The sequence below is a fragment of the Salmo salar genome, chromosome 02, assembly GCF_965601325.2.
Source record: "Salmo salar chromosome 02, fSalSal1, whole genome shotgun sequence".
In the NCBI taxonomy this organism is placed as follows: Eukaryota; Metazoa; Chordata; class Actinopteri; order Salmoniformes; family Salmonidae; genus Salmo; species Salmo salar.
The window spans coordinates 39114530-39247470 of NC_138292.1; the positions used below are offsets into that span (position 1 = coordinate 39114530).

General features: G+C 42.8%; 5 protein-coding genes and 2 long non-coding RNA genes across 17 annotated transcripts in view; 4 read left to right on the forward strand and 3 right to left on the reverse strand.

The window, feature by feature from the left end:
• Positions 1-7994, reverse strand: part of LOC106582523 (serine/threonine-protein kinase Nek8) — a 22479-nt gene extending 14485 nt beyond the window's left edge. The window contains exons 1-2 of the mRNA XM_014165701.3: positions 7936-7994; positions 3622-3767 (exon numbers count right to left, since the gene is read on the reverse strand). Of these exons, the coding sequence (XP_014021176.2) occupies positions 3622-3767 (146 nt within the window). The 5' untranslated portion in view covers positions 7936-7994. The remainder of the gene's footprint in view (positions 1-3621; positions 3768-7935) is intronic.
• A 25006-nt stretch (positions 7995-33000) lies between these two features.
• On the forward strand, positions 33001-39620 carry LOC106567746 (uncharacterized). 2 transcript variants are annotated; one of them, XM_014137407.3, is made up of 10 exons: positions 33001-33129; positions 34218-34248; positions 34361-35082; positions 35900-35947; positions 36443-36712; positions 36939-36974; positions 37079-37135; positions 38767-38836; positions 39071-39129; positions 39210-39620. In XM_014137407.3, exons 3-10 carry the CDS (start codon positions 34836-34838, stop codon positions 39227-39229), a joined length of 807 nt encoding a protein of 268 aa, XP_013992882.2. In that variant the 5' UTR covers positions 33001-33129; positions 34218-34248; positions 34361-34835; the 3' UTR covers positions 39230-39620. The 2 variants fall into 2 exon arrangements, with proteins under 2 accessions (XP_013992882.2, XP_045559706.1); XM_045703750.2 differs by having other exon boundaries at positions 39071-39122.
• Positions 39621-44506: 4886 nt separating this feature from the next.
• Positions 44507-60347, forward strand: LOC106582499 (lipolysis-stimulated lipoprotein receptor). Of its 2 annotated transcripts, none has more exons than XM_045703736.2 (10): positions 44507-44528; positions 51255-51584; positions 51769-51888; positions 53643-53789; positions 55857-56060; positions 56262-56321; positions 56650-56778; positions 57185-57521; positions 57654-58128; positions 59369-60347. In XM_045703736.2, exons 2-10 carry the CDS (start codon positions 51263-51265, stop codon positions 59402-59404), a joined length of 1830 nt encoding a protein of 609 aa, XP_045559692.1. In that variant the 5' UTR covers positions 44507-44528; positions 51255-51262; the 3' UTR covers positions 59405-60347. The 2 variants fall into 2 exon arrangements, with proteins under 2 accessions (XP_045559692.1, XP_014021146.1); XM_014165671.3 differs by lacking the exon at positions 44507-44528 and adding an exon at positions 49855-50129.
• Positions 60348-61161: 814 nt separating this feature from the next.
• LOC106582469 (myelin-associated glycoprotein) lies at positions 61162-84925 on the forward strand. Of its 6 annotated transcripts, none has more exons than XM_045703696.2 (13): positions 61162-61418; positions 73121-73262; positions 74319-74464; positions 74735-74810; positions 75399-75767; positions 76041-76337; positions 76781-77038; positions 79123-79383; positions 79703-80005; positions 80291-80390; positions 81061-81163; positions 81538-81591; positions 82309-84925. In XM_045703696.2, the coding sequence occupies exons 4-13, from the start codon at positions 74765-74767 to the stop codon at positions 82468-82470; spliced, it is 1953 nt and encodes a 650-aa protein (XP_045559652.1). In that variant the 5' UTR covers positions 61162-61418; positions 73121-73262; positions 74319-74464; positions 74735-74764; the 3' UTR covers positions 82471-84925. The 6 variants fall into 6 exon arrangements, with proteins under 6 accessions (XP_045559652.1, XP_045559654.1, XP_014021099.1 ...); XM_045703698.2 differs by lacking the exon at positions 61162-61418 and adding an exon at positions 66567-66715; XM_014165624.3 differs by lacking the exon at positions 61162-61418 and adding an exon at positions 66567-66715 and having other exon boundaries at positions 73121-73255.
• On the reverse strand, positions 84823-90127 carry LOC106582591 (uncharacterized). Of its 2 annotated transcripts, none has more exons than XR_006760991.2 (5): positions 89607-90127; positions 89031-89119; positions 88307-88352; positions 87878-88165; positions 84823-87381 (listed from the first exon to the last, which is right to left on the reverse strand). It is a non-coding gene; the product is annotated as an uncharacterized LOC106582591 (long non-coding RNA). The 2 variants fall into 2 exon arrangements; XR_014380921.1 differs by having other exon boundaries at positions 87852-88165.
• Positions 85463-100164, forward strand: LOC145861116 (uncharacterized). The gene is made up of 6 exons (XR_014380919.1): positions 85463-85598; positions 86168-86234; positions 89047-89136; positions 95412-95563; positions 96220-96600; positions 96944-100164. It is a non-coding gene; the product is annotated as an uncharacterized LOC145861116 (long non-coding RNA).
• A 7871-nt stretch (positions 100165-108035) lies between these two features.
• Positions 108036-121472, reverse strand: LOC106582510 (sialic acid-binding Ig-like lectin 14). 3 transcript variants are annotated; one of them, XR_014380916.1, is made up of 8 exons: positions 111833-112012; positions 111234-111385; positions 110693-111063; positions 110117-110437; positions 109631-109888; positions 109222-109509; positions 108978-109086; positions 108036-108714 (listed from the first exon to the last, which is right to left on the reverse strand). XR_014380916.1 is itself a non-coding variant. In XM_082962768.1 (8 exons), the coding sequence occupies exons 2-8, from the start codon at positions 111292-111294 to the stop codon at positions 108603-108605; spliced, it is 1527 nt and encodes a 508-aa protein (XP_082818894.1). In that variant the 5' UTR covers positions 111295-111385; positions 121255-121472; the 3' UTR covers positions 108036-108602. The 3 variants fall into 3 exon arrangements, 2 of the variants coding, with proteins under 2 accessions (XP_082818894.1, XP_014021157.3); XM_082962768.1 differs by lacking the exon at positions 111833-112012 and adding an exon at positions 121255-121472 and having other exon boundaries at positions 110686-111063; XM_014165682.3 differs by having other exon boundaries at positions 110686-111063.
• Between the last annotated feature and the right edge of the window lie 11469 nt (positions 121473-132941).

The window sequence follows — 132941 nt, forward strand, 5'->3', positions numbered from 1 at the left end:
AAATCAGTTTTCTTGATCTTCTGATCTTGTGTGAAGATAATGTTCTATACACTGATCTTTACAGGAAACCTACTCTGCCAGGCTCCCCTGCCCGGTCACCTCTGCTGAGGCGCTGGAAACCTGTCAATCCGGCTGAGCAGGGAGCATGGCGACATGAGTGCCAGAGAGAAAGCATATGTGACGGTACCCCCTCCCCGGCGCGTTCGGCTCCAGCCGCAGGACGCCAACCAAAGGGACGATCCCGGGGATCAGGAGCAGACCGTCACCCCTGCTGATGCACGGGAACCTGACAAACCGGCTGAGGCAGGGGAGCATGGCGATCCGGCTGAGGCACAAGAGCCGGCGGAAGTAGGGGAACCTGGTGATCCGGCTGAGGCACGAGAGCCTAGCGAGCCGGCGGAAGCCGGGGAGCTTGGCGATCCGGCAAAGGCACCAAAGCCTTGCCAGCCGGCGGATGCAGGGGAGCCTGGCCGAGGCCCGCCGAGGCAGGGGAGCCTGGCAGAGCCTGGGGAGCCTGGCAGAGGCAGGGAAGCCTGGCAGAGAAGCCTGGCAGAGGCAGGGAAGCCTGGCAGAGGCAGGGAAGCCTGGCAGAGGCAGGGAAACTGGCGGAGGCACGGAAGCCTGGCAGAGCCAGGCGGAGGCACTGGCAGAGCCTGGCGGAGGCAGGGGAGCCTGGCAGAGCCTGGCGGAGGCAGGGGAGCCTGGCAGAGCCTGGCGGAGGCAGGGGAGCCTGGCGGAGGCAGGGGAGCCTGGCAGAAGGCAGGGAAGCCTGGCAGAGGCAGGGAAGCAGGGAAACTTGGCAGAGGCACGGAAGCCTGGCGAGCCTGGCAGAGCCTGGCGGAGGCAGGGGAGCCTGGCAGAGACAGGGGAGCCTGGCAGAGACAGGGCGAGCCTGGCAGAGACAGGGCGAGCCTGGCAGAGACAGGGGAGCCTGGCGGAGGCAGGGAAGCCTGGGGAGCCTGGCGGAGGCAGGGAAGCCTGGCGGAGACAGGGCGAGCCTGGCGAGCCGGCGGAGGGATGAAAGATTGTAGCGGCTCCCGGCCCGACGTCATTCCACCTGACACAAAAAACACACTCCCTGATGCTTCCCTTAGGTGAGGCGTTATTCTGTGACGATGTGTGCTGAGAGTCGGCAAGCAAGTTCAGGGAGTGAATGTTTTAATTAATAAACACACCGTAATACAAAATAAAAACCATAAACGCAGACATGACACATAAACAATAACGCCTGGGGAAGGAACCAAAGGGAGTGACATATAAAGGGAAAGTAATCAGGGAAGTGATGGAGTCCAGGTGAGTCTGATGACGCACAGGTGCACGTAACGATGGTGACAGGTGTGCGCCATAACGAGCAGCCTGGTGACCTAGAGGCCGGAGAGGGAGCACATGTGACAGAGCATTTGAAAATTGTGGGAGGCTAGAGAAACTAGCATAACAGCTCAGTTAGAGTTCAGCAATTATCTACATGTTTATTATGATCACAATATTAAAATGTGGCAACTTTTGTTTTATCTGAACCATCTTTCTGTCATTGTGTTTCTGTCAGACATTCTGGATACAGCGCTGGGCTGTTGACCTATTGCCCTCCTCCTCCTCTGCTGTCTCCTCCTCAGTCAGGGGATACAAAGCTCCCCATTATCTGGAGAACCCCCATGCATCTTCTCAAGACCTCTATGACAGGGTTCACCCCAAGTACCCACCTACTGCCCCCTTCCGACCTAACAAGCCCCCGCTCTACCCCATTTATCCTAATGCTAGAGGGGCTGGACAGCACATGGCACAGCACCCTGCAATGCCTTCTCCACCCCTTGCACCCCAGGCCGACAGGGACAGAGAGAGGGACAGAGACAGAGAGTGGGACTCAGGTGGGATCTCTAGAAGGTCATCTTACCAGGAGGCCACTCAGAGAGAGGGGAGAGGGTCTACAGATGAGACAGCCTGGGCTCCAGAGACCATGGCAGACACCGTAACCACCACTCACAACATGCATTGTTTTGTGGGTAATATTTTGGCATCAGGACAATCCTAATAGTAATAAAGCAAAGCATCTATACAGTTACATATCGGGATATAATCTTTGACGCTATATTGTATCATTTTGACAATGTCGTGATATAATTTTTTGTGCTAGTTGGCTGTACCTGCACCAAAACTCCAGTATTTTTCCTTCATTTTGCTTGTTCTCCATCTTCTTTTTAAAAAGGGAGCCAATTTTTTTTCAGCACTTTTTTCCGTGACTGATCAAAACTTGTTTTCTCATGGCTCTCTCATCTCTCCGCAGCAGACATACGGTCGGTGAGCAATATGTTTGGAATATCGAATCGAAATAAAATCACAGTATGGAATTACAATACATATAGAATAGTGAGAATCGCAAAAACATATCGTATCGTCACCAAAGTATCACGATAATATTGTATCATGAGGTCCCTGGCAATTCCCAGCCCAAACCCTATAAATGATGTCATTTCATTTGGGTTAAGCTGCATTTCAGGTGAACCCCAGGTCCATTTTGACACATGAATGATGTTTACAATCATCTGTTCAAGTGTTCATGGGTTTGTGATGGCGCTTTCAATTTCAGACAAGGGTGCTTGCAATAACAGATTTCAGTATTTATACAGAGTTTCGCTAAGTGTGAAGTTGGTACAGTTTGTACCAGTTATGAGCTGGTAGGTGCTGACTGACAGCTTTTTAGACAGCTCCCCCAGGCATTTTGCAGGGAGTTTTCCACTTTGGCTCTGTCTAAATAGGGTGGCGAAACGTTTGTGGTTTACCCAATAAATCACTGGGAGCCTGTATATAGTGTTTGACTCTCTTTATTTTTAAATAGCATACAGTTTTACTTTCTGTCAGTCAGCACCTCTACCAACCTTTTTTAGGGTGTGCGCCAGCTCATGTTTTTTTTTTATATGGGGTTAATGACAGCACTTTCAATTTCACACCAATTTTAGAGAAGGCCATATTTGGACTATTTTGATATTTTACAAGCAATACTATTTTGTATTCCCTGTGGCTCAGTTGGTAGAGCATGGTGTGTGCAACGCCAGGGTTGTGGGTTCGATTCCCACGGGGGGCCAGTACAACAACAAAAAAATGCATGAAATGTATACATTCACTACTGTAAGTCGCTCTGGATAAAAGCGTCTGCTAAAATGTAATGTAAAAATGTATTAAAAGCAATCTAACCTCTTCTCAGTCATTTTCTTTGTATGTTTGTACAATGTTGTATAAAAAAAATACATTAAAAGTTGTTAACATTTAAAGAATCTGTTGTGATACTTGAATGTGTTTAATGCATGCACATTTTTTATAATGCATCTCCTTAATGCTCAAAAAGGCATTTTTGGCTCAATAAATTAGCTCATGAGGATACGATGATAAGATCTCATCTATTTCGCATGCTTCTCAAATGGAAGTCTCAATCCAAGCTCATTTGTCTCAAGAAAGTTTCAAGAATTAATTATCTTAGGAGAAACAGTTCAGATAAATGATACAAAATTGAGATCTCCCATATTTCTACAGAGATGAAAAAAAGACCACTGAGCAAAATACTTTCCCTCTGGGCTGATATCACCATTTAGCAACATACCATGATAGCACATTGTCTGTCATACTCACTTGTATACTTGACACTCTCTCTCCAGGTCTTTCCTATTGATTAAGTGTTGTGGCACCTTCTTGATTGCAGCCCAGGTGTCATTGTACTTCTCCCTGTAGATCTTCCCAAAGCAGCCAGCAGCAAGAGTTTTGGTGGAATACTCCATCTAGGGGTTTGGTGGGCAGTGGGGTCAAGATCCGATAGAAATGTGAAAAAAATGTGACCAAAAACTACTAAAGCATTGACCTCTGCATAACAATTGTTATAGTACTATTGTAAGGTTAAGTACACCCTACAAATTCAATTCTCTCAAAGTTACAAAGACAAAGAGAGAATTCCAAAGAAGATCATGGAGTGGATGAGAAGGGTGTGTCTGTTGACTACAAACTAAAGCAAACAATGTTGCAACTGTAGAACAGAGAAATTCTACAGACAGTGGCCGTGTCCGAATAGCCTACCCATACCTGCGTCCTAAATAGTAGGTTGTTTGAGTATGTGAAAAAATATGTTTAATAGTATGCAACATTTCAAAAATCAAGTATGTTTTAAATGCCTGGATGCCATTCTCATTTTGGCTTTGACAACTGCTGAACAATTAGATATGCGCATGGTGGAAAAAGAACCCAATTGTCATAATTGAGTAAAAGTAAAAATACCTTAATAGAAAATGACTCAAGTAAAAGTCACCCAGTAAAATACTACTTGAGTAAAAGTATGAATGTATCTGGATTAAAATTAACTTGCGAGGGGTGGGGGTGTGTGTCTATTTGTCAATAACAGCTGGTGATCAATGTCTAATATTAAAGAAGTCTCGAGGTATTGCTCGCCTTAGAGTTAGAGTACCTCATGATAAGCTGTAGACCACACTATCTACAAAGAGTGTTTTCATCTATATTATTCGTAGCCGTCTATTTACCCCCACAAACTGATGCTGGCACTAAGACCGCTCTTATCGAGCTGTAAAAGGCCATAAGCAAACAAGAAAATGCTCACCCAGAAGCAGCACTCCTAGTGGCCAGGGACTTTAATGCAGGCAAACTTAAATCCGTTTTACCTAATTTCTACCAGCATGTCACATGTGCAACCAGAGGAAAGAAAACTCTTAGCCACCTTTACTCCACACACAGAGACGCATACAAAGCTCTCCCTTGCCGTCCATTTGGTTAACATGAGTATAATTCTATCCTCTTGATTCCTAATCTTGATTCCTGATGAGTTTGGAAAAATCTACCCGCACTCGGTCCCGCCCCACCTACTCAGCCAGTCAGGAGCCGCTATTGCGTTGCGGCCGTAGCATACTTTTTACTAAATGGTACGTGCTAAATATTATGCAACGATGAGTACATAGTATGCAGTTTAACCTGTTTAGGATAGGGGGCAGTATTTTCACGGCCGGATAAAAAACGTACCCGATTTAATCTGGTTATTACTCCTGCCCAGAAACTAGAATATGCATATAATTATTTTATTTGGATAGAAAACACCATAAAGTTTCTAAAACTGTTTGAATGGTGTCTGTGAGTATAACAGAACTCATATGGCAGGCCAAAACCTGAGAAGATTCCATACAGGAAGTGCCCTCTCTGACCATTTCTTGGCCTTCTATAGCCTCTTTACGGAAAATAGAGGATCTCTGCTGTAACGTGACATTTTCTAAGGCTCCCACAGGCTCTCAGAAGGCGCCAGAATGGGGAATGATGACTCTGCAGTCCCTGGGCGAAAAACAGTAGGGGATTTGGAAAGTGGTCGATCTGAGAACAATGACACGGGTGCATAAAGGAGTTCTGTATCTATAATTCTTAAAATAATTGTTATGTTTTTTGTGAACGTTTATCGTGAGTAATTTAGTAAATTCACCGGAAGTTTTCGGTGGGTATGCTAGTTCTGAACGTCACATGCTAATGTAAAAATCTGGTTTTTGATATAAATATGAACTTGATTGAACAAAACATGCATGTATTGTATAACATAATGTCCTAGGAGTGTCATCTGATGAAGATCATCAAAGGTTAGTGCTGCATTTAGCTGTGGTTTTGTTTTTTGTGACATTATATGCTAGCTTGAAAAATGGGTGTGTGATTATTTCTGGCTGGGTACTCTCCTGACATAATCTAATGTTTTGCTTTCGTTGTAAAGCCTTTTTAAAATTGGAGAATGTGGTTAGATAAAGGAGAGTCTTGTCTTTAAAATGGTGTAAAATAGTCATATGTTTGAAAAATGGAAGTTTTGGGATTTTTGAGGAGTTTGTAATTCGCGACACGCTCTATCATTGGATATTGGCGAGGCGTTCCGCTAGCGGAACATCTAGATGTAAGAGGTTTTAAGTATGTAGTATGCTAGTATGGGTATTCGGACACTGCCAGTTTCTCATATAGTAAGGTGGAAATTCTGTTAATTCTAAACTGGTGTTCTAATCCATTCAATACCAACCAACCACAATTGAGGCACTCCCAGATTCCTGATAGCGCAGTACCCTATTTATGCCAGCGGGGTAAAATGATGTCAAACAGGTTATTTCATACTCAACACAGAAACAAAAAGTCACATCCTGTGTTGTCATCCATTTGTCATTCATTAGCATAGTAACAATATACACTGAGTGTACAAATCTAACCAGATGAAATCTATGATCCCTTGAGGTCACCTGTTAATCCACTTCAAATCAGTGTAGATGAAGGGCAGGAGACAGGTTAAAGAAGGATTTTTATGAGACATGGATGAATGGAGGGTGTATGGGCAAGACAAAATATTAAAGTGCCTTTGAAAGGGGTATGTTAGTAGGTGCCAGGCGCACTGGTTTGAGTGTGTCAAGAACGGCAACACTACTTGGGTTTTTAACACTCAACAGTTTCCCATGTGTATCAAGAATGGTCCACCACCGAAAATACATCCAGCCAACTTGACGCAACCGTGGAAAGTATTGGAGTTAACATGGGCCAGCATCCCTACGAATTGAGGCTGTCTGAGGGAAAAAGGGGGTGCAACTCAATAGTAGGAAGGTGTTCCTAATGTTTTGTACACTCAGTGGCGATTAGACAGAGACATAGCAAGACATAGATGATGTATAGGAGGAAAGCTGTCTGAGGGACAGCCATCAAGATCGGTAAATAACCTTTCAGCGACCATTTGTGGCCTGCCATCAAATATAATATGACCCCTACTTCTGCTTTGATGTTGGGAGTGACAACGCATTACAATAATTAATTCATAGCTCATGCTATTCAAGCAAAGAGGGAATTGCTAAACTATGAGCATGTATAGTGCCTTCAGAAAATATTCATACCCTTTGACTTATTCCACATTTTGTTGTTACAGCCTGAAATCAAAATGAATACAATTGTACACAATTCTCAACCATCTACACACACAATAGCCCATAATTACAAAGTTTTAAAAAAATTTTATTTTTTGCAAATGTATTGAAAATGAAATGCAGAAATACGCATCTCATTAACAAGAGTATTCACACCCCTGAGTCAATACTTTCTAGAAAGCATTTGGCAGCGATTATAATTTTTTGTAAAAAAAACAAAAACATTTAACTAGGCAAGTCAGTTGAGAACAAATTCTTATTTACAATGACGGCCTACCCCGGCCAAACCCGGACAGTGCTGGGCCAATTGCGCGCTGCACTATGGGACTCCAAATCACGGCCGGATGTGATACAGCCTAGATACGAACCAGGGTGTCTGTAGTGACGCCTCAAGCACTGAGATGCCGTGCCTTAGACCACTGCGCCACTCAGGAGCCCAGTGTGAGTCTTTCTGGGTAAGTCTCTAAGAGCTTTCCACACCTGGATTGTGCAACAATAGTTATTGACACAAGACATTTCAGATTTTCATTTTTTATTAAATTGCAAACATTTAAAAAAACATTGACATTATGAGGTAATGTGTGTAGGCCAGTGAATAAAAATCTAAATTTTATCTCATTGAAATTCAGGGTGTAACAACAAAATGTAGAAAAAGTCAAGCGGGTGAATACTTTCTGAAGGCATTGTAAGTATACAGGAATGAAAATGATTTTTTCCCCCCCAGCAATGTGCAGCTGTCCTGACATTGCCTTTACACTATTGGCCACATTGGGCAAATTATGCTGACACCTCTAGAAACCAGATATACATGTTTTTTTAATGCCTCATGATAGGCAATAACATTTGCAATCCTCTCTAGTAGCTACTTACATTTCATTGGATATTGATACAACATATTTATACAAAAATCACAATTTCCTTTGTTCTACTTTACAAAAGGAAAGTTGATTAACTTAATGCTTGTTATAAATGGGAAGTTAATCAAATACAGTTTATATCTTAAAAAATGTAATAATCTTACCTCTACCTCAGTCAGTTAAGTTCAGGAATGGCTGGTGTCTTGCTGTGTCAGGTTTAAACATGAGAGAACACAGTTGTCTGTGTTTTTTACCTCTCCTCTGCCCCACCCCTAAAGTATTAACGCCCCTTTATCTGGTGTCATACTGTGATGAAACTTTGGGACAGCTTGTAAGAAAAGACATGTCCAAATAATTAACTAATTGCTCATACCTGCTCCTGCTTGCTAAACTCTGCCCGGGACTCTGAGAAACTGATATAAGGCAGAGCCGAGAGCGCAGGCAGGTCTTGGCGGGGGAGCTGGTGTGATGATACAGTTGGTGTGTTCCATAACCAGCCTTTCAAAGCACTTCATGATTAGATGTGAGGGCCACAGAGTGGTAATCATTGTGGCAAGAAGCCTTAGAGTTCTTGGGAACAGGAATGATGGCAGCCATTTTAAGATGTTGGGATTACAGACTGGGACAAGGAGAGGTTGAAAATGACCATGAATATGCCTTCCAGTTGATCTGTGAATGCGCTGAGAACTCGCCCTGGAATACTCTCCAGCCCACGGCCTTGCCAGTGTTGATCTCATTAAAGACCTTAAATCACGTCGGCCTCGAAGCGCGAGATCACGAAATCAGTCCTCTGGGTCGGTGGGGGTAGATCATAGCTGCGTCTTCCTTTGTAATCTGTAATGGACTGTAGCTCCTGCCACATGCGGTGGCAGGAGGACTGGGAAGGGAATAGCCATGAGTCGTCAGGCCCTTCGAGGCATGGTCCTAGGGCTCAGGTGCTACGGGAGGAGAGAATTACACCAGATAGTCCATGTTGGATAGTGGGGTTTCTAGGAGTGCTAGCCCTTTCCCCTGCTTCTGTAAACAGATCACGCTGCGCCTAACTTGTTCTTTCAAATGCAATATTAATTATCTTGAAGCTGTATCAGTGTTTTTAGGCCAAACAGAGCGCCCTGCCAGTTGTATTGCGCTCCTCTATTAGATTTAAAAATCAGGCTAAACCCGTCATACAGTGGCAAGAAAAAGTATGTGAACCCTTTGGAATTACCAAGATTTCTGCATAAATTGGACAAAAAATACCTGATCTTCATCTAAGTCACAACAATAACAACAATTATACATGTTCATGTTTTTATTGAACACACCATGTAAACATTCACAGTGTAGGGTGGCAAAGGTATGTGAACCCTTGGATTTAATAACTGGTTGACACTCCTTTGACAGCAATAAACTCAACCAAACGTTTTCTGTAGTTGCGGATCAGACCTGCACAACTGTCAGGAGGAATTTTGGACCATTCATCTTTACAAAACTGTTTCAGTTCAGAAATATTCTTAGGATGTCTGGTGTGAACCGCTCTCGAGGTCATGCCACAGCATTTTAAAAATCGGGTTGAGGTCAGGACTCTGACCTGGCCACTCCAGAAGGCATATTTTCTTCTGTTGAAGCCATTCTGTTGTTGATTTACTTCTGTGTTTTGGGTCGTTGTCCTGTTCCATCGCCTAACTTCTGTTTAGCTTCAATTGGCGGACAGGTAGCCTTACATTCTCCTTCAAAATGTCTTGATAAATTAATTCCCAAGTTTTTCCGTAGATGACAGCAAACTGTCCAGGCCCTGAGGCAGCCCCAAACCATGATGCTCCCTCCGCCATACGTTACAGTTGGGATGAGGTTTTGATGTTAATGTGCTGTGCCTTTTTTCTCCACACAGTGTTGGGTGTTCCTTCCAAACAACTCAACTTTAATTTAATCTGTCCACGGAATATTTTGGCAGAAGCACTGTGGAACATCCAGGTGCTCTTTTGCGAACTTCAGACGTGCAGCAATGTTTTTTTTTTTTGACAGCAGTGGCTTCTTCCGTGGTGTTCTCCCATGAACACCATTCTTGTTTAGTGTTTTACGTATCGTAGACTCGTCAACAGAGATGTTAGCATGTTCCAGAGATTTCTGTAAGTCTTTAGCACTCTACATTGTGCTCTTGCAGTCATTTTTGCAGGACGGCCACTCCTAGGGAGAGTAGCAACCGTGCTGAACTTTCTCCATTTATAGACAATTTGTTTTACCGTGGACTGATGAACACCAAGGCTTTTATAGATAATTTTGTAACCCTTTCCAGCTTTATGCAAGTCAACAATTCTTAATCTTAGGTCTTCTGAGATCTTGTCCCACCTGTTCTTAACATCTTTGGTCCACGCTGTCCTATGAATTTGTATTTTCTAATAAAGATCATTGTTTGTTATAACTGTGTCCAAGCCTCGGATGCCTGAGCTACTCTGCTCAATCCAGTACTTGTCCCACCTCTCGTGTGGTCCGCAAGATTTATTACAACACATAGAGAAAGTGTGCCAGGAGTTGAACCATGGTATGGAAAGGACATGGATTCAAATGTGACATGATCAGCTGAATTATTTTAGGGGACAAAGATGTCACATGATTCAGTTAGAGACCATCTAATGCTGCTGCTCTATAATACATTCACTGCTGGGTTCTGTTCTTCACCAAATTAGGGGTATCTTTTGGTATCATTCCATAACAATGTACATGACAACACTTTATGACTGCAATGAGCCCAATAAAGTATACAGACCCCTTGACCTTTTCCAAATGTTGTTGTGTTACAGGCTGAATTGTAAAATACCTCAATTTTAGATTTGTTTGTCACTGGCCTATACACAAAAACCCATAATTGTAAGACGTGGGTGTTTGCTGACGAGGAATCAAGTGCAGGAAAACAGCGATTCAGGGTATTGGCTTTAATAGGCACAATGACTAAACGACAAGCCAACCCAAACAGCGCACAGAGCGCACTACAAAACAAAGTGCCCCAAACACAAGGGACAAGAACACAGCTTGCGCAAAACACACGCACCACTGAAAATGTACAACAAACAGCGTGTCACCACGCACAGCATACAATGAAATAATCCCGCACAAAGAGCAGGCGGGCCTAGTGGCTAATAAAGCCCGCTAATCAGCCCAATTCAGAACAGGTGCACCTAATAACGAAAAGGGGGAAAACAAAAAAGGGAATCAGTGGCAGCTAGTAGGCCGGTGACGACGACCGCCGAGCGCCAACCGAGCAGGAGGGGGGGCCACCTTCGGTAGGAGTCGTGACAATAATGTCAAAGCGGAACTATGTTTTATTTTTATTTCTTCAAATTGATAAAAAAAAGAAAAGCTGAATTGTCTTGAGTCAATAAGTATTCAACCCCTTTGTTATGGCAAGCCTAAATAAGTTCAGGATTAAAAATGTGCTTAACAAGTCACATAATTAGTTGCACTCTGTGCGTAATAAGTGTTTTACATGATTTTTGGATGACTACCTCATCTCTGTACCCCACACATACAGATAATTGTATGGTCTCTCATTCGGGCACTGAATTTCAATTACAGATTCAACCACAAAGACCAGGGAGGGTTTCCAATGCTTCGCAAAGAAGGGCACCTATGGGTAATTTTTTTTTTTTTTAAAGCAGACATTGAATATACCTTTAAGCATTAAGTTATTAATTACACTTTGGATGGTGTAGCAATACACCCAGTAACTACAAAGATACAGGCGTCCTTCCTAACTTGCCAGATAGGAAGGAAACCGCACAGGGATTTCACAATGAGGAAAATGGTGACCTTAAAACAGTTACAGAGTTTAATGGTTGTGATAGGAGAAAACTGAGGATGGATCAACAACATTGTAGTTACTCCACAATACTAACCTAATTGACAGAGTGAAAGCAGCCTGTACAATATAAATATTCCAAAACACGCATCCTGTTTGCAACAAGGCACTAAAGTAATACTGCAAAAACAAATTGCAAAGCATTTAACTTTTTGTCCTGAATACATGTTATGTTTGGGGCAAATCGAAACTCTCAATATGTTCAAGCATATTGGTGGCTTAGTCATGCTTTGGGTATGCTTGTAATCGTTAAGGACTGAGGAGTTTTTCACGATAAAAAAGAAAGGGAATAGAGCTAAGCACAGGTAAAACCCTAGAGGAAAACCTGGTTCAGTTTGCTTTCCACCAGACACTGGAAGATTAATTCACCTTTCAGCAGGCCAGGCACGACTCCAACACCATCAATAAGTTTGCCAATGACACAACATTGGTAGGCCTGATCACCGACAATGATGAGGCCGCCTATAGGGAGGAGGTCAGAGACCTGGCCATGTGGTGGTGCCAGGATAACAACCTCAACGTGATCAAGACAAAGGAGATGATTGTGGGCTACAGGAAAAGGAGGACCGAGCATGCCCCGATTCTCATCGACAGCGCTGTAATGGCGCAGGGTTTGAGCTTCAAGTTCCTTGGTGTCCACATCACCAACAAACTATCATGGTCCAAACACACCAAGACAGTCGTTAAGAGGGCACAACAAAGCCTATTGGCATGGGTCCTCAGATCCTCAAAAAGTTATACAGCTGCACCATCGAGAGCATCCTGACTGGTTGCATCACTGCCTGGTATGGCAACTGCTTGGCCTCCGACCGCAAGGCAAATCAAATTTTATTGGTCACACACACGGTTAGCAGATGTTAATGTGTAGTGAAGTGAAGTGTAGTGAAATACTTGTGCTTCTAGTCCGACAGTGCAGTAATATAACAAATTCACAACAACTACATTATACACACACACACACACACACACACACACACACACACACACACACACACACACACACACAATGTAAGGGGATGGAAAAATAATATGTACATAGAAATATGAGGATGCGCGATGGCCATGCGGCATGGGCAAGATGCAATAGATGAATAAAATACAGTATATACATATATGAGATGAGTAATGTAGGATATGTAAACATTATTAAGGTGGCATCATTTAAAGTGACTAGTGATACCATTATTAAATCCATTCATTAAAGTGGCCAGTGATTTGAGTCTGTATGTTGGCAGCAGCTTCTATGTTAGTGATGGCTGTATAACAGTCTGATGGGCTTGAGATGGAAGCTGTTTTTCAGTCTCTCGGTCCCAGCTTTGATGCACCTGTTCTGACCTCGCCTTCTGGATGATAGCGTTGTGAACAGACAGTGGCTCGGGTGGTTGTTGTCCTTGATGATCTTTTAGGCCTTCCTGTGACATCAGGTGCTGTAGGTGTCCTGGAGGGCAGGTAGTTTGCCCCCGGTGATGCGTTGTGCAGACCGCACTACCCTCTGGAGAGCCTTGCGGTTGAGGGTGGTGCAGTTGCCGTACCAGGCGGTGATACAGCCCGACAGGATGCGCTCCATTGTGCATCTGTAAAGGTTTGTGAGGGTCTTAGGTGACAAGCCAAATTTCTTCAGCATCCTGGAGGTTGAAGAGGCGCTGATACGTGGAGGTGATATGATCCTTGACCAGTCTCTCAAAGCACTTCATGATGACAGAAGTGAGTGATGCAGGGCGATAGTCATTTAGTTCAGTTACCTTAGCTTTCTTGGGAACAGGAACAATGGGGCCATCTTGAAGCATGTGGGGACAGCAGACTCGGATAGGGATTGATTGAATATGTCCGTAAACACACCAGCCAGCTGGTCTGCGCATCCTCTGAGGACGTGCCTAGGGATGCCATCTGGGACGGCAGCCTTGCGAGGGTTAACACGTTTAAAATGTTTTACTCACGTCGGCCACATTGAAGGAGAGCCCACAATCTTTGGTAGCGGGCCGTGTCGGTGGCACTGCATTGTCCTCAAAGCGCTCAAACAAGCTGTTTAATTTGTCTGGGAGCAAGACGTCGATGTCCGCAACAGGGCCAGGTTTCTTTTGTAATATGTGACTGTCTGTAGACCCTGCCACATACGTTTTGTGTTTGAGCCGTTGAATTGCGACTCTACTTTGTCTCTATACTGACGCTTTGCTTGTTTGATTGCCTTGCGGAGGGAATAGCTACACTGTTCGTATTCGGTCATGTTTTCAGTTGCCTTGCCATGATTAAATGCGGTGAGTCGCGCTTTCAGTTTTGCTAGAATAATGACATCAATCCATGGTTTTTGGTTAGGGAATGTTTTAATAGTCACAGTGGGTACATCTCCAATGCACTTCCTAATAAACTCACTCACCGAGTCAGCGTATACGTCGATGTTATTGTCTGAGGCTACCCGGAACATATCCCAGTCCACATGATCGAAGCAATCTTGAAGCGTGGAATCCGATTGGTCAGACTAGCGTTAGACAGACCTAAGCACGGGCACGACCTGTTTTAGTTTCTGCCTATAGGATGGGAGCAAGAAGATGGAGTCATGGTTAGATTTGCCGAAGGGAGGGCGGGGGAGGGCCTTGTATGCATCGCGGAAGTTAGAGTAGCATTGGTCCAATGTTTTGCTTGAGCGGGTGCAACAATCAATGTGCTGGTAGAATTTAGGTAACATTGTTCTCAAATTAGCTTTGTTAAAATCCCCAGCTACAATAAAAGCAGCTTCAGGATATAAAGTTTCAAGTTTACATAGAGTCCAGTAAAGTTCTTTCAGGGCTGTCGAGGTATCTGCTTGGGGTGATATACATGGCTGTGACTACAGAGGGTAATGTGAACGGCCCAGTACATCATGGGGGCCAAGCTTCCTGCCATCCAGGACCTCTATACCAGGCGGTGTCAAGGAAGGCCCCCCAAAAATTGTCAAATAGTTCAACCACCCTAGTCATGGACTGTTCTCTCTGCTACCGCATGGTAAGCGGTACCTGAGCGCCAAGTCTAGGTCCAAAAGGCTTCTTAACAGCTTCTACCCCCAAGCCATAAGACACATGAACAGCTAATCAAATGGCTTCCCAGACTATTTGCATTTTCCCCCTCTCTTTTACGCTGCTGCTACTCTCTGTTTATTATCTACGCATAGTCAGTTTAACTATACCTACATATTACCTGAATTAACTCGACTAACCTGTGCCCTCGCACATTGACTCTGTACCGGTACCCCCTGTATATAGCCTCTCTACTGTTATTTTACTGCTGCTTTTTAATTATTTGTTATTTTTAACTTCTCTTTTTTATTTAACACTTATTCTTCTTAAAACTGCATTGTTGGTTAAGGGCTTAAGGGCTTGTAAGTAAGCATTTCACTGTAAGGTCTACACCGGTTGTATTCAGCACATGTGACAAATAACATTTGATTTGAATAACCTAAAACACAAGACCAAATCTACACTGGAGTTGCTTACCAAGAAGACAGTGAATGCTCCTGAGTGGCTGAATTACAGTTTTGACTGGCAGTCCTCAACTGGCAGCTTCATTAAATAGTACCCGCAAAACACAGGTCTCAAGGCCAGCATCCCGGAGTCGCCTCTTCACTGTTGACATTGAGACTGGTGTTTTGCGGGTTCTATTTAATGAAGCTGCCAGTTGAGGACTTGTGAGGCGTCTGTTTCTCAAACTAGACACTTTAATGTACTTGTCCTCTTGCTCAGTTGTGCACCAGGGCCTCCCACTCCTCTTTCTATTCTGGTTAGGGCCAGTTTGTGCTGTTCTGCAATGGGAGTAGTACACAGTGTTGTACGAGATCTTCAGTTTCTTGGTAATTTATCGCATGGAGTAGCCTTCATTTCTCAGAACAAGAATACACTGACGAGTTTCAGAAGAAAGTCCTTTGTTTCTGGCCATTTTGAGCCTGTAATCAAACCCACAAATGCTGATGCTCCAGATTCCCAACTAGCCTAAAGAAGGCCAGTTTTCAGCTGTGCTAACATAATTTCAAAAGGGTTTTCTAATGATTATTAGCCTTTTAAAATGATAAACTTGGATTAGATAACACAATGTGCCATTGGAACACAGGAGTGATGGTTGCTGATAATGGGCCTCTGTACACCCATGTAGGTATTCCATTAAAAAAAAAATATATAATAAATAAAATCAGCTGTTTCCAGCTACAATAGTCATTTACAAGAGCGGTCCCCAACCTTTTTTGGGCCACGGATCGGTTTAATGTCAGACAATATTTTCACGGACCGGCCTTTAAGGTGTGGCGGATAAATACACAAATTAAAATGATACGACCGGCATAAAAACTGTGGTATTTTATAAATATAATAATAAACGTGAATCCACTGTGTACTCGTATGCAACTTTATTAGCAGCGTCCTCGTAACATCGCACCAACAACATAACATGAGTAACATCCTCGATGCCCCCTAACACTCTCGGGTCGCCATGGGTAACGTTTAAAACATGCCTTAAAAATAAGATACAACAAAAAAACAAATGTAAAGTGCATGAAAAAATATTGTTGTGGTGATCTCAGGGTATTCTGCCGTGACTTTAATCCAGAACACCGGCAGAGTTGTTGTCTCGAACATACTTTTAAGGCCGCCGTCATATGCGATCTCCAGCAGTTGATATTCTTCTTTCATAGACATGCTGGATTCACCTGGTTTGTTGACAAATGGGTCGCGGATCCATTCCTTGGCAGTTCGTGGGTCTTTTGTGGTTGTGAAGTAGCGCTCAAACTCTTTTAAAAGCAAAGACAGGTGATCGTGCACCAGCTGGGACAATGAAGGCTCGGGCTCAGTGTTATGTATGGTACGATGTGCTGTTCATCATACTGTACGTTGTTATGGTTTACGACAGTGGGCTGCTTTACGGATGAATGGGTTGTCAGAATGAGTGGCACATGTCATTAAACGACAGAGTGATGTACAATGTGAAACTGTGCAGATGTGCGTTCTTCTACAGCTAGGCTAGATATATAACATTGGAGACGAAGATGGCTGAATTCAGTTTACCACCGCCAGCACCATTCCTGGCCGTGCCTGGCGAACTTCCAGTCCAGTGGAATAACTGGCTTGAAAGCTTTAACACTTATCTCGAAGCTATGGACTTTTCTACAATCTCCGACAAGCGGAGGGCAGCACTGTTCGGTCACTGCCTCGGTACAGAGGATTTTCAGAGCGCTTGGATCGGCTCCTACATTCACTGCTGCAGTCAGCCTCCTACGGACCCACTTCGCCGGACCCACTTCGCTGTGGTCCCGAGTGGTCTGCGTGCACGTGTTCTATCCATGGCGCACGAGGGGCACTTGGGCATAGTGAAGGTCAAACTGCGATGTCGAGACCTTGTGTGGTGGCCAGGCATCGACCACGACATTGAAGCCCTGGTCAGGGATTGTGCTGCATGCCTCCTCAGTGGGAAAACAGGACAGTCCACCCCCCCCCCCCCCCTGCAGCCTCTCGCACGGCCGTCCCACCCCTGGGAGCACATCCAACTGGACATCTGTGGCGAGATCCATGGACACGCAGTCCCTCACCATCAGCGCTTCCTGGTGGTGGTGTATGACCTCCACTCTGAGTGGCCAGAAGTGGTTCCTGTCGGTTCCTGTATGGTCCCGTGTGGCTCAGTTGGTAGAGCATGGTGTTTGCAACGCCAGGGTTGTGGGTTCGATTCCCACGGGGGACCAGTACGGGAAAGAAAATGTATGCATTCACTACTGTAAGTCGCTCTGGATCAGGGGCGGAAATCCCGGGGGGGACATGACCCCCCCATCCTGGGAAAAATATGATTAGTCCCCCCCAATATATCACAGAAATTTAAATAATATTAATAATAAGCAATGAAAGCAATTGTGCTGATTATAGACACTTAATTGTGCATTTTTAAGTTTCAAAAGATTGCGCCACCCCCCCCCACCACCCTTTGCCTCACAATGGTTTGATCCACTGCCAGTTCCTTAGTTGGCAAGGTAACAGAGGGGTGGTATCCACTGTCTGAAAGGCACTCAATGAACGTAACTGATGTGAGGTTAATCCAGTCAATCGCGCACACACACTAGCTGAATATGCAGAGCTAGCGGGCAAATATTAATTATTAAGCTAGCTAGTAATTATTCCATTTATGTGGCCTCGTCAAAGATGTAATCTTTGCTATCGTCAATTTATTCCAAGATCAGCATGCAGATGATGTAAGTTAGTGCTTCAAAGTCCCTGTGATAAGGTTAGCGATAAACTGAAGTCCAAACTGAACAGAACTACACTCTCCTCTACCATTGTCTTAAATATATTTAATGGTCTCGTTGCAAAAGCTAAATTGTCACAAGGGAACTTTTATTTATTTATTTTATTTCACCTTTATTTAACCCGGGTAGCAAAGATTATAGCAAACACCACTGAAACGGAATTGGTGCTCGCTAGCTTTGCAAATTCAGCTATTGTTGGAAGCCAGCCAATATGAAACAAACTATTAAAATTACAAAAGGTTGCAGCATATGTTGTGTAAATGGTGAACTCATACAGCTGTCAACTCTTGTCATTTTAATCCGTTTCACATTTGCTAGCTACCTTTTAGATCGAAGCCCAAATAGAATGATAAAAGATAAGATGATAGAAGCCCATCTCCTACTGTAAATAACCTACACACTGTGTGTGTTGTGTGTAGCCAGACAGCCAGGTAGAAAAATGGCAGAAAAATAAAAGACGGACATCAGAGTATTTTTCAGTACACCAAAACGCAAAGTAAGAACCCTAGTAGCCTAATATCTCAAAGACTAGTTGATAAAATGTTCATAAGAAAGAAATGAAATTCTAATGGAAATGTTTTACAATGATGTCATTAGGCAGAGCAGGCAACAGATGGCACACAGACAGCAGAGTTGGGGACAGATATGCAGGGACAGACTGGCAGAGACAGGGAGTCTCAGGTAAGTTTGTTGAGTCTTTGTTTGGCAACATTATGAAAGGTTCTCCATTTTTTTTACTTGTAAAATAGGAACATAATTGGAAAATGCCATGGATACCCCCACTCTCAACTTAAACTGGTGACTGAACTAAGATTTGTTAAAGGCAATGGTATTGCTGTTGTGATTAGTTGTGTAGTTTTGGGTACCGGTAGTTAGGAGTACGGCAAACACCTTATTTCTTTGGTTCCTCAATATACATTTACCATATTACAATGTAGGCTATGTGTTACAGCACTACTTTTGGTGTCCCCCTCAGGAATTGCTCAATTTCATGTAATTGTCCCCTCCAAAGTTGATATCAGATTTTCGCCCCTGCTCTGGATAAGAGCGTCTGCTAAATGACTAAAATGGAAAAATGTAACTGTCACAGCACAGGCCATCGTGGACATCCTAGACAGCCTGTTCACAAGGTGGGGCCTACCCCTCACCCTTACCACGGACAATGGGCCCCAGCTAACCTCTGCCGAGTTCTCCTCATATCTCAGCAACAAGGGAATCAAACACATCCGCACGGCTTACTACAACCCACAAGCTAACGGAGGGGTGGAACGCTTCAACCAAACGCTGAAGAACGGCATCAGAGCGCACCTGGCCCAGGGGTGCACGTTCCAAACTGCTTTGAATCAAACGCTAATGCACTACAGAGCAAGCAAACACAACAACACAGGTCTCCCCGGCATCCCTCATGCTAGGTCGTGAGATGGAACTGCCACTGGACAGACTCAGAACACAGAGAGTAGCAGAACCGGCGGCTAGGTGCACCCAAGAACAGCAGGCAGTGACCAGGCACCAAAGAGCAATGAAACAGCGTTTTGACAAGGCACACAAGGTGAAGAAGTCGATCATCCAAGTGTCTGACTGGGTCCGAGCCCGACGGCCTCAGCGGTGCAACAAAATGGCCTCATTCTGGTCGGACCCCTTGCAGGTCAGTCGACAACTGGGGCCCGCCACATTCATGTTGAGCAATGGATCACGCTGGCACGCCAGCCGCCTCAGAAAAGTCCCTGCCCCTCGAGGAATACGAATGCACACAAAACAGACATGCAGGCCAGAGACGCCACCGGATGGACCTCCCCCACCACTACCACCCGAACCCCAGCCTCTGTAGGCTCCCCAAGGGCCAGAGCCACAAGCGGTGGCGGTTGAAGAAAGGCCTATGCGGGCACGAACTCGCCCTGCTCATCTGGGGGACTACTTGACCTCTTTACATTCTTAGGCTCCGGTAGGTGTCTTAGTCAACCTCCAGGTTAATGGACTGAACTGGCTAGTTTGGAGAGTCCTTCCGTTTAAGGGTTAATGTTTATTTCTTACAGGTATCAATCTAGGTTCTTGCCCTATGGACATTTTATATATGGTACCAGTCCCTGGTTTTGGAAAGGGGGGGGAAATGTTATGTATGGTACGACGTGCTGTACGTCATACTATACGTTGTTATAAGACACAATAATACAAGAAACAACACTTCTGTAGCTTGTCAACTATGTGTCTGTCTATCCCTGTTCTCTCCTCTCTGCACAGGCCATACAAACGCTTCACACCGCGTGGCCGCTGCCACTCTGACCTGGTGGTCCCAGCGCGCACGACCCACGTGGAGTTCCAGGTCTCCGGCAGCCTCTGGAACTGCCGGTCTGCAGCCAACAAGGCTGAGTTCATCTCAGCCTATGCTACCCTCCAGTCCCTAGACTTCCTGGCGCTGAAGGAAACATGGATTACCACAGATAACACTGCTACTCCTACTGCTCTCTCTTCGTCTGCCCACGTGTTCTCGCATACCCATAGAGCATCGAGCCAGCGGGGTGGTGGCACTGGAATCCTCATCTCTCCCAAGTGGACATTCTCTCTTTCTCCCCTGACCCATCTGTCTATCTCCTCATTTGAATTCCATGCTGTCACAGTTACCAGCCCTTTCAAGCTTAACATCCTTATAATTTATCGCCCTCCAGGTTCCCTTGGAGAGTTCATCAATGAGCTTGACGCCTTGATAAGTTCCTTTCCTGAGGATGGCTCACCTCTCACAGTTCTGGGTGACTTTAACCTCCCCACGTCTACCTTTGACTCATTCCCCTCTGCCTCCTTCTTTCCACTCCTCTCCTCTTTTGACCTCACCCTCTCACCTCCCCCCCCTACTCACAAGGCAGGCAATACGCTTGACCTCATCTTTACTAGATGCTGTTCTTCCACTAATCTCATTGCAACTCTCCTCCAAATCTCCGACCACTACCTTGTATCCTTTTCCCTCTTGCTCTCATCCAACACTTCTCACTCTGCCCCTACTCGGATGGTATTGCGCCGTCCCAACCTTCGCTCTCTCTCTCCCGCTACTCTCTCCTCTTCCATCCTATCATCTCTTCCCTCTGCTCAAACCTTCTCCAACCTATCTCCTGATTCTGCCTCCTCAACCCTCCTCTCCTCCCTTTCTGCATCCTTTGATTTTCTCTGGCCCCTATCCTCCAGGCCGGCTCGGTCCTCCCCTCCTGCTCCGTGGCTCGACAACTCACTACGAGCTCACAGAACAGGGCTCCAGGCAGCCGAGCGGAAATGGAGGAAAACTCGCCTCCCTGCGGACCTGGCATCCTTTCACTCCCTCCTCTCTACATTCTCCTCTTCTGTCTCTGCTGCTAAAGCCACTTTCTACCACTCTAAATTCCAAGCATCTGCCTCTAACCCTAGGAAGCGCTTTGCTACCTTCTCCTCCCTCCTGAATCCTCCTCCCCCCCCCCCCCCCCCTCCTCCTCCCTCTCTGCGGATGACTTCGTCAACCATTTTGAAAAGAAGGTTGACGATATCCGATCCTCGTTTGCTAAGTCAAACGACACCGCTGGTCCTGCTCACACTGCCCTACCCTGTGCTTTGACCTCTTTCTCCCCTCTCTCTCCAGATGAAATCTCGCGTCTTGTGACGGCCGGCCGCCCAACAACCTGCCCACTTGACCCTATCCCCTCCTCTCTTCTCCAGACCATTTCCGGAGACCTTCTCCCCTTCCTCACCTCGCTCATCAACTCATCCTTGACCGCTGGCTACGTCCCTTCCGTCTTCAAGAGAGCGAGAGTTGCACCCCTTCTGAAAAAACCTACACTCGATCCCTCCGATGTCAACAACTACAGACCAGTATCCCTTCTTTCTTTTCTCTCCAAAACTCTTGAACGTGCCATCCTTGGCCAGCTCTCCTGCTATCTCTCTCAGAATGACCTTCTTGATCCTAATCAGTCAGGTTTCAAGACTGGGCATTCAACTGAGACTGCTCTTCTCTGTGTCACGGAGGCTCTCCGCACTGCTAAAGCTAACTCTCTCTCCTCTGCTCTCATCCTTCTAGACCTATCTGCTGCCTTTGATACTGTGAACCATCAGATCCTCCTCTCCACCCTCTCCGAGTTGGGCATCTCCGGCGCGGCCCACGCTTGGATTGCGTCCTACCTGACAGGTCGCTCCTACCAGGTGGCGTGGCGAGAATCTGTCTCCGCACCATGCACTCTCACCACTGGTGTCCCCCAGGGCTCTGTTCTAGGCCCTCTCCTATTCTCGCTATACACCAAGTCACTTGGCTCTGTCATATCCTCACATGGTCTCTCCTATCATTGCTATGCAGACGACACACAATTAATCTTCTCCTTTCCCCCTTCTGATAACCAGGCGGCGAATCGCATCTCTGCATGTCTGTCAGACATATCAGTGTGGATGACGGATCACCAGCTCAAGCTGAACCTCGGCAAGACGGATCTGCTCTTCCTCCCGGGGAAGGACTGCCCGTTCCATGATCTCGCCATCACGGTTGACAACTCCCTTGTGTCCTCCTCCCAGAGTGCTAAGAACCTTGGCGTGATCCTGGACAACACCCTGTCATTCTCCACTAACATCAAGGCGGTGACCCGATCCTGTAGGTTCATGCTCTACAACATTCGCAGAGTACGACCCTGCCTCACACAGGAAGCGGCGCAGGTCCTAATCCAGGCACCTGTCATCTCCCGTCTGGATTACTGCAACTCGCTGTTGGCTGGGCTCCCTGCCTGTGCCATTAAACCCCTACAACTCATCCAGAACGCCGCAGCCCGTCTGGTGTTCAAACTTCCCAAGTTCTCTCACGTCACCCCGCTCCTCCGCTCTCTCCACTGGCTTCCAGTTGAAGCTCGCATCCGCTACAAGACCATGGTGATTGCCTACGGAGCTGTGAAGGGAACGGCACCTCCATACCTTCAGGCTCTGATCAGGCCCTACACCCAAACAAGGGCACTGCGTTCATCCACCTCTGGCCTGCTGGCCCCCCTACCTCTGAGGAAGCACAGTCCCGCTCAGCCCAGTCAAAACTGTTCGCTGCTCAGGCACCCCAATGGTGGAACAAGCTCCCTCACGACGCCAGGACAGCGGAGTCAATCACCACCTTCCGGAGACACCTGAAACCCCACATCTTTAAGGAATACCTAGGATAGGATAAAGTAATCCTTCTAACCCCCCCCCCTTAAAAGATTTAGATGCACTATTGTAAAGTGGTTGTTCCACTGGATATCATAAGGTGAATGCACCAATTTGTAAGTCGCTCTGGATAAGAGCGCCTGCTAAATGACTTAAATGTAATATAAATGTTATGGTTTACGACAGTGTGCTGCTTTACGGATTAATGGGTTGTCAGAATGAGTGGCACATGTCATTAAAATGACAGAGTGATGTACAATGTGAAACTGTGCAGATGTGCATTCTTCTACAGCTAGGCTAGATATAACACTCAGTCTCTTCCAAAATCCCCACGAATGTTTGAAACAAGTCAAATATACCTCTGTTCACGCGCCATCCCCACAAATCCAACGTATCACGTGACCGAGACAAGCGTCAAGAGTAAGTCATAAACGGATGTAACAGAGGGAATCCGGTCATTTTTCAAAATAAAACATCGTTCAGACTCAGATAATTAATAAAACGGAAATAATGTAAGTTATTTATTCTTTCTCTGCGGCCCGGTACCAAATGACCCACGGACCGGTACCGGTCCGCGACCCGGGGGTTGGGGACCGCTGATTTACAACATTAACAATGTCTACACTGTATTTCTGATCAATTTGATGTTATTTTAATGGACAAAAAAGTTGCTTTTCTTTCAAGAACAAGGGCATTTCTAAGTGACCCCAAACTTTTGAACGGTATTGTAGGTAAGTGGTTGCAAAGGGCATCAGTGTCTTAACAGCGTGATTTGCCAAGGCAAGATACTCTGAGTGCAGCCCAATCCAGAAATCTGGCAGTGGCTTCTGATTAAATTCAATTTTCACAGAACCGCTTATTGCAATTTCGATGAGGCTCTCTTGTTCAGATATCGGTAAGTGGACTGGAAGCAGGGCATGAAAGAGATAACGAATCCAGTTGTTTGTGTCATCCGTTCTGGGAAAGTACCTGCGTAATTGCGCACCCAACTCACTCATGTGCTTCGCTATATCACATTTGACATTGTCCGTAAGCTTGAGTTCATTTGCACACAAAAAAACATACAATGATGTTAAGACCTGTGTGCTGTCCTTGTTAATGCAGACAGAGAAGAGCTCCAACTTCTTAATCATAGCCTCAATTTTGTCCCACACACTGAATATAGTTGCGGAGAGTCCCTGTAATCCTAGATTCAGATCACTCAGGCGAGAAAAAACACCCAGATAGGCCAGTCGTGTGAGAAACTTGTCATCATGCAAGCGGTCAGACAAGTGAAAATTATGGTCAGTAAAGAAAACCTTAAGCTCGTCTCTCAATTAGAAAAAACGTGTCAATACTTTCCCCCTTGATAACCAGCACACTTCTGTATGTTGTAAAAGCGTTACATTGTCGCTGCCCATATCATTGCATAGTGCAGAAAATACATGAGAGTTCAGGGGCCTTGCTTCAACAAAGTTAACCATCTTCACTGTAGTGTCCATAATGTTTTTCAAGCTGTCAGGCATTTTCTTGGCAGCAAGAGCCTCTGGGTGGATGCTGCAGTTTACCCAAGTGGCGTCGGGAGCAACTGCTTGCACGCGAGTTACCACTCCGCTATGTCTCCCGGTCATGGCTTTTGTGCCAACAGTACAGATGCCAACACATATTGACCACTAAAGTCCATTTGATGTCACAAAGCTGTCCAGTACTTAAAAAATATCATCTCCTGTTGTCCTGGTTTCCAGAAGAGGATGTCTTCCTTAATTGACCCCCCAGAAACGTAACGGACATATACCAGGAGCTGTGCCAGGCCCGCCACATCTGTTGACTCATCCAGCTGTTAACGCATAGAATTCACTGGCTTGTATGCAAAACAGTAATTTTTTCATAACATCTCCTGCCACGTCACTGATGTGTCGTAAAACAGTGTTGTTTGATGAAGACATTGTCTGTATAGTTTGTTTGCCTTTTCCCCCAGCATTGTCCCAGCCATATCTGCTGCAGCAGATTAAGGAGCAATTAAGTCCTCCACAATAGTATGAGGCTTGCCTGTCCTACTCACTTGGTAGCTCACCATATAAGACACTTCTAGCCCCTTCTTATTAATGGTATCTGTTGCTTTTATACATGTCTTACTACTCAAAAATCATCTTAATTCTCACTCAAAAAACTCCTGTGGCTTATTTTTCAAATTGGCATGTTTTGTTTCCAAATGTCTGCGCAAGAGTGAAGGTTTCATCGAGTTGTGAGATAATACTTTTGTAAATATAACACTGTGGCTGAGGAAAGGCACTACTCCCAATATAAGTGAACCTCAAATCAATGTAATTCTCATCATATTTGCGCCTCTTCGATGGTCCAATGTCCCGGTCTGTTCGGTGCTTTTCCAGGTAAGGGGGCAGTAGCTCTTCGGCTGCATCAGATTCACAACTGTCAGTGTCCATGCTTGCTGGGCTAACAACTAATGTAGAATTACTGATGCTAGCATTGGATGTGCTCGTGGAAGCAGAACAACTTGTGTCATCGACAGGTGCAGGTGTAGTACTGCTGGTAGTAGTAGTACTACCAGTAGAGCTGATATGTGTATCTATGGACACGGGCCTTACTTTAAAATATATATATATATTCATTTTCAAACAAACGGAATGAGCAGCAGCTACGTTTGCCTACATAAGGACAGTTAGTGGAATTCCAGCGAGAGAGTTACGGTTAATGTGATTGGATGATAATTATTTGACTAGGCTACCTGTATTTCACATTGTGTTGTTATTATTTCGCTGAACACTAGATAGTTTCATTTTATTTTTGGGTAGTGAAACGAGGCTACTCAGGCAAGAAAAAAAAACACCCGTTGGAAAATATAAATGGAATATATATATATATTTATTATTCCCAGTTTGGGAATACCTGACCTAGAACAATAAAGGGTCCTTCAGCTTGTCCATGTAGAAGAACCCTTTATGGTTCCAGATCGAACCTTTTCACCCAACAAAGTTTAGAAGCCTTTATTCCAAAGAGAAGGAACCCTTGCCCCTGTAGAAGAGCCCTTTAGAACCGGGTTTCTATGTGTAATACAGCTTTATTTTTAGGCTAATATGAATAGGTCTATTATGCACATGCACATTTGAAGCACCAGGAGGAGATGTTTCTCATATTTCAATTAAGTTCAATTACTCTTTATATAAGGATCATACCGATACTATCCAGTCCAGCATGTGTATTTCCTTGAAAGTAAAAGCATTAAAGTTAAAGCATACTGTAGGCGACACCGGACAACTGATACGTACTGGGCTCACTCAAACTTGGCGACAACGCTTATTATTATCACAAAGTTGAGTAAGTCTACATTCAAATATATCATCTACCTTAACTTGTATGATTTCAATGTTCATTATTATGCTCGGAATAGCCTATACGTTCCGGAGTTTAACGGTACCGGTTGGGCTGAGTTAGGCCTGCTAAGCTATTTCTGAACTTTGTAGACATGTTGCGCGCAGAAGCCCGATAATTGTTCTCCGATAATACGGTCACTGAGGAAAGGTGAAAACTGTATGGGGTTAGTTATCATAGTCTTTGATAATGCTGTCTAGAATAGCCCATTTTAGCATATTAAAATTGAATCGAAGTTTATACATTTTCACAGCGGGGGTCTCAGTCTGCATCGAATAGCCTAAACAGGCCTGTTTAAAAAAAACAAAAAAACATTTGGCTTTGCATGATAAGCCGAGGTCATAAAATAATACGTTTAAGGGTGTCTTTCATAAAAAAATGTCTATGAACTTGGGTGACAGTCAGAATTGCAATGAATACTATTAAGCATAGCCTAAACGGAACATAAAAAAATATATGTAGCCCGTGCAGAATAGCCAGTATTTCGTGGGGTAGTCCTAAATAAATGTTTGCCTGCCTTAAACTCGTAATTTTAATACGACTTCAATTTTGCCAGGTGAATCATCGACATCATTTATGATTATCACATTTTTGAAGATTAATGGTTAATTCAGCTTAATCGTTATCCTATTTAATGTGTGTAATTGGTCAAATATAAGCTATTATATTATGTTATTTTAATGGACAAAAAAGTTGCTTTTCTTTCAAGAACAAGGGCATTTCTAAGTGACCCCAAACTTTTGAACAGTATTGTAGGTAAGTGGTTGCAAAGGGCATCAGTGTCTTAACAGCGTGATTTGCCAAGGCAAGATACTCTGAGTGCAGCCCAATCCAGAAATCTGGCAGTGGCTTCTGATTAAATTCAATTTTCACAGAACCGCTTATTGCAATTTCGATGAGGCTCTCTTGTTCAGATATCGGTAAGTGGACTGGAAGCAGGGCATGAAAGAGATAACGAATCCAGTTGTTTGTGTCATCCGTTCTGGGAAAGTACCTGCGTAATTGCGCACCCAACTCACTCATGTGCTTCGCTATATCACATTTGACATTGTCCGTAAGCTTGAGTTCATTTGCACACAAAAAAACATACAATGATGTTAAGACCTGTGTGCTGTCCTTGTTAATGCAGACAGAGAAGAGCTCCAACTTCTTAATCATAGCCTCAATTTTGTCCCACACACTGAATATAGTTGCGGAGAGTCCCTGTAATCCTAGATTCAGATCACTCAGGCGAGAAAAAACACCCAGATAGGCCAGTCGTGTGAGAAACTTGTCATCATGCAAGCGGTCAGACAAGTGAAAATTATGGTCAGTAAAGAAAACCTTAAGCTCGTCTCTCAATTAGAAAAAACGTGTCAATACTTTCCCCCTTGATAACCAGCACACTTCTGTATGTTGTAAAAGCGTTACATTGTCGCTGCCCATATCATTGCATAGTGCAGAAAATACATGAGAGTTCAGGGGCCTTGCTTCAACAAAGTTAACCATCTTCACTGTAGTGTCCATAATGTTTTTCAAGCTGTCAGGCATTTTCTTGGCAGCAAGAGCCTCTGGGTGGATGCTGCAGTTTACCCAAGTGGCGTCGGGAGCAACTGCTTGCACGCGAGTTACCACTCCGCTATGTCTCCCGGTCATGGCTTTTGTGCCAACAGTACAGATGCCAACACATATTGACCACTAAAGTCCATTTGATGTCACAAAGCTGTCCAGTACTTAAAAAATATCATCTCCTGTTGTCCTGGTTTCCAGAAGAGGATGTCTTCCTTAATTGACCCCCCAGAAACGTAACGGCCATATACCAGGAGCTGTGCCAGGCCCGCCACATCTGTTGACTCATCCAGCTGTTAACGCATAGAATTCACTGGCTTGTATGCAAAACAGTAATTTTTTCATAACATCTCCTGCCACGTCACTGATGTGTCGTAAAACAGTGTTGTTTGATGAAGACATTGTCTGTATAGTTTGTTTGCCTTTTCCCCCAGCATTGTCCCAGCCATATCTGCTGCAGCAGATTAAGGAGCAATTAAGTCCTCCACAATAGTATGAGGCTTGCCTGTCCTACTCACTTGGTAGCTCACCATATAAGACACTTCTAGCCCCTTCTTATTAATGGTATCTGTTGCTTTTATACATGTCTTACTACTCAAAAATCATCTTAATTCTCACTCAAAAAACTCCTGTGGCTTATTTTTCAAATTGGCATGTTTTGTTTCCAAATGTCTGCGCAAGAGTGAAGGTTTCATCGAGTTGTGAGATAATACTTTTGTAAATATAACACTGTGGCTGAGGAAAGGCACTACTCCCAATATAAGTGAACCTCAAATCAATGTAATTCTCATCATATTTGCGCCTCTTCGATGGTCCAATGTCCCGGTCTGTTCGGTGCTTTTCCAGGTAAGGGGGCAGTAGCTCTTCGGCTGCATCAGATTCACAACTGTCAGTGTCCATGCTTGCTGGGCTAACAACTAATGTAGAATTACTGATGCTAGCATTGGATGTGCTCGTGGAAGCAGAACAACTTGTGTCATCGACAGGTGCAGGTGTAGTACTGCTGGTAGTAGTAGTACTACCAGTAGAGCTGATATGTGTATCTATGGACACGGGCCTTACTTTAAAATATATATATATATTCATTTTCAAACAAACGGAATGAGCAGCAGCTACGTTTGCCTACATAAGGACAGTTAGTGGAATTCCAGCGAGAGAGTTACGGTTAATGTGATTGGATGATCATTATTTGACTAGGCTACCTGTATTTCACATTGTGTTGTTATTATTTCGCTGAACACTAGATAGTTTCATTTTATTTTTGGGTAGTGAAACGAGGCTACTCAGGCAAGAAAAAAAAACACCCGTTGGAAAATATAAATGGAATATATATATATATTTATTATTCCCAGTTTGGGAATACCTGACCTAGAACAATAAAGGGTCCTTCAGCTTGTCCATGTAGAAGAACCCTTTATGGTTCCAGATCGAACCTTTTCACCCAACAAAGTTTAGAAGCCTTTATTCCAAAGAGAAGGAACCCTTGCCCCTGTAGAAGAGCCCTTTAGAACCGGGTTTCTATGTGTAATACAGCTTTATTTTTAGGCTAATATGAATAGGTCTATTATGCACATGCACATTTGAAGCACCAGGAGGAGATGTTTCTCATATTTCAATTAAGTTCAATTACTCTTTATATAAGGATCATACCGATACTATCCAGTCCAGCATGTGTATTTCCTTGAAAGTAAAAGCATTAAAGTTAAAGCATACTGTAGGCGACACCGGACAACTGATACGTACTGGGCTCACTCAAACTTGGCGACAACGCTTATTATTATCACAAAGTTGAGTAAGTCTACATTCAAATATATCATCTACCTTAACTTGTATGATTTCAATGTTCATTATTATGCTCGGAATAGCCTATACGTTCCGGAGTTTAACGGTACCGGTTGGGCTGAGTTAGGCCTGCTAAGCTATTTCTGAACTTTGTAGACATGTTGCGCGCAGAAGCCCGATAATTGTTCTCCGATAATACGGTCACTGAGGAAAGGTGAAAACTGTATGGGGTTAGTTATCATAGTCTTTGATAATGCTGTCTAGAATAGCCCATTTTAGCATATTAAAATTGAATCGAAGTTTATACATTTTCACAGCGGGGGTCTCAGTCTGCATCGAATAGCCTAAACAGGCCTGTTTAAAAAAAACAAAAAAACATTTGGCTTTGCATGATAAGCCGAGGTCATAAAATAATACGTTTAAGGGTGTCTTTCATAAAAAAATGTCTATGAACTTGGGTGACAGTCAGAATTGCAATGAATACTATTAAGCATAGCCTAAACGGAACATAAAAAAATATATGTAGCCCGTGCAGAATAGCCAGTATTTCGTGGGGTAGTCCTAAATAAATGTTTGCCTGCCTTAAACTCGTAATTTTAATACGACTTCAATTTTGCCAGGTGAATCATCGACATCATTTATGATTATCACATTTTTGAAGATTAATGGTTAATTCAGCTTAATCGTTATCCTATTTAATGTGTGTAATTGGTCAAATATAAGCTATTATATTATGTTATTTTAATGGACAAAAAAGTTGCTTTTCTTTCAAGAACAAGGGCATTTCTAAGTGACCCCAAACTTTTGAACAGTATTGTAGGTAAGTGGTTGCAAAGGGCATCAGTGTCTTAACAGCGTGATTTGCCAAGGCAAGATACTCTGAGTGCAGCCCAATCCAGAAATCTGGCAGTGGCTTCTGATTAAATTCAATTTTCACAGAACCGCTTATTGCAATTTCGATGAGGCTCTCTTGTTCAGATATCGGTAAGTGGACTGGAAGCAGGGCATGAAAGAGATAACGAATCCAGTTGTTTGTGTCATCCGTTCTGGGAAAGTACCTGCGTAATTGCGCACCCAACTCACTCATGTGCTTCGCTATATCACATTTGACATTGTCCGTAAGCTTGAGTTCATTTGCACACAAAAAAACATACAATGATGTTAAGACCTGTGTGCTGTCCTTGTTAATGCAGACAGAGAAGAGCTCCAACTTCTTAATCATAGCCTCAATTTTGTCCCACACACTGAATATAGTTGCGGAGAGTCCCTGTAATCCTAGATTCAGATCACTCAGGCGAGAAAAAACACCCAGATAGGCCAGTCGTGTGAGAAACTTGTCATCATGCAAGCGGTCAGACAAGTGAAAATTATGGTCAGTAAAGAAAACCTTAAGCTCGTCTCTCAATTAGAAAAAACGTGTCAATACTTTCCCCCTTGATAACCAGCACACTTCTGTATGTTGTAAAAGCGTTACATTGTCGCTGCCCATATCATTGCATAGTGCAGAAAATACATGAGAGTTCAGGGGCCTTGCTTCAACAAAGTTAACCATCTTCACTGTAGTGTCCATAATGTTTTTCAAGCTGTCAGGCATTTTCTTGGCAGCAAGAGCCTCTGGGTGGATGCTGCAGTTTACCCAAGTGGCGTCGGGAGCAACTGCTTGCACGCGAGTTACCACTCCGCTATGTCTCCCGGTCATGGCTTTTGTGCCAACAGTACAGATGCCAACACATATTGACCACTAAAGTCCATTTGATGTCACAAAGCTGTCCAGTACTTAAAAAATATCATCTCCTGTTGTCCTGGTTTCCAGAAGAGGATGTCTTCCTTAATTGACCCCCCAGAAACGTAACGGACATATACCAGGAGCTGTGCCAGGCCCGCCACATCTGTTGACTCATCCAGCTGTTAACGCATAGAATTCACTGGCTTGTATGCAAAACAGTAATTTTTTCATAACATCTCCTGCCACGTCACTGATGTGTCGTAAAACAGTGTTGTTTGATGAAGACATTGTCTGTATAGTTTGTTTGCCTTTTCCCCCAGCATTGTCCCAGCCATATCTGCTGCAGCAGATTAAGGAGCAATTAAGTCCTCCACAATAGTATGAGGCTTGCCTGTCCTACTCACTTGGTAGCTCACCATATAAGACACTTCTAGCCCCTTCTTATTAATGGTATCTGTTGCTTTTATACATGTCTTACTACTCAAAAATCATCTTAATTCTCACTCAAAAAACTCCTGTGGCTTATTTTTCAAATTGGCATGTTTTGTTTCCAAATGTCTGCGCAAGAGTGAAGGTTTCATCGAGTTGTGAGATAATACTTTTGTAAATATAACACTGTGGCTGAGGAAAGGCACTACTCCCAATATAAGTGAACCTCAAATCAATGTAATTCTCATCATATTTGCGCCTCTTCGATGGTCCAATGTCCCGGTCTGTTCGGTGCTTTTCCAGGTAAGGGGGCAGTAGCTCTTCGGCTGCATCAGATTCACAACTGTCAGTGTCCATGCTTGCTGGGCTAACAACTAATGTAGAATTACTGATGCTAGCATTGGATGTGCTCGTGGAAGCAGAACAACGTGTGTCATCGACAGGTGCAGGTGTAGTACTGCTGGTAGTAGTAGTACTACCAGTAGAGCTGATATGTGTATCTATGGACGCGGGCCTTACTTTAAAAAAAATATATATTCATTTTCAAACAAACGGAATGAGCAGCAGCTACGTTTGCCTACATACGGACGGTTAGTGGAATTCCAGCGAGAGAGTTACGGTTAATGTGATTGGATGATCATTATTTGACTAGGCTACCTGTATTACACATTGTGTTGTTATTATTTCGCTGAACACTAGATAGTTTCATTTTATTTTTGGGTAGTGAAACGAGGCTACTCAGGCAAGAAAAAAAAACACCCGTTGGAAAATATAAATGGACTGTTTGAAAATGTGATGTGAAATATATATATATATATATATATATATATATATATATATATATATTCCCAGTTTGGGAATACCTGACCTAGAACAATAAAGGGTCCTTCAGCTTGTCCATGTAGAAGAACCCTTTATGGTTCCAGGTAGAACCTTTTCACCCAACAAAGTTTAGAAGCCTTTATTCCAAAGAGAAGGAACCCTTGCCCCTGTAGAAGAGCCCTTTAGAACCGGGTTTCTATGTGTAATACAGCTTTATTTGTAGGCTAATATGAATAGGTCTATTATGCACATGCACATTTGAAGCACCAGGAGGAGATGTTTCTCATATTTCAATTAAGTTCAATTACTCTTTATATAAGGATCATACCGATACTATCCAGTCCAGCATGTGTATTTCCTTGAAAGTAAAAGCATTAAAGTTAAAGCATACTGTAGGCGACACCGGACAACTGATACGTACTGGGCTCACTCAAACTTGGCGACAACGCTTATTATTATCACAAAGTTGAGTAAGTCTACATTCAAATATATCATCTACCTTAACTTGTATGATTTCAATGTTCATTATTGTGCTCGGAATAGCCTATACGTTCCGGAGTTTAACGGTACCGGTTGGGCTGAGTTAGGCCTGCTAAGCTATTTCTGAACTTTGTAGACATGTTGCGCGCAGAAGCCCGATAATTGTTCTCCGATAATACGGTCACTGAGGAAAGGCGAAAACTGTATGGGGTTAGTTATCATAGTCTTTGATAATGCTGTCTAGAAAAGCCCATTTTAGCATATTAAAATTGAATCGAAGTTTATACATTTTCACAGCGGGGGTCTCAGTCTGCATCGAATAGCCTAAACAGGCCTGTTTAAAAAAAACAAAAAAACATTTGGCTTTGCATGATAAGCCGAGGTCATAAAATAATACGTTTAAGGGTGTCTTTCATAAAAAAATGTCTATGAACTTGGGTGACAGTCAGAATTGCAATGAATACTATTAAGCATAGCCTAAACGGAACATAAAAAAATATATATGTAGCCCGTGCAGAATAGCCAGTATTTCGTGGGGTAGTCCTAAATAAATGTTTGCCTGCCTTAAACTCGTAATTTTAATACGACTTCAATTTTGCCAGGTGAATCATCGACATCATTTATGATTATCACATTTTTGAAGATTAATGGTTAATTCAGCTTAATCGTTATCCTATTTAATGTGTGTAATTGGTCAAATATAAGCTATTATAGTAGGACTTTTGTATTTATATTAGCCTGTGCTATTTCTCTTGACCTGTTTAAAAAAAAAAAAAATTGTAGATAAGGCGCGTGTAACTCCAATAACGTGTGACATGCCATTTACAATTACAATAGTTAGTAGCCTAGTAAAGAAAAAAGACCTGTCCTCAGACATCACAAGGTCCATAACGCAACTCACTGTACAAAAACGTAGCGTTTTATTATGCTTGGCGTTATTTGGCAGTAGATTATTAATGTGTAAGCATTTAATGGCTGATGAATTTAACTAGGCCTACATCATATTGTCCAGGCCCCTATTTACGTTTCCCAACGTCACGATAATGATTCACAATTACTCTTTTTATTTACCCCACAGGTGGATCATTGCAGCATGCTCAGGAAAGTGGGTAAGTCTACAAATAACTCGTGTGTGTGTGTGCACGTTTGCTTAGATCATGGATTGGCATTGACCATGGCAGGTTAACCCAGAAGATAAATTGATTAAATGTCTTTGTATAGGTGTGCTTGCTTCTCAGCAGATATGCAGCACAGCATCTGGACTGATCATTACCCTGAGAAAACATCACATCAAGCTGAGAGTGACAGTTTTGTAAGGCCTATCCCTAGCAAAACAGAGAGAATAAAAGGACTCAACAGCTACAGGACACCAGGAGTGCCTGTTACTTGTGCTAATCTACCCGTGCAAGTGTCTGAAAGCCCTGAGGATCATCGAGTTCTCTGGTCATGTTAAGAAAAATGGTGGATGATTTCTACACTCATGGGACTGACCAGAGATCTACCCGCCCAGGTTGTCTCTCTACAGTGGTAAAGAAAATGTATGAGTCTTCAGGGGATCACCAGTCCGAAATGGGGGTGTTAGCAGCGCCCCCCCCCACCCCCACCCACTGGAAAAGATGCTGAGGCAGTCCATCCCCGACCATCATACAATGAGGCTCTGGATCTAGCTCTGGTTCCAAAGAAAAGCCCAGCAATAATGGATGGTGTAACAGGTTACAAGAGAGAGGCTAAATGGAACATTGCTACCTACAGAAGAGATGAAGAGGCCCCAAATCTTAAATTAACCATGGCTCAAAGTCAGGAGTCAAAAGGCCTCCCACTTCCTGTCACCCAGCAACTTCCTGTTACTCAGTGTCTGGGTGAACTTGCAGCTCCTCGTCAACAAATGAAAATGACCTTTTACAGAAGTAGAGTGGCTGGGATGGAGCATGTGAAATATACTGGTATTTATTTTTCCTTTCACTTGCATTGTTACGTGTTTGCAGTAGTGGTGCGTGGGTAAACATCACTGGGGAAGCCAAGCCATGTGTTGTGATACTTGCGTTGTTTACTCTATAAACCTGTTAGTTCATATGCCTTGCGACCGTGATATATTGGCCTAAGGCCGAGACAATAAGAAGACACAGAGGCAGAATTGTTTTTAAAACACACCTTTGTTTCATCACAAAACCAGAGAGCAACCTCAGTGCAGTGAAGTCCACAAAGCAAGCATATTTCATTTAACAAACCGTTACATGAGCTTCAGCATGGTCAAGCAAGTTAATGTTTCCGAAATTGTCTGACCACTATACTATTGATTTAGAACCACGGAGAGTTACCGCAAGTCGAAGAAAACAGGAGCTGCCTCCACTATTCCAGCACCATTTCAACTTCAACATCATCTAATCACCTCTGCTTAGTCTAATACAGTGACAACTAAAAGATATCAAAAACAATTTAGTCCAATTAACGTAAACTAAATATCATGTGGCTGTCAATAGTTCGGATTTCTGTGTGCTCGTGCAAGTAGAAAAAGACATGTTGACTCGCCCTACTTGTAGAGAAACACCAATGCCATCCTCTCTTTCACGTTGATGAAACAGTCTATCACGCTGTCAAACAGTACACTGTGTTTGCAGTACTTCTGCTACTTTTTCAATTCTTTCATGTTCTATTCCAGCTTGTGTTGGAATCAATAACGTTGAACAAAATAGGCGCTTTTGGTGATTGTTACAACAATGAAAACAAAAACAAAATAACCATAATGTCCTGTGTTTCCAGTGTTTCTTCAGTTCTTAATCATCACTGCACTAATTCAACACTCTGATGGTGAGCTTTGCCTTTTTATCCGTTTGCTCTTTAAATGTTGAGATGATTTTTGCAATGAAAAGCTCTATACATTCTGATGTGTGTTTAGATTGATAGAGCAGCCAGTCATGTAATGAGCTCAACTTGACTGACACACATGCAGGAAGTGGAACACACTCTCTCAGGAACACTCCTGTAAGTGAGGCTGTGTGATCAGTTTATACTAGTAGAGGCATTCTCTCACTCCCCCCGTTTCACCCTCTCCCTATTTTTCTTTCCCACCCTGTATGAGATATGTACTGCTTTAAACAACTAAAGCAACCACAGATTTTTAGTTGTGTGGCATTTTACTATTATTTTCAAATCCATCAATAAAAATGTAATGGAGATTTTAAAGTTAAATCCATCTATATGATCAACCTTCTGAGGAAAATGTAATATTCCAAATGTGTTCATTTTAATGTTCCTACTTGCTGCCTTTGTGTTCATCCACGTCTCCTTTTCGTGTTATCTCAGGAAGCTGTTCAGCCTGCAGTGACGACAGATGTGCAAAAGTGCAGACAATATATGGATCGAATGACACCATAGTGTATCAGAGAAGTAACCCCATTGAAAACCTCACAAGTTGTTCCACCACCTCTGCGCCACCTCCTCAGAGTCAGAGATGCGTTGTGTGTCTTGCTGATATCAGAGATATAATCCTCTTTTGCTCAGACAGCTGGGAAGCAGCCGGGCTGCTCGACTGGGAAGTTGATGGCATCCGATTGAGAAACATCTTTATGGTTGGTAAGTATAACATATGGCTAAATTAGGACTCAATAGTGAATTAAAGCAATGTGACAAAACAGATTTTGATATAACATTACTATTCAACTGTCAGGATGGGAAATGTATCTTCACAGTTGCATATTGTCTTTTGTTTTTTTAAATGTGATTTCTTATTCTATAAATAAGTAATTTAAATACCCTTCCCTCGATTGATGTTTATAATCATGAACTGTTTAAATGACAGACTGCCCAGCCATGAAGACTGTTGATCGTGTAACAGGTAAACATCTGTTAAAACATTGATGTTAGAAAATAGAAAGTGATATTCACCTATAAAGATCAATACCATATTTCTAAATCAAATATGATTTTGTATCCCCTAAGACCTTATCCCTGGTGAGATTTCTGGTACCCTCAACCCTGGTGGGATTGCCGGTATTGGTATGTATCTATGTACCAGTAGTGTTTTTTTAAATATATTTTTGGTGTTTTGTGTAACTTGAATAAACACAAATTACCTTCTTTCTTTTTTTATACTACAGTTGAGAATGTCAAGACCAAAATATATTTTGTAGTTTTTTTAAAGTATGAAAATAAAGTCAGCAAAAAAAGAACCCTCCTCACTGTCAACTGTGTTTATTTATGTGTAAATATTTGTATGAACATAACAAGATGATTCAACAACTGAGACAAACTGAACAAGTTCCACAGACATGTGACTAACAGAAATGGAATAATGTGTCCCTGAACAAAGGGAGGGGGGTCAAAATCAAAAGTAACAGTCAGTATTTGGTGTGGCCACCCACTGCATTAAGTACTGCAGTGCATCTCCTCCTCGTGGACTGCACCAGGTTTGCCAGTTCTTGCTGTGAGATGTTACCCCACTCTTCCACCAAGGCACCTGCAATTTCCCTGACATTTCTGGGGGGGAATGGCCCTAGTCCTCACTCTCCGATCCAGACGTGCTCAATGGGATTGAGATCCGGGCTCTTTGCTGGCCATGGCAGAACACTGACATTCCTGTCTTGCAGGAAATCACGCACAGAACGCGCATTATGGCTGGTGACATTGTCATGCTGGAGGGTCATGTCAGGATGAGCCTGCAGGAAGGATACCACATGAAGGAGGAGGATGTCTTCCCTGTAACGCACAGTGTTGAGATTGCCTGCAATGACAACAAGCGCAGTCCGATGATGCTGTGACACACTGCCCCAGACCATGACGGACCCTCCACCTCCAAATCGATCCTGCTCCAGAGTACAGGCCTCGGTGTAACGCTCATTCCTTTGACGATAAACGCAAATCCGACCATCACCGCTGGTGAGACAAAACCACGACTCGTCAGTGAAGAGCACATTTTGCCAGTCCTGTTTGGTTCAGCGACGGTGGGTTTGTGCCCATAGGTGAGCGACGCTGTTGTCGGTGATGTCTGGTGAGGACCTGCCTTACAAATAGGCCTGCAAGCCCTCAGTCCAGCATCTCTCAGCCTATTGCGGACAGTCTGAGCACTGATGTAGGGATTGTGCGTTCCTGGTGTAACTCGGGCAGTTGTTGCCGCAATCCTGTACCTGCCCCGCAGGTGTGATGTTCGGATGTACCGATCCTGTGCAGGTGTTGTTACACATGGTCTGCCACTGCGAGGACAATCAGCTGTCTGTCCTGTCTCCCTGTAGTGCTGTCTTTGGTGTCTCACAGTACAGACATTGCAATTTATTGCCCTGGCCACATCTGCAGTCCTCATGCCTCCTTGCAGCATGCCTAAGGCACGTTCACGCAGATGAGCAGGGACCCTCTGTCTTTTGGTGTTTTTCAGAGTCAGTAGAAAGGCCTCTTCAGTGTCCTAAGTTTTCATAACTGTGACCTTAATTGCCTACCGTCTGTAAGCGGTTAGTGTCTTAATGACCGTTCCACAGGTGCATGTTCATGAATTGTTTATGGTTCATTGAACAAGCACGGGAAACAGTGTTTAAACCCCTTACAATGAAGATCTGTGAAGTTATTTTGATTTTTACAAATTATCTTTGAAAGACAGGGTCGTTTCTTTTTGTTGCTGAGTTTATGTTTATCCATAGTGGTCTCCTGTGCTGTGATTGGCCTCGTGTCAGTGTTGGGAATCCGTTTCTGTTATCGCAAGATTGAACGGTATGTACACAATTTAAGATTAATAGTTTAAGGGTCCTCTTATCCAGATTTTATGACCTCTTTAAAATATCAAGTTATAATTAGGAAGGCTATTCTCTATTTTATATCATAATCTAACCACAACATTCTATACAATAAAATGCTAATGTATTTATTAAAACAGCTACAACCAATAAAATTGCTAAACTTTTATGGCTCAATGTTATTTTCTCTCTCCCTTTTGTGTTTTTACAGCGATCGTCAAGAGAGGAGATGGGGGACAAATTTGACCAACCCTATCCCTCAGGTGATGGGTAAGACGGCTATTAACAACAAAATTGTATTCTTATTGGCCTAAGTAAGGGTTTTGATCCATTTTCATTTCTTTCTATAGGCCTGAAGCTCTGTAGATGACAAAAGTATGAGGAACATGCAGTGGAGCATTTGGGAGACGAACAGTGAAGCATTCTACATTTTCAAACAAACATGTCTTATGAGTTGGTAACACTAGTAGAAACTACAATTGTATCGTTTGTGCTGGAAACTTCTAAGGGAAAAAAGTTACAATGATAGTGCATGCCTTTAGAAACTTATATTTTCTTTCCTATATAGGTTATCCATATGCTTACCTACAGTTGAAGTCGGAAGTTGACATACACCTTATCCAAATATATTTAAACTCCGTTTTTCACAATTCCTGACATTTAATCCTAGTAAAAATTCCCTGTCTTGGGTCAGTTAGGATCACCACTTTATTTTAAGAATAATGCGGATGAATGAAGAATAAACTGATCATGTAAATTGAGCTCAGTGTATTTTAAACCCTGTCATTTGTAGTTCTAGACAGCTGCCCACAGGGAGAGATGCAGTCTAGAGGCATGGTGGATCCTGTTTGCTCAGAGTACGGTTGCTGTTTGATGAGAGCACATGGCTAATAAAGTTTGGGAGCTGTAATGGTAATAATTCTAAAGACGGACGCCTGCCTTTTGTGCTGCACTGCTTCCTGTTTCTTTGTTTTGTTTTTCCAATTTTAACTATGGTTTTTAAAAGTAAAAACTGATTGATAAGAAGAATAGTAAATAAATCACAAAAGAATAGAGAATATTCTGGAACTTGTCATTGCAAACTGTTTTAGTGGATAAAACCATGCTTGTGTCATAAAAAAAAAAAATGTAACCTTTATTTTAACAGGGAGTCACATTGAGATTAAAATCTATTTTACAAGAGAGCCCTGTACACATTACAATAAAAACAGAATATTAAAACAATATAATTCAGCACACAATTAACAAAAATACACATTTAATAAAAGCAATCACATTCAACTACATAGAGGTCCTCAATCAATAATTTAAACTGCCTGAGTGGCACCAGCACATCTAGCTGCAGTGAACTCTGCATATTGTTCCACAAATTAGGGGCAAAAACTAAACACGATTTTCCTAAATCTGTGGAGACTGAAGGGATCTGTAGTGCTATCCATTCCTGTGAACGGGTTTGGTAACTTATTATTCTTATCTTAATTAATGAAGTTATATATGGAGGGAGTTTCTTTAAGATTACTTTGTAAATAACTAAAAGAGAATGCAGATCTCTTCTTACAGACAGAGAGGTCCATCACACATTTTATACAGACTACAATGATGAGTCCTAAAATTGTCCCCTGTGATAAAACGTATTGCGGAAGGGTTTTAAAACAGGTTGCCACATGCATGTAAACCATTTCACCAAAATCCAATACAGGGAGAGGCGTTGCTTGAACAATCTTTCTCTTATTTTTAATACTAAGGCATGATTGATAATGGAATTTATAGGTTTAAGGTTTTGACTAAATGATTCCACCCTGAAAATGTATAACTGAGTTATTATAAGATTAATTCCCTAATGTGTGTGCATAGGACAAGTTAAGACTTTACTATTTAGCAATGTAAGTGAGACATTTAAGGAGAAGAGTAACTGTCGACAGACAACCTGTGACAGGCAACTGTGAAACTGATAACAGGAAGAAGGTCTCCCCACCCAGAGAGGGGAGAAACCGTTAGGCTTGCAGTAGATTATGAAACATATTGAAGCAATGTATTTGTTGGAAAATTCTTGTAAATAGCATTGACAGTGTTAGAGAAGAGGTGGGGCATTTATAAGGGGTATGGTATGACCAAATGTGAGGTATAAAAGGCTATGTGCATAGTATGATTTTCAGAACGTTCTCTGAATAGATTTCTGACCTATTGCAGACTGGGACTTTGTCTAATTCTTCATTAACCAAGGATTTACAACCCCTGGGAATTATTCCAAGCTTAAGTGATAGTTGAGTTCACAACATTGGGATAAAAATTCTCGTGACAATGATTTATTTCGATATAAAAAAAAACAATCTTGGATCTTAGCTTCTTAGTCAGATTTTTTATATGCGTTACGAAGGATAACTTGTCATCAATCCAGACACGCAGGTACTCTCCTATCATTGCTATGCAGACGACACTCAATTAATCTTCTCCTTTCCCCCTTCTGATAACCAGGTGGCGAATCGCATCTCTGCATGTCTGGCAGACATATCAGTGTGGATGACGGATCACCACCTCAAGCTGAACCTCGGCAAGACGGAGCTGCTTTTCCTCCCGGGGAAGGACTGCCCGTTCCATGATCTCGCCATCACGGTTGACAACTCCATTGTGTCCTCCTCCCAGAGTGCTAAGAACCTTGGCGTGACCCTGGACAACACCCTGTCGTTCTCCACTAACATCAAGGCGGTGACCCGATCCTGTAGGTTCATGCTCTACAACATTCGCAGAGTACGACCCTGCCTCACACAGGAAGCGGTGCAGGTCCTAATCCAGGCACTTGTCATCTCCCGTCTGGATTACTGCAACTCGCTGTTGGCTGGGCTCCCTGCCTGTGCCATTAAACCCCTACAACTCATCCAGAACGCCGCAGCCCATCTGGTGTTCAACCTTCCCAAGTTCTCTCACGTCACCCCGCTCCTCCGCTCTCTCCACTGGCTTCCAGTTGAAGCTCGCATCCACTACAAGACCATGGTGCTTGCCTACGGAGCTGTGAGGGGAACGGCACCTCCGTACCTTCAGGCTCTGATCAGTCCCTACACCCAAACGAGGGCACTGTGCTCATCCACCTCTGGCCTGCTGGCCCCCCTACCTCTGAGCAAGCACAGTTCCCGCTCAGCCCAGTCAAAACTGTTCGCTGCTCTGGCACCCCTATGGTGGAACAAGCTCCCTCACGACGCCAGGACAGCAGAGTCAATCACCACCTTCCGGAGACACCTGAAACCCCACCTCTTTAAGGAATACCTGGGATAGGATAAAGTAATCCTTCTAACCCCCCCCCCCCCTAAAAGATTTAGATGCACTATTGTAAAGTGGTTGTTCCACTGGATATCATAAGGTGAATGCACCAATTTGTAAGTCGCTCTGGATAAGAGCGTCTGCTAAATTACTTAAATGTAAATGTACTTATATTGAGAAACAAGCTCAATTTGGGCTCGCTCCATTTATAGCGCAAATATGCAGGTCCTCAGGGTCAACATTTCGTGACCTAGAGAACTGCATGAGCTTGGTTTTACTTGTATTTAACACTAATTTAAGATCTGTAAGTGATTTCTGAATTGAATCAAAGTCATGTTGAAGTTCACGAATGGCCTGCTGCACTGAGGTGGCACAGGAATACAAAACTGTGTGATCTGCATAGAGATGAATGCTAAAATAATTAACAGTGTTTCCTATTCATTAATATACAAAGTGAACAATAACGGACCCAAAATCGAACCCTTAGGAACACGTTTTTGAATCAAGAAATTCTGATTTAACCACATCTATCAAGATGGCCTGAGTTTTGTCGCTAAGATAATTCTAAAACCATAAACAGGCTCTATATCCCAGGCCTACTCTTGATAATTTCTTCAGCAAAACAGAATGATCAACAGTGTCGAACGCCTTTGACAGATCAATAAACAAGGCAGCACAGCTCTTTTTAGCATCCAAGGCATTGACAAGATCATTAACAACTAGCGTGGTTGCTGTGGTAGTACTATGCCCAGGCTAAAAAAGTGCTGCACACTTAAGCAGACCAGGATCCAAATGATCAGCCCCTGTGGATTTTCTTTGGTGTAATGTTAACAAAGCATCCAGGACTTCTTTATCAGCATTTTCAGTATCATGCAATAGATTTTCACCATCTACATCCAAACTACTATTTTCAAGAGCTGACTTTGAAATACATTCAAATATAAAGCCTGCAGAGATAAAATTGTGATTAAATGCATTAATGATATCAATTTTGTCAGTAATAGAGCCCAAATCTAAATTCATTTATTGGGGGAGATAAGAGGAGATACAACCCTTCAGTGAATTAGCAGCTTACCAAAATGTAGCTGGGTTCACTGTACATTCAGATAGTGTATTAACATAATAATCAGATTTTGCTTCTTTTTTAAACTAGTTTTACACACAGATTTCTCAACCGCCTAAAAGACTGCCAGTCTGGGCCCCGAGTCTGTGAATCTAGCTTTGGCCCAGGCAGCATCTCTGTTTTATATGACTTCGGATAGCTCTGGACTGAACCAAGGGCAGAGCATGTTTATCTACAATACAATTGAAAACATTTGAGAAGGGGTTCAGAGCCAACTCTGGGTCAGGTATAGATGCAATACAATCAAAGTCACCAAAATAACAAAAGAGGCCTGTTCATAGAAATGTATCTTGTTGATAAAACGAGGTTTGGATCGAATCATCCGTATATCCCTGACACATGCAATGGGACAGTGGTCACTAATATCCAAAGCAAATACCCCACTCCCTGCATATTTCTCTGGAGTATTAGTAAATATGAGGTCAATCAACGTCGATTTCGTAGGGTCATTTAAGTTTGGACGTGTGGGCATTGTAATCTGCTGGGTCAAATTTAGATTAGTACAAAAATCATTTAGACAATCAGCATCCTGCGTTTCCCATGCAAGATTAAAATCTCCAGGTATCAACACCTCTGGGGTAATGAAAATGGCAATTAAATCAGTGAGTTCGTTTAGTACACACTTCTTGGCAGAAGGTGGACGATAGATTCCTATAACTGTTATTCTTGTGTTTGAACACAACTGAAGACTTAAAGCCAACAATTCAAGTAGTTTAGGACTGGAAGTAGCCTTTAACAGAGACACAGAAAGATTATTTGTGGAAATAGCAACACCACCACCTTTGCCTTTCCTATCAGCCCTAAACACATTGTAACCATCCATAGCAATCTCAGAGTCCAGGGTTTTATCAGTTAACCAGGTCTCAGATACAATACAAATATCAGGGTCTGCCTGTGAGGCCCAGATCTTGACATTATCAATTTTAGGTAATAAACTACAAATATTAACATGGAAAAATGTCAAACCTTTTCTGCATTTAAAATCATACGGAGTTTCAATACTTTGAGATTTCATAACAACAGGATACTCAAAGATAGGTATAATCCAATTAGGATCAGAAAACAAAGCAGGAATAGCAATGACATTTCTCCAGTTAGCACCATTTGGCATGTCACCACTTTCAGATACAACATGTGGAACTCTCACAGTGACCAATGAGGAGATGGTAAAAACTGACTTACATGTAATGCTAATATTGTCCTCCTATTTAGTTGACCAACAACCTTCCCAATGTTTGATGACAACAGCCGGGAGCCATTTTCACCCAGGTGAATTCCGTCTTCCACCCAGGTGAATTCCGTCTTCCACAAAAAATCTATCAAAGCTGTCCTTTGTGTTCGGTCTCTGCTTCACACTGCATGCTCAACCCAGATCCAAAATAACCTGTTGCTTTACACCCTGAGACATACATGTATACTGACATTCATTTGGTGAGGTGCTTTCTAACCCCAAATATGTATCCTATATTAAGGTTGTGAATTGATTTACTATTGAATCAAATCTGACAAAAGTAAAACAAATTATTGGGGTGCCAATATTTTGTCACCATCTATGTAGCCAGGCCTACTGAGAAAACTTCATAGTTTGAAACCAGAATAATTGTCTCCTATGTTATGCATCTGGATTACATTATTATGTTCATTGCATTGAAAGGGATCGCTTATCTTTTATATATGATAGTGATGTGAAAAACCTGAACCAGCTAAAATAAAAAGGTACTTTATGGGTAAGCATCTGTATGAAGGGGATTGAGGAATCCCAATCAAAACAACCGAGGTAAAGCCAGATTCAGAGTTGGATATTCGGCTGTAGTTTTCCTTACGTCCACCAACAGCAGTTGGGGAACGTCAACATAGAGACAAATTTAATTTATCAAATTTCAATAGCTCTATAACCGTTACTCCTAAAACTTTCAAAACTGGTTGTAGCTAACCCAATGGCAAAGACACACATTGCACACACTTTTTTTTGTCCATTTACATCTTGCACTATTTGAAATTATTTAAAATAGCTCCTTAGTCATGTGACCTAGTGACTTCAAACAAGGTTCAGAATGTACACTCAGTAGGCCTACACATTACACACCCTTTTAGTTTGTCCATTTTCATCTCACACGATTTTACATACATTTTTCAAACTTCATAATATCAATAGCTCCTTGGTAATGTGACCTACTGACCTCAAACTACTTTCAGAATGTACACGGACTGGTAGAGACGGGTGCCGCGAGGCATCCAATGCAGTAACTGGACCGATCCCGGAGAAGCTGGGATCGGTCGCGTTACTCTTTTTTCTTTGTGAAGGGCAGGGCGCCCTGGAATTGGTTCGCCCCAAGAGGGGTCCAAGCCCTGGAAAGCCTTGCAGTTTCGGCTGCGTCCGGGAAGCTCTCCTTGGCCCTTGAAAATCCGGGGGAGAGGGTGTAAATCTCACACTGGGCCGTACCCATATTCGCAGCAGGTCTCCAAGGTGAACAGCCTCTGGCATGTTATAACAATGTAGGTAAGGAAAGTTGGCAAAAATGATCCTCGATACGGATTGGCTCTAAGGGCTGGGTCGGTCGGGCTGGGCTCGAGCTGCGGGAGCAGTTGCTCTGTCGCCCTCCTCTTGTCACTATTGGAAGTTCGTTGTGCGGCACATCTTGCGGTCTCTCGTGCGTGGTCTCGCAATGGGCTGCGTGCGGGGTTTCATCGGAGGGCCGAAGGCGGACCTTTGGGGGGTTGGGTCCAGCAGTTGGCGGTGGCAACTCTGGACGCGCCCTTCTCGTGGATCTCCTCAGCTACGGCGCTCGCCGGCCCCACACATTGTAGGGGGGAGGTCTCCTCTACGCTCACTAGACTTGAGGCGGAGACTAAACCCATTGGCCCCGCAATGATAGGGATGGATCTGGCTCATGCCCTACGAAGTGGGGAGAGGTATCTCCAGCTTGTCTGGGGAGGGAGGCCTACATCTGATGTGGGTAGTGCCGCTAGATACTGCAATGGGTATTTGGTTCTCAAGCCTAAGTATTGCGCTGGCACTTGATGTCGATTGGGTGTAAAAACACAGTAAAAGTCTGCTGAAGGTTAGTAGCGGCAACTGATGTCCAGTTTGTAAGACAGAAAAGCCTCTGATGATACCACAGGGCGTGACTAATTACATTTGGTGTATTTGCTTGGCTGAGAAGCCAATGGTGCGAAGCTACCATCTGTAGGATTATGACTGAATGCCTCTAAGTCAGAATCCCCTTAAACGTAACGATACCATAGCGCCGCGGATCTTCGTTTGGCCCGGGATAGCCTGCCTCTTTTGGCAGGTGAGTAGAGCCGTCCGTGACGAGGTTGGGGTCAAATGGTCACCAGGTGCACGAGGAGGTCTCCCCAAAGGTGGGGGGCACTCAGAGTCCGAGCAGGGGCGGCCAGATTCAGGGGCTGGGGGCAGTACTCAGCCTGTGGAGGTTGATTTGGGGACTTAGTCTCTGAGCGGATAAAAGCGGTGGGTCATCAGGTGCACAGAGCCTGTTTCAGGTTACCAGGTGCACATGGTTCCTGACAGCGGGACTATAGACGTCTTAGTAATTCCAGGGAGTAAGCTATACTCTAAGGCCAAGGGAGAGGGGTGTTGACCGGGTAGGGAGAGTAGGTGTGGAGGCCTGAAGGTCTGTAGTTCCAGGGAGTAAGCTATACACTCAGGTCCAGGGAGAGGGCAGGCAGGTGGGCGGGCAGGGGGTGTAGGCCTAGAGGCCAGGAGTTAGAGGTCACCAGGTCAACGGGGGCCTGCCGGGAGGTCAGGAAGGCCCCAGGGAGAAGGCCCAAGTGAATAGGTGTGTGAGTGACTGTCGTGTGAGATGAAAATGGACAAACTAAAGGGTGTGCAATATAAAAAGGGTAGTCAGTGGACATTCTGAACCTTGTTTGAGGTCAGTAGGTCACATGACCAAGGAGCTATTAAAATTAGTGTCATTGAAAATTCATTTAAAATTGCCTGAGATGAAAATGGACAAACTAAAGCATGTGCAGGCCCACTGAGTGTACAGTCGTGGCCAAAGTTGAGAATGACACGAATATTCATTTTCACGAAGTCTGCTGCCTCAGTTTGTATGATGGGAATTTGCATATACTCCAGAATGTTATGAAGAGTGATCAGATGAATTGCAATTAATTGCAAAGTCCCTCTTTGCCATGCAAATGAACTGAATGCCCCAAAAAACATTTCCACTGCATTTCAGCCCTGCCACAAAAGGACCAGCTGACATCATGTCAGTGATTCTCTCATTAACACAGGTGTGAGTGTTGACGAGGACAAGGCTGGAGATCACTCTGTCATGCTGATTGAGTTCGAATAACAGACTGGAAGCTTCAAAAGGAGGGTGGTGCTTGGAATCATTGTTCTTCCTCTGGCAATCATGGTTACCTGCAAGGAAACACGTTCCGTCATCATTGCTTTGCACAAAAAGGGCTTCACAGGCAAGGATATTGCTGCCAGTAAGATTGCACCTAAATCAACCATTTATCGGATCATCAAGAGCTTCAAGGAGAGCGGTTCAGTTGTTGTGAAGAAGGCTTCAGGGCGCCCAAGAAAGTCCAGCAAGCGCCAGGACTGTCTCCTAAAGTTGATTCAGCTACGGGATCGGGGCACCACCAGTACAGAGCTTGCTCAGGAATGGCGGCAGGCATGTGTGAGTGCGTCTGCACACACAATGAGGTGAAGACTTTTGGAGGATGGCCTGGTGTCAATAAGGGCAGCAAAGAAGCCCCTTCTCTCCAGGAAAAACATCAGGGACAGACTGATATTCTGCAAAAGGTACAGGGATTGGACTGCTGAGGACTGGGGTAAAGTCATTTTCTCTGATGAATCCCCTTTCCAATTGTTTGGGGCATCCGGAAAAAAGCTTCTCCGGAGAAGACAAGGTGAGCGCTACCATCAGTCCCGTGTCATGCCAACAGTAAAGCATCCTGAGACCATTCATGTGTGGGGTTGCTTCTCAGCCAAGGTAGTGGGCTCACTCACAATTTAGCCTAAGAACTCAGCCATGAATAAAGAATGGTACCAACACATCCTCCGAGAGCAACTTTTCCCAACCATCCAGGAACAGTTTGGTGACAAAGAATGCCTTTTCCAGCATGATGGAGCACCTTGCCATAAGGCAAAAGTGATAACTAAGTGGCTCGGGGAACAAAACATCGATATTTTGGGTCCATGGCCAGGAAACTCCCCAGACCTTAATCCCATTGAGAACTTGTGGTCAATCCTCAAGAGGCGGGTGGACAAACAAAACCCCACAAATTCTGACAAACTTCAAGCATTGATTATGCAAGAATGGGCTGCCATCAGTCAGGATGTGGCCCAGAATTTAATTGACAGCATGCCAGGGCGGATTGCAGAGGCCTTGAAAAAGAAGGGTCAACACTGCAAATATTGACTCTTTGCATCAACTTCATGTCAATAAAAGTCTTTGACACTTATGAAATGCTTGTAATTATACTTCAGTATTCCATATTAACATCTGACAAAAATATCTAAACACTTAAAGCAGCAAACTTTGAAAATTAATATTTGTGTCATTCTCAAAACTTTTGGCCAGGACTGTACATTCTGAATCGTGTTTGGATTCAGTAGGTCACATGACCAAGGAGCTATTGAAATGTGAATGTTTGAGAAATTCATGTAAAGTTGTGTGAGATGAAAATGGACAAACTAAAGGGTGTGCAATATAGAAGGGTAGTCAGTGGACATTCTGCACCTTGTTTGAGTCCAGTTGGTCACATGACCAAGGAGCTATTGAAATTATAAAAGTTCGAAAAATGTAAAATCGTGCGAGATGAAAATAGACAAACTAAAGGGTGTGCAATGTGTAGGCCCACTGAGTGTACGTTCTGAAGCTTGTTTGAGGTCAGGTGGTCACATGACCAACAATTCAACTAGGAATACAAAATGGTGCTCACATTTCCACGTTTATTAGCTTTGCAAAGCAAATTAATGTCCAAATCGTGAAAATAAGACCTCGGCAATGTTGTGTGCAATTTTTCTAACATCATGACACTTATTTGGAGTGTGGCTAAAGTGGTTTGAAAGCGCGATTATCCAACCTGAAACTGTCTTTACCTCGGTATCAAAACAATGTGAAACGTGTAGGATACGATATACAGAGTGAAAACTGTATGCAAAACTAATTTTCTTCAAAGAACATGCAACAGTTGAAGTCCACAAATCAAACTCAAATAGAAATTGAAACCCACAATTGAAAGCCCGGGCAATACTGGCATTTCACGCATGGGGTACATTGCTTATAAACAAACCATCCTCATAAAACATTGTTTTTCTAGGCCATGAGCTTGAGATCACCACATTACTGCCGCTTAGCATAGAGGCAAAAACAAAAAAACTAGTTTCGAGCTAGGCCATACCAACTATCGCTCCCGGTAGTTTGAGGTGGAATGGGTGTATCCCAGGTCACGTTCAAATGTAGATTATCAATGCAGAGGGCGATAAACTAAAACTATGTATTTATTTTTATTTTTTATGTATTAATGTTTTTTTCCAACATATTTCACATTCAAATCCTAGGGCTGGCCATTGGAAACTAATATTAGTTTCCAATGGCCACCCCTAGGATTCGCATCAAACGTCCCCCTATAGTGCCAGAAGTTTGACAATCTCACCTGTCTGGTCCGCCTCCTACTCGCATACCTACGCCGTGAGACAAAATGTCGGAAGAAGGCCTATCTAGTTAAGAAAAAAACAATACATGGTTGGGGTTCTACAAGGTTTCTAATGGCATTTCTGCAGGCCTTGAATTCATTACTATACATGGTTTTTACATTGAGGTTTTTAAATTGAGACTTCTTTAAAATATACTCACTTCGGATCGAAAGATGTTCCTGATTTTCGTCGTGACCGTTCTTATGGCAACAGGTAGGGAGAGGAAATGCAATGTTTTTCAAGAAGGGAGGGTCAGGGCACAATTTAATCAATAAGTTAGTTACTGGTTTGTGTATTTATTAATAAACCTCCTCTTTTAAACAGTTTATATTATCTAATGTTAACTTATTTTGATGTCGAATTCGTAGGGAAAAGTAGACTTGTGATCAATTGTATTTTTTTTATCGTTAGAGGTAACCTGGATCTGGATCATTAGTTAAATCACAGATTTCCAGTTCTCCAGTGGTGGACAACAATCTATATTTACATGTCCGAATACAATAAACTAAGGTTTACTAGACACTTTCATTTTAATGCCTGAATCATAGTCAAAGCCTTTTCTTTTCTTTTTTACTTTCAGATCAAGCATTCATTATATCATAATATTTTTGACTCCTGACATTTATTTGTGCACACACATGGCCTGGAATAAGGTGAAGGGGTGTGATTTTGATAATATCACATCAATGATACTAGTCAGACTACCTCCCTACTCCAAATATGATATCAAACTGTAGTTAAACAGATTAGTCTATCTAGCAGGAATTCCACACTGATGCTACCTTTTTGACAATTGAAGAGCGGTGAAGCAATCTTAGCAAATTGAAATTTCTGATGGAGCCAAGTAACAACATCTAATATGTTCATGCCAAATGCCTATCTCTGCCTTATACATTTGATACCCCCTATGAAATGTATAATTCAGTCAAAGCTGAACTATTACATCATCGCACTGAGTCTTAACCATGGGGTCAGCATCTAGGGCTAGGCTATTACTCAAATGTAGAGTTTTGTTGATGGAACATGCCCAGCTTAAGGTCTTCTTGACTCATTGCATCTATTCTCTATGATACCAGTCTTTAGTTATGACATATCTTTGTGACTGTCACTTACAGAATGGTCAGCTTCCTGCCACACCCAGAGTACCTTCACTCTCACAGAGCTGCTGAATTACAAATTAGAAAATGTAGCAAATAATGTACTCACGAGAAAAGTAAGCTGCCTTCAGTTAACAACAAACACTTTCTTGCACACTGTTATGGGTGGTGACGATATCTATCTCTACCTGCATGCATTGAGACAAACTATGCTCTTTAAACACTCCTATTCTCTCTCCAGGCTCCACCATGGCCATCTCTGTCCAGTGTCCTGTCAAGAGGTACGTGGTCATCCTGTTCCAGCCGGTCACGCTCACCTGCAACTTCCAGACGTCTTCCACGCAGCCGCCTGTCATCACTTGGAGGTACAAGTCCTACTGCAGGGACCCCATCCAGGCAGCCCTGAACCCCAGCAGCGCTGACAACATCCTGTCCCAGAACAACCCTAACTACAACGCCAACATTGAGTGTGCCGACAACATGCGGACAGTGCGCATCGTGGCCTCCAAGCAGGGCAGTGCTGTCACTCTGGGTGAGGCGTACCAGGGGCGGAAAGTCAGCATCTTGAACAGTGAGTTTGGCTTTTAGTGATTTCAAATGTGATGTGTGTGTGGGGGGGGGGAAGCGCACCGGTGTGTGCGTGTATGTGTGCCTGTCTCTCTCTGTCTGCGTGTTACTTCCATTACAAGGCTCCTATATCAGAGTGAGTCTTGTCTGTTGCCAGTGTCCCCTCCTCAAACCCAACCTCTCTTTAGACGCAGACCTGAACCTTGCCCAGACGGCGTGGGGAGACAGCGGCGTGTACGTGTGCTCTGTGGTGTCTTCTCAGGACCTGACAGGGAACAGCGAGGACTACACTGAGCTCATAGTGCTGGGTGAGTGGCTCCTATCCTCACAGACCCTTTTTAGAGCTCCCCTGACCTGCTGTCATCTTCCACCTGTCCACCACCACCCCTCCATCTCCACCAAGTCCTATACCACTGCTCTTCACAGAACTGCTGTCCTATGAGGAACGATCACTTGTTTTCTCTGTGCTAGTTTCCCCTTAGTTCTCTTGGGTTTATTTGTTGAGTTAGCTGTACACCATGTGGAGCAACACAAAATCTGATAGCAGTAGCAATCAAATGTAAAAGCTCTTGAAAAGCCGAATCCAATTTTCTGGCAGTTCCACAATTTCCAAATTTGCTATTTGACTCCGGATTCTGTTTAATGAGACTGCACCCCTCAAGGCTCAGTGAAGTTTCTCCGGAAAGATCCATGACTTCTATTTTCAAGTGATTCATGAATCATGAACCACTTAGCAGGGACTTCCAAGAAGGACAAGTTGTTGTGAGGGAGACTCAAGAGGGCAAAGGTGTAGTCATTTATTAGAGAGATAGTTGGGGCTTTTTAAAATAATTGTGGCATTCTTTCTTTCACAGAGAGAAAGTCAAATACCACTGATCTCCTGCCTGAGATTGACTTACTGGTTATGGTTTGCCCCTGGTTATGGTTTGCCCCTAATAATCAGTAGAGTTCAACCCTAGCCTAAGAGCACGTATTTTAGTAAACTAGGTCACTGTTTAGGTTCCGTTTCAGCAGAATGACATTTGGCCTGAACCCTCTTGCAAATACCTCACAGCTTTGAATGAGACAACATGTGGTCAGTGTTGTTAGTTTTTTTTTGGGAAGTCCCCTCACAACAACTTAAAAAATGGATTATTAACCCTTGAAATATAAAATGAGTTGGTTGCATTGATTAAAAAGTTCTATTCAACTGTAACAATTTTTTTCTCTACTTCATGGTCGAGACCACAAAACTCTCAGCAGAACATAATGATAACCCTAAAGGCTGTGACATTATTGCAATATGAGGCCACTCAGCACATAGCTCTGGTCTGTTTTGTGTTGACTCAAACCACAAATGAACTCTTCAGTCAGACTGCAACCTATGACATTTATAGGACATGTGTGGTTGAATATATCCTCTTTCAGTATATTCGCATGTATTGTTTTTCTTTCCCGTGCAGCTAGCTCCCTCATCTGACAGAATGACTCACTGAACCCATTGTTTGAAAAAAAGTAAAACCGAAACCTGTCTTATCTGGTTTCTCTGATGTCTGAAATGAACCTCTCGTGTAGATGCGCCATTGTTTACTGCTTGTCCTTGTGACTTTTCACACTACACATACTGTAGCCTTGCATACTAGACCGACCATTGGACTAGCCAAGCTACAGGTTCTAATACAAATGTTTATTTTTCTATACTAGGGCTCTGTTCTCCAGTGTTCTTGAATGACTTGTAAATTGTCACTTTCTTGTCCACATTTTTGAAGAAATTAGCTTTGTCAAGTTGGCTTTTTGAACAATAGAAGTCCTCCACTTCTCTGGTTTAAACAGAGCCAAGGGAAACCTAGAACTGCATGAACAAGTGCTATGTAAATACAGAAATGTTAATATTCAACCACGCTGATAGTCACCCAGAGAACGTAGAGGAGATGTTTCATTTTGACTGAATGGCACACACATTAGCTTGCCTATACATGCATAATTATGCATTATAATCTCTCTGTCTCGCACTCTCTCTCTCTCTCTCTCTCCCCCCCTCTACTTTTTCTCTCTTCCCCCTCTACTCTTTCTCTGTATACAGACTGGTTGTTGGTAGTACTGGTAGTGTTTGGCTTCCTGCTGCTGTTGCTCCTCATAGCGATCTGTTGGTGCCAGTGCTGCCCCCACACCTGCTGCTGCTACATCCGCTGCCCCTGCTGCCCTGAGAAATGCTGCTGCCCTCGGGCACGTAAGTACCACTCGCCACCCCTACTTGTTCCTTTTCCACTGGGCACAGAGCATCCTGCTTCGATGCCACCTTCACATTAGTATGCCCATTCCATTCAACCAAACTCCTTTTTCTCATTTAGTTTCACTTTGGAAGTTTGTGACCCTGGCACTGTTTACCTTTCATTTGCCATTCTCATGTACATATTATTTATACAGTATGTGCTGCTACTCTTATCTTCTTGGGGCCCGAGTGGCGTAGTGGTCTAAGGCACTGCATCTCAGTGCTAGAGGAGTCACTACAGACCCTGGTTCGATTCCAGTCAGTATCACAACCAGCCGTGATTGGGAGTCCCATAGAGCGGCGCACAATTGGCCCAGTGTCGTCCGGGTTAGGGTTTGGCCGGGGTAGGCTGCCATTGTAAATAACAATTTGTTCTTAACTGACTTGCCTAGTTAACTTCTCTAGGGCCAGTGGGACGATTTCGTCCCACCTACGTAACAGCCAGTGGAATCCTGTGGCGCGTTATTCAAATACCTTAGAAATGCTATAACTTCAATTTCTCAAACATTTGACTATTTTACACCATTTTAAAGACAAGACTCTTGTTAATCTAACCACACTGTCCGATTTCAAAAAGGCTTTACAACGAAAGCAAAACGTTAGATTATGTCAGCAGAGTACCCAGCCAGAAATAATCAGACACCCATTTTTCAAGCCAGCATATAATGTCACATAAACCCAAACCACAGCTAAATGCAGCACTAACCTTTGATGATCTTCATCAGATGACAATCTTAGGACATTATGTTATACAATACATGCATGTTTTGTTCAATCAAGTTCATATTTATATCAAAAAACAGCTTTTTACATTAGCATGTGACGTTCAGAACTAGCATACCCCCCGCAAACTTCCGGTGAATTTACTAAATTACTCACGATAAACGTTCACAAAAAACATAACAATTATTTTAAGAATTATAGATACAGAACTCCTCTATGCACTCGCTATGTCCGATTTTAAAATAGCTTTTCGGTGAAAGCACATTTTGCAATATTCTGAGTAGATAGCCCGGCATCACAGGGCTAGCTATTTAGACACCCACCAAGTTTAGCCCTCACCAAAGTCAGATTTACTGTAAGAAAAATGTTATTACCTTTGCTGTTCTTCGTCAGAATGCACTCCCAGGACTTCTACTTCAATAACAAATGTTGGTTTGGTTCAAAATAATCCATAGTTATGTTCAAATATCCTCTGTTTTGTTCGTGCGTTCAAGACACTATCCGAAGTGTAAAGAAGGGTGACGTGCACGACGCGTTTCGTGACAAAAAAATTCTAAATATTCCATTACCGTACTTCGAAGCATGTCAACCGCTGTTTAAAATAAATTTTTATGCCATTTTTCTCGTAAAAAAGCGATAATATTCTGACCGGGAAAGCGTGTTTACGTTCAAAGAGAGAGAAAATAAAAGCATGGGATCCCCTCGTGCACGAGCCTCAGTCTGATGGTCCTCTGATCGACCACTTACCAAAGGCGATAATGTTTTTCAGTCAGGGGCTGGAATTACATCATTCAGCTTTTTCCCAGGTTCTGAGAGCCTATGGGAGCCGTAGGAAGTGTCACGTTACAGCAAAGATCCTCAGTTTTCAATAAACAGAGCCAAGAAGCTCAAGGAATGGTCAGAGAGGGCACTTCCTGTACAGAATCTTCTCAGGTTTTTGCCTGCCATATGAGTTCTGTTATACTCACAGACACCATTCAAACAGTTTTAGAAACGTTAGGGTGTTTTCTATCCAAAGCCAATAACTATATGCATATTCTAGTTTCTGGGCATTAGTAATAACCAGATTAAATCGGGTACGTTTTTTATCCGGCCGTGTAAATACTGCCCCCTAGCCCTAACAGGTTAAATAAAGATTAAATAAAAATAAATAAAATACAATTCATAGAAAGACATAAGGTTTTGCTCATGCACAACACACTGGCAAATGAAGTAAGTCCTCCAGAATATGTATTTACAGTATGCCACCTAACTACATTGTTAATGTGTCGTAACACTGTGAACTGACCCCTCTCAATTCAGTGTACGAAGCAGGCAAGGCGGTGAAGTCAGGCAACCCCAGCCACTACGCCCCCACGCTCTACGCTCCCAGCATGTACGCCCAGCCACCCTACGGAGGGGTCATGCAACAGCCCGGCATACCCATGCTGCCCCTACCCCAGGGGATGGGCGGCCCCCCACTACACCCCAACGGCTACGGACGGGACTACGACGGAGCCAGCTCAGGTAACTACAGCCCCTCTCCAGTTTTAACATGACAATTAGCTTGATAAAAGCAAGGACTTGATGCGTGACTTTTTTTTCTCCGTTTTGAGTGGACTAATGCTCGTCTCGATGTCAGTACTGCACATTTTCGCAGCAATGTGGTTTTCAACGCTGGTGTGAGGAACCTTTTAATAAATCTCTGTTTTTGTTTTCTGTTTGTAGTTGGACATGGCTCCCAGGTGCCTTTGCTGCATGACCAGGACAGTGGCGCAGGAGACCAAAGTGAGTGGTTAAAATGCTTACTACAAATTCTCAGTCTGTTTGATTATTTGTGATAATACTTAAGTCTAACCAGAGCTATAGCTCAGCTCCCGAATCATCTCGGGGGCTGAAAAATGTCAGCATATTTCATCTTGTCACCAGGGTTGGGCTCATTACCATTTCCATTCAGTCAATTCACAAATTAAACTGAAATTCCCATTCAAATTTTCCACATTGCTTTTCAAAGGAATTTTAGTTTACGAAGCAAACCATTTTTTTTGGTTTACTTGAAATGTAATTGAGACCAACCCTGCTTGTCACAATCTCTCATGATTTACTTCCTCCTCAGCTCGGAGCGGCTACCGTATCCAGGTGGACCCAGATGGGAATGCAACGCGGGCCATCTGCTACATGGAGAGACAGCTAGCCAACCTGGACCCCACCCGGTCTGGTGACGCCGCTGGGAAGTACAACCGCCGTGAGTCTTACACCTACACATAAACACAGCCATGTCAACTGTACTGTACTGCAGAGTTCGGGGCTTGTAATCACAAAGAGCCTCAGAGTAGGAGTGCTGTTCTAGGATCAGTTTTATCTAATAGCCAGGCTGGACCTCTGAGGTGCTTTTTGAGTATGGGCCCTAGGCTCATCCATCAGTTCAATGTTGTGTTTTGTGGGTGTTGCTCAAGTGAAAGGGGGAAGTGTTTGTTCATTTCACACGGAGCCTTCAACTGGCTTCATCAACTTTAATGTGTTGTAATGTTAATGTGATAGGGCTTTTTTAACTCTGACTTGCACTTGATATCTCTCTCACTGTCCTTCTTGTGCGTTTCCCCATCCTCTTCCTTTTTCCTTCTCCTCCCATCTTTCTCTCTCTCACTCAGTGGATGGGGGGATGAGCGAGGTGAGCTCTCTACACGATGACCCACATGGCCGTGGCGGCGGCCGCTCCCAGGCCCCGCCCCTCGCCACCGTGTACGACCAGGACGAGGCCATGAGCACCATCAGCAGCGTGTCCACGCACGGCCAGCGGGGGCGTGACGACTACCCACGGCGAGGAGGTGGGCCCTCCCCCCACATGGGGGCCCATGGACGTGCCCGCTCCATGGACAACCTGGATGACATCGCCCGCCGAGACCGCTACCCCAGAGACCCCCGGGATCCCCGCGACGACTACCCTCCCCACCGCCGCGACGGTGGAGGAGCCAGAGACAGGAGAGGGTGAGGTTCTTATTTGGTGCCTCTCTCACTCTTTCTCCTTCTAGTGCATGAGCCTTACTTCTCCGAGGTCAACTCAGGGAAGATAATGACTCTACCCAGTTGTTTACCCACTGTTTTTTTTTCTCCCCTCAGCTCGGATGATGACTTTAGCAGCCGCGGCGGCTACGACCGCGGCCGTGACTTTGACGACCGCAGACGGCGCGAACCCTCCCCTGACAACCGACGCCGCGGAGGCAGCCCGGTCAGCGGTCTCCAAGGGAGACGCAGCCGTAGCCGTGACGACCTGATGGCCATCGAACGTGATCGGGAGCGCGGTGGCGGCCGTGGTGGTGGGCGGGACGCCTACGATGATAGCTTTCAGCGGGAAGCCATGGAGAAGAAGCGTCTAGGCGAGCAGCAGAGGGCAAGGAGCCGCGAGCGCCTGGACAGCGACAGCGAACGCTCGGACCGAGGCAGGACCCCCCGCGGACCCCCTCCACTTCCCATGTCCCCGCCTTCCAACTACCCCGACCGTCGCTACGACGACAACTACCCAGCCCCTCTCCCACCTCCCTACATTAGCGATGACGAGAGCTTGACGTCCTCCAAAAAAAGCAACCTACGCAAGGTCAGTCAGTCATCACAGGGTTCTGCATATGGCCATTGAGCATTCAGGGTGCCACTCAAGGCCACAACGTTATTTACTGCATTGCCAAAATGCCTCATTGATTGTTTCATTCATAGAACTACTTTCATCAACATAGTTAAAGGGATACTTCAGGATTTTGGCAATGAAGCCCTTTATCTACTTCCCCAGAGTCCGATGAACTAGTGGATGTCCTTTTTATGTCTGCGTCTTGCTTGAAGCAAAAGCTAGCATGCTGTTCCCCATAGCATTCCAGTCATTGCGCTAATGCTAGTTAGCATTTGCTCGTGAAAATACCACCTAACTTCGTTCATACAGGATGCCGAGACATAAAAAGGGTATCCACAAGTTTTACCTAAACATCAGACTATCCATGGAATAACCATGGTAACAATCAGTCAAGGAAGATGCTGTAAAAAAGACGCAATCTCTACAAGCCAGAATGTTGACTAAAATGGATGTCCGTGCTATTGGTCCTTTTGCCGGAAGGTAGTGGAGATCAAATGTCCACAGTGAAGTGTTGTTTACCCAACTTTTTGCGGCACTGGTAGTTTTAAGTTGCATGTATTTTTCCATCTCTTGATGCATTTCACGTGATGCACAATATGTAAAGAACAGCCGAATATAACCGAACGTTGTCGATCAGAGTGCATTCCCTCACAATCAGCTGGAAGTGCTTCTGAAATTTCCCAGCTTCGGTTAAGATCGGCCATTGTTGACATATTGTGCAAGTAGCGTGCGAATTGTATCTTTATTGAAACTACAAACCGATATACAGACCAGCATGTTGGAAGTCGGGTTAATAACAATACTCTAGATATTTTGTGTCAGATTAAGGTAAAGTACGTTCAAATGAAGTTTATTCAGCATTCTGACTTGTGAAGGGACTGTTCACAAAAAGGGAGCCTATATGTTAGAGACGAGAGAAGAGTCTTCCACACTCGGATTCGTAGAGGCTACAACGAGTTCCTCGTAGATAAAGGGCTTCATTGCCAAAATCCCGAAGTATCCCTTTAATGCTAGTTACAAAAAATGGTATAATCATATTTAGCAGAAAAATATATATATCCAGATCCTAGTTTTGCCAGAATTGTGGTGGTATGTTTTAGCAGGTTTCTCTCATATGTATACTTGTTGTTTCTAGACTGATAGTAATGCTTATAGTACAGTACTAGGCCAACTCATCATTCTGTTTATTTCAACTCTCTTTCTTTTCTGACAGAATGGAGCCGTGAGTCGGGAGAGTCTGGTGGTGTGAGACGTTCAATATCCCCCAGCATAACTGATCTGTTCCTTAACACAATGACTAGTCGTCTATGTCAATAGTACTAATGTTGCAAACTTGCTACAGTGATTTTATATTCAATACCTAAACTCAGATATCAAAATTTGATGCTGGATATTTATGTACAAATGACCTTATTGGGGGTAATCTAGTAATTGTGTGCTTTATATTTACTGAAAACATTGTCAGCCTTATGTCCTCTCAATTATTTTTAATGTACAGAATAGCTCTAACTGAAGTACTAAGTGTAGTGTGTGGTTGAACATACCAAGGCTTAATTAAAGTAGCCTACACTGGAATGGCAGTAGCCAAAGTAAACCAAAAATGGTTTTCATTCACTCTTTTTAACCATTCATTTTCACCTTACAGTCATCTTACAGTCAATGTGAGTAACCCGGAGCTTTAAGATTGTAAAGCAAGTATTAATTTGAACTTTTAATTATTTACTGTGAGAAGTCATGGATTTTTTAAATGAAAATTAGATCATGCTGTACATTTGAAATGGGTTAGATTTTATTAGGGCGGGAGGTAGCCTAGCAGTTAAGAGCGTTGGGCCACTAACCGAAAGGTCACTGGTTCGAATCGCCAAGCCAACTAAGTAAAAGATCTGCCAGTGTGCCCTTGAGCAAGGCACTTAACCCTAATTGCTCTGGATAAGAGCCTCTACTAAATGACTAAAATCAAATAATAGCCATTTTATTTTTACGATTAGTTTTAACTGTCTGTCCAGCACGTATTTCTCATGAATAATGTCAGCCATAGGCAGATAATATTTGTTCATATTTTTTTATTATTTTTATTGCTATGAAAATGTACTTACTGCATTGTTGTACAGTCTACTTGTCATACCCACTGTCCGTACTGTGTTGACTGATTTACAACAAACGTAATTTTACAATAAAGCTTTTTCAAAATGCTCTGGGTTTTTCTATATAAAAATACAGTCTATGGGGCAAATTTCTACTGAAGTCAAATATTCACTTAGGTATGCATTGATGTCAATTGGAAACCAAGTGAAAATTCTAATAGGCTCTGACATGCTGTTCTAGGAGGTACCACCGGATGTCACTGTCTTGTTTCTTTGGCATGAAGAAGAGCTGTTCACTGAGGGAGTATCATGCAGGGAATGCTGTATGACATACAGAAGGCACATTAGTATTTCAGTATTTGTTTTTGTCTTCATGGGTATCTACTATTTGACCACATGAACATCATAACCATACTTTCTTTCCTATTTCCATAGATTTTACTCTAAAGGCCTTTCCCGCTGCTTGTTCAATCTCCATGTTCAATGTCTGCCAATATGTAGACATGGATGTGGTGTAACACTGGGTCTGACTGAATGGTGGCTTCTGTTTATACCTGTTATTGAAATGTGTTCAGGAATTTAATTGTTGCCAAATTTTGCTATGGCAAGTCATGAGGATTGGTACTGTACAAGGTAAGAGCCCAGCTGCCACCTGCTTGGTACATCAGCTCTGCCAGCACACCAGATTTTGCTGTGTCACCCTGCTTTTGGATAGATCTAATGATATGAAAGCAAATATGCAAGCTAAGAGTTATATAGATAATTAGAAACCGTGTGGTTCGAGCCCTTTATGCTGATTGGCTGAAAGCCGTGCTATATATTGAAATGTTTCACAAAGAGGGCCCAACTATCTTTTAATCAATGTTATTCACTCACTACAACCTGCCTGACACCTCAATTAAATGTTGTTGCCTATATAAAGACAGTGGTTTATGTTTGACAGATTTATCCTCAGGGTGTGAATACATATTAAAAGTAATACAACTGATACAGAATTGTGTTTTTCCTTAGATTTCTTTGATTGATTCAACAATGGAGAGAGAGAGAGAGCGAGAGAGAAGGAGAACATGAGAGAGGGAGGGAGTAGGAGAGAAGGCAGATGCCATAGGAGAGGAGGACTTGCTGGTTCCTATCTGCTGGGCATTAGGGCTCTTCACTGGGTGCATATCAACTGATGAGGTAAGAGCCATACCACATGTATGGGACTTGTGTTCTTATGTTTGCTTTTAGCTTTACATTACTAATCTTGATTTTATTGCAATTATGTTAATTGACTTTTATTGATTTTGATCACTATTTTTAATTGCATCAGTCTTTTCAGGGCTGTAATACCTATTGAGAGCAATATTGGTCTTGTTGCGTAATACTACTTTATTTGATAGTCTGCTGAAATGCTTCCATTGTATTCCATTGTTTGCCTTTAATACCTCACACTGTACTGCATGCTCTGTATCAGGGTACCATTACAATTCATTGGTTATCACAAACGAGTTCACAAGGTGTGGTTTGTGAGTTCAGCCTCGTGTCTTTGAAATGTGTTAGCACCTGGTTGTTGGCAGCCACATTCAGGCTTTGGTGACAGGGTGAGTGTGGCATTGTGAGAGTGAGTTGGTGACCTTTTATAACATAGGAGTTGTTTTCATGTGAAAGCTGTGGAGGTTTGGGACCAGTAAGGCTTTTGAAGCCTTGATATAGCAAAACAGAGTTTCTCTCCTCATCCGTGGTCTTTTTTAAGGCTGAAAACAACAGCATGACTCACACCAATTCATTAATGCCAAGGGGTGTACAGTATGTTGTCTTGGGTCTATACGCAGCAGTGTAACAGAACAACTAGGATAGCTAGATGGGTAGAGTGCTGTTTCATATCCCGTCAGAGTTTTGTACGCTTATTCTCTTCTTATTCGAGAGGGTGATCCCATTTGAGCTTTTAGATAATAAGATGAGGTGCCTCGGGAGAAGGGTCCATTGGGACAACCAGTTTAAACAAATTCAATTCAGTTGATCTTGTCATTATATCTCAGTATAGGGACAACCAGTTTAAACCAATTCAGTTGATCTTGGCATTATATCTCAGTATAGTTGACTTAATTCCCAAGATAGAGCCAGAATTGGGTATGAGGCCAAGTGGGGCACAGATTGGGGAGCAAATCCTCCGTTCCACAGGGACACAAGCCAGTAGTGACAGTGGGTGTACCACAGACACATCCAATAATCTAGTGACCCGATTTCTTTGGACCCAACAATGGCTGGAACAGATGGACGTAATGACAACATGATCATTCTATGTCATCATAATGTCATGAGACTTCAATGATGGCAGAATGTAGCAGAAGGTTCCAGACCTGGGTTCAAATACTATTTGAAATCTTTCAAATACGTTGAGAGTTTGCTCTAGCCTGCATAAAGTGCCAGACGGGGTTTACCTTGTTTTGATTATTCTATTGATCCATTAAGCCAGGCAACTTCAATAAAGCACCAGATAAAGTACTTGATTTCAAATAGTATTTGAACCCAGGTCTGGAATGTACCAAGATAGCAAGCTAGTAGCATCAGATGATGATGAGTGTTAATAATCAATGAGAGAGAAAATAATGAGTTTACGGTTCTTTAAAAAAGATATATATCATTGAGAGTAGTACCCTAAGAACTTAGGTATTTCACTGTTGTTCTGTTATAATCTCCACCCGGCACAGCCAGAAGAGGACTGGCCACCCCTCAGAGCCTGGTTCCTCTCTACGTTTCTTCCTAGGATCCTGCCTTTCTAGGGAGTTTTTCCTAGCCACCATGCTTCATTGCTTGCTGTTTGGGGTTTTAGGCTGGGTTTCTGTATAGCACTTTGTGACATCGGCTGATGTAGAAAGGGTTTTATAAATACATTTGATTGATTGATTGTCTCTACTGACACCCTGTGTCTAAGCGTACCAATAACTCACGATTTTTTAAATTGAACCTTTATTTAACTAGGCAATTGTTATTTACAATGACAGCCTAATTGTATAGCCCCCCCGGCCAAACCCTCCCCTAACCCGGACAACGCTGGGCCAATTGTGTGCCACCCTATGGGACTTACGATCACGGCCGGCTGTGATACAGCCCGGGATCGAACCCAGGTCTTTAGTGACGCCTCTAGCACTGCGAAGCAATGCCTTAGACTGCTGCTCCACTTGGGAGGTCACAAATGACATACATCCATCTCCCCTGTCCACCAAAGATGGCTGGGTAGGTATGGATCCTTTCTCAGTGTGTGCTCTGCTCTCTCACCCTCTCACTCTGGCCTGGCCATCTCTGTCCAACAAGAGCCCAACCCCCCCAAACACGCCTACATCATACACTACAAATAGGGGATGGTGTGTGCATGTGAGTGAGAGTAAGTGTCTGTGTGTGTGTATAAGAGAGAGAATATGTGTGTGTGTGTGTGTGTGTGTGTGTGTGTGTGTGTGTGTGTGTGTGTGTGTGTGTGTGTGTGTGTGTGTGTGTGTGTGTGTGTGTGTGTGTGTGTGTGTGTGTGTGTGTGTGTGTGGTGTGTGAGAGTAAGTGAGTATTTGTGTGTTTGGCGATGGTAGTGGGTGATGATGATGGTGAACTAGAAGAAGCAGAAGAAGAAACATGATTCACTTGAATGCTGCCATGACCAAACAATGGAAGACTAATGTGAGAAATTGTAGAATAAGAAGGGCTGTGGGTTGAATTAGCTAATGCCACCAGAAGAGAGAAAAATCCAACAAGAGAGAGAGAGAGGAGCGAGAGCAGAGAGAAAAGGGGATTGTTGTGATTAAAAGACAATTATCTGTGCACATCGACTTCCCAGTGTTGTGCGGTGTCAGGCTCGAGCTGTGCTGTTCTTTTCTCCCAGCAGGACCTGGGAGACAATGGCTACTGTGTCAGGACAGTGGGGGTGGTAGCAGGGTGGGTTGAAGGGGTGGGGGGGTGGAGGAGTCTTGGGTGGAGAGAGGTTCAGTCAAGGGGCACAGGGAGCAGCTCCCCTCAACATTGTGTTTTCATGCTCTATTTTCTAATAAAGGCCTGAGCAATACAGAGTGTGTACTGAGTCTGAAAAACATTAGGAACACCTGCTCTTTCCATGACATAGACTGACCAGGTGAATCCAGGAGAAATCTATGATCCCTTATTGATGTCAATTGTTAAATCCACTTTAACCAGTATAGATGAAGGGGAGGAGACAGGTTAACCTTAAAGAAGGATTTTTAAGCCTTGAGACAATTGAGTTGTGTATGTGTGCCGTTTAGAGTGTGAATGGCCAAGACAAAAAAACCTAAGTGCTTTTGAATGGGGTATGGTAGTAGGGTGCCGGGCGCACCGGTTTGTGTCAAGAACTACAACGCTGCTGGGTTGGTCAAGCTCAACAGTTTGTGTGTATCAAAAATGGTCTGTGGAATGCTTTCGACACCTTGTAGAGTCCATTCTCCGACAAATTGAGGCTGTTCTGAAGGCAAAACTGTGTGCAACTCAATATTAGGAAGGTGTGCCTAATGCTGTATACACTCAGTTTATGTCGCAATATCATAATAATATTTCAGTATTATTATCAGGATATGGACATATGCCATGTGCATATCATTGGTTTTCAGCATTTAACCACATTTAGACTTTTCCTCTGGCCCTAAAAACACGTGTGAATGTTCTCATACTGCAGTTACAGTCACTGTAGTCAATGGGTCATGTTCAGAGGGCTCCAAATGGAAGCAAACATTTTCAGGTAGAGGCTGTGCCACCTAACTTGCCCCAATAGATTTGTCCAATTTCTTCATTTAAGTGGTCATATCATCCTTCATATTGTTGTTGTTATAATTGTTTGTATCATGAAATAAATGTTTGTAAATATACTGAACAAAAATATGAATGTGAACATACAACAATTTCAATTTTTTTTACTGAGTTACAGTTCATATAAGGAAACCAGTCAATTGAAATAAATAAATAATACATTTCACAGGACTAGCAGGGGCGCAGCCATGGGTGGGGCTGGGAGGGCACAGGCCCACCCACTGGGGAGCCAGGACCTGTGTTTTTCCCCACAAAAGGGCTTTATTACAGACATACTGTAAATACTGAGTTTCATCAGTTGTCCGGTTGGCTGGTCTCAGACAATCCTGCGAGGTTACACGTGGTCTGAGATTGTGAGGCCGGTTGGACATATTACCAAATTCTCTAAAACGATGATGGAGGTGGATCTGGAAAATTCTCTGGCAACAGCTCTAGTGGACATTCCTGCAGTCAGCATGCCAATTGCACTCTCCCCCAAAACTTGAGACATCTGTGGCATTGTGTTGTCTGACAAAACCACACATTTTAGAGTGGCCTTTTATTATCACCAGCACAAGGTGCACCTGTGTAATGATCATGCTGTTTAATCAGATTCTTGATATGCTACACCTGTCAGGTGGATGGAATGTCTTGGCAAATCTTTTATTTCAGCTCATGAAACACACTTTACGTGTTGCGTTTATATTTTTGTTCGATAAATATATTGCCCTTCCTTCTTATATAGTACATTTGAGTTGTCAACCTTTAATCTTGGACAAGGTCATAGAAAATTGGGCTGGAGGGAAGGATAGGGCCCCTTGAGACCTGTAAAGGAGTTTTTGACCATGCATCCATGGTTTATGAGCTGGTCACGCAGGAAGTGATGCAATATGAGTCACATGCTCCTCATTGTGCCCTCAAACACCAGTTCAGTATGGTCAAGTTTAGTGACTTTAATTATTCTCAATATTCAGCCGTTTAGAAGATTGTGGTGGAAAATGTATCGGTCTTTTGGTCAGGTTAGGTGGCAGCTACAAATACTGTAACTATAGTTCAAGTAGGTCTATAGATTACATATGGACATGAGTGGCATATACTGTATTAGCCTCTGAGAGGTCTTCTACCACAAAACAACTAACATTTCCATACAATGACATTGTTATTTTAATTCCCATCGCTTTACCCTGTTTGTCCCCCTTCTCCACATCCCCTCTTCCATCCCCCTTCGGAGTAGTAGTGACCTCAAACAAGGATGTGGCACTCCATCAATCCAAAACAAACGAATATGCTCGGACCCATCCAATGTTAAACTAATGGCCATGTTGGATGGAAAGGGTCTTGGAGCTCAAAGCCTCACCCACGTCTGTTGGGATGAGTGGGAACAGTGGAGGTCATTGTGGCCAGGGCGGTGCGGGGTGTGCATTTATGAATGGCTGGGCCTCGAGGCAAAGGCACTGAACAATGCTGGTACACTGAGGAGACTGATTTCCATATGGGAGAGGAGGAGGGTGGGCAGTTTACCCCCCCCCCCCCCCTTGATGGGGCATGGTACAGAGAGGGGCGAGAGGTCTCTTCATGGCAGCGCGAGTGGTGGCGTGACGGTTAGCGTATAGTAGTACATGTGCTTGTTGTTGGGGACAGGCTTGTTGGCACTGAGGCTAGAAGCCCAAGAGAGGGAGAGAAACGCCTGCAACACTCACCTGACTGCACAGGTGAGTAAAAGCTCTGGACAATATCCTTTTCATGGAGTTAGTTGGAGTTAATTGGTCCATGGAGATAGTTGGAGTCAGTTGGTCCATGGAGTTAGTTGGTTTTATGGCCAAGATTGATCATTTACTTTGATTAATGGTGGCTATTGACTTGGTTGCTTAGTGCTTCATGGCCTCTCTGTGTGTCGTACATTTTGTTAGAGATGTCTAGGTCAGTGGTTTTCAACCGCTCTGCTGAATTTGTTTGATCCCTTACTTATAGAGGTGACTTGACCTGTGGAATGCACATGGAATTTTCACTTGGGGGCACCAGTGCGCTCAGATAATACATTGACAATACATTAATAACATATTGACATTGGCACATGGTTACATCTGTACCGTTGTTTTTCAAGTCCAATGCGCTTAGGCTGGCATCAAGAGCAAAGTCATTTGAATAATTTTACTTTGCCTACAAGAACCATTAGCACAGGCAAGTCTGATTAGACTAAGCTGTACCACAGCCTCTGCCATAGAAACAAACCGACCAAGGCTTTGTGTCCGTGGATGAATCTTTACAATGCAGAAAACCGCTCCTCTCTGGCTCAAACCGTTCAAAACTACCTGATTTGTAGTATGGATCAGATTAGATGGATGTCATTACCACTAAATACATTAATAGGGAAATGTTAGGCGTTCTGCAGAAATGTTTATCCCATCAAGGGGTACCGCTGTTCATAAACATTTGGGAACCACTGGTCTAGGTGTTGACTTTGGATGAGTTGTTACACCTGTTCTACAGTAATATTGAAGGTATGAGGAGCAGTGTCTGTATAAGGGTTCAATGTGTCCTCAATAATACAGTGATATAGCAAATGTATTGGATTTCAGTTGTTTTTCATTTAATACTCAGCGGCATGACGTGAAATTGGTAAGACATCGAGTAAAACGAGAATGCTTCTCTTCTTGATTTTCATATGCAGTAAACAGAAATATAAAATACGTCTTTCAACATCTGTTTCTAATGTGAGTGGGTAAGTGAAGTGGCAAATGAGCAAGTGAGTGATCTAGTGATTGAGTAGGGGTGTGTGTGTGTGTGTGTGTGTGTGTGTGTGTGTGTGTGTGTGTGTGTGTGTGTGTGTGTGTGTGTGTGTGTGTGTGTGTGTGTGTGTGTGTGTGTGTGTGTGTGTGTGTGTGTGTGTGTGTGTTTGTATTTGCGTGAGTGGGGGCTAGTGAAAGCCATGCAATAATCAAAGGACAGATTTTCCTCCGAGTACCACAGAGAAATTAACAGTTCCTGCTTTTACCAGAGCTTTTGTCAGTGTCTCGCCACAATTACTTAGAATTCTGAAAGCAGATACTACAGCAAATGAAGATTCCAAATCCAATTTCGGACGGACTGTTTTGAGCTTATTGTGCCATAATGGCCATGTGTGCTGAACACAAAAGATTTTACGGAGACTATATTAAGAGATGTATTTCTTCATGTGAACCATTGTGGCTAAGTAGTCTTAATAAATAGGTTCCTTTCTCTGGCTCTTCTCCTTTGTGACCACTGATGCGAAAATACTTTATAGGGAGGAATAAACCAACACACTCCTTCAATCTATATGTGGTACAAAAGGAAATAATGCCAACGTAGAAGGTTATGCGAAGGCAAGGGATTCGGACATTGAGAAGGTTTGGGGGATGATTGAAAATGGCGATACATATCTTTCCGCAGTAGGTCTTGGCCTTCTGCCTTTAGGGCTATGCAGGTGACTGCTCTGTTTGCCGCCCCCTACTGGGCAGGATGGAAGAGAGAGAGAGGAGGCCTGTGGCTCACCATCTGCCCACTGTGCTGAGACTGCATTGGGAGGCACTGTACTGGATACTGGTCCAGAGACACACGGCTGCCAGGTAGAGGATACACACATTAGTATAGACACACACAAATACACTCTTGAATGCATGCAAGTGCATACACACACAAATGCATTCAGAAAATAAATGCCTGGATGCACACATACAGTACCAGTCAAATGTTTGGACACACTTACTAATTCAAGGGTTTTGTCTATTTTTTACTATTTTCAGAATTATAGAATAATAGTAAAGACATCAACACTATGAAATAACACATATGCAATCATGTAGTAACCAAAAAATGTGAGATTCTTCTTCAAAGTATCCACCGTTTGCCTTGATGACAGCTTTGCACACTCTTGGCATTCTCTCAACCAGCTTCATGAGGAATGATTTTCCAACAGTCTTGAAGGAGTTCCCACAAGTGCTGAGCACTTGTTGGCTGCTTTTCCTTCACTCTGCGGTCCAACTCATCCCAAACCATCTCCAGTGGGTTGAGGTCGGGTAATTGTGGAGGCCAGGTCATCTGATGCAGCACTCCATCACTCTCTGTGGTCAAATAGCCCTTACACAGCCTGGAGGTATGTTTTGGGTCATTGTCCTGTTGAAAAACAAATGATAGCCCCACTAAGCTCAAACCAGATGGGATGGCTTATCGCTGCAGAATGCTGTGGTAGCCATGCTGGTTAAGTATGCCTTGAATTCTAAAGAAATCACAGAAAGTGTCACCAGCAAAGCACCCCCACACCACCTCCTCCATGCTTCACAGTGGAAACCACACATGCGGAGATCATCCGTTCACCTACTTTGCGTCTCACAAAGACACGGCGGTTGGAACCAAAAATCTCAAATTTGAACCCAGACCAAAGGACAGATTTTCTAATGTCCATTGCAAGTGTTTCTTGTCCCAAGCAAGTCTCTTCTTCTTGTTGGTGTCCTTTAGTAGGGGTTTCTTTACAGCAATTCGACCATGATGGCCTGATTCACGCAGTCTCCTCTGAACAGTTGATGTTGAGATGTGTCTGGTACTTGAACTCTGTGAAGCATTTATTTGGGCTGCAATTTCTGAGGCTGGTAACTCTAATGAAGTTATCCTCTGCAGCAGAGGTAAGTCTGGGTCTTTCTTTCCTGTGGTGGTCCTCATGAGAGACAGTTTCAACATAGCGCTTGATGGTTTTTGCAACTGCACTTGAAGAAACTTTTTAAGTTCTTGAAATTTTCCAGAATGACTGACCTCTTTGCTTATTTGAGCTGTTCTTGCCAAAATATGGACTTGGTCTTTTACCAAATAGGGCTATCTAGACCACCCCTACCTTGGCACAACACAACTGATTGTCTCAAACGCGTTAAGAAGGAAAGAAATTCCACAAATTAACTTTTAAGAAGGCACACATGTTAATTGACATGCATTCCAGGTAACTACCTCATGAAGCTGGTTGAGAGAATGCCAAGAGTGTGCAAAGCTGTCATCAAGGCAAATGGTGGCTATTTGAAGAATCTCAAATATAAAATATATTTAGATTTGTTTCACACTTTTTTGGTTACTACATGATTCCATATGTGTTATTTCATAGTTATGATTTCTTCACTATTACTCTACAAAGTAGAAAATAGCAAAAATATAAGCCTTGAATGAGTAGGTGTGTCCAAACTTTTGACTGTTACTGTACAGGCACTGTACATGTCGCACCTACATTTTGTCATAATTTTAAGTTTGTAATTGTGGCCTTATAAGCAGTGCTCTACCTCACACAGACTGTATCATATGGAGTGATGGTGGAGGGGTGGGCTTCTCACAGGCAGCTCCGAGTGCTGTGTGTGTGGGAGGGGGGAGAGGGTGTGCTTTAAGACCATCTGCTCCTTGGAGTATTTTAGTGGGGGCCAGAGCTTGTGGACCAGCGCTCGTCACAGGCAAATAGCAACGCAAGCTGTGAGCTGGCCTGTTCTAAAAAATTCCTCCAGTTTCTTCCTCACAATGGGCAGTGTTCCGCGTACAGTGTTTCCTTTATTCCTATGAGCCACCAGCGAGCACTTACATACATAAAGTATATGATATTAAGAATACAAATTATCTTGGCTAAGCTGGCTCTTTCTCTTGAGGACAGTGGGGCCATTTGTTATTGGTTGATCATTTGGAATATGAGTCATGGTAATATGGCAAGGTGTCATGGCCTGTTTCTGCCCTACTGATTCTGTGTCGATAGTCTCATTGTTGCACTATACGTCATGGAAATAGCCTACACTAGGGCATATGCACAGTGTACACTGTGATTTTCTCTTTGAATAATAATTGATAGAATGAAATTATAGGGATAAGGATGCCTGTGATTATTCTGTCTATTTACTACTGTGTTGGCGCTGGGATAATCCAGCCCCCACAGGCTATGTGAAACGTTATGAAGAACAGGAGGAGTGATCGAGTGTACGCCTAGGGAGATTCTCAATTGAGCAAAAGTACGCCCTCTCCTCGACTCCCCCGTACTCCTCTCCTCTGTGACCCGGAAACTGATAAGTGGTCGAGAGGTTGAGGACAGCATCAATTCGTTAGTTGAGTGTCCTCCTCTACTCGATGACCTACTTCAGCAGAGGACGCCCAAGAGCATCCTAACGGCGGCTAGCGCGGAAGGGTTTTGACATCCGCCACACCCCCTTTGAATCAGCTGTTGTTTTCTCGAATGAGGAAACCATGCACACATTTAAGAACTATACACCAGTTATTCTTTTACCTTTTAAAATGGCTTGCACAACTAGCTACTTTTGTTTTGATCACTCTACACATTTATTTGGGGATTCCACCCCTAGAAACGTCATTTGCCTGCTGACGCTCGAGTGGAGGAGAGTCTCATTTCATACAAGGACATTTGTTTCCAGATTCCCTGGACAGAGGAGAGGATGCAGGAGGCGAGCAAAGCCAATTGAGATTCTCCCATAGACTCCTAAAGGGGAATTTGTGTTGCAGTCATTTTTACAATGTGAATGTTTCAAGAGTGAAAGTCCACACTAAGGTCATTGCTTATGCTGTACATTTCAACTACAGTATGTCTCACAATACAGAACTATGATCTGTAGCGGTGTAATGTTGTTATTACTGTATAACACACAGAAACCAACAATCATGAGTAAGAAACAACTTTATAAAATGATTTCATCAACGTGTTATTTTTGTCTCTATACCATTAACTAAAGTATAGCAGTTTGGAAGTGTTGCTGTGCCAACAGTGCTAACAATGACAGTGCGATAGTGGTCAGATTAGCAGATGAGCATGCATACACACTCAGCTCTGTAAATGTTTGACATGGCTTAGGAGGAACCCTTCCCATGTGGACACACACACACACACACACACACACACACACACACACACACACACACACACACACACACACACACACACACACACACACAGGCACACACAAAAAATGACCATGGCGCAGGGAAACACTGCTTTGTCCCAATGGAACAACAGCGAGTGGAGGAGGATGGGGAGAGGAGGGGGTGGGGAGGAAGGTCACATAGCTGTCGTGTTGCCGTAAGGGCCACAGTGAGAAGTGTGTTGGCACGACGTGTGCTGCGCGTGTGTGTAGGGGTCTGTGGCATGCTGCACATTCGTTTGTACAGGCTCCAGTCTGTGAATGAGGTATTCACTCTGACTCTACCAACCTCCCCCCACCCAGGCCTACTCTGCCCATCCTCAAGTGTGTTTATGTCGGGATTCCCTTGAAAACATCCATGGCTTGGTGGATGTCGTCATTTGGCCTATGGCTTAATGGCTTTTGGAGACAGTGACTCACGCCACTTAAACTGTAACAACGCTCCACTATGAAATAGAAGTATTCTTTGTTGCGTTGATATGTAAAGTAGGGGGTCCTCCTAGTTGCTTGCTGGACCCTGTTGTCATCCCACATCCACAAACATACCTTATGTGGGAAAATATTTGGTGTGTGTAGTGCGTCCAAGGGAATGCCCAAAACATTTTACAACACCAATATACTTATTTTTTTGTAATAAAATAAGAACCATTGTTGTTCATTTCTAGATCAAAATCCCAGGTTTGCATCTTTTGGCATAGTTTTTTTTCTTCATATTTACTCATTTTGGCTGCAAACGGTAGTCAACGAGGGCACCGTACAACAACTAAAGCCTCTAGCTGAGGGGATGTATGATCCCAATGGAGAATATTCTCATCTGTATGGGTATACACCCAGCCATGCTCCTCTAGTCATAGTCACTAGTCATAGTGATATTATGACTCAACTTCACCCTGAGGTCACTGGCTCTTTGTGGATACAGTAGGTTCTAGCGGGGAAGTTACCCTAATGCTAGCAGTGTTACTTTGACCTGGTTGTGAGAGTCAAAGGCCTGGTCCATGGTCTGAGACAGACAGCCCATAGCAGAGAGGGAGGTAGAGGAGAGGAATGCGTGGAGTGGGTCTAGGAGAAGGCAGAGAAATGTTTGAATTCATATTCAAAACTACCCACCACACACATTCACCACAGCCTGCAGCTCACACATTCGCTCTCTTCCCCTCTTTCCCTCTCTCTCTCTGCCTCTGTCCCTCTTTCTCTCCCCATCCCCTGTCCTAGAATCCATAGAACCCGGCAGACAGGATTTTACAACCTGTGGAGACGCACAAGGGAAGCACACGCCCGGGGAGAACGTAGAACCGACAGAATCGAGGGAAGGAACCGAGAGGGAGCCGGAGCCTGGTGCTGAAGCTGGTATGAGGCAAGTGGTCTGTGGCTGGTCTCTGTGCTGGCCGTTTGTCTGCCAATCAATGGCTCTCGTTGTTGTTGCTGGTGGTGTCAGTGCCCTGCTCTCCGGGCTATTCTGTTCATCCTGCCATTGCTGATGCATTGACTCTCAGCTCAGACACAGTCCCTTCTCTTGGGGTTTTGTCTAATGCAGATGATACAGCTTGATGCAATGTTTTAGAAATCTTTTACTGACATTGGCTATGATTGCCATGACCTAGAGCCTCATGGTTTGATTTAAAGGGGTCCAAGTCAACTTTATAATTGATCTGTATGTGGACCGTACTTTTTACTTTGGATTTCAAATGTGTATGTCTGTGTGTATAAGTGTTATGACACAGTTTGAAAATACGCACGAGCATGCTGTATGTGTGCGTATAATCGCATGTTTGAGAACGGGATGTTCGTGTCCCTCAGCCCAGAATAACCTCTCGCTGTTGTTGCCAAACTGCCTAAAACCAACAGAATTTGCCCTTATTTTCCGTAGGAACACAGCTCATCAGCCTACAGACTATCTGGGGACGTAGCGATGTGTTAATCATGGAGCTCTCCAACACAATCCACTCTTAGGCCCACCATCTGCAGCCACCAGCTGCTCGGAGGGGGGCTAAAGACAAGTCGTTGCCTCCATAGCATCATGGATGACATATAGGGGGAGACACAGACTGGTAGATACAGAGTAAATGGTCCAAACAACCAACGGACCAAATGATGATGGTTGACGCCATGATGGAATGTAGTGGATAAGGGCCTAGGCACTAGGGTAGTGAGTCATGGTTCTGAACAGGGCCCAACAGTGACTGTCTGTCGAAGACCTGGGACTTACGTATGAATAGCCTAATGAGTGACTCTACTAGCACTCCCACTACGGCGCGGCCGAACAGGTGCCGTCTGAGAGCGAGAGTGTGCGTCACCATGTCTATGTGCCAGTGCCAGTGCCAGTGCCAGTGAAGAGCCTGCTGTCCATCTAAGGCTGATGTCATCGCCTGATGCTGATGTCACTTGTTGTGTGTTTTTTTTATTTTTACAGAGAAGTTAAGGGAGAGGGCTGTTGAGGTGTCTGGGTGTGATTGGACACCCTCTAGGGAACATTACTACTACTACTACTGCGACCACCGAGCTGAGGAATCAGATATTTTCTGTCTTGGCTACTTTTCGCCCATTGAGCAATTCAAGGTAATAGTCAGTAATGTCTACAGTCTTTTTACACACAATCATATTGACATATGTCATTGTTACCTGAGATAAAAGCAACATAGGCTCATTAGAATATGTAAACAAAAAAAAAGACATTTAACTATTGCAGTTATGTGTCACCACATACTTATATGTCACTATAATATTATATTAAATATATATCACATAGCATTGGGCTCCATTGGTCCAGAACAGAATGGTAAAGTGTGAAGTTGTGGATGTGTAATTGAGGTCCGATGTCTGTTGCAGAGGCCTCTGGTTCAGGGTTAAATAGACACCATGTGGTGTTGGGAGCTGCTTCTGCCGCTGTTGCTAATCATCAAAGGTAAAACTTGTATGTTTCTCATTCCCTCTTGTCAGTGTGAATAACTACTCGATTACATCACAATAACTCAGACTGTAAATTCCCTTGAAGACTACAGATGTAATACTAGAAATCCAGTAATCTAGATATGCAATTGCAATGTAAAACTGATTGACAGTTGACATTTTAGAGTATGTTAAACTTATAGCAAACGACACTAAAACAAAAGGGAACAGAGTTGTCACAGGGTCCAACTGGCACACGTGGCAGCAGGGAATCAGCCTACTGTTCCAGTGCTTTGTGATGGCTGGCTGGCGTCCATCTTGGCTCAACCTTGTCCCTCTCACGTAAACAGTGGTGCCAGTGGTGAGAGTGAGACATATGCTTCCTCCACATAGGGTCTCTGCTCTTACCATCTCAAGCAGGGATAACATCATGATATCATCCTCTGTTCTCTCTCTTTGTCTCTCTCTGTTCATCTTTTCTCAGTGATTCCATTTGAAACTGTAGATGTATTGTAGATTGATTGATCATTGATACAGTATACAGTTTCGCTCTCAATATTCCCATTTCCAATCTTAGTCCCATATCCCTCCTTCCCTCCCTCAGATGTCAGTGGCCAGTGGAACGTATGGATACCCAGGGACATCTCGGCCATGACCAACTCCTGCGTGGTCATCCCCTGCACATTCATGTACCCGTCCGGTATCCGGCCGTACCGCGGCATCCACGGCATCTGGTACTTTGGCCAGCCCTACCCCCAGCTCTTCCCACCTGTGGTGTTCAAAACGCGCACAGAAATCGTACATGAAAGTTACCAAGGGCGTACCAAGCTCATCGGGGACCTGCACCAGAGGAACTGCACTCTGCTCATCAGTAATATCGGTACAGAGCACTCAGGGAGGTACTACTTCCGTGCCGACCTGGGCGGTGCCAACATCTACACCTACCCAGACTTCTCTGAGCTCAAGGTGCTGGGTAAGCCTGCTGAGAGACCCTGAGTGGCCATGTTTACATTTGAATGTGTCACCTTTATGGGCTGGATTGCCCTAGCCTGGTACCATATATGTTGTGCTGTCTTGTCAACTACTGTGGACACTGACAGTAGGAGATGGCAAGCACAAATAGATCTGGGACAAGGCTAGGATTGCACTAGCTGTGATTATAATTATTGTAGTTTTAATGAGAATAGGTAAATATTGTGAATTGGTGAATTTTCACTCGTTTACTTATGTCCTCTCTGTCCCCCAGACCAGCCGAACATTGACATCCCTGAGGAGATAGTCGCTGATGAGAATCTGGAGTTGACGTGCTATGCTCCAGACAACTGTCCAGAGAATAGCCCAGAGATCCAATGGATGCACACAGACTACCTGCCTGAACCCGAGTATACCTCAGACTACGTGGAAGAGAGCAACACAGCCGTTCTGTCCAGCACGCTCACCTTCACCCCCAGGCCCATGCACAACGGTCAGCTGCTGGGCTGCAGGGTCTACTACCCCAACACCACCCTGGTTTACGAGAGACTCATCTCTCTGGACGTCAAGTGTAAGTGACCAACTGACTGTTGTCACTGAACCTGTAGCTTGAATCCTCAAACTCTGTGAGAGTCGTGTCATTTGGACACAACAGAGGGGACATTATGTAATGTGGGGGATTATATAAATATGGAAAAACTAATCCTGCCGACTACGCCAAATGTAAAAGTATATTTCTGATATACACATTGCAGAACCATTGTCAATATCTACAGTCACCCATTATTCTCCATCTACAGTAGAAGGATAACAACTTGATTTAGCAATGTATTGCATGATTGTGACATGGTACGCACTGGGTATGTTAGCCTGGCATCCAAACCTGTTTTTCTACGTTTCACCTTTGTTTTTCTTTGTAACAATGATGAGCGCAGTGTTGGGTCTGGTTTAACCAGGTTATACACTTGTCACTTTTACAAGTCTAACCCCACCTTCCCCTTCCTCTCACCCCAGATGCCCCTCGCTCGGTGTGGGTGAACGTGTCCGCGGAGGTGATGGAGGGCAGCTCAGTAACGCTGCACTGCGAGGTGGACAGTAACCCTCCTCCCAGGATCTCCTGGCTGTTTGGGGACCAGGAGCTGCTGTGGGACACAGCCTCCAATGCCTCACTCTCCCTGGAGGACTTAAACCCCTCTCAGGAGGGCATCTACACCTGCGTGGGGGATAATGGCTACGGCGTCATGAACACATCCATGTACCTGGCCGTCTTGTGTAAGTCATTGTGCAACATGGTGTTTGTGGAATAATCAAAAATAGTTACATTTAATCATTGTAGTTATACAGTATGTCAACCAAGCTGACATTTTAGTTTCTGTCACTTGCGGTGACATATGTGACCGACCGGCTCGATTCGGTCTTATTTAGTAAAATTTGAAACAGTGTTTTTTACAGTGGATACAAGTAGAGACTAGAAAATGGTATATCAAACATTACAGTTGAGGAACAATGTGAAAGTAATTCTGCTTTGAAAGTTGATAAACTTGTTACCCCACTTTTAAGAAAATGGCACTGTAATGTTTTGGTGGACCTACTGGAGAGCTCTTCTTTGTCTATACCCATTCAGCATTGTTCACACCCTCTTAAGACATAGCCTCTCCCATCTCTGTAAGGATTCACATGTGAGGCAATGTGCTAAACAGTAAGTATGGTCATGTACTAAACAACCAAAGATTTTAAGACTAAAGGCTGGTTTATACTACTTCTATCAACATGTCTGTATACAGCTGTCAATTAATTATTATAGGAAAATAAACTCACAACAAGATCATTATTTACAAGTTAATGGTTCGCTAATTACAGAAAATAGCTTATGGTTGAATTTTTGCATTTGGACACTGTCTCGTTGGCCTAACGTTATATCCAAATTTGATTTTGGGGCAGGTCATGCTGTTCTGCACATAAACACACACTATATCAAATAAAATCTAAGTTTATTTGTCACATGCACAGGATACAGAAGGTGTAAACTGTACAGTGAAATGGCTACTTGCATAGTGGAGTCTTTTGTTTAGACATGTAGATATCTAGCTAGCTAGCTAAACAATGAACCATTATCCCAACTCATAGCATTAGTACCCTGCATGAATCTACGAATAATATTACTACACAGATCATACACGTAATGTTAACTACCGAGCCAGTCAGCCAGCCAGCTAACGTTAGCTAGCTAGCTAACAGTACGCTTTAACTTGCAATGAAAACAACTTTCTGACAGAATTAGAAATGTATAATATCTGAAAATATAGCTAGCTATACTCTCTTACCCGTATACAGTACATGGATGAACGCTTCTCCCTCTCTGTCACGGATGACATGGTTGCCCTTAGTTCTGAAGATGTAATCCGGAGACAGGTGTTTTATACAGCAGACTTCCGTGTTTTCTTTTCGACTCCCTCCACATTTGCTATAAAACGCTTACATTTTCTTCATCTCCATAGCTATCATGCTCTGCTTCCACCGGGAATTCCACTGATTTCGAAACTCGGTCCTCCAGAAAGTGGAGAACTATCTTTAAAAAAAATCTGCGTTAGAAAGGATGACCTAGACATACTGAGCAACTCATTATAGACAGAAGCATGCTACATGGCAGACCAATCCGAACTCATCTCTCGGCATGTCCAGCCCATCCATTATCTCAGCCTGTTCAGCCCATCCATTATCTCAGCCTGTTCAGCCCATCCATTATCTCAGCCTGTCCAGCCCATCCATTATCTCAGCCAATCATGGCTAGTGGGAAGGTTGCCTCTTTTTCCGTGGCTAAACCAACTAGGCTCGTAATTTAACAATTGTATTCATATTTACAGATGGCATACAAGTTTGTTATTAAGGCACATTAAAGTTCACATGATCCAAAAGGCATTTCTGCCCCAAAATGTATTTTTATGAATAAAAAAATTATAATTACGTTCATATGTCTCTCCTGTGAAGTAGTAACGCGCAATATATATAACAATGTATTAGTTATGTGATAAATCTGGCCCATAGCTTCCTGCTCTTGTTGATACATTTTACATTTTACATTTACATTTTAGTCATTTAGCAGACGCTCTTATCCAGTGCGACTTACAGTAGTGAATGCATACATTTCATACATTTTTTTTTAATGTACTGGCCCCCCGTGGGAATCGAACCGACAACCCTGGCGTTGCACACACCATGCTGGCGTTGCAAACACCATGCTCTACCAACTGAGCCACAGTACAACATTTCATCCTCTTTAACTGACTCCTTTGTTCAACTCCTTTCTTTCTCCTCATTTAACTTTACCTTTCATCACCTCTCTATACTCCCTGCAGACCCTCCCAGTGAGCCAGTGGTAAATGGCTCCCTGACCATTTTGGAAGGTTCCTCCATCTCCCTGCAATGTAGCACACAAGGCAATCCCGCGCCCACCCTCACCTGGCTGAAGGACGGGGAGCTGGTGGGCACCATCACGGCCGAGGAGGTGTCTGTGCTGGAGCTTCTGGAGCTCACCCCTCAGGGAGACGGACAGTACCGCTGCCTGGCAGAGAATGAACACGGACGAGCCAGCAGCTCCCTCAACATCACTGTGGAATGTGAGTGGGTCATCATGTCATGTTGTATCATTACATATGGTATCATATTATACCGTATTGTGCCACACTACATTACACTACACTACACCATCCCACTCTACATGTCCGGTGTGGCTCAGTTGGTAGAGCATGGTGTTTGCAATGCCAGGGTTGTGGGTTCGATTCCCACGGGGGACCAGTACGGGAAAAAAATAAAATGTATGAAATGTATGCATTCACTACTGTAAGTCGCTCTGGATAAGAGCGTCTGCTAAATGACTAAAAATGTAAATGTAAAATGTAAATGTCAGTCATACCCCTACCTCCACCCTCTCTTCAGACGCCCCTGTCCTTCTGGACGAGTCCAAGTGCACAGTGGTGAGGGAGGGAGTCCAGTGTGTTTGCATGGCTACTGGTAATCCTGAGCCCACCATCGAGTTCTACCTCCCCGACAAGAACATCACCATCAACGACACAGACGGCCGCTACAACTACTACACACACACGGACGGCCACACGTCCACGGGCATGATCAAGCTACGGGAGAAGGGCGAGCGCCTGGGCAACGGCGCTGTCAATGTGCACTGCAGCATTAGCAACATATACGGGTCGGAGAGCTTTCATTTGGAGTTACAGCAGGAGAGTGAGTACACATGTTCAGGTTCATGGTTATACACAGAACTGCATAGCATTAAAATGCTAATAATTGTATAGCCTAGCATACATGAGAGATTCAACTGAAATGAGAAGTGTAGTACCTTTATATGATAGATTGACTGTATAAGTATGACCACAAACTGGCTACCCCATTGGCTTGATATGGAAATGGCATTATCTTGAAGTAAATAAGTTATAGTACCATGACCTAGTTAAACAGTATTTTCTGTTTCTACACTGTCTTCAATATGATGTTCTTGTCTGACGTTAGAGAAGTACATGATGGCAGTGATCGTTGGCACCATCGGTGGAGTGGCTGTCATCGCCTTCATCATCGCAGCAGTGAGATATGTGGGCCATAACAACAAGAAGTGAGTATCCACCCTTCACTAACTGTGACAGGGGTCGATGCGAGTTACAGGTAGTCATTTCCTGTTTGAATTGACGATAAGGAAACACTTCAGCCTAGCCATCCATTCTAAAACACCTCTGTGTATTCATGAGTGAATGATTGATCGATGGACGGACGTGAGAATCATGGTCATAAGTATGCTAACGCCAGAGCGAGTTCAATTAATTTGCCATCACTAGTTCCCTTTCTGAAATCCTCTGAGACGGAGATCCAAAATGGCTGCCTGGTGGAGTGGGGTTAGCAAGCCAGACTAACCGTAGCCTATAGTTTGCAGGCTCTATTCCCTGCTTTGATACTGCTTTGTACCCTTGACTTGCTATGCTAAAAATACAGCTACGGTAGCCTACTTAACTAAGGTGCTTCAGCATTATAGCAATACATCACATTCAGACAAAAGCTTTTACAGGAAGTCGCTCTAAGAGAGCGTGTCGGCTCAACCGCAACTAAACCCATGAAACAATAACCACAACCATGAACGTTGACCACAACCATGAACCATAGGCCTGTAGATTATTAACTATGTTGGGAAACAGGCCCTTGTTTTAAAATGGATGCCCAGGCTTGGAGTGTCACCCTGAGTTAGTTAGTGGCCATGAGACCGAGTCTGATCTTGTGACTCCACCCCCCAGAGAGAATGGCAACCCTGGGCAGGACCTGGTCTCTAAACTGGAGAACCCAGCCTTGTACTACAGCACAGTCAAGAAGGACAAACAATGTTTGAGGAAGAAAGTGGTGAGACATGTTGATGATGATGACTATAATGGAGATAATGACCATTCTCAGATCTGTCTTAGACGGAACATGATAGCTTTCCCGTTGCTGATACTGATACTATACTCGTTCATATCATGTCCCATTTTTGATGTACAGTAAGGTTCATTCCGTGGAGATACTCATAATACTCATAAGAATTCTCATGTTAAAGAGAAAATGTAAACTTCCCCAGTCTACTACTGGCCTAGCCTGAGAATCCCAGTACCACTATAGTTATCAATCACAGTACCACTGGGGTAGCTGCGACCATAGCCTTTCCAAACCACTGTTTTCTGCTTCATCGCTTCTCTGCGTTCTTCTGTCTCTTTTTCTCTTTCCTAACTCTTGCACAGCTTAAGACAGAGCTTCTGGGCTCAAAGTTTAACTCCATTCTAGAGGAGAGCACGGTAAGGTTCCTAAACAACCCCGCCCCAATCCCAACTCCAAGTCTCAGTGGTAGACAGCATCCCTCACACATCCCAGACAGCTAAATTATATGATGGCCCAAATTCGGCCCTAATCTAAAATATTACGATTTACCGTTTGGCCGAGTTAACCACTTGGTGTTACATTCCTGAAGTGGATCTGTATCGTGAAATGTCAGACCTTGCCTGGCAAGCTGGATGTGGCGCACATTCTGACCAAAAGTAGCCCAGTAACTATGGGATGTTGTTAGGGCCACATAACTCAAGCCAGAGATGGCCCATAAGCAAAGTGCCAACCCTCCCCCAGTTCGCATCTCCTACATTCAGACCAGATCTGGGCCATATGACACATTGTGTTGCCAGAACTGAGCTATACTGTATGTGTCACCAAACAACCAGATCTGACCCACAGTCGTCTGCTGTCTGAGATCCGCTTCCATGTGCTGTATCTCCGTTCATTTCCACGACTGTTGTTGCACGGCTGCCTCGATACTAACAGGATATGCTAAACCGCCTCAATCTCCTTGTCTTACGCCTCTGCTCACCAATAACTTCTAACCCTCCATTCTCCTCTCTCAATGTCTGTCATGTTATCCCTTAATACGCAATATGTTCTGAGGTGTCAATGGCATTGGTGGCACTGCGCTGGTATAACCTGTGAGTCTGAATGGGCCTTCTCTCTTTCCATACCTTCAACAGGGAGAAGACGGGGATTATCAACCTGTGGGCTCTATGGCAGACCTGGAGAGGCAAGAGCTGAACTACGCCGCCCTGGAGTTTCTGGGGGGGCGCTCCAGGGATGGGGGAACCTCAGGGAGGGGGGATGACGGCAGCGACTACACCGAGATCAAGGCCAAATGAATCGCGATCCTTCCCTGACCCATCGTCACCGCGGGACACAGTGGCAGCCATGTTGTCGCCCCCCTCCTCACGTCATTCACCCCCTCTTCAAACGTCTTCCCCCCTCCCCCGTGGACACCATCACCACCCTTCACCATCACACCAAGATCCCCCATCGTCTCCCCCCGTCCCTGACTCATCTCAAATTACGTCCCCGTTAGTCGACCCCCAAGCCTCCAGGGGGAGCCCCAGTCACATCTCGCCACCCAGGACTGCTGGTAGCTACTTGCAGGGTCGGAACACGGCCCAGTGGACAATGTAAAAAGATCTTTGTATTATCAGCAGCTGTCGGTCTCCCAGCTCTTACCCTACTGGTCATATTCACAAAATTCCCTCACAACAGGTGCAATGTGTTAGTTACTGTACTGTATCATCTAGATTCAATGTTGCTATTTCCATCTCTGTACCATTAATTGTTGGCATTGCTATCAAGCTTGGGACACAGTAACACATTTTCTGAGGCTCCCCTTCTGTATGTCACCCTATATCTTACTTATAGCTAGCCTGGTTAAACCAGATTGAACGCTGCGCTCACCAGTTTTCCTGTGAAAGGCAACGCAATCAGCTTGGATACCAGGCTAACTATCTAGATCTGTCCATTATAGGCCTTCTCCACTGTGTCCGCTGCCAGTCGAAGTGTCTGGGAAAGGGGTGTATTTTGTGCTTTTTATTTTCTTATCTCTATTTCTGACCCTGGATCTGGAGGAAATGAGGGATCTCTTCTCTCTTCCTGATCCAGTGGTTGTCAACAGTGACCAGTGTTCAACAAACGTCAGGCCTGATACATATCCAATTGAAGCCAGTCATCTTCATCTCACATACTGTTCCCACATATAGTTCAATAGTGATGTGTGCTGTGACTCAGTGGCTTTTCATGATGATGAGAAATGAATATTTATTTGATTTTATATAAAGAGAGAAGATGGATACTCTTCTGTTCGTCCAAGAAGTGGCCTGATTTTTTAGTTCTTATGCATTATAAGCACTGGTTGAGTTGTGGTTTGCTCTTGGGGAACTGTGCTGGGCTAACACAGAATGTTCTGTTTATGCCGTTGCCCATGATATAATTACTATTATTTTGGGATGATTTCTCTGTTTTGCTAAGGGTAAGTGTTAACTTATCCTTAAATGGGAACCAATGGGTTAGAATATATTTTTTGGATCAATCTGGCATACATGACTCCACTGTAGCACTCGCACCGCAGGTCAAAATGTATCTCGTTGAGACAATGTGTGTGTGTGTGTGCAAACAGTGCTGAAAGATCAGCAAACACTGATCACTGTGGCTGTTTGAAATGATCACTTTACCTGAGACTGCATCTCACAAAATGTATTCTTCAATGGTTGTGAATTGTGAAATCGATGCCTAATCCTATAGTGTTGTATCAGATGAGGCGTTTGAGTGGCACAACATTGAAGCTGATATACCAGTTGGTTGTGCTATTCAAAAATACTTGATCAACTCATGTAATGTAATCTCCAAGCTCACTAATGACATCACTAGATAACAATGACTTAATACAATATTAATAAACTGCATATGGATGGGTAAAAGGATACCAGTATACATTATGTAAATAAATACTCTGCATGACTATTATGCTGTCAGCCCTATGTGTAAATATACTACGGTATGTACAGTACATGCTCAGTATTACAACAATGATTTACACAGGCAAGTCGGATACAGGTTTGGTAACACTTTAACTGACTTCTCTGTCATAAGGGTGACATAACACATGTCATTTTCGGTCATGAAAACTGATGTCAAAATACTGACAACCCTTTACACTGTCATGACACAAATGGTTATTTATGTAAATGAGTTGGCTAGCTGTATCCTAAGCCAATAAGCTGACTGAAGCAAAGATTTGTGCCATGACAGTGTCAAGTCAGCTGTCAAGCTTATGTCAGCTGTCATGACTGTTAATAACATATTTTATGGTATTGTTCTGACATGGTTTAGTCACTAGGCCGAATGTCAGAGCGCTCAAGATGTGTTACCCAACATTGAGACAGGCCAATATGGACATCCGTTTAGTAACACTTAACTGTCGTCAGTTCTCTTGAACGCCTCATGGGGGTTTATTTCTTTCTAAACCTGGAAACAAAATGGAGAAGTGCTGTTCATGTCTTATCTAATTTGTTTGTCAAATAGTGTGTTGGAAAGCAGATTTGTACTTCCTTTACTTTGTGGTATTCATTATTGTGATGATTTTTTTTATATCTTTGACACAATAATTCCGATCAGAATTCTGCAATCTTTCTGCAAATTAGCACTGTTATTACTTAATGACAATATGAGCTCTATGATGATGTTTGATCATTCTCTTTATTTTACAAGTCTGTCCCGCCTCAAGCAAAGCCATCTTTCTTTGGTTCCAAACAACAAATAAATAAAGTAAACAACAGAGAATGTGACCAGCTCAGTTTATCTATATAGTGTGTTATCTGTTCTCTCATACCCAAAACAGTAAGGAAAATACACCCCAAATACATTCTATATCTCCATGTATTAGTATGACTTTATTGATACAGTATGTAACAGTTATTCCTCCCACACCACCCCTCATTGTTTGCAGTAGCTACATCACACAAAGCTTTTCTTTAAACCATTTAACTTGATAATGTGCACAAATGTGTTACCTAGATTATCTACATAACATCTTTATTAACATAGTTCAACATGAGGAAGATAACAAAAACTTGTCGCTTCCTTATGTGCTTTTACATAAAATACAACATAATTTGCTTCCACACAAAAAAAACGTAAAGCAACATAAAATGTCATTTAAGGTTAGGCATTAGGTTTAGCTGTGTGGTTAAGGCAAGGGTTAATTAGGTTTAACATCAGATGTTATGACTTTGTGGCTGTGTCAGCTATTGACCACTCTGCAGAGCTGCCTCCAGAACAAGATTCATGACAAAAAACAGTAACCTGTGACTTGGTGCCCGGGGAGCTGTTGTTGTGGAGGGTTGTTCAAGGGCACAATGGCATGCAATGGCATGTAGGATTTTATACCAGAAACCCTCCTGTTGCCAGCTCACTTCCCACCAGACTTTTCCCATCGGACCCGGAATTGAAACTGGTAAGCCTCCGGTTGCTGGCTCGTCTCTCTAACTGGTAGGCTACGGTCTCTAGTTGCAAATTTCAGTTAACATAACGGAGCTAAAAGGTTTTCCTTGAGTATCATTTACCTTGCTCAGACAGTCCTACATTGCATAATTTATTGATAAAAAAAGCTAAACATAACAAGGATAAGAATTTTATCTTTATTTAACTAGGCAAGTCAGTTAAGAACAAATTCTTATTTTCAATGACAGCCTAGGAACAGTGGGTTAACTGCCTTGTTCAGGAGCAGAACGACAGATATGTACCTTGTCAGCCCGGGGATTCGATCTTGCAACCTTTCGGTTACTAGTCCAACGCTCTAACCACTAGGCTACGCTGCCACCCCAACCTTATGCCATACGTCCCCATGTGTGAAACTGTGGGATTGTAGTTTTACCTTTTATAAAATTATACCGAAACGTCATGTTTTCATCACAGATGTCATGATTTTTTAAAATACGGTATGGCTTTACTAGCAAAAAACTTTGGATGGAAATGTGTTTACTGATATATTTTTTCTTGATCAATTGTCTTTTCACACTTCAGGTGACATTTTCAAAGTGGAAAAGAAGTACAAAAAAATACAATGAACTTCATAATTGTCACGCTTCAGGTAAGACCTTCACTGTGTTGAAATAACAATGTTTATTACAGCAACAGGGGCAGGCAAACGACAGGTCAAGGCAGGCAGGGGTCGATAATCCAGAGTAGTGGGACGAAGGTAGAGGACGGCAGGCAGGCTCAGGGTCAGGTCAGGCAGAGGTCGGTAATCCAGAGTAGTGGGACGAAGGTACAGGACAGCAGGCAGGCTCAGGGTCAGGTCAGGCAGAGGTCGGTAATCCAGAGTAGTGGGACGAAGGTACAGGACAGCAGGCAGGCTCAGGGTCAGGTCAGGCAGAGGTCGGTAATCCAGAGTAGTGGGACGAAGGTACAGGATGGCAGGCAGGCTCAGGGTCAGGTCAGGCAGAGGTCGGTAATCCAGAGTAGTGGCAAATGTACAGGACAGCAGTCAGGGTCAGGGCCTCGAAAACCTGTTTCACGTCCGCCATGAATCCCTTCAGACTGAGGCAGACGACAGATTGTTGCTCCCACACCGCCGTGGCCCAGGCGAGTGCCATCCCGGACATCAGAATAATGATATACGCTATCCTCGTGCGGTCCGAGGGGAATGAAGAAGGCTGCAGCTTGAAAACGAGGGAGCACTGGGAGAGAAAGGCCCAGCAGGTTCTGGAATCTCCATCGTAGCACTCCAGGGGAGGTAAGCAGGGATCCCAGGAAACCGGGGTGACGGCGCTGCTACCAGCTGGGGCTGGGAGGTTATCATCATGGTAGGCTGCCTAGTAGGCAACCCACGGAATTGCTCCCGCAATGCATCCAATGCTAGGTCATGATGTTCGACCACAGCCTGGAACACTTCCATCAGACCGCGAATCAACTCCTCGTGCCTCCAGTGGTAGCTCCTTTGAAGGAGATGGCGTTGCAGAGCTGGTCCAAGTCTGCTGGGTCAGTCATGGCCAGTTCGTACTGACATGCTTTCAGGTAAGACCCACATGCAGACTGTGTTGAAGTAACAATGTTTATTACAGCAACAGGGGCAGGCAAATGACAGGTCAAGGCAGGCAGAGGTCGGTAATCCAGAGTAGAGGCAAAGGTACAGGGGGGCAGGCAGAGTGGTCAGGCAGGTGGGCTCAGAGTCAGGACAGGCAAGGGTCAGCAGGAGCTGAGACAAAAACCCTGGTTGACTTGACAAACAAGACAAACTGGCAACAGACAAACAGAGAACACAGGTATAAGTACCCAGGGGATAATGGGAAAGATGGGCGACACCTGGAGGGGGTGGAGACAATCACAAGGACAGAGGAAACAGAACAGGGCGTGACAATAATAATATCGTGGTGTGATTTAATTTTACAATTTTCTTCAACAATGTGCGTTATAAGGAGGTGATTATGAAACTATAGTTCAGTAAACTGTGCATAAACTGAGTATAAACAATATTTAATAAATAGTTGCCTCTTTATAACACACATTGTTGAAGAAAAGTTTTAAATTAAATCACATTGCCAGATTATAATGAGATTAATGGTGAATTTTGCACTTGACATAACTTTTGTACTATGACAATGTTGTTCTCGATGTCTGTGATTTGAGCTGAATTTGAGCAGACTTGAATTGGGGATTCTTCTTCACTCAAATATTAAAATGTAACACTAGTCCTATACATACATACATAGGATGTTAAACTGAAGAATTTACGTGTCAGGCTCCCTTCAGCTTGGTGTAGTATGGGGAACTCCATCTCGGTCTGGCCAACTACATTTCTGCTGACACACTCCACGCTACTGTTCTTGTATTCTGAGGCAGACATGGTGATGGTGCTGTTCATGGTTTGGGCACTCCTGGAGACGATGACACTGTAACTAATATAGACCCCTAATATTAGCCAAGCAATCACTGGCAAGGGAACCCCCTGACTGACACACACACAGGTCAGGACCTCTGCCTGGACCACACACCCAGAGCCATTCAGGAACTTGGGACGGTCTAGGGAAGACAAATAAATCGTTTTTACATTCAACATCATGAGATATGGCTTTTTTACATAACAGAGACTCTTTAAGAATAAGTTAGTACTGTATTGTATTTTGATAATGAGGGAATACTCTGAAAAGTGAATGCACTTACATTTGACTGTTAAGTCACTGTTTTCTCCACAGTAATGTTGGCCTTCCTGTAGAAGCCCATACATGTGAGGTTAATGTTGTGATGTTCGGATTTAGGAGTGAAAGACAATGCATTCACACTGAATCCATTCTCTGCTGTTGATAGATCCATTATCCTCAAATACATGCCTAGGCTCTCTGTCCCTCTCCAGTCTATTCCAACAAAATCTTACTCTAGTCTTTGCGGGCAGAGGTCATTTAGTTTGAGTGAATATACTTTGCAGGTCAGTGTGGCCCTCTCTCCATCTTTGAGAGGGGGTGTCTCCACAGTGGGCTTCTTCTGGGTTAGAGCTAAACAGAATTTGGCAAAGTTTGATCACTTTGACCATTCATTTGTCTAGCATTTTCATGCAGATTATGCTGTGATGTGAAGAACATGGTTATTATGGTTTGGTTTTTCTGAAAAAGTTACATAATATACTGCAATTCAACAATATTAGAATTCAGAGTGTGTACGCTACATTTATTCTCACTTGAGGTGAGAACACATAACGTGACATTTTCATCAGGTAAAGAAAGACCTGTAACAAAATACTGTAGTACTCATTATAATCTGCAGCGTGATTTAACAGAATGAAAGTAGTATATTTGTTGACATGGTTTCTTATGTACCAGACACTGAGACTCTCACCCTCTCAGGAAAAACATTTGATTATTTCCCCATGTTAATTTGAATCTATACTCACTTTCTCCTTCTTGCAGGTCTTCTAGAAAAAGCTGCAAGACCTTTCAGGACCTCTCAGGAACAGCCAATCATCACCGCACTCCTCTGAATCTTTTTCAAATACAGGTGTAAGTGGATCACCTTTGAACCAGATTCTTCGTATGTATTCAGTAATATTGCCTGGGTATGTGAATTGACATGATATCGGAATACACCGTCCAGCCTCTACTGTAACGTCTTGGGTCACTAAGATGGAGAACTCTGTCCCTGTCTCACTAGTCTCTATAAAAATGTTTAATAGTAGTACATTTACATGTGATCAGTCAAAGCTTAAAAAAATTATAATCTCATTCCAAAACATGTTACTTTACTATTTTGTCAAGTCATACATCATTATACTGTACTTATGCACAGACTACAGCTTGCTGTCATGTTATCACAGGACATAAGGAATCAATAATAATGAGACACAAATTTATGCTGTAATAGAGAATATACAAATTGTTTCCGTAAACAGCTAACCAAATGCACAAACAATTCATCATTTCATAATATGCTGATAAATGACTCTTGTTTATAATGTTATTAATCCACTTACCACTCGCTACTGTGTACCAGCCATCTCCCTGTCTCACTATAGGTCTCACTGTTCGGTTGAGATCTTGTTCTCTGATACTTGTGAGCACATTTACAGATCACAATATCTAAATATTGTCTGTCATTACTGGTTGCGAGAAATGTAAAAATATCTGTAGAGGCCAGAGCTGATAGTCAGTATCTGTCTTTAGTTCCCCCTTTTCACAACCTAATTTTATAGTGAGCCAAAACAAACTGTTGCACAGTACAACACTGTGTTAATGTCAGCACAATTACGCACAGTTGTAGATGATGCTAAAGTCAGCATAAAGTAACCAAAAATATTGCAATGACATTCAGGCCGTTGTTATAAATCCTCTTATGGATTGGACACTTTTTTTCAATTTCCTGAAGCTCAGGACCTGAAGCAAGTATATGCATATTCTTGATACCTTTTGAAAGGAAACACTTTGAAATTTGTGGGAAAATAAAATTAATGTAGGAGAATATAACACTTTAGATCTGGTAAAAGATAAAACAAACAAAAAAACATGCGTTTTCTATCTTTATTTTGTTGCATCATCTTTGAAGTATAAGAGAAAGTGGTGGACTTTAGAATTTAAGGTGTAATTTAGATGTTGTCCACTAGATGGAAGCACTGTGCGTGCAACGTGTCAGACTGATCCATTGAATAATTACATCACTACACAATATGTTGTATCAAGTCTGCCAGGTGTTTGCCCAAATGTGCCAAATTGGTCAATTGATACATTTCAAGTACATAGCTATAGAGAACATACAAAAATGCAATGGTAATAATTTTTTTTAGTTTACACACTCCCAGGAATGTCATACATGATGGATCATTAGCTTCCCTACAGAAAAGACACTAACCTTCACACATCTAGATGACCGGGCGGGGTGGGTGTGACGCCAGAGACAGCAGCGGGATCAAACTGTAGAACCCAGTTCCTACATTTGAATATTAAACGGCATGGTATTTTTTCAGTGTAATAGCTACTGTAAAAGGGACACTGCAGTTAGATTAAGAATAATTTAAGCTTTCTGCACATTTAAGACATGTCTATGTCCCGGAAAGTTGGCTGTCCCCAGACACGAGCTGCCCAGTAACGCGAACCTACCAGATGAGATAAATGCCTTTTATGCTTGCTTTGAGGCAAGCAACACTGAAGCATGCACGAGAGCACCAGCTGTTCTGGATGACTGTGTGATAACGCTTTCGGTAGCCGATGTGAACAAAACCTTTAAACAGGTTAACATTCACAAAGCCGCTGGGCCAGACGGATTAACATGACAGGTACTCAAAGCATGCGCGGACCAACTGGCAAGTGTCTTTACTGACATTTTCAACCTCTCCCTGTCCGAGTCTGTAATACCAACATGTTTTAAGCAGACCATCACAGTGCCTGTGCCCAAGAACACTAAGGTAACCTGCCTAAATGACTACCAACCCGTAGCACTGATGTCTGTGGCCAGGAAGTGCTTTAAAAGGCTGGTCATGGTTCACATCAACACCATTATCCCAGAAACCCTAGACCCACTCCAATTTGCATACCACCCCAACAGATCCACAGATGATGCAATCTCTATTGCACTCCACACTGCCCTTTCCCACCTGGACAAAAGGAACCCCTATGTGAGAATGCTATTCATTGACTACAGCTCAGCGTTCAACACCATAGTGCCCTCATAGCTCATCACTAAGCTAAGGACCCTGGGCTAAACACCTCCCTCTGCAACTGGATCCTGGACTTCCTGATGGGCTGCCCCCAGGTGGTAAGGGTAGGTAACAACACATCCGCCACGCTGATCCTCAATACAGGGGCCCCGTGCGAACGGCCCAGTACATCACTGGGGCCAAGCTCCCTGCCATCCAGGACCTCTATACCAGGCGGTGTCAGAGGAAGGCCCTGAAATTGTCAAAGACTCCAGCCACCCTAGTCATAGACTGTTCTCTCTGCTACCGCACAGCAACCGGTACAGGAGCGCCAAGTCTAGGTCCAAGAGGCTTCTAAACAGCTTCTACACCCAAGCCATAAGACTCCTGAACACCTCATCAAATGACTACCCAGACTATTTGCATTGCCCCCCCCCTCTTTTACACCGCTGCTACTCTCTACTGGTATCATCTATTCATAGTCACTTTAATAACTCTACCCACATGTACATATTACCCCAACTAACCGGTGCCCCCGCACAGTGAATCTGTACCGGTTCCTCCCATATATATAATATCTCTATTGTTATTTTACTGCTGCTCTTTAATTATTTGTTACTTTTATTTCCTATCCTTATCCTTATTTTATTTTTTAACTGCATTGTTGGTTAGGGGCTCGTAAGTAACCATTTCACTGTAAGGTCTGTATTCGGGGCATGTGACTAATAAAATTTGATTTTAAATTTGATTTGAATCAGTCAGGTGGCTAGTTGCCAGCAGGGACTTCTATTGCAGTAATGTTGAAGGGCTGTCTGGCTGGTATTGCTTACCTCAGCAGGAGAAAATAAAATAGCTTTTGTTCCCATACTAACTTTGCTTTACAGAGAGTAGACTACTGAGACAGACAGTGATGTTGCACTCAGTGGTGAGGTTGAGGCAGGCTGCTATGCAGAGAGAGAGAGAGAGAGAGAGAGAGAGAGAGAGAGAAAGAAAGAGAGAGAGAAAGAGAGACAAAAAGAGAGAGAAAAAGAGAGAGGGAGAGAGAGAGAGAGAGAGATGAGAAAATCTGTACTAATCTTATCAAACAAGTTAGGAACTTCAAAAAATAAGATATGTTTCAATATGAACATCTCCACATGGCCTATCGTCCCTATAGGCCTACATTTAAATGTCATACGTTTTCGTTTATATCAGTTGTTGTTCGTCTTATCTCGATTGCCCACTGGAGTTTATAGTTAACCCATTATCCACCTTTTTTTTACCACTACATCACTGATATTAATACAGAATCATAAGTAATATTCTAATATTTCGTGTGAATGTGATAATATGATCATCTCTGTGCGCTATTGATGTCTGCTTGTGCGGAGCTAGACTAGTAATGCCTAGGAAGACAAACGTGAACACTGTAATTTGAGAAAAGTGATACACTATATATACAAAAGTACATGGACACCAACTGAAATTAGTGGCTATTTCAGCCACACCCATTGCTGAAAGATGTATAAAATTGAGCACATAGCCATGCAATCTCCATAGACAAACATTGGCAGTAGAATGGCCCGTACTGAAGAGCTAAGTGACTTTCACCATGTTACCATCATAGAATGCCACCTTTCCAACAAATCAAATCAAAGTTTATTTGTCATGTGGGCTGAATACAACATTACAGTGAAATGCTTACTTACAGGCTCTAACCAATAGTGCAAAAAATGTATTAGGTGAACAATAAGTAGGTAAAGCAATAAAACAACAGTAAAAAGACAGGCTATATACAGTAGCAAGGCTATAAAAGTAGCGAGGCTACTTAGTCAGGCTGGTTAGGTAGTCAGGCTGATTGAGGTAGTATGTACATGTAGATATGGTTAAAGTGACTATGTATATATGATGAACAGAGAGTAGTGTAGTGTAAAATAGGGGTTGGCGGGTGGTGGGTGGGACACAGTGCAGATAGCCTGGTTAGCCAATGTGTGGGAGCACTGGTTGGTCGGCCCAATTGAGGTAGTAAGTACATGAATGTATGTCACGCCCTGACCTGAGAGAGCCTTTTTATGTCTCTATTTTGGTTTGGTCAGGGTGTGATTTGGGTGGGCATTCTATGTCCGTGTTTCTATGTTTGGGATTTCTTTGTTTCGGCCGGGTATGGCTCTCAATCAGGAACAGCTGTATATCGTTGTTGTCGATTGGGAGTCATACTTAGGCAGCCTGTTTTTCCTTTGGGTTTTGTGGGTAGATATTTTCTGTTTAGTGTTTTGCACCTGACGGAACTGTTCGGCTGTTCTTTTGTTTTGCTTGTTGCTTTAGTGTTCAGTTGTACATTAAAATGACGAACATTTACCACGCTGCATTTTGGTCTGATTTCTCTTCCCCTTCATCCGAGGACGACGAAGACCGTTACAGATCTACCCACCATAAGAGGCCCAAGCAGCGTGGGAACAAGTAGCAGAGGGTTCAGGATTCGTGGACTTGGGAGGAAATTCTGGATGGAAAGGGACCATGGAGACAAGCTGGGGAATATCGCCGCCTGAAAGAGGAACTGGAGGCAGCGAAAGCTGAGAGGCGGTGGTATGAGGCAAGGGAGCGCAGCAGGCACGAGAGGCAGCCACAACATTTTTTTTGGGGGGGGGGGGGCACACGAGAAGTTGAGTCAGGAAGGAATTCTGAGCCAACTTCCTGTGCTTACAGGAGGCAGCGTGGTACTGGTCAGCACACGGTGTCCCCAGTACGCGTTGAGCGACCGGTGCGCTACATCCCAGCTCCTAACATCTGCCGGGTGAGAGTGGGCATCGAGCCAGGACGGGTTGTGCAGGCCGTGCGCTCCAGACCTCCAGTGCGTCTCCAGGACCCGGTCTATCCTGTGCCTGCGCCCAGAACCAGGCCACCTGCATGTCTCCCCAGCCTGGTGAGTCCTGTGCCTGTGCCCAGAGCCAGGCTTCCTGCATGTCTCCCCAGCTTGGTGAAGCCTGTGCCTGCGCCCAGAGCCAAGCTTCCTGCAAGTCTCCCCAGCCTGGTGAGTCCTGTGCCAGAGCCGCCCGCCTGTCCGGCACAGCCAGAGCCGCCCGCCTGTCCGGCGCAGCCAGAGTCGCCCGCCTGTCTGGCGCAGCCAGAGCCGCCCGCAGCCAGAGCCACCCGCCTGTCTGGTACTGCCAGAGTTGCCCTCCAGTCCGGGGCCCACGGCGAGGGACCCCGCTCTAGAGGCGCCACCAAAGTGGGGTGAGCCAGCGGTGGTTAACCGCTCAACACAGAATAGCCGCCGTGCACACTCCCTCAAATCGTTTGGAGAAAATATTTATATTTTATTCAGCTTTGTTCAGTTGTATTCTTCATACTATAAAATAACAGAAAATAATGCGGCGGAATTATAAGCAAATATTTTCTGCGTCCCGCCCCTGAGCCGCCACCGCGGATAGATGCCCACCCGGACCCTTCCCTAGAGGTTTAGGTTTTGCGGCCGGAGTCCACACCTTTGGGGGGCTACTGTCATGCCCTGGCCATAGAGAGGGTTTTATTCTCTATTTTGGTTAGGCCAGGGTGTGACTAGGGTGGGCATTCTATGTCCTTTTTTCTATGCTTTGTATTTCTTTGTTTTGGCCTGGTATGGCTCTCAATCAGGGACAGCTGTACATCGTTGTCGCTGATTGGGAGTCATACTTAGGCAGCCTGTTTTTCTTTGGGGTTTTGTGGGTAGTTGTTTTCTGTCTTGTGTTGTTCAACCGGCAGAACTGTTGGCTTTCATTTTCTTGTTTGTTTTAAAGTGTTTCATTAAATATAATTATGACCACTTACCACACAGCATCGTGGCCCCCTCTTCCAGACGATCATTACAGTATTGGTACTTTCTCATATTTGTTACAATGAATATCCAGGTCTTCTAATTATGTAACTACGCTGTTACCATGTGGTTTCTAATTAAATTCCAGACAATTATGGTAAAATAAAGCATTAATAGGAGTTTGACATATTCTCTCTGTGCATTAAATTACAGTTAAAAAAACGGTGCTAGGAAGGTTGAAACAATCCTAAACGTGTCATGAAACGTTCACTTCAGATGTTATGAATGCCTATGTATTCTCCTAACACAGCTGGCAATGGGATGTGTAAATTATATCATAACACTATCTATCATGTTATTATCTTTCTGTGCTCCAGACCTGTGGACACAGACAAGAGGACCAGAGAAAGAGGTGAAAGAGGACAGACCCTGGTGTTGTGGTTGATTCATTGAGGCAGTGGAGGCAGGATGTGGGTCCTCATCTGGGCAGCTCTACTCTTCTCTCTGACAGAGAGAGCAACATGTCAAAGTAGGATTCCTTTCATCATTAAAGTATAGTTAATATTGAAATCATTAGTAGGCCTAGTGGTATAGATGTGGTAACACATTTTAACCTCAACAGATTCTGTATCATAACAAATGTTAGGAACAAGTGAAGTGCTTTCTGTATTACTGTCACGTCCTGACCAGCAGAGGGAGTAATTGTATTAGTTTTGGTCAGGACGTGGCAGAGGGTATTTTGTTTATGTGTTTCGCGGTGATGGTTTATGTAGTAGGGTAGTTGATTTATTATTTCCGGGTTTTGTGGTCACTGCTCTATTTTAGTCTATGTCTATGTTCTTTCTAGTTAGTCTGTGTCTATGTGTAGTTAATTGGGGTGTGGACTCTCAATTGAAGGCAAGGGTTGTCTAGTTGCCTTTGATTGAGAGTCCTATATATTAGGGTGTGTTTGTGTTGGTGCTTTGTGGGAGGTTGTCTCTTGTTTAGCTGTTTTTGCCTGACAAGACTGTCGTTCGTCATTGTTATTATTTTTGTATACGTGTTGTTTGGTTTTCCTTCTTTCTCCGATTAAAAGAAGATGAGTATACAACTCGCTGCGTATTGGTCTGACAGTGATTTCTCCTTATCGTCAGACGACGAGAGTTGTGACAATTACTCATGACTGTATTCATTTCCCTCCATCAGAACTGGCAGCACCACCAACAGCATCACCCTGGATCATCACCTTCAGTCCAGCAGAAATAACAGCAGAGAAGGGACTATGTGCTGTTATTTCATGTACTTTCACTCACCCTAATAACATCAAGCCTACCACTGCAATATGGCTCAAGTGCCCTACAAATGACAGATGTGATCAGGATAGAAACATAATTTTCCACTCTGAAACTCCCTCTAAAGCTCAGGAGGGTTTTAAACAGAGAGTGTCTCTACTGGAGACTGATCTGACAAAGAAGAACTGTAGTGTGATCATCAACGACATCAGAGAGAATGATGCGGGAGAGTATCAATGCAGAATGTTAGAAGGACCATTTACATACCCACAGAAAATGAAAATCACTGTGACAGGTACCGCATGACTATTACTCTGTTACATTGACATGACTATTACTGTAGTTAGTTATGTACATTGACTGTAACATACAGGTAGATACCTCTAATTCACAAATACCAAGATTCCCCTCCCCAAGTTTTCCTTTCTAAAGTCAGCTTTTTTCTAAAAATTGGTGGACTTTTTGGGGCATTATTTGGAGCAGTTTAACGTGGGTAGCAGAGTTAGGATGCTGTCACATGGCATCTGATTATGTTTCTCTGATGTCTGGTACACAGATGTTAAATTCACTTCTGAGTTTGTATTTGCTGTGTCCAGCTCTGACCCAGAAGCCCTCAGTGTTGATTCCTCCTCTGACAGAGGGAGAACCAGCTACTCTGACCTGCACCGCCCCGGGGATCTGCTCTGGAACTCCTCCTCACATCACATGGACATGGAGAGGAACAGGAGACAACATCACTGAGCTCAGAGACAACACCACCATACAGATGAGAGAGGACCTGACCATCGTTACAACAACCCACTTCTCAATTTTGACCTTCACCCCCTCAGCTAAGGATCACATGTCTGGTGACCTTCACATGTCTGGCGACCTTCAATGGCAGTGTCACCACTAAGAAGACACTGACATTTTATGTGACACGTAAGTACTGTACATTATCTGACCTTAATTTCACAACACATTCTTTTGTTGGGCTTTTGTTGGGCATTGAGGAGTACACAACATCAGTCACTGGCTTCATCAATAAGTGCATCGATGACATTGTTCCCACAGTGACTGTACGTACAGTGGGGGGAAAAAGTATTTGATCCCCTGCTGATTTTGTACGTTTGCCCACTGACAAAGAAATTATCAGTCTATAATTTTAATGGTAGGTTTATTTGAACAGTGAGAGACAGAATAACAACAAAAAAATCCAGAAAAAACGCATGTCAAAAATGTTAGAAAATGATTTGCATTTTAATGAGGGAAATAAGTATTTGACCCCTCAGCAAAACATGACTTAGTACTTGGTGGCAAATTTACTGAAATGTAATTGTATTCCTGAAAGATTACCTGCTAAATTGGCTAGGTTTCACCAACAAGCTTTAATGGCCTGGAAAATATGTTTCCTGCACAATTTTCCCCCACATAAAGCTCTTTTGTGGAATAATTCAGACATAACTGTAAGGAATAAGTAATTGTTAAACCCCAGCTGGCATGAGAGGAATATTGACTTTGTTCTTGATGTTTTCGACAACAAGGGTAATATTCTCACAAATGAACAATTTATAACATTGAACGAGTTTCCAATACCTTTCAGAGAGTTTATTTCTGTGATCAAAGCCGTTCCCAGTGGTCTAACTACACTAATGAAAACTCATCATAGCTTTGGTAATGATCACAAAGTTTATCCAGAACTCAGATTGGAAGGCGTGGGCTTACTTGAGAGATCTTGTTGTAATAAATATATAAAACAAATTTTTCATTCACAAAACCAACTTACACCGAGAGGAACATTTTTCTGGAACATGCTTATTCCTGACATTGTCTGGAAAAAATGCATGGTTAAGGCCTTACAAATATTGTATACCAAACAAAACAAAACTTTTACATAAGATATATCCATGTAATTCTATGATATCCAAATTTGTGGCTATTGATGATATCTGCGTTTTCTGTGAAAAAGAAAGTGAGAATCTGTCTCACTTGTTCTTTGAATGTAAATTTGTGTCAGAATTTTGGGAAAACCTTGCAAAATACTTATTTACCATTATGAACTCTACCCGTGTTTTTGAAATGAAGGATATAATATGTTACTATTGCAGTGATAACAACACCATTGAAATGATTGTGATTTTCTTTATTGTTGTGGCCAAATACTTTATACACAAACAAAAATTCCAAAATTCTATACCAAAATTACAATTTGTTTTGATTGAATTTAATTATTTTATTAAAACATTAACCCTCGTGAATAACAACAAGAATAACATTTTCCTGAATCATTATAATAAGATTTTTTCAGAGTGATTACAATTGATCTAGAATTGTACATTTTTTTATTACTTTATATTTTTTGTATGTTTTAGTATTTTCTCATTAACACCTGTGTTCTGTTTTGTGTGATGTAACAATGTAAATTGTTGATCTGTATTTTGAATAATATTTTTTTTTTAAGAAAAGGGAAAAAAAGCTATCTATCTAGCTACATTTCTTAACGAAAGACTCTCGTCTTAGTGTGCCAGAGCGCAGAATAACTGATGCATTTTGAACGCTCAACAGTGGTTGAATATGTCCGGCGTCAGTAAACGTCGGCAACAAAGCGTAATTCAATTGTTGCCAGCAGCACTGTTAGTCACCAACGCTCTGGATAACATGAAAACTGCATAACAAGCTTTGCTAGGGGGAGTAAAATGGTCAGAGTGGGGTGTTCTCTCATTATGTGTATGGAAGTAGCTAGCCAATGTTAGCCAGTTAGCTTGGGTGTTTGACTGTCGTTGTGAGGTCATAGCTTTCGGAACAAACCTACTTATTGGCCAGAGCGTCCAGTGTGAATTTACGAATGGACAATCTGACAGCACAGTTGCAGTCACCAACGCTCTGGATAACAAAGCAGCCTAACCAGCTCTGCCAGGGCAAATAATGTTCAGTGAGCTGTTCTCTCTCTCTCTTAGATGTCTGGAAGTAGCTGGCAAGTTAGTACAGAACTCAAGGATCAACCCTTAAAGAGATGGGTGGGGCTAAGGCTTAAGAGAGTGTGAACAATGCTGAATGTAGACAAAGAAGGGCTCTCCAATAGTAGTACCAAAGCATTGAATGACAGTTTTCTCAAAAGTGATTTCACAAGTTGATCAACTTTCAAAGCATAATTACTTTCCCATTGTTTCCTCAAATGCAGTGTATGATATACCATTTTGTAGCTCTGAGTCTCTACTTTTATCCAATGTAAAAAAATGAAATTTAAATGTTGCTACATAAGACTGAATCCAGGTCGTGAGTCACATATTTGCATTGCAATTCGTTTTGAATAAGCGGTCGTTCATGTGCAAAGTATTCACATTCCCATGAACATAGTTTTCCAACTGTATGTAGAATGGGTCCCCTCTCTGTCTCTCCCGCTCTTTCTTTCCCCACCCCTTTCCATTGTGTAGCATATCGGGTTAGTCCACTAGGGACTTTTCATTTCATTATGCTAATAATCAATTAATCTATACTGTGTGTGTGTGTTTATGTGTTTCTGTGTGATTATTTAGGTAGTTAGTAAATAAATTATTAAGCCAATTTGTGTATCACTGAATCATCATTTAGACTAGGGGTTGTGCAGATTTGAAGTCAACGACATTCAGAATGACACTGAAATGAGGTAAAAATTATTAATGGATGACTGGTATGATAACGATATATTCTTGAGTTCATTTGGGAAACGGTAACTCATTAACTTAAGGATCGGACTCTTTTTTTCAATTTTCGCCTAAAATGCGACTCACCACCTGGATTCGGTCTTATGTAGCAAAATTTGATTTTTAATAAATATATATTTTTTTACATTGGATTAAAGTAGAGACTCAGAGCTACAAAATGGTATATTTTATGCGGCATCTTTTTAGGAACAATGGGGAACTAATTCTACTTTGAAAGTTGGTACACTCGTAAACTCACTTTTGAGAAAAGGGACTTTTAATGTTTTGGTACCTACTAGAGAGCTTTCCTTTGTCTACACCCATTCAGCATTGTTCACACCCTCTTAAGCCAACCCCACCCATCTTTTTAAGGATTCACATGAGGTCATGTGGTAAACAGTGAGTAGTGTAGTAAAGATTAAGACTAAAAGTGGTAGTAGCCTGCAATAAGGAAAAATTCCAGGTAAACATATTTTATAAATATTAGATGACGCTTACCCAGATACACTTGTCTAAATTGATGGGTCATGTGAAAGAAATGCTATAACCCCCAGCCACATTCAGTGGTGGAAAAAGTACTAAATTGTCATACTTGAGTAAAAGTATAAATCATTTCAAATTCCTTATATTTAACCAGACGGCACAATTGTATTTTTTTTATCTTATATATTTATTTATTGACGGATATCCAGTGGCACAATATACTTAAGTATCAAAAGTAAACCATAAACCATTTCAAATTCCTTATTAAGCAAACCAGACTGCACAATTGTATTATTTTTATTGACGAATAGCCAGGGGGCATACTCCAACACTCCAATATAATTTATAAACAAAGTATTTGTGTTTAGTGAGTGTGCCAGATCAGAGGCAGTAGGGATGACCAGGGATGCTCTCTTTATAAGGGCACAGGGCAAGACCCAGATGCAGACATGGGAGGCAGATGGTTTGAGTCTCTGATATTTATTATAATCCAAGGGGCAGGCAAGAGAATGGTCGTGGACATGCAAAAAGATCATAACAAGGTCAGAGTCCAGGAGGTACAGAGTGGCAGGCAGGCTGGAGGTCAGGGCAGGCAGTATGGTCAGGCAGAAGGGTTCAGAGTCAGGGCAGGCAAGGGTCAAAACCGGGAGGACTAGCAAAAGTGAGAATAGAAAAAGCAGGAGCACGGGAAAAACACACTGGTTGACTTGACAAGACAAACTGGCACAGAGAGACAGGAAACAGGGATAAATACACCAGGGAAAATAAGCAACACCTGGATGGGGTGGAGACAATCACAATGACAGGTGAAACAGATCAGGGCATGACACTGTTAAGTGTGTGAATTGGACAATATTCCTGTCAAAATGTAACGAGTACTTTTGGGTGTCAAGGAAAATGTATTGAGTAAAAAGTATAATTATATATATATATTTTTTGCATATGTACAGTACATTAACAGATGAACGTGCCATATATTTATGTGGTGGACACGTAATACAGTCACATGATATTGTTGTGGTATGTCACAAAATCATGTTATGGCCACATCAATATTCATTTAATATATCAATATTTTGCTAAGTCTAGCTAAGTGGATGGTCCCTACAGAAGATGTAAACGGTACAGCCAAATGGTTACTTGCATAGTAGCAATATCAGAAATAGATAGTGTCAATATAAATCAAATATACAGTATGTACAAGAACAATATCAATAATGAAATCAGTGATATACAAGGTAGTTAAATGCATACAATCAGAGGTAAAGTGGCTGAGCAGCAGGATAAATAATAAATAGTGGCAGCAACGTATGGCGTGTGTGTTAGGAGAGTCATATGAATAGAGGAACTGCAGATAGTGCTGGTGACTGGTCCGTCCGAATCACGCATGAACAAGGGAATCTATAGTCGGAGAGCCTGTTTCTATCCCGTCCTTGACTTTGGTGCAGGGCATGTGATGCTCATAGCCTCTTCGTCGCAAAACTCCCTGATCTTGTCAAAAAGATAGTTTGTCTAGCTGTGTCCAGTCCAGGTGGTGCTTTAACAGGCATACCATCTATAGGAGGAAGGATGTCAGAGTTGCGCAGCAGCTGAAACCTGGTCCCGACAGTCCAAACGCTCTTTGGCGACAACACCAGGCTCCAGAGAATCGAAGTTGTTAAACAGGGAATAACAACAAAAAATCAGAAGACATTACAACCCGGCACAACACCAATTCACCTCCCAAGTTTAGATAAGAATAACCTCATACAATGAAAATATTTATTTTCCTGAAGTGCTGGTACTGCTTGAACTGTGGCAGCGGCCTGAAGTACGGAGTCAGGTGTTGTTGCCAGCCATGGCTTTCCACCAGCACTGTACCATCCTCCAGTCCAACCAGCTGTGGGATGTTGACCCCTGTCACAGTGCTGTCCTTCACAACACCAGCAATCTCACTTTGGTGTTCACTCTGGTCTTTCTGAAGTGCTGCTTGATGAGGCCGAAGCACCAATCAGGGGCAAACGTGGTGTGGCCTGTAATCAGGAAGTGAAGGTCCAGATTGTGGTAGAGCTTGTGCATGGTCCACCAGGCACGATACCAGAGCACAAACTTGTTCTTGTTTTGGCCACTGCAGTTATCACAATTCAGGTCCACACGCGTTTTCCCAACTCCGTAGTTGGGGAAGAAATGGTGCATGTAGTTGATGACTGTGCTGCTGCCTTTACTTGCTTGTGCCAGCTCTCTTTTTGATGACTGTATGACTGACGGATTAGAGTCAGGCGTGTTCTACTGACTGATGCTGACAGACACATTCCAGATACAAACATTTTAGCATTATTATACAATCGATGCGAAGTGGCATTCTGAGATATCACTGCACACAGTTCATACAGGTAATGTTAGCTACTGTAGCTAGGCAGCCATCTAACATCAGCTGGCTAGCTAACAGCAAGCTTTAACTAGCAATACAAACACATTTTCCCAACTCTTTCCCTGGCTGCCACTGCTCTTGCGCAACAAAAAACATCCTGTGTGTCATCACAACTTTTGGAGGTATTTCAACAAAGCAATCACATTTTTTGACATTTTTAAAAAGTTGTAAATATATTTCAATGAAGTTAGATCTCTCTATATATTTTTAAATATACAAGTAGCCTTAAGATAAATAATCCACTTGTTTAGAGAGAAAAATGTTATAATCTTTTTTGTAAAGTAGTAATATGTTGGATGAGTGTGTTGGGGGCAACTCGCCTCACTCCTAATAGGGGGTATGGTTCTAAAAGTATTTCTACCTGTAATTTAGACAATGACTAGCCCAGTTAGCGCTAGTTTATGCAAATGTTCTAGCTTGCAACATCACTAGCAGTTAATGCTAACCAGCTAACTAGTTAGCATAAGCTGCTAGTAGTGCTAGCTATCAACCTTACTGCCAGGTCATCTGAGGTAAAATACATAAAAAAAAGTTTACATAACTTAAAAAAAAAAATACACCTTTTTTCTCCCCAATTTCATGGTATCCAATTGGTAGTAGTTACAGTCTTGTCTCATCGCTGCAACTCCTGTACGGACTCGGGAGAGGCGAAGGTCGAGAGCCATGTGTACTCCGAAACACAACCCAACCAAGCCGCACTGCTTCTTGACACAATGCACATCCAACCCGGAAGCCAGCTGCACCAATGTGCCAGAGGAAACACTGTACGCCTGGCGACCTGGTCAGCGTGCACTGCACCCGGCCCGCCACTGGAGTCACTAGTGCGTGATGAGACAAGGATATCCCTGCCGGCCAAACACTCCCTAACCCGGACAACGCTGGGCCAATTGTGCGTCGCCCCATGGACCTCCCGGTCGTGGCCGGCTACGACAGAGCCTGGGCTTAAACCCAGAATCTCTGGTGGCACAGCTAGCACTGCGATGCAGTGCCTTAGACCACTGCGCCACCTGGGAGGCCCCTAAGTTTACGTAACATAATTGCAGTTGTAAATATTTCTACTAGTGACTGATAGCTTTACAGTTAAACCAGACCCAACACTGTGCTCATCATTGTTTCAAAGAAAAACAAAGGTGAAACGTAGAAAAACAGGTTTGGATGCCAGGGTAATATCCCCTATGCATGCCCTGTCACAATCATGTAATATATTGCTAAATCAAGTTGCTATCCTTGTACTATAGTTGGGGAATAATGGATGACTGTAGATATTGACAATGGTTCAACAATGTCTAAGTCAGAAATATGTGTAACTCTGCTACTTTTACATTTGGCGTAGTCGGCAGGATTAGTTATTCTATATTAACATAATCCCCCACATGACATAATGTCCCCCTTGTTGTGTCCAAATGACATGCTTCTCACAGAATTTGAGGATTCAAGCTACAGGTTCGGTGACAACGGTCAGTTAATAATTATAACCACAGCTAGGGCAATCCTAGCCTGGTCCCAAATCTATTTGTGCTTGCTAACTCCTATTGTCATTGTCATGCCAGTCATGCCAAACAGTGTCCACAGTAGTTGGCAAAACAGCACAACAGATATGGTTCCAGGTCAGGGCAATCCAGCCCATAAATGTGACACATTCAATTGTAAACGATTGTAAACATGGCCGCTCAGGTTCTCTCAGCAGGCTTACCCAGCACCTTGAGCTCAGAGAAGTCTGGGTAGGTGTAGATGTTGGCACCGCCCTGGTCGGCACGGAAGTAGTACCTCCCTGAGTGCTCTGTACCTATATTACTGACGAGCAGGGTGCAGTTCCTCTGGTGCAGGTCCCCAATGAACTTGGTACGCCCTTTGTAACTTTCATGCACAATGTCTGTGAATGTTTTGAACACCACAGGTGGGAAGAACTGGGCGTAGGGCTGGCCAAAGTACCAGATTCCGTGGATGCCGGGTATATAGATGTGCAGGGAGAGTTGGTCATGGCCGAGATACCCACACATTCCACTTGCCACTGACATCTGAGAGAGGGAATGAGGGAGAAAATATTGGAAATATTGAGAGCGAAACTGTATATCAATGAGCAATCAATCTACAATACATATAAAGTTTCAAATGGAATCACTGAGAAAAGATGAGCAGAGAGAGACGAGAGAGAGAGAGAGAGAGAACAGAGAAAGATGTCATGAGGTTTTCCCTGAGTGAGATGGTAAGAGCAGAGACCCTATGTGGAGGAAGCATATGTCTCAATCTCAGTGTGGAAGAGCTGGTCACTTTTAAAGGACTTGGTGATTGATTACCTTACCAATAGGACGATTGAATATTATTGTCTTGTCGACAATTGTTTTGTGTGAGTTTCCTCCTAATACAGTGTCATGACGTTGGCCTCTTTGGGTACAGGAAGGACAGTTGACCCCCTCCCCTTTGTACCATCACCCAACACCCATACAGGACCAGGCGTCATTTGACAAGCTGTTCTATGGGCACTATAAAACACTCCCTGATTTACATTTCTCCAGACCAGGCCTACACTCCGTTGGCACATAGGTTCTACCTTCCAATTCCTCTACTGAAAGTGAACCATACCACGTGGTTAACTTTTAGACTATTGATACCGACAGAATAAGAACAAGTCTTTGATATTAATTATTAGTCTGCAGCTAAGTAAATTATATCATCGAACGCGAAGACCAACGAAACCACCATTCTATGACGACATTAATGAATGTCGCTCTGAAAGATCCATTCTAACCGAGAGAGAGAGAGAGAGAGAACGCGGACAAAACTCCCCAACAGAACTACTCTCCAACAAGAATCAGAACGACACACTGAGCGTAAATATATATATTGATTGCAATTGTTCCCGAATGAGTGAGCCTTCAATTGTCAATTGTTAATGAACTCTGTGTAAACTTCTCAGCTGACCATTTATGACCCATTGTTCAACAGGCCGACCAGCCTGTTTAGCCAGTAGGGCACATTCCGATACCAATCCTTTGTGACAATAATTACTGTTTGTATGTTTGTCTGTTAATTACTTAGTGTAGTAAATAAATGATTTTAAGACAATTGATGTATGGATGATTTTAGTAAAGACTGGGTTCGTGCAGATACAACAATTTACGACGTTTTGGAATGAGACTGGACTAGAGGTAAATACACCATTTAAACTTAGAAGATAATCGACCTATACTATAATAGAATATAATATTATAGTACAGGAAAGTTATATTAGGAAAATTATAGCTTTGTAATCTGAATATTCTCCTTGGTGCCCCGACCTCCTAGTTAATTACAATTAAACGATTAATCAGTTTAATCGCGTGATAATAATTACAGGGAGCTAATTGATAAACATATCTTCCGTTTAATGGTACCCCCAAAGACACGACAACAGGATGTGGTAGGAATCATAAGGGACATCATCATTACACCTGTTAATACTTATTTTCTATGACTTTGTGTGAAATCTATTTCTTATTGTAACAGAAAGTACAATATGCCCTTTGTGTTTTATAGAAATGCAAGGTGTTAAATGTTTTTATACTGTCTATGTTTTCATGTTTTTTTATTGTTTTCTTTAAATACATTTTAAGTATATTTCTTTTAAAAATGGTCTAGGGGGAGTGTAAGAATATGTCGAAGATAAATACACAACGCAGATACAGAGGACCAGAGGTCAAAATGACGAGAAGTCAATAGAGTAATTACGATTAAGGGAAATAGTGTTTTTTCTGTACTAGGGAATTATTGATCAATGGTTCAGAGACATGGGAGGAATATGTCTTCTGAAAAAGGATACTTGTGATTTGGCCATTGGCTAGTTTTATTGCAAGGAATTCTAATTGGTCAAACACAGGCTAGGGCTGAGTTATAAAGCTACATGCTGTCCCTTTGTTCTGTGGAGAGAACCACTAGAGAGAATCACTGAGAGAGCATCACTGAGAGAGCATCACTGAGGACAGGGGAGAATAACCATCTACCTCACAGCATAACATCTATGATGTATCCTCTTTGAATGAACCTATTTTCCTCCCCTTGATTTGCTTTTTGTGTTTGTGTTATTGAAGAGTAACATCAACTACTAACATAGTCATAGATCAACATAATTTACGACTACTGTACATAGAGATCTATCTTCTTTTTTTGTATCCTTTTTCTCCCCAATTTCGGGGTATCCAATTGGTAGTGTCTACTGTCTTGTCTCATTGCTGCAACTCCTGTACGGACTCGGGAGAGGCGAAGGTCGAGAGCCATGCGTCCTCCGAAACACGACCCAACCTAGCCGCACTGCTTCTTGACAACGCACATCCAACCCGGAAGCCAGCCGCACAAATGTGTCGGAGGAAACACCGTACACCTAACGACCTGGTCAGCGTGCACTGCGCCCGGCCCGCCACAGGAGTTGCTAGTGCATGATGAGACAAGAACATCCCTGCCGGCCAAACCCTCCCTAACCCGGACGACGCTGGGCCAATTGTGCGCAGCCCCATGGGCCTCCCGGTCGCGGCCGGCTGCGGCAGAGCCTGGGCTCAAACCCAGAATCTCTGGTGGCACAGCTAGCACTGCGATGCAGTGCCTTAGACCACTGTGCCACCAGGGAGGCAGAGATCTATCTTTAATTTATCTAAAAACAATATTACTGTAAAAGCCATTATGCTTTCTTGGTCTTCAGCTCAATTTCCCATGACGTGTTTTACTTTAATCAGATCTGATAGTTAGCCTTACTGAGTTTGACCACAGTATTTACAACACTGTCGACCGCAGTTAAGGTCCTCTCTCACACTTCAAGACTGTTTTTAAGTTCCCCCTACCCTTACTATATTTGTATAGGTGGGTTTTTACTTCTCCTAAATACTTACATTTAAACTATAATCCCTAAAATATGTGTTGCTGCTGTGAGAAAAGAGTATGTTCCAATCAGAACAGGCCACATGCCTCAACATGGACATTATAATGGTATATTTTCTTTACAATATTCATGATTATTATTAAGGACTCTGGATACGCCTTATCTTTGGATGTTCTAAATGTCTGACGGCCTGGTTACTAAACATTTAAATGTCTTCCAACCAGTTGCGGCCGCTAAATGGCTGAATACCCAAGTTTATCCCGTCTGAAGAAAAGACAACTTTGTTCGATTCCAAGCAAAAAATAACTGAAGAATACAACAGAAAATGTGGCAAGCTTGTAATCTGTATTCTCAACACATCTCCAAAACAGTAAGGAAGATATACAGATATATATATATTTTTCTAATTTCTCTATTACTTAATTAACAGTTCATCTCAAGCCACCTCTCCATCGTTTACAGTAACTACATCACACATAATTTTTTTACCACAATATGGAATGGAAATATATATATTGAAGTCAGAGAATGACACAGTGGCGGAGGAATCTACAGGAATGTACAGAATGCAATGTGCAAATGTACAGTTTCAGGACGGTAGTGCAGAATGCATAGAATCATTATATCTCCATATTTGATTCACATAGTTTATCTAAAGTAAAAATAGAAAAACATATGTGCTTTTTCATTCATTTTCATACAGTACTTATGCGCTTTTCCATGAAATCCAAAATAATTTTTAGAATAGAAAAGTGTGCCTCTTAACTTTTTCATTTTATGCATACAAATCTGAAACTTTACTAAGTAGAAAAGTGTGAATTATTTCACATGAAAATGATCTCAGTCTGCTGAAAACTCTCAGCATAGGAGTGAGGGGGAGAAAAGGTGCTCAATCATCTTGGACGCCTGGCAATGACCTCATACTCTTCCTGAGACGTGTATTTTTTATCCAATGAGATGTAGGTACTCTCCACTTCTTTTGGCTTCACATTCTTACCTTGTATACTTTGAGAACCACAAGAAAAAAACAAGTGGTAGGGTTAAGTTACTTCTAGCACTCAGAGAAAGTAAATCTAGGCCTAAAGTAAGCATCTTATCAGACAGTGTCTTGGCTTATAACAGATACTCTGAGAAATAAAGTTTCCTTCTCATGTAAAAATACTTCTATATTCTGCATCTATGAACTAGATGTGAAATATATTAGCAGGATATAAGTCATTATTATCCTAATTTCGTCTCTATTGTGCTATAAGTGAAAAGGATCCTACCGTATGTAAGCATTTGTAGACAGATAGATGAGAAGGGCTACAGTCACACTGAGAGACACACCAGCTATGGTCCAGGGGAGAACTGCATTCCCACATTCTTCAGAAATATCTACAATATATGAAGAGAGAAACAGTATCATCAGAGCAGTCTTAGACCTCTTGCAATAACCACACCACAACCTTGACACAACACAATTGCAATCTGTCTACAGGAAGTAAAAAATGTTTCTTTAAATTATAGCACCTCTCTGTTTCCCTCCTTTTTGCGTGATCTGCAACTTCTCTGTCACTACACCCACAACATTTCTGCTGACACACTCCACAGTGGTGTTGTTGTGGTTTCCAACAGGCAGGCTGATGGTGCTGTTCACTGAGGAACCCAACACTGATGTAGTGGGGCTGCACCTCTCTGTGTTGAGCTCCAGCAGTGGCCACTCTATGAGGGGTAAGGGAACCCCCTGACTGACACACACACAGGTCATGACCCCTGCCTGGTCCACACACCCAGAGCCAGGAAGAATCACGGGAAGGTCTGGAAAAAGACAGTGAAGAGAGAGATATCAGTGATAGATTGATGGTCAAAACATGCCAGAGTAATTCCAGATCATAAAATATGACATGAGTTTGTATATTTCAGTCAAGTTTGTACTTACACATCACAGTGACAACAGTGGAAGCTGTCAAAGTCCGGTTGAGGTGTTGAACTGTACACACATACTCCCCAGCATGTTCTCTTGTCACATTGGAGATGGTGAGAGCGGCATTTTCAGTGTAATTCTGAAGTGGGGCACTTGTCCCGTTCTTACTCCAAGTGATGTCAGATGGAGGGTAACTGTCAACACTGCAGGTCAGATCCAGGATACCATCCTCCTTCACCATTTTATTTCCAGTTATTTGGGGGTCTATCACATCTTTAAGTGCAAAGAGTTTTGTTACACATACACTAAATTCAGACTATGTTGGTTGAGGGACTAATAACAATGGATCATGATTAAAAAGGGAAAAAGTCAAAGCTATGACATAACTGTAGGTGGAGCCTTCATATTGTATCATTTGCTTATTATCAAGGTTATTCCTAGGTTTCAAAGGTTCTCTGGAATAAGGTGTTTAATGTAAAATGTAGGATAGGTGGTACTCACATGTTACATTCAAAGTTACTGTCTCTTCAATTTGATATTTTTTCTGGAAGGTTACTTGACACGTAACCATCATGTTGTGGTGTTCAGCTGAGGGGGTAAAGGTCAAAGTTGAGAAGTGGGTTGTTGTATCGATGGTCAGGTCCTCTCTCATCTGTATGGTGGTGCTGTCTCTGAGCTCAGTGATGTTGTCTCCTGTTCCTCTCCATGTCCATGTGATGTGAGGAGGAGTTCCAGAGCAGATCCCCGGGGCGGTGCAGGTCAGTGTAGCTGGTTCTCCCTCTGTCAGAGGAGGAATCAACACTGAGGGCTTCTGGGTCAGAGCTGGAGACAGGAAATACAACCACAGAAGTGAGTTTTACACCTGTGTACAAAACAGCAGTGACACATAATCAGCCGTTGGAGAGCAGCATGCATGTGATGACTCTGAATGGGAGTTTTCCCAGTAATGTCCTCTTATGATAGAACTTTATAATAAGGGAGACCTGAGGGGGAACTTGAACTGTATGTGCTGTATACAATTAACTACAATAATAGGTTGTCACTGTAACTGGTAATAATAGTCATAGTACCGCTCACTGTGATTTTCACTTTCTTCAAGTATGTATATGAACCTGGCAGTCTGAATTGATACTCTCCAGCATCATTCTCTCTGATGTCGTTGATGATCACACTACAGTTCTTCTTTGTCAGATCAGTCTCCAGTAGAGACACTCTCTGTTTAAAACCCTCCTGAGCTTTAGAGGGTTTTTTGGAGTGTAAAATTATGTTTTCATCCTTATCACATCTGTCATTTGTAGGGCACTTGAACCATATTGCAGCGGTAGCATTGATGTTATCAGGGTGAGTGAAAGTACATGAAATAACAGCACATAGTCCCTTCTCTGCTGTTATTTCTGCTGTACTGAAGGTGATGTTCCAGAGTGATGCTGTTGGTGGTGCTGCCAGTTCTGATGGAGGGAAATGAATACAGTCATGAGTAATACAGAAAGCACTTCACTTGTTCCTAACATTTTTGATACAGAATCTGTTGAGGTTAAAATGTGTTACCACATCTATACCACTAGGCCTACTAATGATTTCAATATTAACAATACTTTAATGATGAAAGGAATCCTACTTCGACATGTTGCTCTCTCTGTCAGAGAGAAGAGTAGAGCTGCCCAGATGAGGACCCACATCCTGCCTCCACTGCCTCAATGAATCAACCACAACACCAGGGTCTGTCCTCTTTCACCTCTTTCTCTGGTCCTCTTGTCTGTGTCCACAGGTCTGGAGCACAGAAAGATAATAACATGATAGAGGGTGTTATGATATAATACACACATCCCATTTCCAGCTGTGTTAGGAGAATACATAGGCATTCATAACATCTGACGTGAACGTTTCATGACACATTTAGGATTGTTTCAACCTTCCTAGCACCTTTTTTTTAACTTTAATTTAATGCACAGAGACAATATGTCAAACTCCTATTAATGCTTTATTTTACCATAATTCTCTGGAATTTATTTAGAAACCACATGGTAACAGCGTAGTTACATAATTAGAAGACCTGGATATTCATTGTAACAAATATGAGAAAGTACCAATATTTTCTACCAACGAGTTACTAGTTTTGTTAAATAATTTAAAGTTATGTCCAGAGTTTTTCCTTCTCCCAAGTACTTTAACAGTTGTTTTAGCCATGCAGAGAATAAGACTGAATCATCACATTACCTCTCTCTTTCAGTGTGCTCTCTCTCCCTGTTGAATGTGAGCCCTGTGTGAGTCTCTGGTGGGTGTGAACTGTCACTTCATGTCCCCAGTCTGTTATTCCTCTCTCTAACCCTGTGCTGCAATCCAGGAAGTCCCTCTGTATTGCATACCGCCCAGCCAATGTTCCTTCAAATGTTTTTGGGCACTGAGTAACTTTTTGGTCTTGTGAGCAGAAACTTGAATGTTGTGACAATTTTGTGCAACTTCTGGCGTATGTTTACAGTGAACACTGAGGCTGTCCCCTTACAGTTTTAGACAGTAGCCAATAGGCTATTGTGGCTATTTGAGTATAGTGTAGGCCTACCAACAAAACCAATGTAGCAAATCCCATAACATTTTCACGTGTAAATAGCTTTTGATTTCTATGATATATCCTACAGTACAATATGTGGTGTTCATTGCAGGCCTACATTGCATGAGACTTTAAAGTTTTTACATGATGAAGGGCTTTACATTAATGAATGATTTTTTACTTGGTCTGTAACACTGTGGGCCAAATAGGTGACTGTAAATTGCATTTTATTGTGTTGTATGATGCAAGAAACCACATTACAAAATACTATGTATTATTATTACCATACAGAGATTTGACAATGTGGGCCACTCTTCTGTCTATTAGCTTATTTGCATATTCAAGGCTGTCTCAAAATACAACACTGCCTCTTTAATTAAGACATAAGCTTTTTACCTGACTGGCTTTTCAAAGTCAGTTTGAAATGTAGCCTACACATTTTGTGCTCTTGAAGGAAGCAGTAACTCCCTATTGCTTACCTATACTTATCTATAACTGGGCTAATAACTCGCTAACTAGCAAATAATATCATCAAATGAACTGATCTGAAAAGCCATTCACTCGCGGGTGATTGAAAGACGGTGGGCTTCCTAGCCAATGGATTTCTACTCCATTTTGCTCTGGCTCTGCCTACAACAAAATGCCATTGATATAATGTTGATTTGATCACAGAAAAAAATGTCTATATAGTGCAAACTAATGGAGCGAACTCAGTGAAGTTCAAAGTCTTGAGTCTCTGCGTGTCACGTCCTGACCAGTAAAGGGGTCTATTTGTTATTGTAGTTTGGTCAGGACGTGGCAGAGGGTATTTGTTTTCATGGTTTTGTGTTTGTGTTTAGATAGAGGGATATATTGTGTAGAGTGTTTCTGGGGTTTATTGGTGTAAGTGTCGATGTAGAGGGGGTAGTTGATTTAGGTGGTTCGGGGTGTGTGTGTATTGTAGAGGGGTATTTGATTTATGTGTTCCGGGGTGTTGGGTATGTTCTTGTGTTTGTATTTCTAAGGGGCTGTTCTAGTTTTGTATTTCTGTGTTGGCCTGGTATGATTCTCAATCAGGAACAGCTGTACATCGTTGTTGCTGATTGAGAGTCATACTTAGGTCGCTTGATTTCACTTGTTTGTTTGTGGGAGATTGTGCTGTCTATAGCTTTGTGCCTTACCGGCCTGTTATTCGTCGTTGTGTTTTGTATACGTGTTTGTTTTGGGTTTTTCCTTTGTCCATAATAAAGAAGATGAGTGTACATATTCCCGCTGCGTTTTGGTCCTCTCCTTACGACTACCGTGACACTGCGCAGCATGGCATTTCTTCTGCGCTGCAGTCCTGGAGGAAGTTCATGGGTGCGCGCGCGCGGCTTAGAGTGAACATTTCGTCCAGCCTTACTGTACTGCATATACACCATGATCAACCCAAACCGTCAACAAACCCATCAATCCAAACCGTCAACAAACCCATCGATCCAAACCATCAACAAACCCATCAATCCAAACCATCAACAAACCCATCAATCCAAACCATCAACAAACCCATCAATCCAAACCATCAACAAACCCATCGATCCAAACCATCAACAAACCCATCGATCCAAACCATCAACAAACCCATCGATCCAAACCATCAACAAACCCATCAATCCAAACCATCAACAAACCCATCGACCCAAACCATCAACAAACCCATCGACCCAAACCATCAACAAACCCATCAACCCAAACCATCAACAAACCCATCAACCCAAACCATCAACAAACCCATCAACCCAAACCATCAACAAACCCATCAATCCAAACCATCAACAAACCCATCAATCCAAACCATCAACAAACCCATCAATCCAAACCATCAACAAACCCATCAATCCAAACCATCAACAAACCCATCAATACAGAGCCATCAAAGAACTTTGGTTAACACTTCAATTCCCATTGCTTTTATATTCAGAGGGAGTTTTATTTCACAATTTCTATCAGCCTGCCCTGTTAATACTCAGAAACATTATACTCAGATGGTTGTCTTATTGTAACATGTACACTACATGTGAATAATACGGAGAATGCCTCGCATTGGATATAGACATAGTGCATTCGGAAAGTATTGAGACACCTTAACTTCCTTGACTTTCTCCACATATTGCTTCTTTACAGCCATATTCTAAAATGGATTGGTGGAGTACTGCAGATGGTTGTCCTTCTGGATGGTTCTCCTATCTCCAAATAGGAACTCTAGAGCTCTGTCAGAGTGACCATCAGGTTCTTGGTCACCTCCCTGACCAATGCCCTTCTCCCCCGATTACTCAGTGTTGCCAGGCGGCAAAATCTAGGAAGAGTCTTGGGGGTTCCAAACGTCTTCCATTTAAGAATGATGGATGCCACTGTGTTCTTGGGGAACTTCAGTGCTGCAGAATTCTTTTGTACCTTTCCCTAGATCTGTGCCTCGACACAATCCTGTCGAGAAGACGAACAACAACTGATATAAACGAAAACGTATGACATTTAAATGTAGGCCTATAGGGACGATAGGCCATGTGGAGATGTTCATATTGAAACATATCTTATTTTTTGAAGTTCCAAACATGTTTGATAAGGTTAGTAGAGATTTTGTCAGGGAACCCCATATGGCTGGCTGGCTGGCTGGCGCTCTCTCTCTCACCACTGAGCGGCACATCACTGAGCGGCACATCACTGTCTGTCTCAGTAGCCTACTCCCCTTTAAAGCAAAGTTATTAGGAGAACTTAGCCAATTTTTTGCTCCTGCTGAGGTAGGCTCTGTTTTCCGTTAGCTTCTTACTTCATCCTTCTATCTGGCTAAGCAATACTAGCCAAAGAGCCCTTCAACATTACTGCAATAGAAGTCACTGCCGGCAGCTAGCCATCTGACTGATTGTAGGCCTATAAGTGATTATTTACTAGTTCTCAGAACATTGGTTTTTGTTTGTTGATGGAAATGTTTATGATTTTCTAATAACCAATGTCTGTGCTCCGTTTTTACTTTTCTAATATCCAATGGCTATGTTCATGCAAGTGACTGACTGAACACCTGTGATAAGTCCTCACTGTAGTATCTGCAATTTGGCAGTAGCCCAAATCCTTGTTTTGAGAACAATATCTCAGTTTCAAGGTCTCAGCTTGGAGAGAAGAAGCCTCGTGAGTTATTGGTCTGCCACATGCATAAACCAGTATTGGTTGGTTACATGAATGAAGCAAACGTTAATGATTAATTAAATATGAATGATGAATAAGGTAAATGATGCATATATGACTTGTGTCACAGGCCGGCTCATAGCCTGTGGCAAAAATGAGGACATCAACAACTGGTATAGGCCAATTCAAAACGTTCTTTATTATAAAACAAAACTATTAACTATAAACAAAGAAAAAGGAATGAGGTGTGGAAATGTCATAATGTAAGGTGTAGGTAAGGTGCATGGATGCGTGAATATGTGTGTGTAAACATGACTGAATGGAAACTAACTAAACCAACAAAGTAACAAACGAAACCGGATCATACCTGGAGGAGCAGGGAGAGAGCGCGCAAACCCAGCGAGCCAGAAGATCAGCGAGGAGACAGCCAACAGAGAGGTTAGTGGAGCAGTTTGTTAAATACCCTGAGCCCAGGTGGCTCCAATCACACCAGCTGCAATCACTAACGACCCTCCTCTGCCTGCAGGGGAAACCACCCCTGCACTGCAGAGGAGGAGCCGTGACACTTGTCTGTAGTATATAAGAGAACAAAGGGGACTGCCCCAGAGGTGCTCCTGATTGACATGTGTATTTGATGCATTGAGTTGGTTGGAACCTCTCCAAGGCGCGGATAATAAAGGATGATTAATTTAATATTGACTTCAGGAGTCCCTGGTGGTAATTTCCATGACATGGTGTTGAATTTCCACAACAGGGGGATGGTTTTAAAGTGGCCTTTTGTCCGGCATCTCCCAAACACTGTCAGCAGCTTCTCTAGCTGCCCACTTGAGCCGACTCTGAGCTGAGGTAGTTATTTTCATGTCTCTGGCCCTCGGCCTGTGTTGCGAGACGGCAGAGTTAGCTGTTTGAGAGAGTGGTGAATGTGCAGCTAACAAGGCAAATGTGGGAGGAAAATCTGGGGAACATAAGCAAACAGAAAGAACAAACCACTGTTCATGATTCCACTCATTCGCAAAGAGGCAGGCGCAATTCAATCAGATATAGAATACTATACCACAGCAATGTTGAATTCTCATTTCTTATTGGGTAGAGGGGCATTCTAGAATGGACATTAAAACTAGATAACAGGACAGTTGGAAAAGATATCGGGACAGTTGGAAAGTATATTGGGACAATCATGACGCAATATGTGCCTACATGCAATATGTGCCTTGCAATCATGACGCAATATGTGCCTACATGCAAACCCTACTTGCTATAAAGTTACAGAATGCTAAACCAACAACCACACAAACCAAAATTGGATACATTGTAAACGCAGGTCCAACGAGGAAAAACTATTGATTTGTTTTTAGAAACTTATTTTTTGGGGGGAAGCATCTAATGATCTAAAGTGGTGAGTGATGAACATGAATTTCTCCAGTCCCTATGTTGCAGTCATGACGCAAGGGGTGCTATGCTGTCAAATCATCCCACATGTCCAGACCTAGGTGTCCTCATATGTAGTTACGGCCCTGAATGCACCTATTATCAATGTCAGAGCTGACTGGACTGTATTCAATGTATAACGATTCATTTGTACCTTATTCTGAAACCAGTAACATGTTTTCTTTCAATCCACAATGTTTCACTCACTATACATTCATATTAGACACACTTTTGAAGAGTGATGATTCCTCTTTCACTGTTATATTCCTCTGACTTGATAAAGAGAAGTCCTGATAATAATGCTTTCTTTCAATCAACAATGTTTCACTCACTATACATTCATATTAGACACACTTTTGAAGAGTGATGATTCCTCTTTCACTGTTATATTCCTCTGACTTGATAAAGAGAAGTCCTGATAATAATGCAACTGATCACAGCTGCATTATTAACACTTTTGAAGAGTGATGATTCCTCTTTCACTGTTATATTCCTCTGACTTGATAAAGAGAAGTCCTGATAATAATGCAACTGATCACAGCCGGAATAGGAAGAAATTGGTGGCAACAATGCCTGATAAAGTATCAGTAGTATGTAATACTTGTGTCAAATGAATTTCAGTGTCATTTTGTGTAGTTGTAAAGCAAATGTGCATGTAGTCATAAATCAACATAATTGACATATCTGCAATTCCTCTGAAAACAATATTACTGTAAAAGTTAATCATTCCTTCTTTGGTCAGCGCAGTTTCCCATGACGTGTTTTAGTTACAGTTGAAGTCGGAAGTTTACATACACTTAGGTTGGAGTCATTAAAACTCGTTTTTCAAACACTCCACAAATTTCTTGTTAGTGACCCCTTAACACGCGAATCCCGTTAGCGGGATTGATTTTACAACATCCAGTGAAATAGCACAGCGCCAAATTCAAAAAACAAAAATCTCATAATTAAAATTTCTCACACATACAAGTATTATACATCATTTTAAAGATAAGGTTCTCGTTAATCTAACGACAGTGTCCGATTTCAAAAAGGCTTTACGGCGAAAGCAAAATATTAGATTATGTTAGCACCTCACCTAAACAAGAAAAGCCAAACAGCCATTTTCCAAGTAAGGAGAGGCGTCACAAAAACCAGAAATACAGCAAAAATTAATTACTAACCTTTGACAATCTTCATCAGATGACACTCCCAGGACTCAATGTTAGACAATACATGTATGTTTTGTTAGATAAAATTCATATTTATATCCAAAAACCCCATTTTACATTGGCGCGTGATGTTCAGAAAATGTATTGCCACCCAAAACATCCGGTGAATGAGCACATCAATTTACAAAAATACTCATCATAAACATTGATAAACTTTACAACAGTTATTGAAAGAATTATAGATACACTTCTCCTTAATGCAACCGCTGTGTTAGATTTCAAAATAGCTTTACGGCGAAAGCACATTTTTCAATATTCTGAGTACAGAGCTCAACCATCAAAGCAAGCTATACAGATACCAGCAAAGTTCTGGAGTCAACTAAACTCAGAATTAGTATTAGAAATATTCACTTACCTTTACTGATCTTCATCAGAATGCACTCCCAGGACTCCTACTTCCACAAGAAATGTTAGTTTTGTTCGAAATACTCCATATTTATGTCCAAATACCTCCTTTTGTTCGCGTGTTCAGATCACTACCCAAAGGCATAATGCACGAGCATAAATCCAGACACGAAAAGTAAAAATGTTCCATTACCGTTCGTAGAAACATGTCAAACGTTGTTTACAATCAATCCTTAGGGTCTTTTTAACATAAAACGTTGATAATATTCCAACCGGACAATAGCGTATTCATTCCAGAAGAAAAAGAAGGAACGGCACGCTCGTGTGCTCGCGCATAACCAAGTCCTTTGTCCTCAGGCAGTCCACTGATTGACTGAGCTCCTATTCTCTGCCCAGTAACAGGAGATGGATGAAACAAGTTTCTAAAGGCTGTTCACAGCCAATGGAAGCCTTAGGAAGTGCAACGTGACCCCACAGACACTGTAGTTTCGATAGGGATTCAAAAGAAAAACTACAATTCTCAGATTTCCCACTTCCTGGTTGGATTTTTCTCAGGTTTTTGCCTGCCATATGAGTTCTGTTATACTCACAGACATCATTCAAACAGTTCTAGAAACTATAGAGTGTTTTCTATCCATCCAAATCTACTAATACTATGCATATCCTACCTTCTGAGACTGAGAAGCAGGCAGTTTAATTTGGGCACATTTTTCATCCGAACGTGAAAATACTGCCCCCTATCCTTAACAGGTTTTAACCAACTATAGTGTTGGCTAGTCGGTTAGGACATCTACTTTGTGCATGACACAAGTAATGTTTCCAACAATTGTTTACAGACAGATTATTTCACTTATAACTAATTCACTGTATCACAATTCCAGTGGGTCAGAAATGTACATACACTAAGTTGACTGTGCGTTTAAACAGCTTGGAAAATTCCAGAAAATTATGTGATGGCTTTAGAAGTTTCTGATAGGCTAATTGACATCGTTTGAGTCAATTGGAGGTGTACCTGTGGATGTATTTCAAGGCCTACCTTCAAACTCAGTGCCTCTTTGCTTGACGTCATGGGAAAATTTTAAAGAAATCCGCAAAGACCTCAGAAAAAAATTGTAGACCTCCACAAGTCTGGTTCATCTTTGGGAGCAATTTCCAAATGCCTGAAGGTACCACGTTCATCTGTACAAACAATAATACGCAAGTATAAACACCATGGGACCTCGCAGCTGTCATACCGATCAGGAAGGAGACACGTTCTGTCTCCTAGAGATGAATGTACTTTGGTGCAAAAAGTGCAAATCAATCCCAGAACAACAGCAAAGGACCTTGTGAAGATGCTGGAGGAAACGGGTACAAAAGTATCTATATCCACAGTAAAACAAGTCCTATATCGACATAACCTGAAAGGCTGCTCAGCAGGAAGAAGCCACTGCTCCAAAACCGCCATAAAAAAAGCCAGACTACGGTTTGCAACAGCACATGGGGACAAAGATCGTACTTTTTGGAGCAATGTCTTCTGGTCTGATGAAACAAAAATGGAACTGTTTGGCCATAATGACCATCATTATGTTTGGAGGAAAAAGGGGGAGCTTGCAAGCTGAAGAACACCATCCCAACTGTGAAGCACAGGGGTGGAAGCATCATGTTGTGGTGGTGCTTTGCTGCAGGAGGGACTGGTGCACTTCACAAAATAGAAGGCATCATGAGGAAAGAAAATGCTGTGGATATATTGAAGCAACATCTCAAGACATCAGTAAGGAAGTTAAAGTCGCAAATGGGTCCTCCAAATGGACAATGACCCCAAGCATACTTCCAAAGTTGTGGCAAAATGGCTTAAGGACAACAAAGCCAAGGTGTTGGAGTGGCCATCACAAAGACCTGACCTCAATCCTATAGAAAATTTGTGGGCAGAACTGAAAAAGCGTGTGTGAGCAAGGAGGCCTACAAACCTGACTCAGTTACACCATCTCTGTCAGGAGGAATGGGCCAAAATTCACCCAACTTATTGTGGGAAGCTTGTGGAAGGCTATCCGAAACGATTGACACAAGTTAAACAATTTTTAAAGGCAATGCTACAAAATACCAATTGAGTGTATGTAAACTTCTGACCCACTGGGAATGTGATGAAAGAAATAAAAGCTGAAATAAATCATTCTCTCGACTATTATTGTGACATTTCACATTCTTAAAATAAAGTGGTGATCCTAACTGACCTAAGACAGGGAATTTTTACTAGGATTAAATGTCAGGAATTGTGAAAAACTGCGTTTAAATATATTTGGCTAAGGTGCACTCTTCCGACTTCAACTGTAGTTACTGATGTACCAGACACTGAGCCTCGCACCCTCTCAGGGAAAACATGTATTTGATCATCTCCCCATGTTAACTTGAATCTATACTCGCTTTCTCCTTCTTGCAGGTCTTCTAGAAAAAGCTGCAAGACCTTTCAGGACCTCTCAGGAACAGCCAATCAACACCGCACACCTCTGCATCTTTTTCAAATAGAGATGTAAGTGGATCTCCTTTGAACCAGATTCTTTGTACGTATTCAGTAATATTACCTGGGTACGTGAATTTACATGATATCGGAATACACCATCCAGCCTCTACTGTAACATCTTGGGTCACTAAGATGGAGAACTCTGTCCCTGTCTCACTAGTCTCTATACAAATGTTTTATAGTAGTACATTTACATTTGATCAGCCAAAGCTTACAAAAATAATAATCTCATGTTACTTTACTTTTTTGTCAAGTCATATATCATTATACTGTACTTATGCACAGACTACAGCTTGCTGTCATGTTATCACAGGACATAAGGAATCAAAAATAATGAGACACAAATCTATGCTGTAATAGAGAATATACAAATTATTTCCATAAACAGCTAACCAAATGCACAAACAATTCATCACTTCATAATATGCTGATAAATGACTCTTGTTTATAATGTTATTAATCCACTTACCACTCTCTACTGTGTACCAGCCATCTCCCTGTCTCACTATAGGTCTCACTGTTCGGTTGAGATCTTGTTCTCTGATACTTGTGAGCACATTTACAGATCACAATATCTAAATATTGTCTGTCATTACTGGTTGCGAGAAATGTAAAAATATCTGTAGAGGCCAGAGCTGATAGTCAGTATCTGTCTTTAGTTCCCCCTTTTCACAACCTAATTTTATAGTGAGCCAATACAAACTGTTGCACAGTACAATACTGTGTTGTCAGCACAACTAGGCACAGTTGTAGATGATGCTAAAGTCAGTATAAAGTAACCAAAAATATTGCATTGACATTCAGGCCATTGGTATAAATCCTTTTTTTAAATTTCCTGTAGCTCAGGACCTTATGCAAGTATATGCATATTCTTGATACCTTTTGAAAGGAAACACTTTGAAGTTAGTTTAAATGTTAAACTAATGTAGGAGAATATAGCACATTGGATCTGGTAAAAGATAATACAAAGAAAACACATGCGTTTTCTATTTGTTTTGCATTATCTTTGAAATGCAAGAGAAAGGCCAGACAGTGATGTAGGATTTCAGCTGTAATTTAGATGTTGTCCACAAGATGGAAGCAGTGTGCATGCAAAGTTTCAGACTGATCCATTGAATAATTACATCACTACACAATATGTTGTATCAAGTCTGCCAGGTGTACTTCATGAGGTGTGTCGTTAATTGATACATTTTCAAGTACATAACTATAGAGAACATACAAAAATGCTATGGTAATAATACATATACGTTTACACACTCCCAGGAATGTCATACATGATGGATCATTAGCTTCCCTACAGAAAAGTCATTAACCTTCACACATCTAGATGGCCGGGCGGGGTGGGTGTGAAGCCAGAGACAGCAGTGGGGTCAAACTGTAGAACCCAGTTCCTATATTTGAATATAAAAACAGCATGGTATTTTTTCACTGTAATAGCTACTGTAAAATGGACACTGCAGTTAGATTAAGAATAATTTAAGCTTTCTGCCCATATAAGATGTGTCTATATCCCGGAAAGTTGGCTGTTGTTTACATAATCATTCTAGTCACATTATCGCATATTGAGCAACAACTGTCCTGATTTAGGGACACCGATCCAGTAGTGGATGCTTGTTTTTTCAGGCTTTGCACTAATGATCGAGGGCAGATCATATTTTAGATTTAAAAGGCATTGGTTCACCTTGGTCAGTTGTAACATCAAATTTGTTGCTTTTTAACCATTTTCATGTAGACTTGATTTTGTCGACATGGGTCCTATTATGTCTGGCAAAAACTAAACACTGCATTCCACAGTAAGAACCAACGGTCAAGCATGGTGGTGGTAGTGTGATGGTTTGGGGATGCTTTGCTGCCTCAGGACCTGGACGACTTGCCTTAATAGAAGGAAGCATGAATTCTGCTCTGTATCAGAGAATTTTACAGGAGAATGTCAGGCCATCCGTCTGTGAGCTGAAGCTGAAGCGCAGCTGGGTCATGCAGCAAGACTATGATCCAAAACAAACAATCAAGTCTACATGAAAATGGCTATGTTGCTTTTTAGCTGTGTTCATATAGATTTGATTGTGTGTTTTGGATCATAGTCTTGCTTTGGAACGACCTAGTCAAAGTCCAGACCTAATCCGAATTGAGATGATGTGTCAGGACTTGAAAGGAGCAGTTCATGCTTGAAAACCCACTCATGTCGCTGAGTTAAAGCAGTTCTGCATGCAAGAGTGGGCCAAAATTCCACAGCAACTGGAGTCATTGCAGCTGAAGGTGGCACAACCAGTTATTGAGTGTAAGGGGGCAATTACTTTTTCACACAGGGGCATGGGTTGTTGCATAACTTTGTATATTAGATAAATGAAAGAATCATGTAATTGTTGTGTTAGTTGTTCATTCAGGTTCCATTTAATTTAATATGAAGTTTTGGTTAAAGATCTGATAACATTCAGTATCAGAAATATGCAAAAGTAGAGAAAATTAGAAAGGGGGCAAAAAAAATTCACAGCACTATGATAATATCTGTATACCATCACAATGGTTGTGCGAAAATGCATTGTATATATACTAGTTGAGTATGTTGTTTACCCACTTAGGTTTAACATCAATTTAATTTCAATTCCATTCAGTTTGACTATGACTTGCAATGGCTAGAATAACTCTACAAGGCTTTTAGTTTAGGGCTCCCGAGTGACGCAACGGTCTAAGGCACTGCATCTCAGTGCAGGAGGCATCACTACAGTCCCTGGTTTGAATCCAGGCTGTATCACATCCGACCGTGATTGGGAGTCCCATATGGAGGCGGAAAATTGGCCCAGCGTCGTCTGGGTTTGGCCTGGGTAGGCCGTCACAGTAAATAAGAACTTATTCTTAACTGACTTGCCTAGTTAAATAAAGGTTAAATATTATTATTATTCATTTTTTTGTTAACGTTCCAACTGTGTGAGTATCTGTAGTTTGGTATATACTGATGAGGGACTTTGGAAGGCATTTGCAGGAGTAGCCACCAGGTTGTGGCTTAGGCTACCAGAAATTCAGCTAAAAGAAAGGCATGTGCAGAAACTATTTTAAAAATAGCTCACTTTACTGTCCTTGCTGCACCACAAGGCCTACTATTGAGACCTGAAACTAACATCACCTTTCAGCAGCAACACATATATATATAAGGGAACATGGAGTAGAGTTTAAATGTAAGTACTGATGTAAGATCTTAATTTGATCATCACCCTGTTGCAGGTGAACTTTCCTGCAATTGCAGTATATTTGAGGTTCAAAAGGCTTCTGAAGTTTGTAAATTACGACTTGATTTTCCCTTACGAAAAATGTATCAACCCCTACAAAAATGTCCATGAACTATAATCCACATAATAATTCACATTTCCTGTTGCTGCAGGATTTATATCCTGCTGTAGAAAACTGCCTAAAATGAAGATCTTACGTCTGTATTTAGGAGAAGTAAAACCCCAACAAACAAATATAGCAAGGCCCTTTAAAAAAAAGTGGGGGCACTTTAACACATTTTCGAAGTGTAAAGAGGAAGTTAACTGTAGCCCACAGAGTGCTGTGAGCTGTTGTCAAACTCTGCAAGGCTAACTAACATATCTGGTTAAAATAACTAAAACACATGGGAAACTGCACTGTAATATTGTTTTCAGAGGAATTGCAGTTAGATCTCTGCATGTACAATAGTGGTCAATTATGTTGATTTATGACTACATGCACATTTGCTTTACAACTACACAGAATGACACTGAAATTAATATGACACAAATACTACACACTGCTGATGTCACGTCCTGACCAGTGAAAAGGGTCATTTGCCATAGTAGATTGGTCAGGGCGTGGCAGGGGGGTTGTTTTGTGTGTTTTGGTTTTTTTTTGGTTCTAGGGGATTTTGTTCTAGTTTTCTATGTTTCGTTTTTATGTTTTATGTTTCGTTTTATGGCCGAGTATGGTTTCCTATCAGAGGCAGGTGTCTTTCGTTGTCCCTGATTGGAAGCCATACTTAGGCAGCCTGTTTTCCTTTGGGTTTCGTGGATGGTTATTTTCCGTTTAGTTGTTGTACCTGACGGAACTGTTGGTCGTTTTGTTGTTTTGTAAGTGTTATTCATTAAAGAGTTAAGAATGAGCACTATACAAGCTGCACCTTGGTTGATTCTCTACGACGCCTATGACAGCGGATACTTTATCAAGCATTGCTTCCACCAATTTCTTCCTCTTCCATAGCACCACTTGTGTCATGACTGCAACATAGGGAGCGGAGAAATTCATGTTCATCACTCACAACTTTAGACAATTAGATGCTCGCCAAAAATAAGTCTCTAAAAACAAATCAATAGTTTTTATTTGTTGGACCTGCGTGTACAATGTATCCAATTTTGGTTTGTGTGGTTGTTGGTTTAGCTTTCTGTATCTTTGTAGCAAGTATGGTCTGCATGTATAGGCTCATATTGCGTCATTATTGCAAAGTGTCCCAATATACTTTCCAACTGTCCTGTTATCTGGTTTTAATGTCCATTTTAGAATGCCCTTCTACCCAATAAGACATGAGAATTCATCATTGCTGTGGTATAATATTCTATATCTGATTGAATTGCGACTGCCTCTTTGCGAATGAGTGGAATCACGAACAATGGTTTGTTCTTTATGTTTGCTTACATTCCACAGATTTGCCTCCCACGTTTGCCTTGTTAGCTACACATTCGACCCCCCCTCAAACGGCTAACTCTACCGTCTAGCAACACAGGCCTCGGCCTGAGACGTGAAAATAACTACCCCAGCTCAGAGTCGGCTCAAGTAGGCAGCTAGAGAAGCTGCTGACAGTGTTTGGGAGATGCCGGACAAAAGGCCACTTTAAAACCATCCCGCGACTCCTGCCTTGTCTACAGACATCCCCCTGTTCTGGAAATTCAACACCATGTCATGGAAATTACCACCAGGGACTCCTGAAGTCAATATTAAATGAATCATCCTTTATTATCAGCGCGATGGAGAGGTTCCAACCACCTCAATGCACCAAGTACACATGTCGACCAGGAGCTCCTCCGGGGCAGTCCCGTTTGTTCTCTTATATACTACAGACAAGTCATATATTCATCATTTAGCTTATTCATCATTCATATTTAATTCATCATTAACGTTTGCTTCATTCATGTAACCAACCAATACTGGTTTATGCATGTGGCAGACCAATAACTCACGAGGCTTCTTCTCTCCAAGCTGAGACCTTGAAACTGAGATATTGTTCTCAAAACAAGGGTTTGGGCGTACTGCCAAATTGCAGATACTACAGTGAGGATTTCTCCCAGGTGTTCAATCAGTCACTTGCATGAACACATAAATGGTTATTAGAAAAGCACAAACATAAAAACTTCCATCACACCCCAAACATACAAAAACTGACACTCTGAGAACTAGTAAATTGTCGCTTATAGGCCTACAATCAAGAGGATAATATGACACCGGAGAAGAAGGCAGACGTTTTACGTGTCCCCAACCGATGGTGTTTTTTTTTATAGTTTATTTGCGTTTTACATTTTTTAAATTCTTTTGTACATAATGTTTCCGCTACCGTCTCTTATGACTGAAAATAACTTCTGGACATCAGGACTGCGATTACTCACAACGGACTGGCAGAATCCTTTTTTCCTTTAACGAGTCTGACGAGCACGACGCAAACGATATACTGCTTTCTTGGGAACAGGCCCAGATCCCCATGATTTGCGTGAAGAGGAGGCTGAGAAAGGGGGCCAAAGTTCCCTGTAGCTCAGTTGGTAGAGCATGGTGTTTGCAACACCAGGGTTGTGGGTTCGATTCCCACGGGGGGCCAGCACAGAAAAAAATGTATGAAATTGTATGAAATGTATGCATTCACTACTGTAAGTCGCTCTGGATAAGAGCGTCTGCTAAATGACTAAAATGTAAAATGTAAAGGGCGGGCTGCCTTCTGAGAATTTGTAGGCGATCGAATGAACCCCCACTTCCTTCCATTCTGCTAGCAAACGTGCAATCTTTGGAGAATAAAATAGATGACCTACGCACAAGATTAAGCTACCAACGGGACATTCAAAACTGTATTATCTTAAGCTTCAAGGAGTCATGGCTGAACAACGACACTATCAACATACAGCTGGCTGGTTATACGCTGTACCGATAGGATAGAACAGCGGCGTCTGGTAAGACAAGGGCCGGTAGACTGTGCATTTTTGTAAACAACAGCTGGTGCACGATATCTAAGGAAGTCTCAAACTATTGCTCGCCTGAGGTAGAGTATCTCATGATAAGCTGTAGACCACACTATCTACCTAAAGACTTTTCATCAGATTTTTCGTAGTTGTTTACATACCACCACAGTCAGAGGCTGGCACTAAGATAGCATTGAATGAGCTGTATTCCACCATAAGTAAGCAAGAAAGCACTCACCCAGATGCTGCGCTCCTCGTGGCTGGGGACTTTAATGCAGGCAAACTTAAATCAGTTGTACCAAATTTTTACCAGCATGTCTCATGTGCAACCAGGGGGAAAAAAATCCAAGACCACCTTTCCACCTTTACTCCACACACAGAGATGCATACAAAGCTCTCCCCCGCCCTCCATTTGTCAAATATGACCATAATTATATCCTCTTGAATCCTGCTTACAAGCAAAAACGAAAGCAGGAAGTACCAGTGACTTGCTCAATACGGAAGTGGTCAGATGACGCGGATGCTACACTACAGGATTGTTTTGCTAGCAGAGACTGGAATATTTTCCGGGATTCATCCAATGGCATTGAGGAATACACCACCTCAGTCATCGGCTTCATCAATTTGTGCATCGGATGTGGCCGGGCTTAAAAACTATTACGGACAACAAAGGGAAACCCAGACACGAGCTGCCCAGTAACGCGAGCCTACCAGACGAGATAAATGCCTTTTATGCTCGCTTTGAGGCAAGCAACACTGAAGCATGCACGAGAGCACCAGTTGTTCTGGATGACTGTGTGATAACGCTTTCGGAAGCCGATGTGAACAAAACGTTTAAACAGGTTAACATTCACAAAGCCACTGGGCCAGACGGATTAACATGACAGGTACTCAAAGCATGCACGGACCAACTAGCAAGTGTCTTTACTGACATTTTCAACCTCTCCCTGTCCGAGTCTGTAATACCAACATGTTTTAAGCAGACCATCACAGTGCCTGTGCCCAAGAACACTAAGGTAACCTGCCTAAATGACTACCGACCCGTAGCACTCATGTCTGTGGCTATGAAGTGCTTTGAAAGGCTGGTCATGGCTCACATCAACACTATTATCCCAGAAACCCTAGACCCACTCCAATTTGCATACCGCCCCAACAGATCCACAGATGATGCAATCTCTATTGCACTCCACACTGCCCTTTCCCACCCGGACAAAAGGAACACCTATGTGAGAATGCTATTCATTGACTACAGCTCAGCGTTCAACACCATAGTGCCCTCATAGCTCATCACTAAGCTAAGGACCCTGGGACTAAACACCTCCCTCTGCAACTGGATCCTGGACTTCCTGATGGGCTGGCCCCAGGTGGTAAGGGCAGGTAACAACACATCCGCCACGCTGATCCTCAAAACAGGGGCCACTCAGGGGTGTGTGCTCAGACCCCTCCTGTACTCCCTGTTCACTCATGACTACACTGCCAGGCACGACTCCAACACCATCAATAAGTTTGCCGATGACACAACAGTGGTAGTCCTGATCACCGGCAACGATGAGACAACCTACAGGGAGGAGGTCAGAGACCTGGCCGTGTGGTGTCAGGACAACAACCTATCCCCCAACGTGATCAAGACAAAGGAGATGATTGTGGACTACAGGAAAAAGAGGACCGAGCACGCCCCCATTCTCATCGACCGGGCTGCAGTGGAGCAGGTTGAGAGCTTCAAGTTCCTTTGTGTACACATCACCAACATACTAACATGGTCCAAGCACACCAGGACAGTCATGAAGAGGGCATGACAAAACCTATTCCCCCTCAGGAGACTGAAAAGATTTGGCATGGGTCCTCAGATCCTCAAAAGGTTCTACAGCTGCACCATTGAGAGCATCCTGACTGGTTGCATCACTGCCTGATATGGCAACTACTCGGCCTCCGACCGCAAGGCACTACAGAGGGTAGTGCGAACGGCCCAGTACATCACTGGGGCCAAGCTCCCTGCCATCCAGGACCTCTATACCAGGCGGTGTCAGAGGAAGGCCCTGAAATTGTCAAAGACTCCAGCCACCCTAGTCATAGACTGTTCTCTCTGCTACCGCACAGCAAGCGGTACCAGAGCACCAAGTCTAGGTCCAAGAGGCTTCTAAACAGCTTTAATCCCAAGCCATAGGACTCCTGAACACCTCATCAAACGGCTACCCAGACTATTTCCAATGCCCCCCCCCCGCCCTCTTTTCCACCGCTGCTACTCTCTACTGGTATCATCTATGCATAGTCACTTTAATAACTCTACCCACATGTACATATTATCTCAACTAACCTGTGACCCCGCACAGTGACTCTGTACCGGTACCTCCCATATATATAGTATCTCTATTGTTATTTTCCTGCTGCTCTTTAATTATTTGTTACTTTCATTTCTTATCCTTATCCTTATTTTATTTTTTAACTGCATTGTTGGTTAGGTGCTCGTAAGTAACCATTTCACTGTAAGGTCTGTAATCGGCGCATGTGACTAATAAAATTTGATTTTAAATTTGATTTGAATCAGTCAGGTGGCTAGTTGCCAGCAGGGACTTCTATTGCAGTAATGTTGAAGGGCTTTCTGGCTGGTATTGCTTAGCCAGATAGAAGGATGAAGTAAGAAGCTAACGGAAAACACATCCTACCTCAGCAGGAGAAAATAAAATGGCTTTTGTTCTCTTACTAACTTTGCTTTACAGAGAGTAGACTACTGAGACACAGTGATGTTGCACTCAGTGGTGAGGTTGAGGCAGGCTGCTATGCAGAGAGAGAGAGAGAGAGAGAGAGAGAAGAGAGAGAGAGAGAGAGAGAGAGAGAGAGAGAGAGAGAGAGAGAGATGAGAAAATCTGTACTATTCTTATCAAACAAGTTAGGAACTTCAAAAAATAAGATATGTTTCAATATGAACATCTCCACATGGCCTATCGTCCCTATAGGCCTACATTTAAATGTCATACGTTTTTGTTTATATCAGTTGTTGTTCGTCTTATCTCGATTGCCCACTGGAATTTATAGTTAACCCATTATCCACCTTTTTTTTACCACTACATCACTGATATTAATACAGAATCATAAGTAATATTTGAATATTTCATGTGAATGTGATAATATGATCGTCTCTGTGCGCTATTGATGTCTGCTTGTGCGGAGCTAGACTAGTAATGCCTAGGAAGACAAACGTGAACACTGTAATTTGAGAAAAGCGATACACTATATATACAAAAGTACGTGGACACCAACTGAAATCAGTGGCTATTTCAGCCACACCCATTGCTGAAAGATGTATAAAATTGAGCACATAGCCATGCAATCTCCATAGACTAATAATTGGCAGTAGAATGGCCCGTACTGAAGAGCTCAGTGACTTTCACCATGTTACCATCATAGAATGCCACCTTTCCAACAAATCAAATCAAAGTTTATTTGTCATGTGGGCTGAATACAACAGGTACAACACCTTACAGTGACATGCTTACTTACAGGCTCTAACCAATAGTGCAAAAAAGGTATTAGGTGAACAATAAGTAGGTAAAGCAATAAAACAACAGTAAAAAGACAGGCTATATACAGTAGCGAGGCTATAAAAGTTGCGAGGCTACTTAGTCAGGCTGGTTAGGTAGTCAGGCTGATTGAGATAGTATGTACATGTAGATATGGTTAAAGTGACTATGCATATATGATGAACAGAGAGTAGTGTAGCGTAAAAGAGGGGTTGGCGGGTGGTGGGTGGGACACAGTGCAGATAGCCTGGTTAGCCAATGTGCACGAGCACTGGTTGGTCGGCCCAATTGAGGTAGTATGTACATGAATGTATAGTTAAAGTGACTATGCATATATGATAAACACAGAGTAGCAGCAGCGTATAAAGAGGGGTTTGGGGGGGGGGGGGGGCACACAATGCAAAAAGTCCGGGTAGCCATTTGATTACCTGTTCAAGAGTCTTATGGCTTGGGGGTAAAAACTGTTGAGAAGCCTTTTTGTCATAGACTTGGCACTCCGGAACAAGTCAGTTTGTCAAATTTCTGCCCTGCTAGAGCTGCACCGGTGAACTGTAAGTGATGTTATTGTGAAGTGGACATTTCTAGGAACGACAATGGCTCAGCGGTGAAGTGGTTGGCCACACAAGCTCACAGATAAAGTGGTAGGCCACACAAGCTCACAGAGCGGGACCGCCGAGTGCTGAAGTGCGTAGCACGTTAAAATCGTCTGTACTCGGTTCCAAAATACCTCTGGAACCAATGTCAGCACAATAGCTGTTCGTCGTGAGCTTCATGAAATGGGTTTCCATGGCCGAGCAGCCACACACAATTCTATGATCCCCACGCGCAATGCTGGAGTGGTGCAAAGCTCGCCGCCATTAGACTGTTAAGCAGTGGAAACTTGTTTTCTGGAGTGATAAATCATGCTTCACCATCTGTCAGTCCTATGGACAAATCTAGGTTTGGCTGATGTCAGGAGAACACTACCTGCCCGAATGCATAGTGCCAACTGTAAAGTTTGGTTGAGAAGGAATAATGGTCTGTGGCTGTTTTTCATTGTTTGGGCTATATTAACGCTACATCATACAATTACATTCTATACGATTTTGTGATTCCAAATTTGTGGCAACAGTTTGGGGAAGGACCTTTCCTGTTTCAGCATTACAATTCCCCCGTGCACAAAGCGAGGTCCATACAGAAATGGTCTGTCGAGATCGGTGTGGAAGAAATTGACTGGCCTGCACAGAGCCCTGACCTCAACCCCATCGAATACCTTTGGGATGAATTGGAAGACCGACTGCCTGCCAGTCTTAATCGCCCAACATTAGTGCCCAGCCACACTAATGCTCTTAAGGCTGATTTGAAGCAATTCCCCGCAGCAATGTTCCAACATCTAGTAGAAATCCTTCCCAGAAGAGTGGAGGCTGTTATAGCAGTAAAGGAGGGACCAACTCCATATTAATGCCCATGATTTTGAAATGAGATGTTCGATGAAAATGTGTCCACATACTTTTGGTCATGTAATGTATCTATGAAAAGAGTTGATGATTTTATGCAATTCATCACTACAACTGACTAAACATTCGCTGATGTTAGGTGTCAATGTGAATCCTTTCTCATGTTTCCCCCCTTTCAGGGATATAACATTACAACTGAATAGCTAATAAGCTATGTGCTTTTAGATCGACTGAGGTGAATGAACCTACGGCAGCCAAGGTGATAATGTCTGGGATCATTTTTGCTTGTTTTCTCTGTTCTCCAAATAACGTTTAAAAAATGTATTGTATAGAAATGCAGTAAAATGCTTCAACTTTTTAAAGAATGACCCCCTACGGACCTCACTAAAATGTAAAACCTGGCTGTGGCTCTGGTTGTGTGTATCATGTTTGTCAATTTAAGAATATGGCAGCAAATGTTTTTAAATACCCATTGACTTTTTTGCAGTACAACTGACTCATAATTTCGTGGTGTTTGGATATTTTATTTATATCTCATGACCACAGCATGCTTCAAATCAGAGAGAATAGGACAGTATACCCTGCATTCGGAAAGTATTCAGACGCCTTCCCTTTTTCCACATTTTGTTACGTTACAGCCTTATTCTAAAATGTATTAAATTCACGTTTTCCTCATCAATCTACACACAATACTCCATAATGACAAAGTGAAAACAGGTTTTTAGATATTTCTGTAAATGTATTGAAAATAAAAACAGAAATACCTTATTTACATATTTACCTTATTTACTTCTTTACACAAGTATTCATACCCTTTGCTATGAGACTCAAAATTGAGCTCAGCTGCATCCTGTTCCCATTGTTTATCCTTGAGATGTTTCTACAACTTGATTGGAGTCCACCTGTTGTAAATTGAATTGATTGGTGTCGTGGAAATTCAGTACTGAGAGAAACTTGGTCTTGGTCATTTCTTCAAAGAACCATCTTTATTTAATATCTATTAATTATTGCAATAATGAGACCGTCAGCCCA

Excerpts from the sequence above, each read along its gene's own strand:
- LOC106567746 (XM_014137407.3), top strand. The coding sequence starts at position 34,836 with ATGGATGGTGTAACAGGTTACAAGAGAGAGGCTAAATGGAACATTGCT. Across the intron at positions 35,948-36,442 it reads ACTAATTCAACACTCTGATG|GAAGCTGTTCAGCCTGCAGT; the intron begins GTGAGCTTTGCC and ends GTGTTATCTCAG. Across the intron at positions 36,975-37,078 it reads GACTGTTGATCGTGTAACAG|ACCTTATCCCTGGTGAGATT; the intron begins GTAAACATCTGT and ends GTATCCCCTAAG.
- LOC106582469 (XM_045703696.2), top strand. The coding sequence starts at position 74,765 with ATGTGGTGTTGGGAGCTGCTTCTGCCGCTGTTGCTAATCATCAAAG. Across the intron at positions 79,384-79,702 it reads CCTCAACATCACTGTGGAAT|ACGCCCCTGTCCTTCTGGAC; the intron begins GTGAGTGGGTCA and ends CCCTCTCTTCAG. Across the intron at positions 81,164-81,537 it reads AATGTTTGAGGAAGAAAGTG|CTTAAGACAGAGCTTCTGGG; the intron begins GTGAGACATGTT and ends ACTCTTGCACAG.
- LOC106582499 (XM_014165671.3), top strand. The coding sequence starts at position 50,090 with ATGTTCCTGATTTTCGTCGTGACCGTTCTTATGGCAACAG. Across the intron at positions 51,585-51,768 it reads GAAAGTCAGCATCTTGAACA|ACGCAGACCTGAACCTTGCC; the intron begins GTGAGTTTGGCT and ends ACCTCTCTTTAG. Across the intron at positions 57,522-57,653 it reads GGAGCCAGAGACAGGAGAGG|CTCGGATGATGACTTTAGCA; the intron begins GTGAGGTTCTTA and ends TTCTCCCCTCAG.
- LOC106582510 (XM_082962768.1), bottom strand. The coding sequence starts at position 111,294 with ATGTGGGTCCTCATCTGGGCAGCTCTACTCTTCTCTCTGACAGAGAGA. Across the intron at positions 111,064-111,233 it reads AGAGAGAGCAACATGTCGAA|AACTGGCAGCACCACCAACA; the intron begins GTAGGATTCCTT and ends TCCCTCCATCAG. Across the intron at positions 109,510-109,630 it reads CACTGTTGTCACTGTGATGT|ACCTTCCCGTGATTCTTCCT; the intron begins GTAAGTACAAAC and ends GTCTTTTTCCAG.